A 129,112-nucleotide genomic window follows, 5' to 3' on the forward strand; every position below is an offset into this window, starting at 1 on the left:
GAAGCAGACGCGCGCCATCATGTCTCCTTCCGTCCGACATGGCGCCGAGCTCACACGACTCTGACTTGAGTGAGTAGATAGCAACCCAAACTATGATTCGACAACATACAACGCCCCAAATCTTGGATCTTCGCTTGTCGACGTTGAAACCCTCTAAAACGAACCCAGATAAGGCAGGAGGTGACGTGCAGCTGCCCATCTGCGGCGAAGTGATGCGTGCCTAGCAGACAAGCCTTGTCGATACATGCAACGAGGTTAGTAAGCTTGGCACCACTGTCATGCATTCGCAACTCTCTCCATCTCCGTCTCGCGTTGATATCTCGCAAGCGAGACTGGAATTGTTGGGGCCAGGTTGGCATGACGCTGCCTGCATGTGATTGCGGGGGGACCTGGAGGATCTGAGCATGGAGCAGCACGGCTTACTTTTGGCATTGAGCAAAAGAGCGAAGCCGAGTTTCCGTTGCGACAACGTGTGCTGCGAGGTTGCGAACGTGGACAGATGACGAATGCTGGGTGGATCAGACCCGTTCTTAGGGCAGGATTTGACGTCGATGCATGTTTTAGTTAGGGCAATCGAAAGCGGGGCATCTTTTTTAAGATCAACCCACGTAGGATTGATTAATCATACTCCAGCTTGTTTTGCACAGGTCGTCCATCTCCAGAACCTAATAACGATAACCTCTCAAAAAACATGCAGTGCGACCGTGAGCAAGCTTACGCGTGCATGCTGCATTCGACATGTGCATTCACCCCACGCTGCCCGTGCCCATGCTCGCTTCTCGCTGCTCCTGCGTAGAGTAAGCGGGGTAAATCAAGCAAGCAAGCCCACATCACAAGACCACCCCTCTCTCTTCGCGAATGAGAGAAAGAGCGGTGAAGTCCCCCGCTGCTTGCTCCCCACAGAAGAAAACACATTCAGCCTCATTGTCGCCATCTTCCGTGCCGTGTGCGCGTGTCGGGCTTCAACATTGCCGTTGGCCGAGTATGCGGTGGGCTGACTGGCTGAGGGATATGACTTGGATGTCAGGGAGTGGGCGACGAAAAGGAAGGGGGGGTTGATGTTCTGTAGATGGAGGAGCTGCAAAGCCCGATTTACTCTCTAACTCGAGCCCCCAGGAAGTGGTACTGGGGACTGATTGACGAACACATCGATCCAAAGCCATGGCTCGACGAACATGTGCGATGAACAAACGCACTACATCATCTTGTCACTATCAACAATCGTAAATGCCTCGATATCACATGAATCGACTTGATCGAACGTGTCTTCTCCTTTCCCCGCATCCTCACCTTTCTTATTCCCACCAACCCTTTAAAATCATCTAGACCTTTGTTTTCCCAGTCACAATCCGTCCCCACTCTCACACAATCTTACACGACATACTGCCCCACCTCGCCCATGCTCGCAGTCTGACCGTCTGACATCCCCACGTGTCCTTCCTCTCCACCCTCATGAGAATTAAGGTTTAGCTCCAGAAGACTTATTTCGCTCAAGGCGAGACTTGCCGGAGCTTGTTTTCTGCCTATTTATGCCGTGTTCGCTGCTTATTGACTGGGGCATGGGGTATAGACGCAGAGGGCTGAAACGCTTGCATGCACTACTTTTGTGGGCTGGAGTGGGGGTCTAGGTTGACTTGACTAATATCGGTGGTATGCTGTGGAACTATGTGGGTGAGAAAAGAAGGGAGTAGGAGGGTTTTGGTGTGGAATATTTGGAATGTTGAAGAGGGTTTTCGGGTGCTGATTATTGGATCTTGTGAGCTTGGATTATTGAGTGCTGGGTAGACGCCGCGATCGGAGTCGAGGTTTGCTGAGACGACTACTTCATGCTACGATCTTGGGTATTCGCGATAGATGAGTAATACGCCTGGAGGGTTTCAATGATCCATGTGCTCTGTCAGTTACCTGCGAAAATATACTGAAGACCTTCAGAGTGTCATATGGAGTTACCTATCTTGAGGTGTCTTCTCTTTGAATGACATTACGCTCTTAACCCTAGAACTGCGCCTACACACATCAGTTACCCTCTTTCTTGATGCGCGTTTTGTTATAGAGATAACAAGAACAATATAGTGGGCGTACAACACTTCTCTATCAAATTCAGGCCTTGAAAATCATCCTCCTTCCGTGAGATGTCCTGGATCTCCTTGATAAAGAGGTTTCAAAGTTGAAAGCCAACATCTACAGCATTAGCATTAACACTCGAACCTAGATCCGAAAGCTGACTGAGCTGACCGTAGCTGCTAGCCACGGCCGTTCAAACTACCTTTGAATGACATAACTAGGATTTTGGAAAAGCATGTATTATTGCGACTTTCGTTAGTACAAAAGCAAGGAAATAGACATTTCCCGGGTATCTTTCTTTCCATCCCCACACAATCTCAACACTAGTATACTAAGATGGCAGTGTTTCCTAACTTGAGAATGACTGAATCGCGTAAACTAGACAGTAATCTACACTTGCTCTCTGCCTAGACTAGAGGCAACCTAGTCCACAACTAACTTTACGCGTGGCCATCTAAGTTAAGCTATACACCTTACTTGGTACATCCCGCTCTTTCCTCATTTGATTTTCATCTCTCCCTTACTCTTAAACCGACCTTGCTCGCAACTAAGAAATTCCGCTTTCTCCGTGAGACCACCAACTTCCACACTTCTCCAATCTCAGATATTACTACCCCTTCTCTCTCAACATGAAAACAATCAAACAAAAGCTCAGTCCACATGTTGCCTTACTCGCAGAATATCAAAATGCGGAATTCGTTCCGCCCCTCTGCATCTGGGTACCAAAACAGGCAAGCCGAACCAGATGACTGAACACTCACTGCCGAGGTCAACAACTTTCACTACCGTGCCACAAAAGGAACAACAATTGCCGCCCACAGAACCGAACTCGCTTACCCCAGATGCCCCGGATCCGTTTCCGCGAGATAAAGAAGCTCCCTGGGGTAAAAAGTCTTGACGTGCGTCAAAGGCTTGTCGTTGAGGCTTGTGAGTGGTCCGCTCAAGTGCGCTTTCCGGGCGTGCGTCAATGGCGGAAGAGGGTCAAAGGCCAACCAGCAGATGAACAGCAGACGTGTTGAGACGGCTGGAAGGAAGAAATTTGTTGACTGCACTGAGCATGTTGATGTGTGGAGTTGTGGGCAGGACTGGAAGTGTATTGCCGTGGGAGAAGACTCGGCCCATGGGGTTGGAGACGATTATATGTGCAGCCAATGTATATTCCGCGATGATTTAGTCCTTGCAGGCTCAACGACGATCCCCGGATTTTCTAAATATCCAAGGTGTTGCACGAACCCAGGTGCGCGGCGCTTCACACCGAACCATACACATAGAATCAGCGGTCTTCATATCGTCATCGTGGATTCCAACATCTTCAACACCACCACGCACGACCTTCCCTCCTCATCGCCATCTTCATCTCCACCTACGTCTCAACCCCCGCAGTTCCTATCGCCATGGAGGAAAAGCCCACCACAAAGCGCAACTCCCGCTTCAGCGACAGCAACGCAAACTCCCCCCGAAGCCCATCATTCACCAACATCCCCATCCACGACGAACCCTTGCGCAAACACTCAGTCGCCGGCAGCCATGTTGCCAGAAACAAAGCAGAGGAAATAGCGCGCATTGACGCCCTCGCAACCGCGCCAGGCGTATCCATGGCATCTTTTGCGCATCTCGACGAGAAGAAGATATTGCGCAAGATGGACTTGAGATTGATTCCTATGCTCGCGCTGCTATACCTCCTCTCCTTTCTCGACCGCGGCAACATTGGTAACGGTAGGAGTAATCTGAGTTTATATAGAAGCTCATTGAACTTACTGTTACAACAGCAAAGATCGAAGGGCTCACTGAAGACCTCAAGATGACACCTGCACAGTACAATTGGGTGCTAACTGCATTTTTCTTCACGTACGCGGCGTTCGAAGTACCCAGTAATTTGTTACTCAAGAAGTTAAGACCAAGTATATGGCTCCCGTCGATCATGGTAGCATGGGGCATTGTCATGACGCTCATGGGCATTGTACAATCCTACCACGGCTTGCTCGCTGCGCGCATTTTTCTCGGTGTCACCGAAGCTGGGTAAGTCGGTTTGGCGCAAAAAGCGCGGCGTAAGCGACATTCGGAAATATTGATAGTGAACAGACTGTTTCCCGGTGTTGCGTATTATATCACAATGTGTACGTAACTTCGATGTACGAAGTGCATGTTAAACATTGACTAACTCTGTGCCGACATTTAGGGTACGCTCGCCACGAAGCGCAGTTCCGACAAGCACTTTTCTTCAGCGCCGCCTCGGTAGCAGGAGCCTTCAGCGGCCTCCTCGCCTTCGGGATCGCGCACATGGATGGTGTTGGTAACCTCGCTGGCTGGCGGTGGATCTTTATCCTCGAAGGTATATTGACGGTGATTGTCGCAATTATCGCGTTCTTTACGCTGTTTGACTTCCCTGAAACAGCGAGTTTCTTGACTGAGGAAGAGCGAGCGTTTGTCGTGTATCGACTCAAGTACCAAGGACACAAAGAGGAGGCAGATGGCGGCATGAGAGTTGCGCAGGATGATACATTTCAGTGGAAGTTTGTCAAAGCTGCTTTCCTGGATTGGCAGATTTGGACGGATATCTTTGTATATTGGGGTCCGTTCCTGTGATCGCGCTCTTTTCCCGTACAAAACTGACGAGAATAGGGATTGTGTGCCCACTCTACGGCATTTCGCTCTTCCTACCCTCCATCATCAGAGGTCTTGGATACAAAAGCTCGACCGCGCAGCTCCTGACGGTGCCAATCTACGTCACAGCTTCCGTGCTCGCCATTGTAGTAGCTTGGTTTAGTGACCGCGCTGGAAAGCGGTATCCTTTCATCCTTGTGTGCCTGTGTATCATGGCAGTGGGATTCGTCATGTGTATCGCGGGCGGTTCGGTGCCAGGTCTCGTATATGCTGGCGTCTTCATTGCCGCTTGTGCTTTATATCCTGCATTTCCGGGCAACATCACTTGGTTATCGAATAGTAAGTTGGATCTTGAAGGCGATTTCCCGATACTAACGCGATGACAGATCTCGCTGGCTCGACGAAACGTGCGACTGGTCAAGCGATTCAAATCGCCGTCGGAAATCTTGCAGGAGGTGAGTGTCTCGCGTCCACCCAACGCTAGAGCAATTGTTGACGCTACCTAGCCATGGCCTCCAACTTCTACCGAGCGAAAGATTCTCCACACTATATCCTTGGGCATGCTCTTGAGCTTGCCTTTATTGGGGCAGGTATTCTCGCGTTGCTCGTAATGGTCTTCAATTACAAGAGGATCAATGCGAAGAGGGAGCGACAGTTGGCTGAGGGTGCGCATAACGGATATACGCCTGAAGAGCTGGGAGAGCTTGGAGATCGCGCAATCACGTTCAAGTACTTCTTGTAGACTAAAGAGCTATTAGTGCTGTAGCTCGAAACTTAATAGACACGTAAGTGACTACTTACTGTACGGTCACAGTAGTTTCGGCAACCCATTCAATAATCCTGTATGCCAGTCTCACCGGTCAAGACCTTCTCTTTGCCCTCCCCATCGGAGTCAAAGTCTGACTCCATGCTCTCAAAGTATGCTTCTTGTAGGTCCCTCTCCTGCTCAGGGTCGTCGTATATGTGATTGTTGTCTACTTTGCCATAGTCAAAGTCGTCGTCGCCTCCCCTCAGGAACCTCTGTGTCATCTCGTCCACCCACCACTTCCTCCCCTCGTCTTTGGTCATGGCCACGTCATCCTTTTCATCTTCCACAATCTCCCCCTGTGGACCTCTGTTGTAGGTGAAAAGCGAGTTGGGGTCTGGCTGAGCTAGGGCATCTTTCTTGGCTTCGGCGCGCCAGAGGTCGTTGGCCATTTGGCCTGAGAAGCCTTTGAGACGGCCTTCCGCTTCACGCTCTGAGTGTGTCTGGAAGCGGCGGATGAGTCGGTCATAGAGGAGGGGATCGGCGAGTTCGAGCGAGTCGTCGGACAGGTAGTCGGGATGTACCTCGAGGTAGCGTTTCCGGCGGTTCTTTGCGACTAGTTTGCGGGCGCGATCCTCTTCTTGTTCGCGCAGCTGCTCTCGGAGCAAAGTTTCGTCTATATCCGCGTCGTCCATGGATGCGTCCTCGCTGGCCTGGATCGTCTTGTTGCCGTCGTCGTCGCCATTGGTATCCGCGCGGTTCGGCGCGCCGCGTAGAGCAAGTGACACCATGACGGGTGATCCAGTCAGGTAGGGCATACTATTGAACGAATACAGACAGCTCGGCAAGCTCCAGGCTTCTGCTCAGCGACTTGCGGTGACGGCACGGAGAGTGAGGGAGCAATCTGGTACTTGTCGACTGTATTGATAATGACGCCACAAGCTCGAGCGACTCGGGCCACGCGCCATACCCAAAACGCGCCCGCCTAGAAGCACTCCACCTCAAATGATCGCCTGTTTCATCCGTGCATCAAACATCGGCTAGGAATAGCTGGCCTCTTGGTTTAATTTCGTCGTCGCTCCCTCTCTCTTTTCTACCTTGCTTGCTTTTGTGGTGTCTCTGTGCGTTATCACTATTCGCAGGCCGAATATAATTTACGGCAGTGCGGTCCGCAGAGCGTGAGAAAGAGCTTGGAAATCTTGGCCATTTGCGCATTACCTGGTCTTTTCGCATCATTTATACATCTTGTACAATTCTTGTTGGCTTATTTTTACTTCGACTGTTCAGTTCTTTTTAAGACCACAAGAGATAGACTTGGTAGACATCACCAACATGTCCTCAAGACAAAAAACACCAAAGAAGCCAAAGGCAGCGAAGGAAGCCGAGAAACAAACACGACACCTCCCGCCTTCAACGGTCCTCAAAAATGTCGGCCGCGCAGCAGCGCTACTCCTTATCGCGGGCATTGCATCTCCAGTCTCGCAACTAAACTTATCACCTGTGTATGGATCCATCCCCGCCTCACTACACCACCAGCGGACCATGACTCTCACCGCTGTCGCCGCCTTAATCGGCCGCCGAGGACTCAAGAGCTATGTCTCCGCAAGTGTTGCCGACTATATCGCTGTAATTGCGTACTGGACACCAGTTCTGCAGTTCTTGCTATTTCCGTATAGTGCAAAGCTCGGAATTGAGTATGGACCGCTAATCATTGAGGCTTTCACGTATTTCCCGTTGCTTTTTCTAGCCGTGTATGCGGCAGGCGATTTCCTGGATACAGTGGATTTGGAGCGGTTCAATCTTCCGGCTTCCCTGGGGGAAATTGCGATGCCGACAGCAACTTATTTCACGGTATCGACTGTAGCCAAGCTCAGCAGCGCCCTGGTTCCTAACTTTGTTGGAACATCTCTGTACTTTACACGCGTCGGTCTGCAGATGCTACTCGCATCCGCATCCGCCTTTGTCACACCATCACGCGTAATCTTCCTCGCCTTCCCAGCAATTCTGCACACGCTCTGGGCAAATCCGCACCATTTCTCAGAGCATGCTTTTCAATTGGCGAATTCTACCTTGGTATCAACGCAAAACTACACTCTCCTTGCCCGCCAGGAATCGATCACTGGATACATCTCAGTCGTGGAGAACTACGCTGATAACGCTTTCCGCCTCCTTCGTTGCGATCATTCATTGTTAGGAGGCGAATGGCTTGTTACGCCCGAAGCCTACAAAAAGGGCCAACGACAGCGAGAATCGATCTTCGCTGTCTTCGTTTTACTCGAAGCCGTGCGTCTTATTGAGCCACCTATCACGGCTGAATCCTCCACTCCCATCCTTCTCGACGACAGCCAGAAATCCGCCCTAGTCATTGGTCTCGGTATCGGCACAGCGCCTAACGCTATGATCGGGCATGGCATCAATACGACGATTGTAGAGCTAGATCCTGTAGTCCACCACTACGCGACGAAGTACTTCAACCTCAGCCCCAATCACACAGCTGTCATCGACGATGCAACCGCCTATGTCTCCTCCAAGTCCGTTACAAACCCTGGCTCTTTCAACTACATAATCCACGATGTGTTCACCGGCGGCGCGGAACCCGTGTATCTCTTCACTACAGAGTTCATGAAAGGCTTGTACAACTTATTGACCGACGATGGAGTGGTGGCAATCAATTATGCAGGAGACCTAACGCTGGGAAGTACAAAGCTCGTATTGAACACCATTCATGCCGTGTTCCCAGCTTGCAGGCTATTCCGCGACGCGCCCGCTCCGGAGACGCCAAAAGAGGGCGAACCAGATTTCATCAACATGGTCGTGTTCTGTGTGAAGAACGACCACGGAAAGGGCAAGTCGGCGGTAAACTTCAGGCAGACTACGAATGCAGACTACCTAGGGAGTATCGCACGTCAAAACTTCTTGCAGCCAAGAAAGGAACTGGAGGTCAAGTACAAATATGTGCGCCCGGAGAAAGGTGGTAGAGTCATGGGTAATGCAGATGTGGGCGAGTTGGTAAAGTATCACAAGGAGGGCGCTGTCAGTCATTGGAAGATCATGAGGAGTGTGCTTCCAGATGGGGTGTGGGAGACGTGGTGAATTATATCCAAATTTAGTACTATGTAAGAGAGAACGGGCCGCTACACTGGTTAGATATAAAATTGTAAATATATGCGTTTACACGCTTAGATTTCTTAGGGAAACGAGTCGTGTATCAGATCAACGATTAGGGATCTCGCAGTATTTGTGGCGTCTAAGAAATGGTGGTGTATGGAAGCTAACGTGTACATGAGTTATGTCCTTGATATGCCCATTATCCCTCGACACGCCCCTTTCGCAGGCGCGCTATTTTCGAATCCTCTTTCCCTTCAATAAGCCAATAGCTAGGCTACCAATATCAGCCTTTCCATCTACGTCGCCGACACCGAATAGCTTTCTAGCAGCCTCATAATGCGTTTGGTAGAGTCTATTTAGGTATGGATCTGACATTGCAAGACGCTATGGTGTTGAGCGTGGAAGAATCAATGTAATCACAAACATCCCCGCACTCAAAGTACTTTCACAGAACCAGCGATAGCTCAACTAGGGCGTAGGCGCTTTGGAAATCCTCTTCTCCTCCTTGGTTAACTTCTTGTTTGTCGGCTCACCATACTTGAACCCCCACCACTTAGATACTTCTGGGAGAGCGCTTATATCCTCTTGTGTGAATACATTGTCTGTGATCTGGAGGATGGGCCAAAGACCATTTTCGATGGGATTTGAGGCGAAAGCTGGAAAGGCGACCTGATAGTTTAGCGGTTGCCGGCCCGAAATTCTTTTCGCCGACAACCCATTGTTAGGTGTAGGATGGAGACAGTAATACCCGTTTCTCTGCGTCGGGAATCTGAAAGGATACAGAATGATCCGAAAGTCGAAATGGTCCAAAACAAGCAAAGCCTGTAGCTCGATGAGGGCTCGTGTACTGAAGCGTACATTGACAAAGAGATCTTGATACTCGACAAATTCGCTCTCGGCAATTTCGAGAGGGTACTTATTAAGAAGTCGAAAGGCCTCTGTGGCGACCTTGGAAGCCTCCATTATCGTAGGGCATATGTTGATGTCCAGAGGACCACCGGTGCGGAACCATTTGTCACCATCGGCTGGTTCTCGTGGGTTCCTATCAGGGTTCGATGCGTATTTCCTCATATTAGATTGCCAGCCCATGAATGCCTTTGTCTTCATGGGTTTGATCTCCGGGAATATTCGAAGGTGCTTCTGCTTGTCTGGCGCATGTGCAGTGTTCCAGACATAAACCTTCCAGGTTTTGATAATCTTGCGATATTTCGAGAGTGCGTCCCTTTGCTGTTTGGCGCTGAGTGAACTGATAGCCCTATCTTCGCCCTCTGAAGGGTCCCAAGTAACTTCAATATCGACAAGTTCGATACTGTACGCAAACTGTCGGCCTGGCATGTCGTCGGCCTGACCAAGAGGCGTGAGGTGAATGGTTTCAACACGCGCGTCTGTGGTCGGTATTACCGTTTCGATCTCTGACAGATGGGGAAGCGCATGCAGCCATTTATTGAGAAGCTTTGTATCCTTAGACGACTCAAGTCGCCTGACATTTGTAAGTAGTCGTTGTGAAGGGTCTGCTATCGGTGCAGTGATCCTAGGCACTATATTCTCATTTGGTTGCCGTATCTTCTTCTTCGCCCACGCCGGCTTAGAATTCGGCTTCATGGTTCTCTTCCTGTGCGTGGTTGACTGGATTTCATCGTCGGGTGACAATTCGTCGCTTCCTTGATCGGAAAGCCCAGAAGGGGTGATCGACTCCTCGGGTTCGTATTCACTGTCGAGAACTTCGTCTTGTAATTGACTGTGACCGCGAGGTCTACGAGCATTGCCCTGCAGTCCGCTGCTAGTGTTAATACATTGCCTATCATTGCCCTTGGTCGACGTACCTCTGTGAGAGAGAGCAGAATAAGTTGTAAAGCTCGGAGAGCTCTCTGCAAATCGTAAAAGCGGTGTTGCAACAAAATAAACGGTACAGTACCGCGACGCAGAAACTTGGTCGCAGAACCATAGAACTGATTCTAGCCACGTAACAGCGATGCTGCTGCTGCTGCTGCTGCTGTAGGCAGCAGAACAAAAAGCCAGCAGTCTGTGTGACGGACTAGGTGATGGGTGTGGTCGTGGTGACGTGCTAAGCTATCGTGAGTGAGAGATTGAAGGAAAGACCGCCCGAGTTTATCGTAATATATGTTTCGGTTGGCAGGTTATTGGGGTGAGGTGAAGGTGCAAACGCGCGGGCTTGGCATCCAGAGTCACCCACGATGTTGTTGTTGCCTGCCTGCGGCCCCGCCTCTTGCCAACAACGCAACCTTCCACGCTTAAGAGGATTTTCAAAGCGCCTACGCCCTAGTTGAACTATCGCTGGTCCTGTGAAAGTTGATGGCTCCTAATGGCTACCTCTGTAGTATATAGCAATGTACAAGTACGTGCGCACTGACGTTGCCTTCCCGCTAACCACGAGCCCAAGCGCGTGTGCTTCCTATAAGTAGGGGTATTAATGTGATCATTAAATGAACAGACAACTGCCTCATAGACTAGCCAGGAGGCATTTAGCACTTTTAACAACTACTAGCTCCGCCCTTATAACGCACCTAGACATGCCTTGATGTTTGCTACTTACAATATCTGACTATATTGTTCTAAACATGTCCCAGTCCACCGTGGCAGCTTCTGTCACGTAATAGTTATTGACAGAAGGGTATATGGGCTTAGCCTACTATTCCAACTCTTCTTGAGCATTACAATGCGATACGATTCTGAATGATAGATATCCTGGTCCAATGACAACGTCTGTCGAGGCGGAGTGGTAACTGAACCCTCTAGGTCAGAGGACATGGTCGGTTTGATATACGTATTGCAAGCATAAGTGGGTAGGATGGTTTGAGGCACATCTAGGTGTGTTATAAGGGCGGAGCTAGTAATTGTAAAAGGTGCCAAAGGCCTCCTGGCTAGTCTAGGAGACTGCTGATTGAGTTAAGGCCAAGGGGGCCACGTTGTATTCGTAATGATACTAAAACAGGAATATATGTGCAAAAAGCAGCCGTGGTATATACAACTCTTTCCCAGCCAAGAAAGGTCTCACCAAAACGCCCTTGTATCCACCAGGTATCATCAGTTCGTCTTGCACAGTCCTCGTGAACACCTCTTAAACAAGCACCACTTCACTTCTTCTCATAGTGAGAAGCCTCAAGATCCTTGTTGGCAACAATGGAATCAAAGTCTACTGCACCCTCCTGCACACCAACATGGCTCTCGCTATACGCATCAAGCTCCTTGCCCTTGACGAGATTAAGGTAGATCGGGTAACTCCAAGCGATGAAGAAGAAAACGAGGGGAATGCACATGGCCTTGCGGGTACCGATTCTATCAGCGACGTTGCCGAGGATGACAGGGACAACGGCGCCGCCGCAGACGGAGGAGACGAGGTAAGAAGCACCGCGCTTGGTATGGCGACCGAGACCTCTCACTATACCAAAATTAGCTTTGCACAACACAACTTGAGACATCGATTGACTTACGTGTTAAAGCGAAGATTATGGGAAAGATACATCTGGGCGGTTGTTAGTAGGTGTTCGAAAGGATGCGAGTATCTCTATTTTACGCAGCTAGCATGAGGTTTCGCGAACGCAGTCGAATGAAAGCCTAGGAAGATGGCATAAGATAAAGAACGATTTCCAACTTACGACTCGAAGAACAAGGTAATCATGAGCATGGAGAGGCCGCCCCAGTTGGGCTTTTTGCCGTGGCCAGTGTCGGTGCCAATGGCCGCTGAGATGAAGACCATGATGAGGGTTTGGAAGGCCAGAAGGACGTAGCGGGGTTTTCCGCCATAGTACATAAGACCTGCAGCGGCGAAACGACCGATAGCGAAAAGACCTTGAGCGATGGCATAGAAATTGGCACCTTGCCTGTGGCCTTCTGTGATGTTCAAATCGGGCCTAGCCTCGGTGAAGTAGTTGATGAAGTAAGCAGCCACACCAACTTGGGCACCGACGTAGGAAAACTGAGCGGCAACACCCCAGAAAAGAGTGTACTGCTTCTTCATGGGCTTATCGACGTAGCCGGTCGCAGCGGTAGTCATCTCAGCTTGATCGGCCATGTCGGCGTCGGAGATTTCGGGGATAGGGGCAAAATAGAAGACCACGGCGAGGATCCCCACGAATGCAGCAATTCCAAGGTAGACATATTGCACACTCTCCAGAGAGCGACCATCTGCTCCAACGTTCTTGAAGATGACCTGGCCAGCAAGGACAGGCGCTACGACGGATCCAACAGCCTGGACAGACTGGGATAGCTCAAGACGGAATTCGGACCATTTTGGGGGACCACTATAAAATGTCAATAGTTATACAACAAGACCAGAGGCATCTAACGAACCATACGGCGATATATGGGTTCGCACTAGTCTCGAGAGTCGATAATCCGGAGCCTGCAAGGAACATGGCGCCACAGAAGCCGCCGAAGCTTCGCTTGACCGCTGATGGCCAAAACATCAAAGCACCAACGCAGTAGATGGAGAGGCCGAGCATGAACGTATAACGGTATCCAAACTTGCGAAGGAACCAGCCAGAGTAGGTGAGAGGGCCAATGAAGTAAGCACTGAATGGGTTAGTAGACATTTCATCACCCCGTGAATGACTTCAACATACCCAAAGTAAGACGCCTGAAGACCAGATGATTCGCCCTGAGTGATATGCAGAGCAATCTGGAAGCGAGAGTTCAAGACATCGAGAAGGCCGTAGGCGAAACCCCACATGAAAAAGAGAATGGTGACCAGGACAACCGGGACGATGGATTGGCGCGTGGTAAGGGCGCTGGCACCAGTGACGACGCGATTGTCAACGCTCTTTCGTCGAACCTGCTGCTCGACTACTTCAGCCACTGAAGGACGACGGCCCTGCTGCTCGTGGACCTGTTCCAACGTGGGCTCTTGGGAGCCGCCGAAGAGCTTCATGATGGAAAACGAATACCAGGATTGGCCGATACGACAGGCACGATTCAGGTAAAGGTAAATAAAGGTGATCCGGAGATCAAGAAATGACGTTTGTATAAAGGTGGATCCCAGATGCGCTTGAAAGCTGGAGAACCGAACTGATGAGCATCAATGGGGGAGGGGTCCGCGTCCTAATATATAAACTCGTCCCATGTTCCTAATATGATAGTCGGGATACGCATCACGACAGGACTGGCGCCATCCAGACTCAGTAAGTCGGTGGTACATCGGTGGTCCATTGCTGGCGTTGTTTGAGCGCAGCCGGCCATGCAAGCTGGGGTAGGCTTGATGGTTGCTTCATGCCCTCGCTAACGCGCCGAGCCATGCACTACGCCCCCGGGACTTTCGCAAGCTCGCTCTCGAAATGCGGTCCTGGTAGGCTGGGTGCTCCACGGCCCTTTTGTGGTCTGCAGATTCTTGCCGAGAGTGTTGCCGTGCGCCATGGGAATGCTCGCTAGCAGCCAATCGCGCACTGTTGGGTGCAACATGAGAACCAACACGCCCTCCCCGGACAGATCCACTTCGCTGTTGAGCCTCATGACAGACAAATCCTTCCGCATACTGGGGCCCCATAGCAATCTCCACGAAACTACCCCCGTGGAGAAGAACTAGCGGCGAAAATCTCTAAGTTCGGGAGCCGCGGAGTGCAGGAGGCCGTCGGTCGTAGGCCAAGTCCAAAAGCTGCACCCCCGCGATTGATCGCTGATCTCTGACGTGCGGTTACACACAAAGATCATTCACTCGTAAACTCGTAAAGACGGGTAACAAGCCAAGTCAAGGCGATCTTAGAGGCCCGAGACTGGGTGCCGAGCAACCAAGAGAGCTCTGGGCTGCGCCAAAGTCGGCTTCTGGTAGACCACGATCTCGCCAAGCGCCGGTGCAAACGATGGCGTGCAGACGATGTAGGGCGCTTGGATCATTGAGCATGATGACATGAAAGATTGTTGAGGCTCCTGTAGCAGCCCTGGAGTTCAAGGTGGCCGAGCGTGACCCTAAGCTTAAACAGTGTTGTAAGCACTGGGATGAAGCGAAACACCCAGGGTGCAATGCAGTATTCTCTACGGGATAAAAGCTCTTCCAAATGAGACATTTGTGAATAGTGTGATCAGCAACAGTAAATTCGCTCAACCTCATGAAATACCACCATCTCCCAACTTAATCGCAAACAGCATACAACGTAGAGCAGAACCAAATCCTTCCCGCCACCCTTCGGCCTTTAGTACCGCGCATGTTGATCCATCTCCTCACCTGCTCGAGATGACGCCTCCGAGCCGACTAGGGTACTGAATAGCGCGATGCACCTTTCCAGCTGCATCCTGGGGTAAACTCAAGCCGCGTGCTGGGGACGACATCTCAACGTAATGTTCTAGTCGGCTTCTAGCGCGCTTCCTCGCATTGCACAAGGCGCTAAGACCCCTCGTCGGACATGGGTACCGTGATGCCATGACGCTATCGGTGTTACCCTGCGGGTAGAGGCCATTGGGCCGTTGCTGGCCGAGCAGCGTCGGAAGGTTTATCGGACGGAACGCCAGACGGCAGTCTGGGCAGCGGCATATGAACGGCGGAAAGCAGATGCTGCAGATAGTCCCGTGGAGATGTTGGTAGGATGGGCTTGCGGACTCTAGAACGTGAGGGTTTGTCTGGCGATTTGGTGTGGAGCAAGGGTGCAGAGAGGTGTAGTATAGGCTGTGAAAGGTGGACCGAGCGAGTAATAACATAGGTAGCAACACATTGAGCATTCGCCATGTAAAACTTTGAGCTAGACATTAAACCAACCCTACATTGCATTCCCTTGAATAAGGACGCAAGAAGCTCCAGAAGAAAAAAAGACAAGGTATCCTCGCGCTAAGAATATGCAGAAGCGCCGCCCACCCAACCCAGGTTCATCACAAGTCCCCTATCAAACCCCAAGATACGAAAATCCAAGGGGGCGGGCTCGAACTAGAACTGTCCCTTACCCAAGCGCCCCAAACTCCCGTACTCCCGCCCTCTGTACATAGCGCGTATATGCTGGCTGCTCCTGCAGTTGCCTCGATGCGGCACAGTTCACTAGTCGCTAGGTTTTTTGACAATCTGTACATCACTCCTTCTGTCCCTCATTAAGCACAAGCTCAACGACGACTTGACACCTCTCCTGATGCGGATGCTGCAAACTCAACTTGACTGTCCTCCCATCAGCCCCTCCGCCTAAACCATCATCCAAACACTTAACATCCCTACCCGCAATAACCTGCCTCAGCCTTCCATTCTGCGCATTCCGAATCTCCACAAAGTCTGGATCGAACAGAAGAACATATGGCCCGTATGTGGCCGCAGACTTGGCCTTGCCGACAAACTCCATGATGACGGAGCGGCTGATGTCGCCGTTCTTATTGATATAGACGGCGCATTCTTCGTAACAAAGGAGGAACTCTTGGTCGCTGAGGCGGAACATGCCCAGTGGGTCTTGGTTTTGCAGGCGCGAAGCGATAGTGGCGACATGGGGTTGCTTCAAATCAGGGACTGACCAGGGGTGCTTCTTGTCTAGAGTGAGCACTTCGAAGCCCTTCGCTGTAGAGACAGCTAGAGACGAGTGGAAGAGGTTGATTGTGAAGCAGTCTGCTGGGATGTAGAATTCATCGAATTCCCGGAAGAATTCTGTGCGGCCTGACTTCCATAACCTCGACTTCTTCTCGGTCGACTTTTGGTAGACAGGCTCGAGGACCTTGAAGGTGGATGAAATGCCGTCACGCTTCTTGTAGAAGACGAGCGTCCTGTCTTTCATGACACCAGTTGCGAAGAAGCCGATATCGCGCGCACCTGACAGCTTTTGGGGTGCTCTTCGAGCGGAATCGTTCGTGGGAGGGACACCACTGACAGGGCAGACAGAATCTAGATGGTAAGCAACCAAAGACTTGTCGGTTATGAGCAGCATTAAGCTGAATTGCTCGAGGACCGCGATCTGTGTTACTCTGGGTACTTGAATGGCCTGATATCGTCAGCTGAAATTGGCCAATGGCATACCCTAGGATTCTATGCGCGTACCTTTGACCAACCCCGGGGATTGTCGAACTCTGAGACATAGACACCAATGTCAGTACCAACGGCTACCATGTACTTGCCATAAGGCTGGTTGAAGGCCGTTGCACAATTTACGCGGGCTCGGCAAACTGGTACTGGACGGCCCACATTGACAAACATCTTCTCGACTTCTTCTACTGACCGATCAAGTGGCGTACCCTTGATCGTGATGGCCTTTTGCGATGGCATTGCGCTATCGTATGCGAAAGCAGCATCAGCCATGACTCGTAGCCGGAACGGTTCGGCGTTTTGCGCAAACAAGGCTGTAGCATGCCGTGTCTTTGCGATGATGAGCTTGTCGCACCATTCAGCTCTATTCTGTGCTGACGGGGCGTATAGCGTGTAAGTCTCTTTGCCTAGATGCTTTACTCTGAACGGATACAAAATCTTCTCGTCCTTGTTAGTCTCCACTGTATTTGTGTTGACTAGCGTTTTGCCAGAACCGTTGGTATTGGTTGACCCTAGGGAGTTGGAGGTGGTGGTGTGTACCAAGGCGCCGGGAACAGGGCTGTTGCCAGGTCGCCCTCCAGAGCCCGCTACCCTACCAGCCACTGTGGTGACCGTGGATATACCCTTCATGGTAGAGCGCACAACGGGATCGTCATCTTCGCTCTCCAGGACAAGGAGATCCATGGGAATCGGTAACCTGGAAACGTCATATTTTTCTGACTTGGTAACACCATCCGCTTCTCGGTACGATACCGTCTTCGCAAGTACAAGGTAATGGTCGAACAGTAGTGCATGCGTTTCGAGCCAGTTGAATCGACTGCCTCCCATTCTTTGTAGGTCGCCCCGGTAGATAAGCTCTCGTCCTAGGTGGTCCAAATTGAGTTCTACGCGTTGCATACCCGGTCGTAAGATGAGCTTCGCTTGTAGATCCGTGAGGCTAACCTTCCGACTCATCTCGGCAACCCGACTGTCACACTCCAGAGTCACAGCTTTGATCTCCCCTTTCGCAATCTGCAGGTTGCGTTTCTCCTCGTTGTCCACAGTTGAATTCTTAAGCACTGTATCGATGAGAAGACCGTAGCGCTGCAACCTATCAATAGGCCCCTTGAGGTACGTGTCCCAACTGAGCTTGTTGGACAGCTTGTTTGTTCGAGCTTCATCTAGGAAAGTACGGAAGAGCATGTTCCTATCCGCCTCCTGGCGGACTAGGAAACTTGCGTAAGGAAATGCTGCAGCATACTCGATATATGCTTGCTTGGCTTTCCGAATCCATTCCCTGAAGATGTCACTGAATCCGACAATCCAAGGTCCCTGCTCTTGCTGTCTGTACTTGATCTGGGGCAAGAGATGGTCCTCGTTTGCTTTTCGGACTGCGTCCACCTTGCTGAAGACATCGTTGATGAATTTATTGAGCTTCTTGGGAGGAATGACTGGAGGTTGTGCTGCTACCAAGCGGTCACGGTAGAGACGGCGCAGAACATCGAGTCGCTCCATATAGTTATCTTCTCCCTGAACGATTTCATGGAGAATGTTTTGACGCTCAATTTCCTTTTTGTTTGCTTTCTCAACGTCTTCCTTCTTCAGCTTGTAGAAGGTAGCCCAGTCCTCCGACTGAGAAGCGGCCGATGGCGAGTTGAGATCAATCTTTTTCAGCGTCCGTTGGCAATGATGCGAGTAGCATCGACCAGGACTTGCGTGTGTGTGGAGCATTGGCGCGTAACATCCCGCTCCGGTGAGTTGGAAGATGACACCAGTCATGCTTGCTGATGAGAATTTCAACCATTCCTCCTCATGCACTAGCGTCCCTGCCTTATACATTTCGGCCACCACCCGACTACTCAAGGTCTCGGCATCCGCAATGTTCATTGTTGGTACCTTGTGGGTGAAGAGGGCGATCAGCCCTTCTTGGATGGGCCCTTCCTTGAGATCATTTTCGCCTTCTGTCATAGACTTGAGCCAAGTGATGATTGAGCTGAGCGCCCATGGCTCGGTGCACTTCTTGAAGTCGTTGGTGGAGAGTTTGGCCGGATTGAAGCGCTTGCCAGTTGGAAGAGTAGGGAGATCGATGGCCACGCCATCCGCACTACCAGGGGTTAGAGTGTTTCCATCGCTATCCACAGCAGCACCATAGAAGGTGTTACGATTAGCAGCCTGTCGTGCCCTGTGCCCTTGCTCGGCGTCGGTCTTTGATCTCGGAAGCGGTATTGCTGCGGGTGCGTTGCTGTGTTGGAGTAAAGAGGTCGAGCGAGGAACAGCGACCCCGGTTGGTGATATCATCTGGCTAGCATTGGGATCAACGGGGTAAGAGCCACGTGATGATGGAGCATTGCGCCAATACTCATAAGAACCAGAACCGGTTGAGCCCGTGCTCTGGTGGTTCAATCGCCGGTTCGCGCTCGCATTTGCATTCGCTGGGGGAGGAGGCAGAGGCCGGTTGGAGATACCAGGGTGGAAGAACATGTCTGCTGGCTCGCCAGGCATTGCAGACAGCGGCCCCGAAAGAGTTGAACCAGACATGGCGGATGCGCTGTCCATGAGAGTGGCTTCGTCGCCTTCGTCGTAGCTTCGCCGCCGCGCGCTCGGCTCTTCCAAGCCCCCGGTCCCAAATGTATCGACACGAGCATTACTGGAGAATGATGGGAAGGGATGGATCGGGTCGTACTGGTCGCTGGCAGGTTCTGAACGCCGCTGCGAGCCCGAGGTCGATGGGCCACTGCCGCCTGATGCTAGCTGACTTGGATCTCCGCCGTAGTTGAACGAGGGCATAAAGTTGCCTCCAAACCCACTCACGTCGACGCCTGCACCAACATAATCGCTATCGCTTGCACTTTCCTCTGCCGGCCGACTAGCTCCGGCAGATTGATGCGGAGATTGTAAGCTGGTATAGTTGCTGAAGAGACCAGTTCCTCCACTACGCCTGCGGGCCTCGTCCGCCTCTTCCTGTTCTTCTGCCATTCGAAGTGCAGCCAAGCCAGCGGCTGCCTCGACATCACTCTCATCGCTAGTATACGTATCGCGAGCAGGGAATGATGGCGCAAGTCGGTCGCCATTAACGCGGTCTCCGTTCCTCCCTGTTGGCTGTCGATCCAGACTATCGGGATAGTATTGGCCGCCGTTCGGTTGTTGCACTTGGATGGATGGCTGGCGCCCCCCTGCCGTCATGGTCATGACATCATTGAACAGCTCGTCTTGATTATACGGAGACCCATTCTGCGTCGGGAAGTAGTCGTCGCTGTCAGATTCGTGTGGAGGCGGGGGGAGCGGTCGAGAGGAGACGGTGTTTGTTCGCTGCGGCGAGCCATGAGGAGGCACCTCTGGTGTTGGAGGGAGCGTGTTTGAATGTTGGCTCGAGACGGAGGAAAACCTGTCAACGCGCTGTTGCGAGCCGTAGCCGTTGTCGTATGCAGGTGGGGAAGGAAGCGGGGCGTGCGAGGCGGTTGTGGGTTGATAGTAGGATTGGGACGAAGCATTCGAAGGCTGACGACCCGGATAGCTACCCCAATCCTCTGTTGGCGACTGGGCGCTCCCTGGAAGCGCAGGGAGGGGTGGTGGGGCAGGAGGGGTGTAAGCTACTCTGCCCTGACCCTGAACAGAAGATGTTCGCCCGAATTGCGAACTCTGGTAGACATTGGGCGACGGGTAGGAAACGGTGGGCGAGGTGGGCGAGAAGCCATAGGGATGGCTGACTGTATTGGTCCTGCCCAGGCTGGTGTCCGCATAGGCAGCTGGAACATATGGCTGGTGTTGTGACAGCGCGGGGGGAGCAAACGTCCTGTTGACGCCGCCATACTGCTGGGGATTGGGCAGAGGTATGGGTTGAGAATTGTAGTGCTGGGGGTTGTACTGCTGCTGCGATTGCGGAGGGTATCCATAGCTGCTGCTGTTGTATCCGCCCGCCGTGGGAGACAACGGGGCCTGGTTCAACTGCGGGGAGTTGGTCTCGCCCATGAAGAGCTCGTCGTTCTGGCGCGTAGTATAGCTGTCGCGCCGGGCTGGCGGGGGGTACGCGTAGCCCGCAGCTCCTCCATTTGCCTGAGGATCCCCATGGCCCGTCGCGCCGCCTGCGCTCGAGTGCGGTATATTGGGGTTGTAGTAGTTCTGGCCGTTCCCGTAGTACGACATGGCGACGTGGGCTGGCGGAGAAGCCTAAGGAGGCGCGATGGGGGGTGGTGCAGTCGAAGTCGTCATTCACGAGGCTACCTGATGAGGTTGCGCGGGCAGCATGACCAGGGCCGCTGAGCTGAGGTCGGATTTTTGCAATCGAGCCCGCGCGCGAGTGGCAGCAGTAGCAGCGAACTAGATGCCTTGATCCTCGGGATGTGATCGCATGCGCCCGCCAGAGGTTGCTCCGTGTGTGAAGCGTGGGCAGCGGTCCCTGTGCTTGCTGTGCCAGCTCCCGAGCGAATCGTCAGCTGTCTTGTGGGCGTCCGTAGCGCGGGGAACGGGCCGTTTGAGGGGGCAGATGCTCGTAGTTTGGTAGAGGCTGGTTGCGATGCTGGACGACAGGAGCGATGTCGAGTACAGGCTGGCAAGAGTCGTGAGTATGCTTATGGGCGGCAGTGTTTAATTCCACCATGACCGGTCCACGCCTGAACGGAGCCAAGCGTTTCAGTGGCAGCCCTACGAGCTGGCGCTGGGTGCCTGCGCATTGATAAGCCTCACCCGCCCCCATCGTTGCGCCTCGTCTCTTTTCCATGGCAAATGTATGCCACAGCATGTAAGAGATTAAATTCTGATTACATTACTACTCCCATCAAGTGTTGCAGTTGGTGCCGAGTTCTCTTTGATGCTGGAGCTATCTTCAATGACCCAAGGTAAACGGATGCATCATGCAACTCTGAGCTACGACTTATCAAACAAGCGGGCACCAGTCAATGGAGCCAGACGCTTAGGTATACAAATCTTCGCACATTACAGCACAAGGTGAAACATCCATTTCATTGGGTTAGATCACTGATCTGCATCAAGCAGGCTTCGGGTAGACATGAACCGGAAAGAGGTGCGTTCGCAACCTGAACCTGAATGCACTGGTGCACTGTGTAAGGCGAGTGCTTGGGCTGTGAGTGAAGTAATCAAACCATGAGATCGGGCGGTCTTGAACAAACCTTTGACTTTGAACGGTCCTGCTAGATGTATTCAGAAAAGAGGGGAGGCTGACGCTGTGGTAGGACGTTACATTCTTAGGACCCCAGGCACAGCAGAAGTTTGAAGTGGTATTTGTTCGATATTTACCATTCTCTTCGAGGAATTGGATTGTGAGGTCTTTCCATACAAGGTAGCCTGCAGGCCTTCGAGGTGTTTCGCAGCACGAGCCGTATCCTCGGTATACGTTGAAGGCATACAGCGTCTGTTATGATAGGAGCAGACTGCTTGTACTTGCCTCATTGTAGGTCTCAAAAACCCACCAGAGTTGTAACTTTGCAGGGTTAATGAACCGATGCTTACCTCGAACGTTAGCATATCGCGTATTGGACTTGCCCGGGAGAAGCGCCATAGATAAGGGCCAAGCTCTTAGATGCATACATACTTTCAGTCATTTTGCGAGCACTTGGGTTTTTAGTGGACGTATATTCCTGTTTAAAGAGGCGAATGGCTCCTTCCACGTACATCATGAAGAGAACATCTACTCGACAACTGACTTTATGAACCTCTTTAAGGGCACCGGTATTCTAATTCTACTAAACTCTGCTGCAGAAGTTGGGAGGAGAAAAGGCAACAGCAAATACCTTCCTGATACAGAGTTCGCGTTCGGGCACTACACGATGATCTGACTTGGGCACCTATAAGGCAAAGACTCGACGGGAATTAGCGAAAACGCACCAAGAACATAGTAGCAACATTATCGACGAATGATGCGACCTGGTGTGTACAGTGACATCGCACCACTTTATAATGTCAACTGAAGCACTTGCACGACTACTGTTAAGGCGGATACTAGGACGACAAGGACATTGAGAAGATCTGCGAAGAACTCAAAGTCAGTCCCCTCTTCAACCCTAAGAAGCTGAAGCCGTTTCAACGACTATAGCTAGCATTACCTTACATGTATCCTGTCGTAGTTTTAGCTAGAGAGAGGAAAGGACGAGGCGCTTAAGGGCAGATAATAGCCTTTTGGCGCTATGCTCTTAGATTCTCCATTATGAATCTGAGATGTGAGACATTGATGGGAGAGTCAAAGGGAGGCTGAGGCTGACTTGTCTGTGTATATATCAGCTGATAAGTCGCGCTGCAGATAGTAACGGGCAGTTGTAAAGAATGCTTCGATCCGGATCCGAGACTGGTGCTGAGGCTGAGCTGCGGTCAAGAGGCAGCTGGCCGCATTTGCCAACTTGGGCTGTCAGCCTGACCGATATGAGTTATGTAATGAATTTAGCACTAGTTCAGCTGGGCGCTGCATGTACTCTTGTAGTTGAATGCGGTCCATACGAAGTGACATACAAACTAATTAGCCTTCTATCAAGCTATTGCAATACACTGGCATAGTCAGCTACGCTAGATTTGATCAAGACTAGCCTCAGCCTCGAATCCAATATCAAACGTCCTCACTCCTCCCACAGTCGTTGTTCTTAGCTCACCCAAATACCGGGTATCTTCGAAGCCAACCAAGTAGATAACAGGACGTGTCTTTTGGCCAAACACGGTCGGGGTTTCTTGCATGGGTCGGTCTTAGCGCCAATGCTTCGACTGGATCGACTTTAGGTTTTCGAAAATCCTTCGAGAAGGTGCGCTAGCAACGATATGCTTTCAACCATCTCCCAGCTTCGTCCCAATCGACGGTCAAAATGACGCGTATCAGCAGCTGCTTTTGATGGCTGCCAAATGCTGGTATGTGCCGTAGTGGGGATATTTCCTGGACTAGACTAGATAGACGATTGCTACGGTGGGCAACAGGGCACGCGATGTGGACTTGTCGGGCTTGGACGAGTGCTGTCGTGAGCGTGGCGACCAACCGCTGGCCCGTGATTCGGTGTTGGACGTGGCTTAGCCCTATCGAGGAAGCGGCGACCCGTCAGCACCTGCCACCCACAGAACGCATTCACCGTGCTTAGACGAGGAAGGGAGCGGGGAACAGATTGCGCCAACAACAACGACAGACTCGTTGTATGCTTGCTTCTCTGCACTGCGCTGCTTCGTCACATGCCTGCGCAATTCACCCAAAGACATTGCAGGACAAGGCAGACTGCCCCCAGACCGCCATGGTGGATTCTACGCCTGACGTGCTCCGATAGCATGTCGCGTTCACCGGGACCCGCAAACGTTGCTCTGCCTCTTATCTGGCCGAATAGCGAATCGAAGCAGAACAACAGGCTTGGCTCATGGTGCCATGGCCACGGCCAAGCAATGCAGACAGGGAGTGTTCCACCACCCCATGCTCTAACAGGGAGGTGATATTCTCCTCTAGTACCGCGGGGAGCACCCACATCTTGATTAGTCCTTGGGCCGAGCAGATAGGCCCTGTACATAAGACCTCGGGACCGCCAGCACGCTTTGCTATCTGGTGAAGAGTCGGTCTTGCGCGTTCCACACCATCCGTTCACTGCCAAAGGCTTACTCTTGGCCATTCTTGGGTTACGTAGACAGCTTGGTGGGCGCCCGCGTTAAGCCTTGTCTGTAGCTGTGTTATCAGCGCACGGCTGTCTTGTCCTCCCCGCGCCTCGTTCGTATAACAACCGGTCAACCGCAGCCTCTGCACCACCTCAAGGCTGTCGCACTGCCTCACTTGCCTGCCTACTTGAACCGACTCGACCGCGGCCAGGTACCTTTGCTCCAGTGGGTCGCAGGACTCAACTAGCTTCGTTTGTCGTGTTGCGCCTACGCAAACGGCTCTACCACCAAAGCAGCCCACAATAAGAACCGACTCGGCCAAGTCGTCACCTCAACCTCCAACAATGGCCATTTTCAGAAAGAGGCACTCCGATTCTTCGGACGGCGCAAGCCCTCACAACTCGGACCCTGAGAAATCCGGTGCAAGGACAGACTATCAACATGCGACTGGGGAAGATGCGGTTACGGACGCGAATGGCGTCGCTGTTCACACCGACCACACCCATCTACACCGTGGTCTGAAATCGCGACACATTACTATGATTGCCATCGGTGGTGCTATCGGAACTGGTCTCATCATTGGTACTGGAAAAGCATTGGCTCAGTCTGGGTAAGTGGCATCAGTCGCAAACATCTGCTCAGAGCTAACCATTTTCTTTAGTCCTGGCTCTATCCTCATTGCTTACACCTCCGTCGGGCTCTTGGTCTACGTAGTCATGACTGCGCTTGGTGAAATGGCTGCTTGGATTCCTCACTCTTCTGGTTTCGCTGGTTACGCTACCCGTTTCTGCGACCCTGCTCTCGGTTTTGCCCTCGGATGGACCTACTGGTGCAAATACATCATCACTACGCCAAATCAGATCACAGCTTCTGCTCTAATCATCCAAGAGTGGCCAAGAACAGCATCGGACAAGGTCAATCCTGGTGTGTGGGTTGCAATCTTCCTCATTACCATAACAGCCATCAATTACTTCGGTATCAAATTCTTTGGCGAACTCGAGTTTTGGCTGAGTTCGATCAAGGTCGTTACCATTGTGAGTACTGTCTCGATGAAGGATAAGTAAAACAAGCTAATGCCTTTGTACAGATCGGTGTAATCATCCTCTCCTTCCTCCTCGCTGTTGGTGCTGGCCCAGGCCCTGCGACTGGATTCAAGTACTACAAGAACCCCGGGGCTTTCAAACCATACATAGCCAAAGGCGATGCTGGTAAATTCTACGGCTTCTGGAGCTCTCTGGTCAACGCGGTCTTCGCTTATCTGGGTACTGAGCTGATCGGTGTGACTGTCGGCGAAGCTCAGAACCCACGCAAGACCATTCCTCGCGCCATTAAGCTCACCTTCTACCGGATCCTGTTCTTTTACTGCCTTTCCGTCTTCTTCTTGGGCATGCTTGTTCCCTACAACTCCAAAGAGCTTGCATTCGCCCTCAATGCCGGTACCCGTGCTTCCGCCTCGCCCTTCGTTGTCGCCATCAAGCTCGCTGGTATCAAGGCTCTGCCTGACATCCTCAACGCGTGCATCTTGCTCTTCACTTTCAGCGCTTCCAACTCGGATCTCTACATTGCGTCTCGTACTCTTTTTGGTCTCGCCGAGCAAGGTCACGCTCCCAAGATCTTCCGCTGGACTGACAACCGCGGTGTACCCGTTCCTGCTCTGGGTCTCTCAGCGCTCATGTGCTGCACCGCCTTCATGAACGCCGCCGATGACGCAAAGATTGTTTTCGGTTATTTCGTCAACCTGACCACCATCTTCGGTCTCTTGTCCTGGATTTCGCTCTTGGTGTCGCACATCTTCTTCGTCCGCGCACGCAGGGCTCAAGGCATCACCAATGACCAACTAGCCTACACTGCTCCACTCGGCTTGATGGGATCCTACATTGCCTTGTTCTTCTGCTGCTTGATTGCCTTGACCAAGAACTTCCCCGTCTTCACAAAGGGCAAATGGGGCAACTTTGACTACAAAAACTTCGTTACTGGTTATCTCGTAAGTCTTGCCAAACAAAATATCTTGGTGAAATCATCGCTAATTCAAAACCACAGGGTATCCCAATCTACTTGTTCTGCATCCTCGGATACAAGTTCTTCATGAAGTCCAAGATGGTACAGCCCCACGAGGCAGACTTTTACACCGGCAAGGACGAGATCGATCGAGAGGAAGAGGCTTTCCTAGCCCACCAGGCGGCGGTCAAGTCCAACGACAAGAACGCCAGCTGGTTCTACCGAACCTTTGTCGCTTGGTTGTTCTAGGGGCCTGTCTACTTCACCCTTTACATATTAGTGTTAGATACGCGGATTATATATTGGATTGCATATAGCGTATCAGTCGACTCCGACAATATTACTCTCCCGTTTTTTGGTCACAATTGCTCTCTTTGATCTTTTGGTTTCAAGTCGTCATAGCGACTTCGCTGCACATCATTGTTCTCTTGTTTGCTAGCAAGAATTACCCGCCCTTACCCTTCCACCATTCATACCTGCTAATTGATGTAATTCATGACATAGACCCATATGCGCCAACATCTCTTTCACGTCCATGTTCAAGACGTCTCAACTCAAAGTACCTTCGCAGAATCAGCGATAGCTCAATTAGGGCGCAGGCGCTTTGGAACCCCTCTCTTGAATCAAGCCATCTCACCAAGCGCAGAACCATGCTGACATATTGCTTCTCCCCTCCGCCGTCAGTATGATCAGTTGGCATCACCAAGCCGCTTCCCACAGTTCCTTCTCTTTCCCTGCCGTTTTTAGTACCACAGAATGCTGCTACATACCGCTGTCAAACGTCATAACCACCAAAAAAGTCCTTCCCAAGTCACAAGCGCAACAGCACAACGTCTTTCGGTTGCACGACACCGCTCTTCCGCATCGGCCTTCCCCAAACGGCTTCCCGTAGTAAGGCAAACGGGGCGCCCACCACATTGCACCTTACGACATGCCCTCCAGCCCTCATACTAACAACTTTGCCTGATTTTGCAGCGCAGACCGGCCTCGCCGGAGCCCTCCGCTCAGCCCTTCTTGGCTAATAACCATGCAATGCACACTTACTTTTTGGTAGATGATACTGTCGCCCTTTGCGCGCGCTTCATCGCTGTCCTATGGGAGGGACGGGGGCTGTGATGTCACGATTTCGACGTCGAAAGGTCCCTCCGAGCATTCGGTCGATGCTGCCGTCAATCCACGGCAGTGTAATCGTTGCTGGTCGCAAATCGTGCACAGCATTGGAGTAACAGAGCAGTCACGCCACTGTTCAGACCACGATATCGCCCACCAGACAGTTCTTCAAACCATTGCTACTGTGCTCAAGGAATTGAATCAACGTCCCATTCCGGCATGCTCAAATTCGCCAATCGTAGCAATTACCCCGGGGCGCATCTCAACGTCACCCACGTGTGCTGCCAACATGCAGCCCGAGCTCACCGCCATCTTAGATCGTGGCTGTGGGGAGAGAGCCAATGTTAGTGAAGCTTTCTCCAGCTCGGAACGACCGTGAATGGCACCAAGGCTCCCTCTGTCCTATAGGGCTGGCGTTCCGACTTCGGATCCAAGTATTTGCCTTGTGAAAACACCATCACATGGACCTCACGATACCCACAAAAACCATGACTCTGCGCTTTCGCAGGTCCTTCTCGAGACACTCGATGACATGGCCGCGCTGCATGGTATGAAGGGACTAAGTTTTGTTGGCTGTGGGCAGCGCTGGTATGACGATTAGTTTCCCAAGGTGCTACTTTGGCTTCCAGAGGGCAAAGAGCAGTGTGCCATGCGCCCCTTTCAGAGTGGCTCAATGATCCGATATCAAGGGTACGATACAAGGCGGGTGATACTCTCGTAGTCCCTTGGAACGCTTCACCTTTGTATAGCAGAGCTTAAGTATTCCTTGTCTCCACGCATTGTTGGCTTCTTTTATCACACGAGAATCAAGATCACTTTCTTCAGTATAAAATCCCCAATCTCCAATCTTCAATCTCCAATCCAAATCATCAACAATTGCCTCAGAATCACCTACTCTACTCCAAACTTCTACATATCAAGTTCCTTCTCTACCTCTATTCGAGATTGTTTAGAAAGTTATCATCTCCCACACTTCCAGCTATCTCGAACACGAGAGCTCCCGTGTCTTCATACCTACCCTCGCATCATTCTCTGCAAAGCAGTGTACCGATATCCACTTCTCCTAGAAGGAATCCACCCCTACTTCTCCACCAGATATGTCCAGAGTTCCGGCGGACATGTGGATCTGCGGTAGTTGCAAAGGGGGCAACCTCATTGCGCTTACCGGTACCTCATGCCCCGTATGCGGCCACCAGAGAGACAGCTGCTGCATTGGACCCGGCGAAATCTATTCCGACAACACTGAGTTCAGTCGCGGACAGTCTGACTCCCAGCCCCCTTGTCCAACAGCGCCGTCTTTCCACACCAATGGTACTGCCTTCCATGCGCATTTGGCTGATGCTGGACGTCTTCCACATGTCGCCGCGCCTTCTACCAACCACTCTACATCAGAATATGAAGCTGAGTACGACCAATACCCCTCGTGGCCAGAACTCAAAACTTCTATACCCCTCACGAATTGCCCTGGTGGTGGGACTCCTGCTCCAGGCTCCTGGATATGCCAGCAATGTGGCGCTGCGAATAGCGACCTAACACCTGAGTTCTGCCCCATCTGCGGTAGTGGTCGTTAGTACGCGGGCGTGTTTCCTGTCTCTCGGCAGTGCTCATGCTAGCCACTGTACATTTTGGGTATCTTTCATTTTGATCTTTCATTAAAGTGTACTATCTGCTGTATCTTTAGTCGTTTCGGAGTTTGTTTTGCTTTGCCCTTGTTATCCCCTTTGCTTGTATACTAGCTGTTTCTGTACTGTTTCGTGTAGTTGTTGTTTGTTTATTGTTTTGAATTCACTCGCTTGTTTTTCGTTCTACGTTAACGCTTATGATACCCTCTATACCCCTTTTCTTTGTGATACCCCATCTCGTTGTCCATATAAAACTTTTAAAAAAAATTGTTTATGTTTGTATGTATTAAACTATTTAGCCCTCTATAGTTTTGAAATTGTGCTTACACGTAGATCTCGCTACGTGATGTTTACCTTTGATCGTCTTATATTACCTTAACTTCCTGTGTGACTAACCCGTTAATATTACAAGAATCCCAGCATCTCGCATTAGTATTACATGTAGGATCAATGTTCTAATGCCATGGGGTTCGATTTAGGGAGGTTGGTACCTAGGTAAGACGCTTGCCCGTTGAGGAATGGCTCCTGCCCCGCGGCCAAACATTACATCGCGAATCTTCCTACATCTCTTTCGCTTTCCCACTGTGCAGTGTTGAACGTTCAGAGCAGATACGCCGCTATGCGCGACACAACTTCCTTGAGTAGTAGTTGCATTGACAGTACGTGTAACCCGTTCGAATCAACTATGGGTGCCTGCCTACCCGTGGACGCCTCCCGACGTCATCACTGAACTAACCAACAAAGGCAAGAGCGCGAAGTCACTAAACGACCTGCCAAACGAGATACTACTTCTGATATTCTCGCACGTCGACCCGCATCGCGAGGATCGTATCCTGGGCCATATACCAGATGACCCGTCGAATCCTCACCTTATCAACGATTTTCTCATCAACAGCAAAGGTCTTTGCAGCCTCGCATTAACCTGTAAACGATTTCTCCCTCTAGCTCAGGAGCAGCTACTGTACGCTCCTGTTATTGGAGGATGTGTTACTGTATCTCGGTCCAATCTAGCCCAGACTCGCATGATCTGTTTGTTACGCACATTGCTGGCAAATCCTGAACGCACGCAATATGTAAAGCAGCTTCGTCTTTGTCTTCCAATGTACGAGGGAGGCGCCGGCAGGCTTGATGAAGTGGTGGAAGTGGTGGAGAATTCGGAGTCGGGGGCATCAATTACCGTCAAAAAGCAAGCGTACGAAGCGATCAAATCACTCAATCTCCCTTTGCACATGAAGGAGAGATGGCAGTTTCAAATGAGCTTGAACGTCGAGCGTGCGCTCGTTGGACTCTTTTTTGCTCTCAGGCCACAGCTCGAGAGAATGTGTATCGCGCAAAGCACATCATCGACCCGCGTTGAGTCTACTGAGCTATACGATTACAATTACATAACGCTATACGACTACATGCGCAATCCGTTCGGCCTAGACTCCCAAGAAAATACGGGCGTCTCTGTATCAGGTTTCGGGGGTCTCCAGGTCACCCCATCTCTCACCTACCTCAAGGTAGTCAGCCGGCTTCCTATGAAGTTGCACGGCCTTGAAGTATTCCCCAACCTGCGCACGCTGGACATGAGCACAAAGCTAGCCAATTACTCCCGCCGAACAATCCGACCCATATCGGCCCTCTACGCCTCTCCCGAAATGCGCGAAACCCTTCAAAACATCCACCACCTCCGTCTCGACTTTCAAATCAAATCTGTGGGCATCTGGGACATTGGCGCGCGCGTATGCCTAACCAGCATCCTCCAAGCCTTCCAAAGCCTACAAAGCCTAGACTGCTACGCCGAGCCCTCGGATAGCAAGAACCCCTTCCGCAGCGTCAGGGCATTCCCGCACTACCAAGCGAACATCCAGCACTATCCAGATGCCCCGCCTCGATTGGACGTTCACGCGGAAAGCCAGGATTACTGGGACCAGCGGATCTACGACGCACGCACGGAAATCACGAATTACCAACACCTTGTCGATGCTCTTGTGCATCTTCGGCCGCAGCTGGAGACTCTGCGCTTGCCGGGTGGGTTCTGGACGCTTCCGGGCGGGATGCGCAAGCCGCTTCCGCGCTTCGATGGGTTTGCGCGGCTGAGCATGTTGAGTGTACCGCAAGCTGCTGTTCTTTCTGTCAAGCTGGATAATATGCGGTTTGCGGATGTGCATGGTGACTTTGAACTTTCGCCTGTGCGTGTTCTGCCTCTATCGCTACGGCATCTCAAGGTTTTTGACGCGGATGTTAGCTTTCTGGAGTCCGAGTGGCTTCGAGAGCTGTTTGTTCAGCAGAAGAGTTGCAATTTCTGGCCCGGGTTAGTTTGGTTGGAGATCTTGCTTGGCCCTTCGTGTAAGGAGGGAGAGGTTGAGGAGGTGATGGCGAGGAGAAGTCAACTTGACTTTTGGGCATGGGTGAAGGAAGCGACATTTGAGGTGTTTGTGGGGAGAGATTTGGAGGTACCTCAGTCTGCGTCTAGCAAGGTGCTGCTTCGGGATTAATAGACAAATGATAGTTGATTTGCATCGAGAAGTGATAGTGAGCTAGACGAGACACGATTGCAAGGAGGAAATTAATACTCTATGAACACCTGCATCCACAAAATCCTGACTCTACGGGTATGAAAGCATCTATTTCTTATCGCTGATGCATGTCTCTTCTGATTTCTAAAGAGATGCAGTCTACTCACGCCACCAAGGCTCCGACTGAGATATCTCCAACTCACGCCCACCTCGCACGACGTACATACTAGTCCAACATTCTACCACAATGTGAGTCATTGCCAGCACATATCGAGATAATAAGATAGAGAACACAGATGGACGCCTTACACGGTCACTCGTTGCTAAAAGTGCATCGAGGGAGTTTAGTACTGAGACCCAACACCAGCGGCGGCCTGAAGTGACTCGACTCAACTCGACCAAAACTGAGGCCATAGAGAAGACTATAAATATCCCCCTGCTCTCAGTCAACGTTTCAGATCCCGACAAGGCGCACGAGTCTGTCAAGAGCGGAGTCAAGGCAAAACGCATAGACCCCGCCTGCTGCAATGCAATGCCCATCTGGTTTGCTGCCACGAGACCACCGCCGCTACTGTGCACGCACGCGTCGGGGCCTGCTTGCCCCTCCCGTTCCCCCTCTGATGATGCAGACTGAGAGCCCGCCGCCGTCCGCGGTCCGGAATAAGTAAGCCCATGCGGCGGGCTGAACGGACGCTCCTACCACCTCCATGGAATCATTTTTAAGGCTTCGAGAAGCAATATAATCGGGGACTTGGCGCGTGATTGAAACTGCGCTGTCGGTATGCCATGGCTCTACTAGCCAGCCAGCCAGCACCTGAAACCCCGTTGTCGCCACGGGATGGGCATGAAAGCGGGAAGTGTCCTGCTGGCATGCGGTCGGAGCGTCATCTGCCAATCCACGGGCACTCGAGTGCAGGATTTCTGCAAATCAAGTCACATACGAGTTTCTTGGGAAATTGGCTGCTCTTTTTTCTCTGCGAGTGACAAGTTGAGAAGGCCGTCGTTCGAAAAAAGCCTTGATGTTGAAAGTGAGAATATAGCCGCCGAGTGGGTCCGAATTGGGCATCCCTCCTGCACAGCGAAAAAACGACGCCAACGCCAGACTGTGGGTCCGTAGGGCAGCCATGAGCCGCAAGCCAGGATGAATCCGTGTGGTCGGAACCCAATTAGGGTATTTTTGGGCAGCGAAGGATTGAAAGGTGCTGTGGATTCATTAGCAGATCAGCAGTGACTCACACACATCCTGACAGGCGCGGAGAGAAATTGCGGCTAGGGGGGAATTGGCGTCAAGGTGTTAAACCTGCATAGTAGAAGTGTAATTATCTTGCGGAAAGTTTACGCTTGGCATGGTGATAATTTTACCTGGGGAGCATTTGTTGTGGTGGATAGCGTCGGCTACTAAGTCCCACATGTTCAACCCTCGGTCAGCGAAGGCGCTAACCAAAAGTGGTTATCGACTTTGAGCCTCATCAGCCGCTGGGGGTCACTGAGATGGAGCCAGGGACGTTTGCTTTTTCACAGAGGAGAACGGCAGAACATAACTCGGGGAAAGGGAGACCTCAGGTGGCGTGGCTACTCCGAGCTTTTTGGTCACAACAGTAGCTATAATTGAAGCCGGGAGCTACACACAAACATAGCTCTCAGGGTAGGTATTTGTTGAGGAGTCTTCCAAGATCCGAAGAGCGGGTTACTGGACTATACGTCAGTTATGAGAGCCGCTCGAGGTGCTAGTTCCAATAAACATGCAATAACTAAATATTGAAGATGTGATTACTTCTTCCCGACGACATGCATTCTTGTGTCATGGTGTATGCCCACTGCCCAAGTTTTCAAGTGTAACTGTCGTACAGGTTGCCGATATCGCAACCTTGATCTCCGAACGGCTTGAAGCCAAAGATCATCGTGTTTGCAGGGCGCTAATGTGCACAGGATCTTCAGCCTCGCCAATGGCTTGCTAGTCTCACTGGAATAACGAGACGTCAAGAGAAAACACAGGAACATGGAAATTATATGAGGACGACAAACCGATATTGTCCGTTGCCACCCGCTAGTCTGTCACACATGATGGAAATCCACGAATGCCATGAGGAGCAATTTCACCCACGCACCCAACATGTGCGAGAATTGCTTTCACAACCTGGTGACTGGCGCTGGCCGATGTTTCGCAGAGGCCTGTAACTGAGTAAACTTGTTCGGGTGATGAGGCAAAGAGCAGGGCTTGTTCGTGGCTCGGCCATGGTTTGAGACCAAGACATGAGGGTCACATCGCAGCCACGGTGCCACAGAGATCGGCCTTGGATGTGATGGTGGTGGGGCATTGGGTGTGGGCGCTCGCACTTGTCGGGGTCAGACCACTGCGCGACTTTTGTTTTGCGAATGGAGGGCTGGCGAATGGAAAAGTCGTGAAGAAACGTGGAGCAAGTTTGGCAGTCGTGCGACTCGATGCCTCGAGACACCAGAGGGTTATTGGGACCCGAAGGTGAAATTTATGGATCTGTAGGTTTTGGCTTCACTAGCAATTAGATGTGCGGGTCATTTGGCTCTTCTGACCAGACTTGTTGAGTGTATACGTTGCTTGATAGCTGGCGTGGCTTTCACCGGAAAAGTGGTGGGGTGGTGTGGTGTAGAGAGTGCTAAACGAGTAAGCAACGCTTGGTGGCCCGCGTGATGGATGAATGACCTCTCGGAGACGAGGCGACATGGTTACACCAGATACAGCTGTCTTGCTGCTGTTGGATGGCTGGTGGCTGTGGTGCGCTAGTGGGGCAGCAGGAGGTTCTGGAAGGCTGTGATTTGCGTCGTCTCCGCAAGCACTCGCCAGTCAGACCTGGAGCCGAACAATGGAGCAGCTCTCGGTGGCAAAGGGACGGATATTTCGCGTCCTTTGCGAGATTAATGAGTCGTAGCGGACGTGAGGGTGCTGTGCTGTTCCTGCATGGCAAGCGCGAACGACGTGGCCGGGCCAGAGGGAAAGGGGGATAGCTGAGGCTCGCAGTGACGTTGCGAATACGGCTCGCGAGGATAATAAAGCAAGGAGAAGCAAGGGGAGGCTAGTAGGAAAGACTGGCCTGCCATGGTTGACCACCGTGGGGACATGTACATAGCCCTAGAGTTATTAGAGTGTTGACGATGGATCACGCCAAGAGGTGAGCGGGAAGTGGATGCGGGAAGCGTTGGGCATGGCTCAGGTTGGCATAGCGCTGGTGAAGTGCATGGTGAAAAGCGGTGAAGATGGTCGACTGGAACCGCAATTCAAAGCTACCCCATCCGAAGCCATTGAGGCCTCGCAGGCCGCGGGTTGCATGAGGGAGCCGGGGCCGTCCCGGTTTCAACTCGTTGGACCATGGCCTCTCAAACCGAGGGCCGTGGCATGTCTGACACTGGTGTTGCGCATCTGGGGCAGCCAATGGCAGGCAACGAGGTGCTATTATTGTTATTACACAGGATGTGTGCCGGCCTCGGACAGAGGAAGAGAGGGCCAGCAGCTAGGCCACTGCCCAGGTGTAGCCTCAGAGCCTAGCAGCAGGAAGATGATTGACGGGGGCGTCTGCATGCATGCATGCATGTATGTGTGTATGTATGGGCAGCAGGTGTGGTTGCTGCGTCACCACGTCGAATGGTGTAGGCAGAACGAGGCAGACAGACAGCCAGCCAGACAGACAGACGACAGACAGGGCAGCAAGCTGGCTATGTGGTGCGCGCCCAACGAGCCAGTAGGAGACGACGACGCAGCGCATCAAGGGTGAATTGGCATAGAGTATAGTACGCAGGCCGCCCAGCCGTTTTGAAATTTTGCTGGCCGAGCAGACTTTGGGTGTGCAGCTCGAAGCCCGAACGCGCCTATAAGCCTGCATGCCGCCTGCTGCACCAGCACTCTCGCCCGTCATACCCATACACACACACACAGCGCAGCTCATCTACTCTCAGATCCCCCTTGGTCCTCGTCTTCTGCTCCTCTTTTCTCTCACTCCCTCCAGCTTCACCCTCACCCTCAACCCTCAAACGCGACATGCGACGGTAGCACATCGCCTTAGCCCGTGCCATGCGCACTCTACATCTGACTCTGCCCAAGCACAAGCCCAACTGATCGCCCCCGCGACGCTTTTATTATCGATAGCCGCCCGCCGCTAGATATTTTGCCGACTCCTGCCCCCCCCCAGCGCGCCCAACCAAGCCCGCCCAATTCTCACCACCAAAACTCGCTGCTGCCCGCCATGGCGAGCGAAGAAGCTCCCAGCTACCACCAGCCAACCTGCGAGGACTATGACTCCGACGAGAGCGACGGCCGCGTCCTCGAGTCCTTTACCGGCCGCAAGTCGCCTGCCGCTGCCAATGTCTCCACCAAGCGCTCGCATCATTCCGATCTAGACAAGGAAAAGCCGCCTGCTCAGGAGAGGGTCCCCACCAACATTGACCTCCGCAGCGACTCTGGGTATTCTAGCTACACCGCCGCGACCGTGAGCAGCGCTGATTCGGCTCAAAGTGCCTCATCGCTATCGCGACGCAGCCCCCCAGTCGCGCCTGCCGCCACCGCACCCCTCCCTTCCCAGAGCCCAGCACAGAGGCCCAGGCGGCCTACCCTCTCGGACCAGAGACAGCAGAGCAGCACCAGCACCAGCACCAGCTCGCGCCCCAAGCCCTTGTCGCGCACCGCCTCTCAGTCCTCGAGGCGTCCGCCTGGTGCTCAGCGCCGGCCCACCCTCACCCAGGAACGCAGAGACAGCATGGAAGAGGAATGCCAGGACCCGACTTGCACAAAGTGCGGTCCCAACGCACTTCCCCAGCGTCGTCGACCGGATCTCCCCCCCTCTCACTCTGCTCGCGACGTGTCCATGTTGCGCGGAGACCAGCGCTCCATCAACTCAGAACCCGTCGCCTACTACGCCTCGCCCCCGTCACCCACCTACGCCCGACAGTCTACCTACATGCAAGGAGCAGCTGTCGTTCAGCCTGCCCCACCACGTCGTCGCTCGTCTTCGACTGCTCGCCAACAGCGTCCCATGAGCTACAGCGGTGGTGACCCTGGCACGCAGTACTGGGTCCCAGGTATGCCTGCGCCCTACCCGAGTCCACCTCAAGAACGTGGCCCTCCCCCATCGGCCTCGGCCTATCGCAATATGCAGCCGCAATACCCCCAAGCGCCTCAGGTGCCTCCCGTGCCTTCCTACATGGTGCCACACAACCAGCCAAACGGCTACTATCCTCCACAATTCCCCTCCAACCAAACCTCTCCTCCTTACGACCTGCAGTCGAGACCAGATCTGTCCACGCGTAACTCGTCGTACTACGGAACACGCAATCAGCCGGCTCCCCTTGTTACCCAGGAACGACGCGACCCGCCCAAGTATTCAGCGAGGTATGGTAGCCAGCCTCAGAGTGCTACTACCCAGACCAAATTCCCGACCTTGCAACTCCAAGACGAAGCTTACGAGGGCTCCGAGACCGAATCCTCGTCGGGAGAAGAAGAGTACGCGCCCGATCCTCGCGATGCTCGTGCTCTCATGCCCCCGCCGAAAATCAAGCGATCTAAGAGCTCCAGCAGGGACCAACGTCCAAGCCTACGTCGTCCGAATACCACTCAAGTTGTAGATCGCCTTGAGCGTCGTTCGTCCATTGTCGTACCTGAGCGCCCCAAAGACCGCGATCGAGCTTCGCGAACCAGCAACGCGTCCGCCCGTAGAGCCTCGGTCAGCCGGCCTCCCGGCCCAGACCGCCAGACCCAGTCATACGACACCCGCACTGCCCGTGTGGTCGTCAACAATACCAAGACCAACCGTCGTCAATCGACGCAGATCTACGACAAGATGTATGAGCAGTACTCCCAGGCCAAGCCTACCGGGGAGCGACACGCCAAAGCCAAAGCTCTGGAAGAGGAGAGCAAAGCCCTCGAGCTGGCCAACGCGAGAGCGCTCGAGGAACAATACAAGGCCGAGCAGAAACGCCAAAGACGCAACTCGCGGGTTTACTATCCACCCCCGGAGTTCGACGACGACGAAGAGGAAGAAGAGGAGGTGGAGGAGAGGCCTGCTCCCCTTCGGAATGGTCGTCGCCGGCCGACTGACGCCGATAGCCGCAAAGGCAAGGAACGCATCGTGGAGACGAAAAATAAGAGGACTGAACTGGCCGCTGAAGACTACATCAGCGCCCAGCGAGGCAGCCAGACTCCCTACAATGACCAGATCCACAAGGCCGCAAAGAGGGCTTCCCGGATACCGTCTGGGCCTTCGAATTCCGAGTCTTCCCGCAGCAATGGAAGTGATTTGCAAAGCCAGTCAGCCCGTACCGTCGCCACCAACAATGGCGGCAATGAGATTCGACTACGGGTGGATGCTTCTGCTCCACTCAGCTTGTCTTTCAATGGCGATATGGAAGGGCGCACTCTGCAATTCACTCCTGCTGAAAACGGCATGGCCGATATTGTCATTGGCAATGCCCGCGGCGGCGAGAGCACCTATCACACCAGTGAAAGAGGCAGCGTTATGGGTAGCAGCAGCAGGAAGGCTTTGGTCACAAGCCAAGCACGGAGAGACGCAGAAGAGATGACAGAAAGAAGCTCGCGCAGCGGACGCGGCAAGCGAGAGGGCAGAGGAGACCGAGAGATCCGAGATGACCGCGATGCTCAGCGACACGTTTTACGGTCACGACGCACCGAATATCGTAATTAAGGATTTCACGACCTCCACCCCTCTTGCACAGCTAGCCATGCAGCCATAGCAGATTGACATCGTCTCACCTGTTGTATTCCGGCGGATTTGCTTTCGACTATTGATCTACCGCACATATCCTTGTTCCTTTTCCTTTATACTTCCTACTTGGGCGGACTCTATTTGAACCAAAAGTTTCACACGACCGTAGCTGGTCTACATCAGCCGGGTCGTCCCTACGAAAAGTTCTGGCTCGCTTCTGTTCTGCTCCATTCTGGATGTTTTGGTACGATTCCCCGTCCGTGTTTTCGGTTTGCTATTTGCGTTCCTTGCGACAGTGCAGGTCACATTGTTATTGTTTGCTAGACTGGAACGCTCACGCACACCACTTGCATGTGTGGAGTTTCCACCATTATTGGATATTGGAACCAGATTGTATGGTTGGTTGGTTTCATTCGGCATTTTCAGCCTTTTTGGATGCTTCTGAGCGACGCACTTTTTTTACCTATTCGAACATCTTTATCCCTTCTTGCACTATACCTGCTCCCGGCTCATCTGGGAGGCTTCTTTCTTTTCGAATCTTTGGCGGATGTAATACCCTTTTGCTTGTTGTTGTTGATTCTTTTTGAAGGCAGATAGTGGTTGGGTTTTGGCAAAAGCAAGCGGGTTGGTTGATGTATTGGCATTTGTTGAGCGTTGGAGCGAGTTACGATGACATGATGATGGTCGATGACAGTCACGCAGCGTTGTTTAGGATAGATAGTAGCTAGGATCCAGTCGATTCACCGAGATACCACAGCTTACAGCCCGGCCTGTCAGCATGGCGTCTTGGGTAGAGAAGACGAAAATCTCAATTCTTTTCCTGTACACAACACACAAACTTCTACATGCACGATGATGTGATTTCCTTTCCACCTGGATCTTGCTTTTTTGCTTTTGCCTGACTGCATAGGGCGACTTGTTTCTAGTCCGAGGAGCTTATCTGCTTATGGACCGGTCTGTCCTTCTCCGACCGCCACCCCTTCCTGCTCCGCACAACAGCTATTCGCCAGCTGAGGGGGATGACAGATGGGGATGGATGGATGGACCAGCATGCTTTCAAGGACCGCACCCTGCAAGCCACTGTGCTGAATCACGCCTTGGACTCATTTAGATTGGTTGGGGTGCTTTCTTCGTGTGTCGGTATTCGTACTGTATGGAAAACTGTCGTGTGTATTGTACTGTATTGTATTGTATTGGGGTATGAATGAAGCCGCACTTGTGGTTCTGACGGAGTATGTAGTGCATAACTGGATAGCTGTTTAAAGTAACTAAACACACCACGCTGGAGAGAAATATAGCAGACAACCCCCAAAATAAACAAGAGATGATGTGATGTGAGGCGAGGTGATGTGATGTGAGCAGCAAGGCAATGATAGATTTGGCAGGGTGGTCAGGAAAATCAGGCGACGGATGGCCTGGGGACGCGGACACGTGAGTGTGGTTTCGTGTATCGATGCGTTCTCCAGCAGTGGCTAATAGAATTCTAAATACCGAACCTTTGCTTTATTATTCATCGTACGTAGAAAAGGTCTAACCCAGCTGGACGGAGAATGGTGCTATGCCAATGGTATCTTGTGATTTCATTCAAAGATGGGATATTGTTTGTGGATTTGATAGGCAAACACACGATCTTCATGCGCAGCGTTTTTAGATCCAATGTTCTTTTAATGGCAATCTCATTATTATTAGAGCGAAACGACGGAACTTTATTCGTTGATAATGTCGAGTGAGTAAGATTGTGGTGAGATGCTGACGCGGAGAGGGATTAATTGACTCGAGGCATTTGAGGTCTGTTGTTAGTGACGTCATGGCCCCCTGCTTTCTGTTCATGCACATATCGAACCGCCGAGGTCTTAAGAGGATTTTCAAAGCGCCTACGCCCTAGTTGAGGTCTCTTTGACTACTAACAACAACGCGATTTCCGCTGCTCTTTTTCATGGGTGTATATGTGAATTCTATCAAATCATTGCTTAACGCATCTCGAATGATGGAGCTGTCATAGTACGAGGAAAGATAAACTGGACTTTTAAACGTTGCAGTATGTAACTATCTAGTCTAAGAATAGGAGCTATATCCCACCCAAACGCCACAAATTCCACGTAAAAACGATACATATGTAACAGGTAACACCGGAATCTAAAAAATCCCTATCAGTTCTTGAAGGCGGCAAAGCTCTTCCCGAAGTAGTTCTCTACCACGCTATCTTCCTTTTCGTTTAGACTGACATTCCGCAGTCGCTCCTTGATTTCAGTATAGCTCTTTCCAGCAACAATAGACTCCAACGCCTCCTCCAGCAGGTTCCAGATTCGCTGGATCTCCGTATCGGAAATGAGCGTGTTATCGTACTCCAGCCTCAGAAGCACAGTGTCCTCGGAAACGGCGCAGAACTCGACGAGCAGAGTGAACTTGGAGCCCTTGGTATAAGTGACCAGAGGATCTATACCTTCAATAGGCAGCTTGGGTGCCGTGCGATCGTCGTGGAAGGTCACCATTACGTCTGTGAGGGAGTGGTTGGGGAAGCTGGGCTCGGCTTTTCCGACGGCTGAAAGGATCTGGTTCCATGGGATTGCGTTGGCGATTGCGGATTGACTGGCAGACTGGACGGTGGACATGAATGACCCCTTCTCGTTGCTGTGCTGGATGCGGATCGGGATGGGCTCGAGGAAGAGGCCGACCGTCTCAACATCGTCGGCGCCGCGGTTGAAGTACGGACCACCCAGGACCATGTCGGTGTTGTCGCTATCAGTTTGCAAGGCCAGTGCGACGGCACCAAGTGCCATCTGGTGCAGTGTCACTTTGTTCTGCATCGAGTACTGGAGAAGACGCTTTGCCATCGGCTTGGGAAGTTGGGTCAGACGCGTGACACCGTCGTATGCGCTGCGCTTGGGAAGCTGTGAGACGAGGTGCTGACTGGCTTCGCTACCATGGAGGTACTCCTGCCACCACTTCTTCTGTGTATCAGTGGCTTCACTGGCCCATTGAACGGTATCCGCATACTTTCTCTGCACTCGAGGAAGAGCCTCTTCGTTGTACAACTGCATGACCTCCTTGAGCACCACTTGCAGGGTCGTCAAGTCAGCGATGATGTGGCTCATGGATGCGAGCATAGTCGACTCGGTAATGAAGACGCGGATCGGGTTCTGGCGGTCAAGATGGAACGGCCTGTTAACCTCTCGCCAGAGATCGAAGCTGTCCTCATCAAGTCTTACTACCTGTGGGCAATACCTAGAGAGCTGCCGAGAAACGCCATGAGGGTGCTTTTCGCTAGGATGATACCGACTGCGGAAGATTGGATACCGAGCCAGGACCGCATTCCAGGAGGCTGCAAGATGGTCGACATCAATCTTCTCTTCGTCGATGGCGGCAGCAAAGGTGACATTGAAGGCCGAGGTACCGCGCTGGATCTCGTACTTCTTGACCCACTCCGCTTCAATGGGAGCGACGTTATTCAGTCCAAGTGGAATCAGGCCTGAGTTAGCTTCCGACTTAGCGCTGCCCTTGATCTCGTCGACGATCTTGGCCATGTCTGAGAGAGTGCTCGCGCCGATGATCTTAGCCATGGGGATGTTTTGCTTATACACACTTGACAACTTGCTTGCGAGACGCAGTTGTAGTACGGAGTGGCCACCGAGTTCAGCGAAGTTCGAATCCCCACTGATCTTGTCCGTCTCTGGAAGAGCGAGGAGATCCCTCCAGACCTGCGCAATTTGGCTCTCAGTGACCGAAAGCTTGGTAGCTGCAGCCACCGGGGCAGCAGTAGTGCACACTTCGGCAATCTTCTTGTAGTCGATCTTGCCAGCTGGCGTAAAGGGGAACTTCTCGACTGCGCGGATAATTCGCGGTACTGGATGCGTTAGCTTACAATTCTCTCTGTGGAAAAACACACGTACCAGCATGAATCGGGACCGTCTTCATTACCCTCGCCCTGACATCAGACATATCGAGGGTTTCGGGCTGGATCATGGCGACAAGGTAGTCGTCTTTCTGGCAAATAGCGACCGCAGTGCACTCGGGAATGCCCTGTGCAACACGCATCTCGATATCGTTCAAGTCGGTTCGGTAGCCACGGAGCTTAATCTGGCGATCATTCCTTCCAAGGCACTCGACTTCTCCGTTGTGGTTGAAGAAACCACGGTCACCCGTGCGATACATCATCTCACCAGGGCGCTTCTCGATGGTGTCAGGTAAGAACTTTTCAGCAGTCAGTTCAGGACGGCCAACATATCCACGGGCAACCTGTACGCCAGCACAGTAGATCTCGCCGACCACGCCAGGTGGAACGAGCTGCTGATTCCTGTCGAGGATGTAGATACGTGTGGTCGGGTTTGGCGCACCGATGGTGACCTTACGTCCTGGGCTGAGCTTTTGGATCGTTGCACCGCAAGTCGCTTCGGTTGGACCGTACATATTTTGGAGATTTACATGCCTAGACCATAGGTCATTGACGTACTGTGGTACTGGCTCGCCGACAACGTAGAGAGTTCTTAGGTTTGGGAAGTCACGTGGCTCCAGAATTTTCGCAACAGAAGGAGTCAGGAGTGCGGCATTTGACTTCTTGATGTGTGCAAAGGGGTCAATTCCATCGGTCAGGACGAGTGTTGCACCGTAGGATAGCGCGGAGAAGATCTCGTGGATGCTTCCGTCGAATGCGGGAGACATGACTTGCGCGATACGCACCCCAGGAGCGGCGAAGAATCGCACCTCTGGATCTTTTTGAAACGCGACGAGTCCGGCATGATGGCACATGCAGCCTTTGGGCTTTCCAGTGGAGCCTGATGTAAAACACAGGTACGCGTTGTCGTTGATGCGGGGAGTCGTTCGATGAGGTAAACCCTGGTATTCAGTAGGCAGCTGTTTGAGCACGAGTTCTTCAACCGAAAGGACCAAGTTGCAGGAGTCGGGTTTGATATACTTCTGAGAATCTGCTGGAGTCAAAAACAAGGTCGCGCCAGATGTTTGAAAATTCATGTCGCGAATGTGGGCTGGCAGTGCTGCATCCTGCGCCGAGTAGACTCCACCAGCCTTAAAGATACCGTAGATGGCGACGATCCAGTTGATCGAGCGGTCGGCATGGACACAAACGACCTCGCCGGGCTGAATATAACCTTCCAGCTTCTTCGCAAGAGCGCTCGCAAGTCTATCCAATTCGGCGTAGGTCAAAGAGATGCCAGCCTTCTCAATCGCAGCTCCAGTCGGGTTCTCCCTTGCAGCCTTCTCGAAAAGGGTGACGAGGTCATCCTTGATGGAGATAAGAGAAGTGTCGTCAGTGAGGCAGTTTCCATATTCCTTGAGTGTCTCCTTGCAATCGCGGGTCAAGAGCTGGGACATGCGGTTGTTCATTGGCTTGTCAGACTTGAGCAGAAGCAACATGGCTCTCCGAAAGTGTGCAGCAAGGATCTTCATATCAGCCTCCAAGAAGCGAGAAGGCTTGTAGCAAAGTCGCAGGGTGCCTTTGGCGCTCATGTAAACTGACAACGGCATGTCAGGTATGATATTGAAACGAGAAGTACCGATCGGACGGCGAGATTGATGGTCGTTCAACGCGAAATCCATTTCCATGGCAAGAGCGGAGGCGAAACTCCTGGTGAAGCCATCTTCGGGTGCCGAGCACTGCATATCCTGAAGAGCAACCGAGTGCGCAAAGACGGATCGTAAGAAGCCAGCCACGGACTGGTTCGGATCGATCGTGATATGGAAGGGCAGCGTATTGACAAGCGGACCGATTGTGTCATGTGCACCTTTCACAGGAAGATTGCGGCCTGCAAGTACAGTTCCAAAGACGACAGATGCAGAGTCGGTGTACATGGAGAGCGTCATCGCCCACGCAGCTTGATACCAGGCCATAAGTGAGACACCGGCCTCGCGCGATGCCTTGGCTATCTTCGCAAGCGGGATGTTGAAGGACACCTCCTCGATGGCAGCGGTGGAGTCAGGAACACTAGGCTCACTGAGGGCGAGCTCACCAACTGGCTGAGGATGCTTGTCCATCTGCTCCTTCCAGAAAGTCCGGTTGTTTTCACGAGTAGCCTGCTGAAGAGCCTTGATCTGGTGGGCCACAGCGGAGAAAGGTGTGCCGGATGTGATAGGCTCACCCCCGAGTACCTTTCGCATCTTTTCGTACATCAACTGGCCTGACATGCCATCTATGAAGGCATGATGCACTCTCCACACGATCGTGCTGGTGTCTGACTCTGGGTACGTAACACAATCAAAAGAGCACTCGATATTTTCGGGAGCTTTGTGGCTCTCCATCTCGTGCTTAAAGTGTTTATCAGATGCGCAGATGATGTCGTTCCAGTGGAAAGAGCTAGTCTTGGATGGTCGACGACCACTATCAGTAGCCTCGATATCGAAGCTTTGGCGGAAAATGGACTCGCCTTCGATGACGGTCTTCCATGCCGCTTTCACAGCGGGGATGTCGGTGTTGTTATACGTCTCGATAAAGTTGATGATGTTGGTGCCAGGGCTTTTCTTGTAGCTGTGGATGAAGGAGAGTTGCATGTCAGTCAAGGTGAATGTGTTGTCCGAATCCGGAAGCATCGTCGACTGATCGACAGATAGACGGCTAATGGCAGAAGGATGTAAGAACTGCTCGACTGACGGGCGGCGGACTTGAACGTCCACTGAAGGACGACGGGCATAGATATCGACAGAAAGACGGCGAATTGTAGTTGGCGATATTGGTACAAGAGAAGGGCGGCGGCGGGAGGTTGGCGACCCCGGTACCAGTGAGTGGGAAAATGCATCGAACTTGGAGAACTGGACCGACCTTCTGCGCATGGCAGGGGACATTGGAGAGTTGGGCGTAAACGGTTCGAAAGAGGTGGCAGAGTTCAAAAGCTTATCGATGGACTCGCTCAGAAGTATATTGCTCAAGGAAAGATCAATGCCAGCGGATTTGCAAGCATTGGACAACTTGACAGCAAGAAGTGAATGGCCGCCAAGACCGATGAAGCTGTTGTTCTTGTCGAGATAGGCTGGAGAGAGCTCAAGAAGTTGAGCCAAATTGGTCATGACCACCTCCTCGATGAGACGTGCAGATGGTTTGGCATCTCCCAACACAAGGATGGAAGGGCGTGATGCACGCCGGCGACGAACGACCACTGGGGACTCGTTGCGACGCATGATTGCTGGAATTGGATTGACGATGAAGTCGAAAAGTCTTGAAGTCTAATGGGGACAGAAAACTCCACTGGGAATGATCGGGAAGTAAACGATTGATAAAAGAGACGGAAACCGAAGAGGCTGTGACAATTAGGAAGTGACTGCCTTGTTTGCATCATCCAGTATACTTCAACATCTCTTATATCAGTTTCTTCGACGTTGCTTTACTGCGGCCATACTACGTCTGCTCCGAATGAGCTGGTTGTAACGCTGTTGCTGCCATCCGGAGGTACTCAGGTTCGTGTTGACGGACATGGCGAAGAGTGCTCAGTCTTTCGTGAGCTCACAGCCGGACGTTGACAGCTCGTACCAAACGCCTGTGAGACCCGCCGGTCCGAAACTTCCAGCTTCTGCGAAAGTATCCAATTTGGGTGCATTGCGGCTCTAATGCAATGGTGCACGGTCGCTGCACGTGCATTTTGTTCGGTCCGCTTACATACAGCGTGTTGGCCTGAGACTCCAGCTAGAGAGTTAAGACGCCTAACCAACCATTGCTTCGTTGCAACCCGGATCCGGCTTTTTTTGCTCGAAGTTGCTGCAGGGTGTTTCTTAGCGGAGTCCGTTTAGCACACCGCTAACCTTTTCGGAGCCGAGCTACTAGGATACGATCACGTTAGTATCAACCTCTTTTAGCATTCAGCTGTCTGACTATAACAGTGCAGGCCCTGAAAGCATAATCTAACTCAGATCCACACCGAGTTTCACTGCAACACTACCATTTCAAGCCCGACATACTCCCCGCACCTCTCTATATCTTCGACCAGCAACCCAGATCTAGATTGCATCGACTCCAATTCGAATATTCAATCCTCCGAAATCTTCCTGCATATTTGAACACTCCTATACTTTCCCAAATCACAATGTCTTCTCTCAAGATCGCTATCATTGGAGCCGGGCCTGCTGGTCTTGCTTTGGCCCGCCTTTTACAAATCAACAACATCACATGTACGATTTACGACCTCGAAACGGATCGCAACGCCCGTACTCAAGGTGGTTGTCTTGATATGCACGAGGGTGCGGCGCAGCAATGCATTCGAGAATGCGGTCTATACGAGCAATTCCTAGCCGTTGCGCGAACTGAAGGCGAGGTCCTAAAGATCTACGAGCCTAATGGCACACTTATCATGGATGAAGGCTCCGACCTGGGCGAGCGCCGTCCTGACTCGTTCAAGGGCCGCCCAGAGGTCGACCGCAAGCAACTCCGTAGCATGCTCATTGACTCGCTCTACCCTGGATCCCTCCAGTGGGGCCATAAGCTCAAGGCTGTCAAGACCGATCCTACTGGCCGCACCGCCAAGTACGACTTGCAATTCGAGAACAAGCTTGAGACTGGATTTGACCTCGTTGTTGGCGCTGACGGCGCGTGGTCCAAGGTTCGACACCTCATCTCTGATGTTAGGCCCCAATTCGCTGGTATTACTGGAGTGGACGCAAAGCTCAGCAACATCGACACTGTCGACCCTGCTCTTTCCAAACGTGTTGGAAATGGTATGTGCTTGACTCTCGGCTGCAACACCACTGTGCTTTCCCAGCGCAACGGCGACGGATCTGTCAAGTCATATGGCTTCTTTCGCGGCACTGAGGACTGGCACAAGACCTGCGGCATTGACTGGTCGAATGTCGCCGAGGCCAAGAAGGAGTTTGTGTGCAAGTATTATGATGGATTCAACGACGACGCAAAGAATCTGATGCTGTTGGCTGATGATGATGATTTCGTTCCGAGACCCATGTGGATGCTCCCAGTTGGACATAGATGGGCACACCGCCAGGGGTATGTCTCAGTCCACTCCTCTTGATTGAGAATCCTGCTGACATCACTCTTAGATTGACTTTGATCGGAGACGCAGCTCACTTGATGACTCCTTTCGCCGGCGTTGGCGTCAACGTTGCCATGGAAGATGCTCTTAGCCTTGCGACTCAGATCAAGCAATGGAAACAGAATATCTGTGACAAATCTGATCTTAGCGCCTTGTCATCCTCGCTCATTGAGCCTGTCCGCGCATACGAGGAGGAGATGTTCGCGCGCGCTGAGGCTTACGCCAAGGAGACGATGATGTACTATGATCTGTTCTTCCACGAGCGCGGTGGTATTGCCATGTGCGAGCAGTTTGCAAAGGCAAAAGCGGAGGAGAAGGCGAAGGCTGCTGTGTCTGTAGAGGTTACAGAGCTATCGCCAGCTGCTGTCGAGGCATGAGTCGACATGCACTTGAAATTCCACTGTACATCTTTAGACATTTGGGCGACTTCTGGGGTTTTAGACAGCATTTCGTAGCGACTTACCTTGCATATCCTTGAATAAAAATATTTCGCATTCATTATCAAGCCTCAATTGTGCGTTACGGGTAAGCGTGCATGCAGATTGCGAAAGTTCCCGTTCATCCCTGCACTTTCGGTTCAGGTGATTCTCATTCGTGCGGGAGGTTCTCCACCGTCACACAAGCCCATCATCGGGGATCTACAACGGGCATTTTGACGATCCTATTCCACCGACCACATCCGCAGCCGCACCCAATCCTCCATAGGGCCGCCCAGGTGGCCTCACGGAGGTTCCATCGAGCTCGACGTCTCTTTCGGGAATGTCTGCAGAGAAGAAGAAAAACCATTGTGGGCCTGCTGATCAATCAAGCTTTCCTAATAACGGGATAAACACAACCCTTCATAAGCTGCGCAAGCGATGCAATGGACTCGAAAGAGCGGTAAAGTCGGAGCATTTTCATCCCGCAGTTGCACAAGGTCGCACCAAATCAGATCTCTCGTGAGAAGTCATCTACGTCTCGGCGTTTGTTGAGGAGCGTAGGAGATCGGATCCGATGAGCACATCCTAAGGGAAATTTGTTATTGTCGAGAAGCCATCACTTCCGGGGTTATATCAAAGAACTGCTTATTCTGGCTACACTGAGGGCCATGAATCATCCTGCAAACAGTCTCGCTTGAGGAAGAACCTATCCCAGACTTGGTAAGTGTAGGTATATCGTTGGGAGGTGCACATCATCTGCACAACGGATGTACATCAGCAACCTTGCTTGGCCTCTAGCTAGGCTGCATGCTATGAAGATGTAACCTCAGAGCGCGACAACGAGTTGACATGAATCTCCGAGACTGGCATTTGAATTCATGTCAATCTCTATTTTTGCTCATGCCATACTCCGCCTACTATGGGCTTTTTCACATCCTCACACTAAAAGCGTCTTGAGGTGACATGAGGTGTAGGGAAGACTGCCTCTCGCATGGAACATCCCAGAAGTATGGCAAAGCTACTCGTCAGTCACATTCAGGCCTTGGATTCTGTGTACGGCGCTCCTAGACGCTTTGTGACGACTGTTAAACTGTGAGCAGCCTCATACTGTTTCGTTGTAACATAGTTCTATAGTTGCTATCAAGATTGGAATTGAAGTACAATCACAACTCTTCCCGGAAACGCTGCTTCTAAAGATTTCCAGGAGCGTCAGGTGAGCTTTCAACTTCCACTTCTTAGTTGATGTCACTTAATTTTGCGCAGTGAGGTTTTGAGGAGCAAATGTATTAGACCTCCCATCCCTAACCGTTACTAAGGAACCACCACAGTTTAGTATTTACATTTTAAAAAAGAAAAAGAAACAGTCTATAAGAGTGAAACAAGAATTGAAGGCCACTAGCGCAGATAATGCAAAACACTAGACAGAAAGGAGAAATGCCACTCTTACACCAACTAGAGGGACATGAGAGCTTCTTAGAAGGTGATAGGGCCGATCATGGTGGCATCCTGCGGCATCTTACCCTGAGCCTTGAGGATGGAGGTCAGATTCTTCATCCCGCTCTCGTGGAAACCACCGAGGTCTGTAGATGATTAGCTGAAGTTCAAATTATTTCATTGCAAGGCTTTTAAAACTCACCATAGGAGTCCATGAAGCAGACATGGATATCCCAAAGCATGTAAGTCATGCCGTTGATCTCGCGCACGTCGACAATGTCCCAGGAGCCAGCAAGGAGTCCCCAGTCTCCGCGACGCTGTTTCTCGTACCAGAAAGGCGCATCGCCCATCTGGAACTTCATCCAGTATCCGCCATTGGGGTAGAATTTGAGCTCAGTGAGCTCCTCCACAATAAGTTCGACGTTCTTGCCTCCGGGGAGCTCGGCGCGCAGGTGGCGCTTAGCACCAACAACAGTACCATTGCCCTCAGTGCTCTCAGGAGAAGTTCCGAACCAGGCAGTGTCGAGGAAGTTGGACGTTAGGCGAGTGATCTCGGAGGAGGCGACAGGCCAGAAAGCGTAACTGCTGGAGGTCTGGTAGAAGGAGTTGGGTGGGCAGCGGCAGGTCACTGTATCAGGACCGCAGAGGGGAAGGCTAGCTTGGGGCTTGTTGGAGTTGCGATCTGCAGTGCGCTTCTCAATTTTGTTGAAAGGGAAAGCGAGAGTGGAAGTGGCGAGAGCCGAGAGAGCAAGGGTAGTGAAAAGCATCTTGTAAGCTTAGATGATTGATTTGAAAAGAAGGCGGATGCTTTATCAGACTCAAAGTGAGAGTGTTGGAAGAGAAGCTGCTGTATGAAGCTGTGAAGAGGAAGTTGCTGTGCTGTTTGATGATGCTTCAATGATTTCCCTTCTTCCTTTAATACTTGCTGGATAGCAAGGATTCTAGTCCTTGTGAACGGCATTTGAGAAAAATCAATAGTGACTCCAAGATCTCCAAGTGCCCGAAGAAGGGTGCTCCGAGCCTGGAGCTGAAGATCGATGCTCCGGTAAGCCAACATCCTAATTAACAGTGAAGCTAGTTTGTACATCCCGGGATGCAGTCACTGACTGCGCTAAAACGCATCAAGCTTCTAGAAGGATACCAAAAGGGGACGAGGAAGCTCCACAGCCTTGTCCAGGCTCGCGTATCTTCATCAAGCCCGTACGAGCCCTAGCTAAAGAACCCAAATTTGGTAAGCTTACTCAAGTCCGTCATACTCGGAGTTACCGTAAATGCGCCAAGCTGTCACTGCATCTACCATATGACGATCCTTGTGCAGAGCCGCATACGTGAGACGGCCGCATCCTGGGTAGGTTTTGTCACGTGTACGATCGGATCCGATCGTATTGGAGAAGCGGAGGTACGTCCGGTCAATCGGATTAGGTACAAACTTCAATCCGTACCTAAGAGGCGGAGTTCCATGAGGCTGAAACACGGCGGCGGCGATGGAGAGCTAGAATGGAGGATGTGAGCAAGTGATGACTGCTTTGAATAGAACAAAAGAACCCGTACGAAGAAAAGTAGTACTGTTCGATTATGCGACACATTTCGCTCGTATCGTTGATATACCTTCATCAAGCCAAGTTTGAGCGAGTCGATCTGTCTGCTATTGTGCTCCGTGTACCTTTCGTTATCTTCCCTCGCCTCTACTCTGGGCGTTCCCTCATTTGCCATGTCAAACAACATCACCGTAGACACTGGTGATGGCCAGGAGTTCATCATCGAAGTCAAAGTTCGACCTCGCACCACTACCACCCACAATCCTAACCAAACAATCCATGAAGACGTTCCAATCCAGCTCGAAGTCTCTGCCAACCCGCGAAATACGAGGCGCAGCACTGTCTACAACGATCCTCCCGAATCCGATCTAGGTGGCTTCTTACAGCCTCCATCCTGGGCCGAAGCTACCAGAAGGCCCTCGTTGCCATACAACGGCAGGAGACGCACGACATACATGGATCCTCCCGAATCCGATCTAGACGGATATCTTTCACAGCCCGAGACCGAGATGAGACGAGCACCGTTTGCGCGCAATCTTCGCAGGACAGAAAGCACGGCAACCAGAATGAGCAAACGGCTCAGTCGAGCAAGCGAAGCGTTCGTGGCTACAGCCGAGTTCAATGGATGGGGCGATCCGGTACAGCCTTTTCGTCGAATGGAGGATGTCGAGCTAGACGAGCGTCCTGTGACCACCCGCATCTCCAAAAACCCAGACGGCACACTGAGGCTCAACGGAGTGGATGATGGTTCCAAGCCAACGCAACCACAATACGGCATGAAGTTCTACCTTATCCTCCTCGCCCTCAGTATGACCAATATCCTCGTTGCTTTTGAGGGCACCGTCGTATCTACCGCACTACCAACGATCGTCCGTGAGTTAGGAGGTGGCTCATCATACGTTTGGGTTTCATCGGGATATTTCCTCGCATCGACCGTACTTCAACCGCTCTACGGCCAGCTCGCAGACATCTTCGGTCGGCGCAACCTGATCCTCTTCGCCACAGTTGCATTTGTGGTCGGAAGCGGCATCTCAGGTGGAGCACCCGACATGTCCATAATGATCCTCGGAAGAGTGATCCAGGGTGTTGGTGGTGGCGGCATCAATATGTTGGTCAACCTGATCGTTTGCGACTTGGTTCCTCTCCGTGACCGCGGCAAGTGGATGGCAGTCATCTTTGCCGCCATCTCTGTCGGTACTGGTCTCGGTCCGTTCCTTGGAGGTGTCATCGTCCAGACAACATCATGGCGCTGGGTCTTCCTGCTCAATCTCCCCGTCGGAGTACTCGCGCTTGTTCTACTTGTCGTCTTCCTGCGTATTAAGACACCCAAATCCACAGGCACCTGGCGCGAGAAGCTAGCCAAATTGGACCTAGGAGGCAACTTCATCTTCATCGTCTCGGTTTCCATGATCTTGGTTGCACTGGCATATGCCGGCACACTGTGGCCCTGGGATAGCTACAACTCTATCGCAACGCTTCTCTTCGGTGTATTCGGTATAGTCGTCTTCGTGTTCTACGAAGAGAGCAACTACTGCCCACATCCAACCATTCCTCTACGACTCTTCCGGAACCGGACGTCCGCCGCGGCTTTTGCGATTACGTTCATTCACTCCATGCTGACCTTGTTGGTCATCTACTTCCTTCCAGTCTATTTTCAGGGTGTCCTTTTATCTACTCCTACCCGCTCGGGTGTCCAGATGCTCCCAACCGTTATTGTTTTGGTTCCTTTCTCCGCCATTTCTGGTGCTCTTCTCTCCAAGTTTGGTCGCTACAAGCCCTTCCACATTGCCGGATTCTTGGTCATCACAGCCGGTCTAGGCTCTTTCATCACTTTAGATAGAAACAGCTCAATGGCTGCATGGGTTATGGTCCAGTTTACCGTAGCCGTCGGATCAGGCTTCAGTCTCAGTACCCTATTGCCCGCCGTGCAAGCCAGACTGAGCGATAAGGATACGGCGGCTGCCACGGCCACGTGGGCTTTCATCCGTCAATTTGGTGTTGTGTGGGGCGTTTCCGTTCCTGCAGCTATCTTCAACAGCCGAGTTGAGATGCTTCTTCCTCGTATTAGTAGTATGGCCGTGCGTGCAGCGCTGGACAACGGTGCGGCTTACGATCACGGTACGAAGGAGTACATAAGCCAGTTTCAGAATCCATTAAGAGGCGAAATCATTTCGGTGTACGAAGACAGCCTGCAGCTAGTTTGGATTTTCGCGACCGCTATGGCCGGTCTTGGGTTCTTGCTCGTGTTCCTAGAGGAGGAAGTCAGCTTACGAACGGAGAACAGCAATGACTTCGGTATGGACAAGAAGGACTAAATTGCTCTCGGTATAATCTCGGTGTAACTCTCTTTCGTGTATATCAGTTTCAACTTAGACTTCCTTCGCTTTTGATTTAACATAAAACTACTGTTCAACTACAACGCTACACAGTACATCTATTTCGCGAATACGCACAGGCTTGACGAAAGTGTAGTTGAATCAAAAGCACAGTTGCTACCCAGGATAAGAGGTTGGCTACAAGATCACGTACCTCTATAGCTTGCATGACTGGTATACGAATGACATCCTCTATATGATCGTTTCGATAGATAGCCACATGAAGGCTATTTGTTCTACAACAAAAGTAGATCTTCATTGGTCCAACAAGTTTCAATTGTCAATCATCGCACAAAGGAGTACTCGGAATGTTTTCTGCGATCACAGTAGAGCCTCAAACGACTGGCGGGGTGGGACAGTCGCCGGATCCGAGATAATCGGCACAATCACGTGAGTGGAAATCCGGATCCGAAGAAAAGTGGTGCATGGACCAAGATCCCGTCTGAGGTCACCGCAGCTCTATGAATATGACATTGTGGTAGAGCTAAGGTCTTCGTGTAGTGGAGTGAGCGCGCAGAGTCCGTAAATTTCGAAGGCGAACACCGCTCGTACCTTTAAGCATCAGCACGACCTGGTAGTATGCTCATACTACGCTACCGGATCCGAGTTGAGACGTCGAATGATGTTTCGTCGTAAAATCGGTTGAAGATAGGAAGCTGTGCTCGTAGGTAACGTGTATATATGCGCAAGAACTGGTCGGAGGAGAGATCCATAATGACAACAGCTCCGCATTTCTTTCCTACATTCGCACTTTCTCTTGTCTTGTCGCCTACAATCCACTGCTCGTTGCTGGTCTTTCTCATCTCAGCATATTGAATCATGTCTGCCCATATCATCATTGATGTGCAGGGCGCCGCGTTGATAGCTATCGCCCTCTTCGCGATCCGAAATCACATCGCAGTCCTCGTCAACAAAATCCTGTCCACAGTCCTCAACGCATACCTCTCGCGCCGCCACGCTATCAGGAACATTGACGATGGCAGCAAATTCCCCTCAAACGATTATGTGTGGCCAAATGGCCAGGGTGATGCGGCAAAGTTCTTGCATGGACAGAAGAACAGCGAGGCGTGGGAGGCGAGCTTTGGAGCCATCTATCGTCTCTGGTCCGGTATGACCCCAGAAGTGTGAGTCTTGTAGGCAAAGAAATTTTTGTTGTTCTAGTGCTGAAGTAGAGGGTAGTGTTATCACCAAGCCGGAGCATGTCCGGGTCGTCTTCAAGGACTCGGACAAACACTTCAAGGCCGTCAACAACAACTCTGGCTACATGCTTGGTCAATTGCTCGGGCAGTGCGTTGGCCTTGTCAGTCGTGACCAGTGGAAGCGCGTCCGTGCGGTCGTGGAGAAGCCATTCCACCGCAGCATGGCGACGAGGTATGTTCCAACGGTGAGGACGCGCACAGAGCGTTACTTCCAAGAGCTCTTCGAGACAAAAGACTTATCACGTGGCATTCTCGACCCTGCAGACGACCTCAAGCTCCTCCCTTTCCTCATCGTTGCCGAAGTCATCTACGGACAGTTGCACCCAGAAGTGGAACATGAGCTTCGCGACATGGCACCGCAGCGCGAGGCTCTGATGAAGTACGTTATTCAAGGGGGTCTCGCTCGCTTTGAGTGGGCTAAGCATCTCCCGACTCAGGCAAACCGCGACTTAGCTGCGTTCCGTACGCGCTGGCTAGCAGTCAATGAGCTCGCATACACTCGCGCCGTCGAAGCAGGCATTAGCGCTCCCATCATCGACTACTTCGCCGCTCGTGATATTGGCGAGCTCACCACCAATGAGATGCTACAGACCATGGACGAGATGCTGTTCGCCAACCTTGACGTCACTATCGGCGCTTTGAGTTGGAACGTTGTCTTCCTCGCCGCATACCCCGACATTCAGAGACGTGTGCGAGAGGAGATCAAAACGAAGCGCGATGAGCTGGATAGCATGGGTCTTGAATTCGACTCTTACATAACGGACAACAACTCCCTGCTAGCTGCCTGCGTCAATGAAGCTGCGCGTCTCAAACCTCTCGCAGCATTCTCTGTGCCACAGAGCATCCCAACCGCCCGTGTCGTTGGGGGATACGAGTTTCCAGCCGGCACGAACTTTGTCATCGACTCTTACGCGCTCAATATCCGCAATCCGTACTGGGGCGAGGACCGTGAAAAGTACCTGCCCGATCGATTCCTTTCTGGGGACCGCACTGATGCTCGCTATCATTACTGGCGATTCGGATTCGGTCCGCGTAAGTGCATGGGTCAGTTCGTTGCAGATATCTTGATGCGCAATGTTTTGGTGTATCTTGCCGACAACTACGATCTTGGAATGATCAAGTCTGAATCATTGGAGAGCTGGGGCCGGAATGCGGACGTTTGGATCGACCACCCCCAGATGCAGCTTCGTTGCACGAAGAGGTGAGCTTTCAACTAACGTAAGACGGAGAAGCGGACATCGTAAGACCGAAGGTTTCACACGCTTCCTGTGAAGCCTCACTCGGCGATGGAAGCTGGATCGATAATCCTCCTTTCTTTTCTAGCGAGAAGCGGCTTCAGTTTAGATTTGTTTTCGCCATCTGCATTGGCATAGCATGGTAGTAAAAGGCTGGGTTACAGTATTTGCTTTGTTTAGCCTCATAACTTCTCTGGGTGACCGGGTATCTCCAGTGTCCTCTGTAGCTCCTTGACCAACAAGCGCAAAACCCAATGAGGGACGGTCGGCTTTGAGCATTGATAGAATTGGGTATACTATTGCCACATATGTTCCCAGTTCCAGTCCTGAGTCATTCCAAAATTCAAAGCATCGTTGGGATTGTACATGTCGGCCTGGAAATTTGTGAACTCGGCAGCTAGATCTGGCAGATCCCCAAACCATTGTTCAGCATTCTCTGGGAGGTCAATGGGGAATTGGAGATCCGATATAGAGGTCGGCGTGAGCGTAGGATTGGATAGTGGCGGGGTAATGGTATTTGGCATTAATGTGGTCGATGTCTTCTGGCGTTTAGTAGGCGGTGCCGATTGCGATTGGTCTTGGATTACCATAGGCTGTAATAATCGCTCGCGACATGCAGCCAAAGTTCTCTTAGCACTGTTTTGCAAAGCGTGTGATCTCGAAGACGACCCCGATAGCTGCACTGACTGGAGCGCCAGCCCTAGAAAAACAATATCTTTCAGGTCGCTACTTTTCCGCCCTATTCTATCGATTAGGCAGTGGATCGTATTTTCGACGGTTCTGGCAAGAGAGGTATCGTTGTGCCCAACTTGTCTATCTAGAGCCTGGTCTGCAGCTGTAGCCTGGCGGAGTAATTTGATGTGCTGACATATTGTGAGAGCTGCCCACAGCATGTCGGATTTGCAACAGCGATAAAAGAAGTCTTGTTGTGGTAAGGGGTTGCCAGTGACCGCGCGGAGTGCCTGAGGGGTGTAAAGGTCTTGATAGGAGATAATGACTAGTGACGACTCAAGACAGTGCCTCTGGGTCTCTGTATATATTGTCTGGTCCTGCTGTTCTCCCAGGAGTAGTGGCTTGTACAGACAAAGGAGAGGTCTTCGTAGATAGAGATCCAGCAGGACGCGATGGAGCAGCGATCCACCATCTGTGGGCGCTGTACTGTTGTTATGGAGGCACAATACCAAGGGCTTGCGAGACAAGCACTCTTCGACTTTTCGCCCTAGCTCGATAGCCTCTTCCACGTTTGGAGCAGAGCGTTGTACGAGTGCCAGAGCCTGAAGCCGTTGTGGAAGAGAGGTAGCAAGGCATACTTGGTAAAGATTGTCGGTTTGAGTACTCAGTGGCCGTGATGTAGGCAGCTTTGTAGAGAGTTCATCAAAGTCTGAATCATTGAGGTTTGCCGGCACAAGGTTACATGAATCGAGTTTGGGACCCACAAGAGGCATTCCAGCAGTCATTGAAGCCTGCAGGTCCATTTCAAGGATCGTTGCCCATAGCCTCCGTCGCATCTCAACCTGGTAGGCGTTGATGCCGGGAACACCTGTCGGGTCTGTATGCAGACCCATCACCATGGCGGAGCGCACAAGAGCGCCAGTGGAGCTCCAGAGTTTCTCGGGGTACAGATGACGAAGACTCTTAGAAAGGAGTAGAAGTACATCGACTTGGAGGGTGGATAGCTCGGTTCTTTGTTTCCGACCCAGCTCATCAAGCCAAGCCTGGATGAGGTCGATAGAAGCTCCTTTCAGATAAGTCCTGTGGGTTAGTTCTTCGTTTTCGGGAACTGCATCGTCCATGTGGTATGCCATGGTCATTACAGCGGTCAGCTGTGGTATGATGCTGGACGAACTGCAAATTTCAGGATTATTGTCCAACCAAATCTGATCATATTGGCGCATAAAGGTCGTAATGTGAAGCACTCTCATAGTGCGCTCGAAGTATCGAAAGTAGATGGAAACAAGTCTGTCACAATAGGCTTTAGGGGGAAGAAATTCGCGAAGCTTGAGTAGAGCCAGCGAAAAGTCGGAATCATTGACGCTGTCTGGTGAAGCGATCTTGGTATGAGACTTGTCTTGCAAAAATTTCACCTGTTTTGCAGAAGCCTGGAGCTGAGCATCATTGGACATGTCATTGATAAAATCCTTGACATCAAGGAACTAACTATTGTCAGCCGGACACTTGACGATTCTGCTGATGTACGGTACTTACTTGGTTCAGGAGTGTGACTCTATCATTTTGTCCATGATACACTGAACGATTCCCTTTGACGACCACAGTTCCAAGGAGCGGAAGCGGCGTGGCAGGCATTTGCCTTTCGCTACGGGCTGAGACCTGATGAGTACGAGCGACGCCTAGTAACTCCTCCATCTTTGCCATCCTGAGCTGAAGATCCTCAAGCGAATTCGTTGAGAGATGCCCGTTGGAAGTCGGGGTCGAGTTATCCTGTTTGGCGGGCGATATGCCATTTCGATTGTATGTGCAAGTATTCGCTGTGGACGCCTTGACACAGTTCTCGCAGGGGGCGGTACGGTCGCACTTTAGCTTCTTGTCGCGACACCTCAAACAGGAGACGACAGGCCGTGGCCGCTTCCGAGAGGTTGCATCGTCCATTGTGAAGAGCTGATCCAATATTGCATGTGGTGCACAAGAGAATGGAATGCTGAGAGTTAAGTAGGAGCTGACGGCGGGAGTGGGGCAGGTCAATGGTTACCGGGTAATCACATCGGGATTAGCACGGCCGCTAAGCCACTGGTAACAACTATCACGTGGTGAGAGCCACGGTAGGACAGACTTGAAGCCGGGTCTATTTGAATATACATATATGTGCTAATTACTTAGCTAATGCGAGGCACAGAAGCCGGCTTGAATCTCACTTGTGAGATTCTTCACGAACTAAACAAATGCGCAGGTGCAAGCAGCTGAAAAGCCAGGATCATTCCGTAAGAAATAAGAGATGCAGACATAATAAGCCTTCGGTCACCGAGCGCCGAACACAGAACCAGGTTACGCCTCATCCACACCCGTAGCATCTGAGCACCAAGCCTGATACGAACTCGTTCTGTACACAATTAGAGTTCAGAGTTGGCGCCGGGGCTGATCTTCGACTGCAGCCATTCGACGGGGCAGGTGCGTGGGCTCTTGGTCTCAGCCTTGACATAAGCCAGGACTTCCTTCTCCACATCTGCGTTGTACAGCCAGGCCAGCTCGCCGTGATCACCACTCTCCCAAACGGGTGCGCCAGCCGCAGCCAGCTTCTCACGCTCAGCCTGTGGCAGGCGGGCATTGTTGAGCTGCATCGTGAGCTTGATGACTTTGTCGACACGTTGTTGACGCATTTCCTTCCACTCGGTAATCGCCTTGTCCAACGGCAATTTTGGTGTGATGCGAGGCAGCAGCGCGGCCAAAGTGAAGGCGTCCTCGAAGCCCTGAGACGCGCCCTGGCCGGCAGTCGGGGGGATTGCGTGCGCCGCGTCGCCGAGGATGATGACGCGCTTGCTGGGCGAGGACCATCGTTCGAGCTTGGGCACAACGTAGTACGGCCAGATGGCGAGGGTATCAAGAGGAACGTTGTTGAGGGCAGACTGCACAATGGTGGGCCAGTCTTCATAGCCCTGGCGGAACAGCTCAAGAAGTCCCTCACGATCCGCGAGCAGCGCGTCCCAGCCGGCGCGATCCTGCTCTGGCCATGCGCGTTGAGTGCCCGCGAGAACTTCTGATCCGTCAACGTTCTGCGGAGCCATCACGAAAGCACCATTCTTGCCGTGGATAGCAACAGGCATAGGGTAGTCTTTGGCGCAGATGTTGGAGGGATATTCGAGTGTGTTCCTCTGGAGCGCGCATGTGATGGCGACCATTCCTGAGTATTTGGGAACAACACCAGGAGCAATGTGCTTGCGGACTGTGGAGTGAATGCCATCGGCGCCAACGAGGATGTCGGCCGACGCACGAGTACCGTCAGTGAAGGCAAAGTTGACGCCACTCTCATCCTCAGAAATGATGTGGCTGAACTTGACACCGTATACGACGGGAATCTGAAGGTTCTTGACCTCATCGCGGAGCTCCGTGAGGAGGACCTGGCGGTAGACACGGAGAGCCTTGTATCCGTAGAGCCTCTCCTGGCCGAGGTAGTACTGATCAGTGGTGATCTGCTCGTGGTTCTTGAAGTCGATTGTCTCGAAATTGTAGCCCTGTGGGCGGAGTCTCTCGTAGATGCCTAATGTGTCGAGGATGCGTAGAGCATTAGGTGAGAGCATCAAAGCGCCCGATGTCGCCTTGCTGGGCTCGCGAAGCTCGTATATCCTGCAAGGGACGCCTTGGCGATGCAGAGAGATGGCGAGAGTAAGGCCCGAAAGGCCCGCGCCGATAATAGCTACCCTATTGGGAGGAGTGGAGATCATGTTGTATGTGACTGAATAAGATGGTATCAGATCTCGGGTTCGGGTAGAGGTGGTCACAGGCTAGAAAAGGTGTGATTGAATGAAGTAGAATGTAGAATATTGAGCGTGTTGAGATAGGGGAATTGAGTGCGGTTGTCAAGTGAGTTGAGGAAGAGGTTGAGTGGAATGGATACTTGAATGACAAACACACCAAGCTTTATAGCTTGGCTACGGGTGCGCAGATATCGGCGCAGATACTCGGATCCGTACTGCTTTGTCACCAGTGCCTGATAGATGCATGCTTTAGGCTGTGAAACCGTGTTAATCCACCTGCGCCTCTCCTTTGTCAGGCCGCGTTTGCTGGTGTGGTGTGGTTTCCGGATCCGAAAAGTGTCTCGGATCCGAACACCGACCAATGCATCACTGTTTCCACTTGACCTTCGCCTTCCGAACAAACGACATAAGAGACAGACCTCTCGACGTCCCAGGACTTTCATAACCCAACCTTCTCAACTGTTCATGCAGAGGAACCCGCAAAAGCGTCACTTTTTCTCCTTCTATTTCTTCGAAGCCGCCTACCCACGCCCTGAATTGGAGTACCCACAAGCCAACCTTCAGAAAACAACCAGTCTACTCTCCAATACGAATTCTACATCTACATCTACATCTCCGAAGACAACGGCTTCCAGACAGTCCACCCAGCAGTCAACGTAGACTTTCTATACCTGCAAACATGTCAATCTCGAAGCGCATCCTCATTATCGGTGGCAGCGGTCGCACCGGCAAGTTGGTCATCAACGAACTCCTTGCACGGGGTCATGAAGTCACGGCACTCGTCCGCAAACCCGAGTCACTAGAAGCCAAAGCCGGCCTCAAGACCATCACCGGCACGCCCATGAACAAGGAAAATGTGCGCAACGCCTTCGCACACAGCAACCCCGAAGTCGTCGTCGTTACACTCAGTGCACCACGTGCCGGCGATAGTCCCTTCGCAGCAGTCGTTTCTCCACCCCGCCTGATGGCCGACTCAACCGCCAACGTCGTCGCCGTCATGAAAGAGTTTAACACGCCCAAGATAGTCATCATGCAAGCCTTCGGAGTCGGCGAGTCGTGGCCAAACATGCACTGGGTGATGCGCATGCTTATGAAGAAGAGCAATATGATCTACCAGTACGACGACCACAACCTTGTCGCAAAAGAGGTTAAAGCCAGCGGAGAGAACTACGTCTTTGTGCGTCCATCGAGGCTGGAAGAGGGCGATGCGAAGGCGATCCAGGAGTGGGCCAATGACGGTAAGGGTGTCCCGATGATGGGAGCCATCACCCGTGGCAGCGTTGCGAAGTTCATAGTTGAGGCGACCGAGAGCAGGACCTGGGACGGAACGGCGCCTGTTATCACAAACTAGGTGCTTGGGTCGCGATGAGTCCTAGTCCACGTACATGTAGCATTCTTTCTGGATCAGCGAGGGTTTCAGGTCGACGGCGTTTAGGAGTTCAGGAAGACTTGAATATTAGCATATATGTTATCTTGTACAGATGTCGTTCTGAGTGCCAGCTTGTGCAGTCAGTCGTCTTGCCGTGCATTGCATCGAAGTGCTCATAACCGGAATTGCTAAAAGTAATGGTTGTTATAGAGAGTAGAAAAGCTGGAGAGGTGGTGAAGGGGGAAGAGCGCACGGGGAAGATGCGGGTGACGTCTTGTTAGCAACCATTCGCCTAGAGCTTAACCCCACAACGCCGCTTGAGGGCCCTGGCAACCAGGCGAGTTTTAAACCTCCGAGCTACCACGTTGCTTCATACAACCAAATCTGTGTGTCGAACTTGTCTACAAGATCAATTGCATCCTCCTTTATCATATATTACTTGGTGAATATTCCCATTCCTCGAGCCAAGTGTAAGTCACCGACCCCACCTCATGTTTTGGAGCTCGTAGGGACACGGTAGCTAATAGCTTCCTTGCGATTATAGCTCTCGTCTGTCCCCAACCATGACCTCCCTCTTCGAAGCAAAAGTCAAGAGCGTCCTCTCTGGCGACACCATCATCCTCCACAATATCAACAACCCAAAGCAAGAGCGTACACTGAGCCTAGCTTTCGTCACTGCGCCCAGACTGAGGCGAGAAGGCGATGAGCCATTCGCCTTCGAGTCACGCGACTACCTCCGACGTCTCGTCGTAGGCAAGGTCGTGCGCTTCCAGGTCCTGTACAAGATCCCCACGGGCGCAAATCGCGAATACGGTCTCATTGTCCTTCCGAACAAGATCGCCCTGCCAGAACAAGCAGTGGCAGAGGGCTGGCTGAAGCTGCGAGATGATGCTGGCCGGAAAGAAGACTCTGAGGAAGCCGCACAACTGCTAGAGAGACTGCAGATGGTTGAGGCACGCGCGAGGGCAGACTCGAAGGGTCTCTGGGCCGAGTCGGGAGGCCGCATTAGCTCGTCAACTGAGCTAAGCGACCCGCAGAAGTTCGTCGAGGACAACAAGGGCAAGGACTTGGAGGCAATTGTCGAGAAAGTGCTTTCTGGCGACCGCCTCATCGTCCGATTCATTCTCTCGCCGACCGAGCATGTCCAAACCATGGTCCTCCTCGCCGGCATCCGCGCCCCAGCCACCAAGCGAACGAACCCTTCAGACGGCAAAGAACACCCAGCTGAGCCATTCGGCGAGGAGGCTCAACAATTCGTGGAGACAAGGTTGTTGCAGAGAGGAGCGAGCGTCGTCGTGCTTGGAACGACTCCCAATGGCCAGATCGTGGCCGACGTTAAGCACCCCACTCAAGGCAGCATTACGCCCTTCCTACTCAAAGCCGGATTGGCAAAGTGCACCGACCATCACACAACACTTCTCGGCCAGCAGATGGGTGTGCTCAGACAGGCAGAGAAGGTGGCAAGGGACAGCCGGCAAGGTCTCTATGCGGGCCATGTCGCTCCAAAGGCCAATGCAGCAGGCGAATTGGAAGCTATTGTTACCAGGATCCAAAGTGCTGACACACTCTTCCTACGGAACAAGGCTGGTGTGGAACGGCGCGTCAACCTAAGCAGTGTTCGCCAACCGAAGCCTACCGACCCGAAGCAGTCACCGTGGGTAGCGGAAGCGAAAGAGTTTTTGCGCAAGAAGCTGATTGGAAAGCACGTCAAAGTCCACGTTGATGGTAAGCGGCCCGGGACAGAGGGATATGATGAGCGCGAGATGGTCACCGTCACTATCCAGGGCAAGAACATCGGACTGCTTCTTGTGGAGAGTGGCATGGCTTCCGTGATCCGACACCGACAAGACGACACCGACAGAAGCCCCATTTACGATGATCTTCTGCTTGCTGAACAAAGCGCGCAAGAAGGGAAGAAGGGTCTGTGGTCAGAAAAGGCGCCGGCCGTAAAGCAGTATGTCGATTACTCGGAATCTCTTGAAAAGGCTAAGCGACAACTCTCTCTACTATCACGGCAACGCAAGGTACCAGCAATTGTCGACTTTGTCAAATCCGCATCACGTTTCACTGTACTGGTACCCCGCGAGAACGCTAAACTTACTTTCGTCCTCTCCGGTATTCGTGCGCCGCGGTCAGCCAGGAACGAAAGTGATAAGGGTGAGCCGTTTGGTAAGGAGGCCCACGAGTTTGCCAACAAGCGATGCCAGCAACGCGACGTCGAGATTGATGTCGAGGATTGCGACAAGGTGGGCGGCTTCATTGGCACCCTCTACATCAACCGCGAGAACTTCGCGAAGACCCTAGTCGAGGAGGGTCTTGCTTCAGTACATGCGTACTCAGCAGAAAAGTCTGGCAATGCAAACGAGTTATTCGCCGCTGAGCAGAAGGCAAAGGACGCGCGAAAAGGACTGTGGCATGACTATGACCCTTCCCAGGACGAGGACGCTGAGCCGAACGCTGCTGCTGCTGCTGAAACTACCAACGGCGACGCAGCGACCTCGAGGCGAAAGGACTACCGCGACGTCATGGTAACGCATGTGGAGGATGATGGCAGGCTGAGGCTCCAAGAGATTGGCGCCGGCACAACAGCACTAACATCACTCATGGACGCGTTCAGCAAGTTCCATCTGAACCCAACCAATAGTGCAGGCCTCCCTAATCCTCCCAAGGCCGGCGAGTTCGTCGCAGCCAGGTTTACGGCGGACGACCAGTGGTACCGCGCCCGAATCCGACGCAACGATCGTGAGGCAAAGAAGGCCGAGGTCGTGTATGTCGACTATGGAAACTCGGAGACGATCCCGTGGTCGCGTCTCCGACCTCTCTCTCAGACTCAATTCTTGCCATCGAAGCTCAAGCCTCAAGCTGTGGAAGCACAGCTAGCTTTCATCCAGCTGCCGGGCAACCCAGAGTATCTCGCGGACGCGGTGCACTTCATCTCACAAGAGACGGCGGATCGTCAGCTTGTTGCTAATGTGGATCAGGTGGAGAAGGATGGCCTGCTCTGGGTTACGCTATTTGATCCCAAGCAGAGCAAGACTGGACAAGAGAGCGTGAACGCGGACGTTATCAGTGAGGGTCTTGCTATGGTGCCCAAGAAGTTGAGGGTCTGGGAACGGAGTGCAAGCGATGTGCTAGCTGCGCTGAAGAAGAAGCAAGATGTAGCTAAGGAGGAGAGGCGGGGCCAGTGGGAATATGGCGACCTGACCGAGGACGACTAAGCGTGTCGATGAGATGAGTTCTTTGATGCCTTTGAACTAGGAGCGAGGGATTGAAGGGTGCAAATGCCACAAAGTTTGGCGTGCATACAGGATACTTGAACAGTCAGGAATCAAATGTTTCTCCGTGAATTTCCTTTCGACGATAAGGTGAAGAGGTCAGCTAAGCAGACAGCACTCACGTCTGCCCTACGTTGAGATGAAGGAAGCCTAGAGGCGCAGTCGCCCGGGAGAGCCGTGAGGGCGGAGGTCGTCGCATGCGATTGGCTGGAGTCGGGGGTTAAGCCTCGGGCACCGCCACTGAAGGTACACGCGGAAGGAGCGATTGGTTCGTGTGGGGTCGTAGCTAGGCATCCATGAATGCACCCGCGCATGCTATAATCTGCCCCAACACCCATGACGACGACGCTCAAGGCAGTCACATCGCTGCTATTCTCCATGCCTTTGCATACACGCACCTAACGACGCCATCGCGTACCTTTTACACCTCTGCGACTACCCCGAGGTCGATTCGCGAAGATGGAGACCATCAGCAGACTCACCCAGCTCTACTCCGACACCAAGAAGATCGGGGACGCCGTCGTCGAGCAAGACACCAAAGACACGCCCGAGTCGCATGCGCTCCACCGGAAGTTCAGAATCCAGAAGGATCGGCTGATAACATGGGGCGTCGACTGGAGCGACAACTCCAAGGGCACGCAGGGAGACATTGACAAGAGCGTGGAGCAGGCTGGCCTCACTGAAACGGTTACGAGCGTGCTTGGTACCATCAAAGAGATTCTAGACGAGGCAGAGAGAATGCATCCAGGAGCACCTGTCACAGGAGGAAAGATTTTGTCGGGAGAGAAGAGCAGGCCTGACCCTCCCTCGTGGGCGGCCGCCGACCGGTCACGTTACGAGGACCTCATCAAGGACCTCACGACGTCAATAGACATCCTTTACGATCTGTCGAGGACACGGAGAACACAACGAGGAAGCGACCGCGGTGTCAGTCCAGGCAAAGCCGCCTCCGAACAGCCACGGCCAGCAACATCCACGTCCGTATTCCTCTCCGCCGACTACAGCGCTTCCGACCTCACGCTCGTCAACCCAGCAACATTTCCACTCAATGCTCATGCGCCCCGCTCAAACCTCCCCCCCAAGCTGGACCCGTCCGATCTGGTTCTGCCAGAAGAAGAACCACCGCCCTACGAGAGCGTTGGCAAGTCTTCGAGTCAAGTCATTGGTCGACTACGCTCCCGACACAGCTCGACAAACCCTTGGAAGACTGAGGGAAGCAGGACGATAGAGACATGTGTGCTGGTCGAGTATGCGACGTACGACCCCACATACCGCTTTACTGAAGTCTCTCCACCTACAGACCGCTTGGAACGCCTCTTGTCGATACTGACAAAGCTGTCAAACAATCACTCCTTCCACGGGACACTCCACTGTCTAGGATACTTTGAAGATCCAAAGCAACCGCGCTTTGGGCTAGTCTTCGAACTGCCAACCTCTGTCTACGCAGGACCCGCCGACTCACACAAGCCTGCAGAGGAGTTGAGACCCGTGACACTACTCAGTGTTCTTCAAACAGGCTCAAAGTCGCTGCACAACTCTAACAGCGCTACCCCACCGCTGGAGGACCGTTTTCGTCTCGCCTTCACACTTGGCCTAACTTTCAGCAAAATTCATGGTGATAACTTTGTCCACAAAGACGTCAACAGCAGTAACATCCTGGTCTTTAAGAATAACAAGAGACAGTCAGCCAACAGCAGAGCTCTGCAATATTCTCTTCGCTCCCCGGTTATATGCTCGTTTGATCTCTTTTCTGAATACGACATTGAACCGACCAACGCAATGCCAACACTCAACATCTATCGCCATCCAGAAGACCCCAAGTTCACCGGGCTCAAGAACGCAACCTATAGCCCGCAGTTCGATATGTACAGCTTAGGTCTGATATTGCTCGAGGTCGGCCTGTGGCAGCCCCTAGCGGACCTATGGAAGCCAAAATATACCTTGAAAGACTTCAAACAACGGATAGAAGACGTATACATCCGTCGCCTAGCATCTAAGTGCGGTACGGCTTACATGCAAGTCGTTCGTGACTGCTTCTGGGCAGCCGACTCCAAGGGCGAAAATGTACAGGATCTCTCCCAGCTGTACAATCGTATCATCATCCGGTTGCAAAGGTGCTGTATGCTCGATGAATCCGAGCCTGGCTTTGATTCGAGTGAGCTTAGGCCAGGTGCTACGCCTATCCAACAGTCATCCCCGCTCAAGCGCAAAAGTATCAGCCAGCCTCAGATCGCAGCAGACATTCCAGCAACTCCTTCATACCGGAGCGCAAAGCGATGGGCGTTTGAGAAGGGGTCACAAGCCCTGGAGCGAACCAAGTCATTGTCAAAATCATCACCAAAGCAATCTCCTGACCTCTCTTTGTCGCGGGACCCGTCGCAACGTTCACAGCACTCTATTCGAAAAAGTATTTCGGAAAGCATACGCTTAATGAGCCCGAAACAGGAGGCCCCGGAGCCAATGGAGTGGGAGCAGCAGGAGCGTGATCCGCTTGAAGAGTCCGGTATGTGTAACTTATTCTAGGTAAATTGGAGTGATGATCTAACGGCAACATGTAGGCACTCTTGTTGCGACTCCGCCAGATTCACAAGATCGAAGTGATACCTCGTCTTTGTATAGAGAGCGTGTTGTGACAGCAGCATCAACGATACAGCGCGCGTGGAGACATTCAAAAATCCCGTCACGTGCTTCTTCACAGCGAAGTATGACGTTACGCGACTACAAAGAAAAGATCACCGTGATCCAAAAAGCTTGGCGAGAGAGCAAACAGAAACGATCGAACACGATCGAAGCTCTTCTGACCGACGGTATTCGCCACTGGCCCCAAGCCACGCTTGGCTATCCTACACCGGAACCCGAAATGCGAAGCATCGAACAGAGCGAAGGCTGCATCACGTCCTCTATACAAATACAGACAGATATGGACCCCACTTCACGCCCAAAGCTTCGACTATTCCCAGTCAAATTTGCGCCAGCGATTGTAGATGAATGGCATACAACGATGCTGCCTCGCCTTGAGCGTCTCATTGAGCGCGCACTCAAAGAGTCTGATGAAACGATAAGCATCGATCTCGTGGCGATCGGCGAAACGCCAGAGAAGTCTCACCCGACGATATTCGTGACCTGCAGCAGCGTTACCAAGGTCAAGACCATTCTTGCCCGCCGCTTCCGTTATGACGCGAATGCCTACGATCTCAAGGTCCGTCGGGGAAAGATCCGACGGTCTAAGATGAGCCGCTCCTCGCGGCGAGTACGGTATGTAGATCCCCATACTGCAAGCATGTCTGCGTGCCTTTAGAAGTATTTTTTAGCTTTGTACTTCCGAGCTAGGATTTGAAGAGCTACGCAAAGTACTCCGGTTTTGAGTCGTCAAACTCCTCCATAAATACGTTTGCTAACTGTGACGCCACCTTAAGACCTCCGCATCGTTCGATGATGAATACCGACAACTACAACGGCGACATGGCTGTCATGAATCCATTTCACCAGCCACGACCCCTTTGTGGTGCATCCATCGGTGCGTTTAACAACGATGAACATCTACCTCCAGTCTCATATGGTGGAGTAATCCTTGTTGATGACGAACCACTTGGCATGAGCGTGCACCACCTACTAGATGCCCCCTCGGATGACGAGAGCGATGCAGGTGATGACATCGACAGCCCATACCCAAACAGTGTTGTTCTTTCTAGTGCGGCTAGCAATAACAACCCGTGGTTGATGGGCATGGGCGAGCAGCCTGGGCTTCATCTCGACTCCGATGAGCCTGCGGCGATGTGGGACCTAGAGCTCTCTGACGACGAAGATATGAAGAGCGATGAAGACGCTCAATCTTTCGACTTGTCAGATTCTGAGTTCGACTCGGATGATGAGTCTGATCATGAAGCTATGACTGACTCGACCCTGTCGCGGGCTACCACAGGGGATATTAATGGCATCGGGCTAGGGGAGGGTGAAGACATCAAGATCACACAACCAGCTATCGATGATGTGGACGACGACTTCTTCCCTAATGACGAGGACCGGAATGACGATCATCTATCTTCCCATGAGTTGGGCCATATTCACGCGTCTTCTGGTATCCGACGTTGGAAGCGTGACGGCATCTTACACGAAATCGACTGGGCTTTACTTAAGCTTAATGAGGATCGTTTGCAACCGTATAACATCTGCCAAGGAGGCCGCAGATTTTGCTTTGGCCCACCAAAACCAGATCAAAAAGAGATTTCTGCAAAGCTAGAACAGCCAGTAAATCGGCGTCACTACAGTCCAGAGGAAGACGAGTACCCAAATGGCATCGCCAGCGCGGAGGGTCTCGGTGGTCTCAATGTGCACTGTTTTGGTCGAACAACCGGTCTGCAAGGGGGGATGATCTCCTCGACCATGAGCGCTGTCCGCATCTACCGCCGCAAGACATTCTCTCGCTCGTGGTCCGTTGCAGGCGGCTTTGGCGTCGGTGGTGATAGTGGAGCATGGATCGTGCAGAATGGAACCCATAAGGTCATTGGACATGTTCTCGCATGGTGTCAAAGAAACCACATCGCGTATCTTTGCCCTATGGAGGTCTTACTCGAGGACATCAAGCGAACTCTCGGCGCGAAACGCATCTATCTTCCCGGCTCTACCGAGCAAACACTCTACACCTGCAAGCAGAAGAACAAGCACTCCACCAAGGCACAGGGCGGAGCTACCGCCGAGATCGACGATCTAGAAGTGGGCGTACAAGGCCTCGGATTAGGCATAGTTGACTCCGCGGTCGACATGCGCTCACATTTAAGCTCCGCCCCGCCTAGTGGAGCACCAAGCGGCTCGTGGATGCGAGGCGGCAGACAGAGCCATTCCATGTTGAACACAAGTGGCGAATCGGATAAAGAGAATTTGCCCGTTTTGCGAAGTAGAATCATGAAGGTCAAAGAGGGACGGGACATGCAGCTGGAGATGGCTATCGTGCCTTAGTTGGGCATGACTGTTTTGATATATGTGTAATGAGTCGTGATGTGGGCGTTGTGTGTTGTTGGTGAATACCCCTCTGCGTTGAACACGTTGTTGATAGCAATAAACGTGTAGTGTGACGTATGTAGCGAAATGAGAATATTATTTGATTCCAGCCGCTTAGCTGCCTCTGATCTGTGATATTGTATCTATTAACATTGAGCACTCCGGTCTGCTGTGAGGTCTATACACAACATGCACTTTACAGTACGATCATGTACTCGCTTCCTTTATCGTGTTTGACACGGTAAAGCAATATAGGTTCATAGTTTGAAAATCTATATCGGCTACTAGCAGAAGATATGTGCGATCTCAACGCATCTTATGTGTTTCGAGACGTGGAATTTGCTTTAGATGTTTGGGGAAGGGTATACCGTGACGATTCGCCTACTCTACCAGAGAAAACAAATCATCACAACTCAACGTATCAAGTGTCCGTTCGTTATCGTGCACTAACACTACTATACGCTTCGCCGTTTACTGGGGTAATGTAGATTTCACGAGTCATAAGGCCGACTAACGGGCTTGTTGGAGTCTCGTGATCTCTCAGCCACCGTCTGGGCAACGCATGTCAAGGCCCATGTTGCAGATAAGAGACTCTAGAGGCCTCCAGTTGCCTCTCAAAAAACCGCCATTGAGGCAAGCTTTACCGTTGGGCTGCGGAGTGACGCGCGGGTATCAGCTGGTCGTTACACGGAGAAAGCCCTATTGAGGCAACCCCAGGGATTCAAGACTTGGCGGAGGAGAGATTGGAATGTTATTGGCAGATTGAAGGTAAGCCCGCTTGGAAATAGCGTTTAGATGACGTGAAGGCTCTGGCCTTCGACGCAACCGTGGTTATTGATCGGGAATTCGGCACGTCCTAGTACTTTTCCGCCGCTGGCTAAGGCAAGCCGAGAACGTTAGCGCAGCTTGGCCAAAGGGTAGGCGAGCGGGATTCTTGGCTGCTGTGGCCTTTCGCCCCTCCTGCTCGCGGCCATCCCCAGCCCCGCTGTCGTCATTAGGGTCTCAGGACGACCGTAACAACAATCAGAAAGGCCTCAAAATGACAATGGCCGGCTTTTTGTATCAGCAGAGGTCCTTGTATGGGCAATATAGTTTCCGCTGTGCCCAGCAACGACTCCAACAAGGCCGCCGAGCATGTTAGGAACCCAAGGTTTCTTCTGTTAAGCACGGTTACCGGCGGTGACGTCTTTGGGTAGACCACCCACCGGTCCCAAGATAGTTTCCACCACGCCAAGGGCTCGATATGTCGTGGTTCTTGGCTGTCTGGCCCGCTTGCGGTCCCAGACGTAAGGTTTAAAGAGCTTCTTGTCCCCGGAAATCGATTGCTTGTCTCCATCCAATTCCCCCTTATCTCGGACTTGGCTGACTCATTTGCGATGGGAAAGAAGCAACCCTCACTCGAAGGTCACAAGTCTGGCCAAGCAAACGATCCTCTTTCAAAACCAGCACATGCCCTCCCCTTCTCACAGGTCATTGATGAGACCAAGTGTAACTCCGACGACGGTTTAACCACCACGGAAGCGAAGTCAAGGCTTGACAAGCATGGCACCAACGACCTCGGTGAAGATGGAGGTGTACCGGCAGGCAAGATCTTGCTCCGGCAGGTGGCCAATGCCATGACATTGGTAAGTGGAAAGGTTGCGCTCGAGTTCTCGCACATCTAACAACCCTAGATTTTGATTGCCGCTATGGCTGTCAGTTTCGCCATTCAATCATGGATCGAAGGCGGTGTAGTAACCGCCATCATCCTGCTCAACATTATTATTGGGTTCTTCCAGGAGTTCCAAGCTGAAAAGACAATGGACTCCCTTCGGTCGCTTTCTTCACCAACTGCCTCTGCTGTTCGAGACGGGAAAACGGTTACAATTCCAACCATTGAGGTTGTGCCTGGCGACTTGGTCGAACTAAAGACGGGTGATACTGTGCCTGCTGATATTCGGTAAGGTTCCACTCCTCTAGACGGTCGCGAGCAATCACTGACTCATACATACATACAGCATTATTGAAGCGCTAAACTTCGAGACGGACGAGGCTTTGCTGACTGGTGAATCGCTTCCAGTTGGAAAGGACGGCGACGCCGTTTTTGACGAGGATACGGGCCCCGGCGACCGCCTCAACGTCGCTTACAGCTCTTCGACAGTTACCAAGGGACGCGCTCGAGGTGTCGTTTTCGCCACGGGAATGTACACCGAAATCGGATCCATCGCGATGTCCCTTCGACAGAAGGGTTCCCGTGTCCGCCCAGTCAAGCGCAAGCCTGATGGCTCTGCCAAACCTATTCAATATGCTCAGGCATGGAGTTTGACCGCCGCTGATGCTGTTGGTAGCTTCCTCGGTGTCAACGTCGGCACGCCGCTGCAAAAGAAGCTTGCTCGTCTCGCCATTCTCCTTTTCGGCGTCGCTGTCGTTTGCGCGATCATCGTTCTAGCCGCCAACAGCTTCTCAAACAAGCGCGAGGTCATCATTTATGCTGTAGCCACAGGTCTCAGTATGATTCCCGCGTCTCTCACTGTCGTATTGACCATCACCATGGCTGCTGGCACAAAACGCATGGTGCAACGACACGTCATTGTCCGCAACCTCAAGTCTCTCGAGGCTCTTGGTGGTGTCACCGACATTTGCTCTGATAAGACTGGCACTCTCACACAAGGCAAGATGGTTGCAAAGAAAGCTTGGATTCCAGCAAAGGGCACATACTCCGTTGGCGAGACCAACGAGCCGCATAACCCTACCGCAGGTTCTGTGTCGTTTACTGCGAAACACCCACGACACATTGACCCAGACATCAATGAGAAGAGTCAAAACTACGAAGAGTTATTGCAAGATAACCCACATCTACTTGCATTCCTCAAAGTCGCATCCTTGGCCAATTTGGCAAACGTCCATCAGACAAAGGAAGGTGACTGGAATGCGCGAGGTGATCCAACCGAAATCGCTATTCAAGTCTTTGCATCTCGATTCAACTGGAATCGTCGCGAATACACCACCGGCGACTCTCCTGCTTGGAAGCAGCTTGCCGAATTCCCGTTCGATTCCGACGTCAAGAAGATGACTGTCATCTTCGAGGAAACTGCCAGCTCCAAGAAGCACGTTTTCACCAAAGGTGCAGTAGAGCGGGTCATCTATTCGTGCACTTCTGTCTTCAATGGCGAAAGTGAATCTGCCGTAGAGTTGGACGACGACTACCGCGAGGAAATTCTCTCTAACATGGAGTCATTAGCCTCTATGGGTCTCCGAGTCCTAGCGCTTGCTAGCAAAGACTATGATGGACCTTCTCCAGAAAAGGGCGAGGACCTTGATAGGAACAGTATCGAGACTGGGTTGACCTTCTGCGGTCTCGTTGGTCTCTACGACCCGCCCAGGCCTGAGACTGCCGGATCTGTTCGCCAATGTCAGAAGGCTGGTATCGAAGTCCACATGCTCACTGGTGATCACCCCGGAACGGCCCGCGCAATCGCTGCTGAAGTTGGCATCTTGCCTTCGAACATGTCTACCCTCGCCAAGGAAGTTACGGATGCAATGGTGATGACTGCATCTCAGTTCGACAAACTCACTGACGACCAAATCGACGCTCTTCCGCTCCTGCCTCTTGTCATCGCCCGATGCGCCCCGAACACAAAAGTCCGCATGATCGACGCCCTACACAGACGCAAGGCCTTCGCTGCTATGACTGGTGATGGTGTAAACGACTCTCCATCCCTCAAGAGGTCCGATGTTGGTATCGGAATGGGCACCGGTTCTGACGTAGCCAAGGACGCCTCCGACATCGTTCTGACAGACGATAATTTTGCGTCCATACTTAACGCCATTGAAGAGGGCCGTCGCATGTTTGACAACATCCAGAAATTCATTCTCCACTTGCTTGCTCAGAATATCGCTCAAGCTTGTGTTCTGCTCATTGGCCTTGCCTTCAAGGACGCAAGCGGTTTCTCCGTTTTTCCCGTTTCACCTGTCGAGGTCATGTGGATTATCATGATTACATCTAGTCTGCCCGATATGGGTCTTGGGTTCGAGATTGCTGCTCCAGACATTCTTGACCGCCCTCCCCAAAATGTAAGTATTTCACTCTCAGATTCAGTCCAGAGCGCATGCTAACAATTCATAGCTCAAGCGTGGTGTTTTCACCATCGAAGTCATGGTCGACATGCTCGCATACGGTCTCTGGATTGCCGCCCTTTGTCTCGGAGCTTTTTCCATCGTCATGTTCGGCTTCGGCGACGGCAACCTTGGTATTAACTGTAACGAATCCTTCAACGAAACTTGCAGTACTGTCTTCCGCGCTCGCGCGACTACGTTTGCCTGCCTCACATGGTTCTCACTCTTCCTTGCCTGGCAGATGTTGGATATGCGCCGTTCCTTCTTTATGATGCAGCCCAAGTCTAAGAAGTACTTCACGCAGTGGGCAATTGATGTCTGGCGCAACAAGTTTTTGTTCTTCTCGATCATATTTGGTTTTGTCACAATCTTCCCTGTCCTGTACATCCCGGTTATCAATGACAAAGTCTTCAGGCACAAGGGTATCAGTTGGGAGTGGATCGTCGTCTTTCTCGCTACCTTTCTTTTCTTCCTCGGCATTGAGGCATGGAAATGGGGTAAGAGAGTCTTTTTCAGGAGACGCGAGGTCAAGTCTGGGGTCAGGAGGGGCTCGATTGATTTGGAGGCGCGTGTGTTCGAGAGATATCTCAGCACGGCTATCAGCACGGATGGCGACAGCGACGAGAAGAGATAGGATATGGATATCACAGCGAAGAGTATGAGTATGATACACTGAGCAGATTCCTCTGATAGGAAGCTACATGTTCTCATGATTAGATTTGATCTCAGAGAAAGGAGTTTTGGGTGCATAGTTTGCGATACCTTATGCCTTCATGACTAGCCTCTCGACGAGGATCTGAAGGCTTTCCTTGCTAGACCTCAATTTCATAGTAATCAAGATACCACGATCCTTTCAGACTTTACGTCGTAAACTCTCACTGCAAAAAGTCGGCCCTGACATTTCCGATAAAATCGAATTGAGCACCCCATATCGCTAGAGTCAGTTATCTCGGCCCTACACGGCAAACCTACCCCACCCATTTGCATCTCACCCCACAGCACCAAGCCGTAAGGCATCCAGCAACCGACAAGGATAACAAAGTCTTGGGCTCCACGTGCCCCCGTCGCCAACCATGATCATCCCACTCCGCGTTCCGCTCCACCGCCAATGCTGGGCATCGTCCTCAACACCGAGCCCCGAGGCCCTTGGCGCCAAATCCTGGTCACATGCTACAATTTTAGTGGTCTGTTGGCCCTCGACGCGTCCATGATTGCATCAGCCCAGCATCCGGGTTTATCTTGGGCCCAGAGCGTGTGGGTTGGTGCGTTATTGGGATGGCGTGCGTAATGGAGGGGTACGAAGCAGCGTGTTGGGTAGGATGGGATGGGATGGTGGTTTGGATGCGTTGACACATCGTTGGATAGGTGAAAGATTGCAGATTGGATATGGCTAGGTTAGGCCAAGGTCGTAGGGTGCGGCGAAAAGGCGTGGCTGTGGAGGCTGTGTACTGGTCATCGATTTTGCGGGGATGGGTGGCTTGCTTGCCTAAGATAAGACCGGTCGCGGTCGCGGCCCCTCGAGCGCGAATTCTGGAAATACTCTACATACAGTCGCGGGTTCATGTCATCGTATTAGAGGAGTTTGACTCTAAAACTCAACTTATCAGATTCAAGTTCCCGGATCGTCCATCGTACAGCAGTACTCGTTCCGTCTGTTCCGAGTACGCACTCCCTCGCGATCCCCGCAAAACAACTCCGCGGACCAAATCGCAAAGATGCCAGCGATTTCGAGTCGAGCAATCGAAGGAGGAGTAAATGCGCTTCAGGCCCGAGAATGGCGCAACACGGTGGGCCAGTCAGGCATGACACCCACTGCGTTCTCCTTCTTAATTCCGGTGTTGTTAGTCGCCATCGCCACCCCATTCCTTTGCGTTTTTTGTATTCGCTACCGACGACGGGAGCAATATGTTGTCAGAGCTACGAAGAAACCCGATCTACAGCGTGTGAAAGCGAGAGAAGAATTGAACTCGGTGACGGAGATTTCAAATATCTCAGGCGCTCGGGAACTCTCACAGGCTGGACCGAGCGATGAGAACGAAGGGCTGGCGGAGTCCCGATCAGTTCTTGAGAAGGAATGGTGAGTCAAACTAGTAGATTTCATTACAAGTTTGCGACGTGATACTAACTTTGGTGCGCAGTGCGATATGTCTCTCCACCCTCCATGCGCCATCGCTGCCTGAGCCAGCAAAGCTCAGTGAAGCCGCGATACCCGCCACAGTGGAAGATTTCACACCAGCTGAGCCAGAAGCGATTCTCAAGCTGCATGTCTGTGGCCACGAGTTCCACGCGGAATGTCTGGTGTCCTGGTTTGTTCTGCGTAAGACGAGCTGCCCGATTTGTCGAGCCGAATATTACAGCAAGGAAGCCATGCAATTACTCGACCAGGAAGCACAATCAGCGACAGCTCAGACAGCTCAGGATACAGCGCCTGCGCCTGTCGTCAGCAATTGGCGATTCTTCATCCATGGAAACAACGTGTTCCGTAACCAGGACGCGACAGAGTCACAATCGCCAACACCACCATCCCAATCACGTTGGCGCCGCTTCTGGACTTGACGAGATTGAGATGCCATGATTACGAGAAGAGATGACGCGCCTGAAAGTCTGTACCGCTTACAATGCTTTCGGCAGAATAAATGAGTGCTTGATGAAGACATCCCAGCTTCGTGATGCGCTATCGCATCCTACACCGCTATCCCATCGAGTGTGCCCCAATACCTTGGAACGCCATAGGTCTAACAGTCTATGCGAGAACTAGACAAACGTACATGACATGTCTGACACTATACCAGAGAACTTGAGACGGGAAACGTTCAAACTTCGATATGTCAAGTCAGTCATGAGCTACGATCAAGAGCTGGTAGCCAGCAGTATCCGAGATGGTACCCTTTGTTCTAACTCAGCAGTTTGAGATAGCATTTTGAAGGGATGGCAGATATACCTGCGGTTTTAATATGGCCTACCGCACCGAGATCTCATGTATTTAACTCCGGAGAACCTATTGAGAAACTGGTTCAATCAAATCAAGTCATTTGAGATTTTCCCCTTTCTATGTATCTAATGGCCGACTAGCATATCTTTTGTAAAACCTAATGTAAAATGAATATTAATATTTTGAGTTGTGTTGATTGCGATTTCCTACATTCCGTAGGTATTTCCGAAAGTCGGTCCGATTAAGTCCCGGTTATCCGGCAGACTTCCACCTCCCAGGCGCTGCTAACTCTGCTTTTCCACCACATGTATCACTAATGCCTAAGAGGGTTTAATCATGGAAGATGATAGTGCATCTCGAGTACACGTTGAGCCGATAACGAATCCGTCGCCAGAGTGGACTGCAGCCAACGGGAACGTCACGCATACGGAACGTGCAGCCGTGACCCACATGTCACCAGATGCGAGAAGTTCAAGCGAGCATATATCTTCAGCAGCCAAGAGAAGAAGAGAAGATAGGGAGAGGACTAGAGTTAGTAGGGCATGTGATCGATGTAAGAAGTGAGTTCTGAACAGAAAAGATTTGGTGGAGCTCGCCCTGTTATTTGATCATGCAAGAGGCAAGGTGACACGTGCCGAGATCATCACTAATAAACAACTAGAAAGAAGACGAGATGTACCGGCAGGTGTCCTTGCACATTGTGCCTAAGAGCCGGGCTTCCATGCGAGTTTACAGCATCGTATACACGAGGAAGACTACCATCAGTTATCGTGGATGAGGCTGCCATGTCTGCAGACTCACAAACCCGGATGTCGCTGCCAGAAAAGTCCTTGCTCTCAGATCCTCTCGCAAAGGATAGCTCTAGTTTGTCGTTCCAATATCCGCGTATCTATCCAACACCAGTAGTGGACCGTCCAATCTTTTCCAGTGCAGACAATCTCAACGTCCCCAGCGAATATACCTCTCGTGATCCTCCATCTCGGAACTCTCCTGAACCGCAGCATGGCCAAAGGGACCAAGAAGGCCACTACGTCGGCTCCTCTAGTGCTGTGGCCTTTCTTATCCGTATCCAAAAACGTCTACACCAAAACTCATCCTTGTCACACAACTCCAGCATCTTCACCTTTGGCGACGCCCCATTACCAGAGTTTGACCCGTCTTTCTTCGTCTTGCCGCCCAAACCGGATGCGCAGAGGCTTGTCGAACGGTATTTTGACTATGCGGCACCGACACATCGGTTCCTGCATCGGCCGAGCATTGAGAAGTTGGTCGATGAGTTCTATGAAACGCAGGGCGAGGTGCGGGGCGAAAATGGGAAAGCAAAAGCAGCGCTGTTGATGGTGGTTTTTGCGCAGGCACAGGCGTACATGCCTCCTGGAAGTATGGTCCAAGACAACAGGTTTGCCGTCTCACCTCTTTAACAGCATAGCTTCCATTGACCAGAGACAGTGCCCGCTACTTCTTCGCAGCCGAGAATCAACTTTCAAAAGAACGTGGTGCTGTACGCTTAGCTAGCGTACAAGCTAGATTATTACAATGCTTCTACCTCCTGACCCAATCACGCATCAACCACTGTTGGAGTCTTTTCGGCACGCTGTCTCATCTTGCGCTTGCAATTGGCTTGAACCGCGGAAGGAAATGCGATCCCTCCAGCACAGTCGACTACGTCGAGCTGGAGAGTCGACGACGCTTGTTCTGGTGCGCGTATTCCCTCGACAAATACCTTGCGGCCGCTCTCGGCAGGCCACGGACTTTTAAAGATGAGGATATTGATCAGGTGAGAGACTTTGAAAGGGTCTACCGAAATGATTGCTGTTGCTGATGATTGACATTGGCAGGAACTCCCAACTGTCGTAAACGATGACGACCTACACCCCTCCTATATGACACCAACGCCGTCAAAATCACATTCCGTCATGATGGCAGCAGTCGAGCACATTAAACTCACACGTATAATGTCCCTCGTCCTCCGCGACCTTTACTCTATCCGACCCCCAAGTCTTCCCCTCCGCATCGAGCTCTCCGCAAAATACACATCTGATCTCCGTGCCTGGCGGAATTCGCTATCGCGATTTCTAAGTGACTCAGACGACGGGGGAGGCATCGATTCGCATCTTCTAATCCCAGTTTACCAACGGCAACGCGGTGTGTTGAACCTGGCGTACTATCACGCCATGCTGTTGATTCATCGCCCCTTCTTGCTTCGGGACTTTGCAAGCCTAACACACATGCCCACGCACGGCTCTTGGGGGTCGAAAAATGCAACTATCGACACAAGTGCAAATGTTAGCGCCTGCCTCGAGGCAGCAATGTCCATAGTCCGCGTGGTCGATGACGTATTCACGTCCTCCAATCTCTTCCGCGCATTCTGGTTCACGCAGTACTATGCGTTCTGCGCAGTCGTTGTGCTGTACATATACCGAATACAACAGCACCTTGTCACACCAGGAAAGTGCGAAGGGTATTTCGATGCGGGACAAAAGTGTCAAAGGCAATTAGAGAGTGTGAGTGAGACGGATTGTTTGGCGCGACGGTATTGTCTCGTCCTCGAAGAGTTGCGGGTAGAGGCTCTACGGCAGAAGAGCCAATTATCAGATTCTGCAACATCCCCTTTGCCTCTTGCAGCAGACGCGCCAGCCGGAAGTTCCGGTATCCAGGATACACTTATGCCAACGTCGGAACCGCACACTAGTAGTGCAAGCCCATCTGGTCTTAACAACGCCTTTTACAACACCAACCATATACCGCCCACGCCAGAGAGCGCGGTGTTCAATGCTAATTACGTGGCTTCGGATAGTTTTATGTCAGACCTGACTAGCTGGGGCCAGTTTGATAGCCTAGTTACCGCAGGCATAGGAATGTTCGATGCAGGGTTTCAGGGAGACATTGGATATGGGTTTGGGGTTGGACTGTAGGATGACTGGCAAAGTTGTAGTATATCTCGGAAAAGGCGCCATGTATAAGAATGTATAACGAGCAAAAATGGTGGAATGGATATAATCCTCTTCTACTTGAAGTCCTTCTCGCTCAACGAATCTTCGACCTTTTGTATCCTTTCCCAAACCTCGCTCCACTTCTCCCACTCGCCCTCGGGTAATTTTCCTTTGATCGGCAGTCTACCACCCTCCAATGTGCCATAGCCTGTTACGCGCTTTACTGCCTCTTTGATGCCCACAATGCCGTACTTGCCAATGAATTCTTCCGTCGTGCTCACCGTGTACTGCAATTCCTTGATCCTCTTCAGATTGGCATCGCTAATGGGCCGTGTTTCAGCGAGCTTCATCAGCGTGCACACAGTCTTGGGATATATGGCTGCGAGCCCGTCGATGACGCCTGCTGCGTCAAAGAAGACAATGGGGCCAAGCTGCTGCCCAAGACCGCTGTATACTCTGAACTTGGCATGGTCGATCTTGGGGTCGAGCGAGACTTGATTGTGGTAGGAGACAATGGCATGCGACATCTTGCAGCCGACGATATTGGGGTGCTGGGCGAGGATGCGGTAAGTTTCGGGCGTGACGAGAACGCCATTTGTTACGCCAGGGTAGTTGTAGCTATCTTCAGTCAGCTCTTCGGTCCCCAAACTCGTTGAAACGAATTATATATGCTCACATCAATACAGGAAGGGGTGACCGATCCGCGACAACAGTATACCACTCTCGAATCCCCTCCTGACTCGCAGCAGCGCCAAAGTACCCCGGCGCAAGCACAAGTCCCCACTGCGCACCCGCTTTCTTCAAGTCTTCAAGCCACTCCAGCGTCTCGTCGACGCTGTTGATGAGGGTGCCGCCCATGATGGGGTACTCGGGGAAGCCCGCATCGTTCAGCCCTTTGCGCACGCCGGAGACGAGGTCGATGCGCTCCTGACGCGACATGTGGATAGCCTCGCCTGTTGAGCCGAGCAGCACGAGGCCGCGGACGCCATTTTTTGCGAGGAAGACACTGTGTTCTATCTGTGTCTGGACATCGACGGCAGGCTGGAGGGATTTGGACTCTGACTGTGGTTTGAAGAAGGTTGGGACGGGGACGAAGACGCCTGTTGGTGGTGATGAGGTCATCCTTGTGACGTGTGCGTTGAGATGCGATTATGTGACTTTGGTATGTTTAACGGAGTTTCTTTTCTATGTAGCCGCCGACTGTCAGGATATCGCGACATTTTATTCTAATGGCGCCGTCAGTTCTTCGGGTGTAATTGCTCCATGAACCGAAGCTAGATGCCCCGCGATGACCCCGCGCTCGGGTTGCCGTTACGGGAAACATGTGTGGCTCCGGTTCTATCGGCTCGAATAGGCTTCGGCGAGAACGCCGCCATAGGTAGCGACTACAGCGGGCCCTTGTCGTATTGTTAAGTAGTTGGCCTTGCTCCACAACTCGTCACTAAACATCAATAAAGAAAAGGCTTGAAGGGGACAATCAATGACTTGCACGTAAACTTCAGGGGTGAATAATCAAACAGAGACAGCATGGGGAAAATTGCAACCATCGAGTACTTCCGAGTACCACCTCGATGGCTCTTCGTCAAGATCACCGATGCAGATGGCTATTTCGGCTGGGGCGAAGCCTCCCTAGAAGGACATACACAAGCAGTCGAAGGATGTCTGGACGCGTGGGCCGAACGCTACATTGGCTTTGAAGCAGAGTAAATTTCTCCGCCTTCCTCTTCTGTCGTCATCTCAAACCTGGCACTCATTGCATTGTAACTAATTGATATAGCGAAATCGAGCACATATGGCAAATGTCATGGCGAACCAGCTTCTACCGCGGCGGCCCAGTCTTCATGAGCGCACTGGCAGGTATCGACATCGCACTCTGGGACCTCAAAGCCAGGGCACTTGGCGTGCCGATATATCAACTGCTAGGCGGGAAGGTGAGAGATAAGTTGAAGGTTTACGCTTGGATAGGTGGAGACAGACCGAATGATGTCAAAGAGCAGGCGTGAGTGACACTCACAAAATCCCGATCTCCTTTTTGAGTTGTGGGATAGCCCTATAGCAAGGTATTGACGGGTGGATAGACTGGCACGTAAATCCCAAGGTTTTACAGCCGTCAAAATGAACGCGACAGAAGACATTGGCTGGCTCGATTCACCCTCGTCTCTCAACTCAGCCGTCGAACGCCTCAAGACGGTCAAAGACCTCGGTATGGATGCTGGCATGGACTTCCACGGCCGCATCCACAAGCCCATGGCTAAGCAGCTCGCCAGGGCGCTCGAACCATACCACCCGATGTTCATCGAAGAGCCCCTCTTATCTGAACACATCGGTGGCATTAAGGACCTAGCGCAGCAGACGAGCATTCCCATCGCGTTGGGCGAAAGGCTACATAGTAGGTGGGACGTTAGGCCGTTTCTTGAGGCTGGATGTGTAGACATCCTGCAAGTTGACATCTCTCACATTGGGGGTATCTCGGAAATGCGCCGTATCGCCGCCATGGCAGAAGCCTACGACGTCGCCCTCGCTCCGCACTGCCCACTTGGGCCAATTGCACTTGCAGCGTGTGTGCAGGTCGACTGCACTTTGTCCAACTTTGCGATACAGGAGATGAGTTTAGGTATCCATTACAATGCGGGCAGTCAGGACTTGACCTCTTATACGAAGGATCCCGAGGTTTGGGATGTGAAGGATGGGTATATTGAGTTGATGAAAGGTCCGGGGCTAGGGATAGAGGTCGATGAAGAGATGGTCCGGAGGGAGAGTAAAGATGCAAAGGCGTGGGTTAGTCCGGGATTTATTGGGCCGGGTGGGGAGGTTAGGGAGTGGTAATTGAGTCTCCGATTTATTACAGACTATCTCACTATACTTTGCGCTTCTTAATGATAGCTATTATGTCCCCTGCATTCATCCATGCTAAATAGCCAGAAGTATGTCAATTGACCACTATCGTCCACCATGTTCTTCTTTCGCTCATCGTCCTCTGGCTTCTGGAGCCGACCGAAAAAGGCGAATGGATATAGGCTTGCTAGTAACCTCGAAATTTACTCTCCTAAGCCTTCCGCGTCATAGGCGATTCTCCAAGAAGACCAGACTTGTGTTCCGGTGGCGGTAGATAAACGGGACGTAGGCCACTGGGAAGATGAGGCGTTGGCGGGATAATGAAGGGCTGCTGATAAGCTTGAGAGAAGACCCCGCTGTCGTTACCTTCTCCACGGTCCGCGCGTGGCAGAGGAGGCACGTTCAAAGCTACGCTTTCTCGGAGCTCATCTGCGTACACGGTTCGTCCCCATAGCAGCGCCTCCCACGGCCACACCCAACCATCTTCGTCCCACGGCCACGTGTAGGTGTCCGCAAAGTCCATGAGAGCGATCATCACGAATATGACGAGCCCAGCACAGAGGAATGCCACAAGTGCTGTAGTCAATTCGTCCGTATTCGGCAGAAAACCAGGCTGCTCCCACTCTGCAAGCCCGAGTACGATGGCGCCGCAGAGGGCAATATAGCGATACGTCATCGGAAACTGACTCATCTTGTTGCTGAGGGATTGTGGGTTTTGGCGGAGAGGAGTGGGGATGAAGAGGTCTGCGAGTGTGGTACCGAGGCGGCACAGGTAGCCTACTGTTGTGGAGGAGGTTTCCGAGACGTCCATCACTACGACCAAAGATGAAGTGGACGGTCGAGATAAAACAGAGGCTAGAGGTTGAGGGAGTATTTGAGCTTTTGTGTTCGAACGCTCTGTTGCAACAAGTGAAAAGCGGCGTTTCACTGCCAAGGATTCACGATGAGGTTAACCTGGGTAGTGATACGTCAGTCCCATACAGAGCTCCTAGAGGGGTCCACAACGCTCCTACCTATTCGCCAATTGCTTGATATTACAGCACGGCGACCTTTCGATACTTAAGAGACACGGGATTCACTTATTTGAAATTGCTGAGGTGATCCAACCAATTATATGACTCTAATGAGTGAACGGTGGTTTAATACTGATTTCCCATACTCCTACTGCGTTGTATGATCCGCTCTTGCTAGCGATGATCATACATTCAAACAAAGAAATAATTAACATGAGTAATGTTGCTCTCGATGGAATGAACGTGTAAGCAAACATGGAGCCGGACCAGCAGCCAACCCACAAGAGCGAAAACGGCGCAGAAGAAGAGAACGGTACCCGTTGTTGAGTAGGAAGCTGTACCATTGGAAAAGATGGGTGAGACTCTATACGTGTACCTAATACACAACTACATCACAGTAGCATCATAGTTACGGTTTGAAATATGAATTGAGAGACGGTGGTGATGGTGTGAGTTGGATGATGATGACATGATGACGATAAGCGGGAGTCAGTGAAGAGAAAGGTTACTATTTATGACGGGTCCAAGAACGAGAATCTTTGCTGTTAGTAGTCTTAGAGTGCACAATAGACCATGGAGGCATTCAAGCAAATACCGTAGTGGCGCTCAAAGCACAAAGTATTGCGAACTTGTCTAGGGTATATTACGCAAGTCTATTCCTTGGGCTTGAACACGCGATGTCTAGCCAGTAACTGCGAGATCATAAAATGCGACACGTCTTCATCGGCCCAGTAGTTGAGATGGCTAGCTATGCTAGCCAGTAGGGAAATATCAAAAGCCTATCGCAACTGTTAGCGTGAATGTCAGAGGTGGAAAGGAAGCGACAACATACGCCTTCCTGAATGCTGTAATCCACCCGACCGTTCGAATTCAGGCTTCTGACCTTTGCCTCCTCCTTCTTGAGCTTGCGACTACGTTCTTCAAGCTCCTGCCACTCGAGATCTTTTTCGACATCCCTGGTCCCATCTTCGCTTTGTTGGCTCTTTCTGCGGTTTTGGAAACCAGCGAAAAGGGTGTCTAGTTCGGACTCGATGAGTGTAGGAGGATGTTCACCGTCTTCACCTTCTGCGATTTTCTCCTGTGCTAGTCGCCTCCTACGCTCTTCGTTGATGAACGCACTAGCCGGCTCATTCAAACCGGGTACTACACTTGCAGAAGTATTTGGACTAGGGCCGACATATAGTGGGCGTGATGTGCGCTGGCCTTGTGCACCATTACCTGCGCCAGTCATTTCGGTCCCAGAGATCCCAAGACTACGATTTAACAAGCCGCTTGCGATCCCTGATCCGAGGGAGGACCAGAAGTCTGTGACGCCTTGGCCGACTCGAGCTCCGATGCCGGTGAGACCCTGCGAAGCGGGTGCACCGAAAATACCTTTCTTCGTGTATGGCAGGGGTTGCGCTTTCAGCGTGGACATAGCCGGTGAGATGAGAGGTTCGATGCGATAACTAATAGGGTCGGTAGGGTGAAAGATGTTGAAGATTTGTTTGCAGAGAGGCGAGGAGGTGGTTATATCGAAGGCGTGATCATGTCCTGCGGCGCTAGGTGAGAAAGGATCGTCGAGTGGTGATGCTGGTGTTTTTGGTGGCACGAAGGAGCTAGAGGGTCTCGCAGCGATGGTACGACCTTTCAGCATCTGGAAGAGACCGAGTGGTGAGCCCAGTGCATAAAAATCTTCCACTTCAAAGTCGAGCTTCAAGCCTTCTTCGGTTGAACGTCGGTGTTTGCCTGAATGTGAGCTAGATCTTGAATTGGGGTCTTTCTGCAAGCAAAGGAGGTCGAACATGATAGCTGAGCCTAGTGAGTGACCGACTAAACTGACTTTACCCTTGAACGAGGGATTACGGTCCTTAAACAGGCGGTAGGTACGATTCAGCTCGTTGACTACGATGCGAGTTATGTGACCTTTGTACGCTGGGCTTTGATACAATAGGATGTCTAGGGCTAAGTCGGTGAGGAAGTTGCGTACTGCTGGAACGCCTTCTACGGTGATATCTTCAAGATTTGGATACTCGTGATCTTCGTGGTCAAGATCGCCCAGATCGTGCTCTTTCCGATTGTGCTTCAAACTCTGCTTCGGAAAGTCCAACAGGTGTCTCCAAACGATAGGAATAACCTGGATGCGGTTGTTCTTGGTTTCCGAATCCGTCTCGGAGTTTAAAGCCTGCAAGTCGGGCGAGGCGGCGTACACCGATTTGAAAGACTTGCGCATGGTGTTGACATCGTGAATAAAGTTGATGGACTCCATCCGCATGCCTAGTCGCTGCCCAATACCGTGGGTGATGAGCAGCAGGTGTTCGATCTCACGGCCTTGCTCGCCCTTGTCCTGTACCTTATAGTCATCGCGCATCTCCTTCTCCTCACGCTTCCGAAGTTCCTCCTCCTGCTTTTGCTCGTACTCAGGTTTCGAGGATGACATAAGCTGAGAAACCTGTCTCTCCAAATGTCTTCTCCGAGTTTGAGAGGGAGACTCCCGCCCGGTCTCATTATCCGAGGTCTCGACGTCAGAATTAGCTTCAGATGTAGTGGCTGTGGACGGTTTGCTATAATCAGAGCCGTAGGCCAGTGATGGCGTTGTTGGCCCCTCGGTCTGTTTCTCACCAAGAGGATCCTTGACGTTGGGTGTCTTTTTCTTGTCCTTCGTATCTGTATAACCGCGGACGTACTTATAACCTGCGTAGTGCGCACCACCCGCGAAGCGCTGATACAGTGTACTACCCATGCGCGTCCACATATCGTCAGTTAATAGCCACGCCGTATTCTCATCCTGATACGTCACAGTGGAATTCATATAAGCGCCGAACAGTCGGTACGTGCGCGGTGAGTCGGTGGGCAATATCACGGGCGCATCGTCTGGTTTGGCGTCATGTCGCTGCGTGCGAGCCTCGTTGCGTAGACTTCCGAAAGAGGACTTGGGCGTGACTGGATTCGATGTCGAATCTCGGTTTAGCCTTGCCAACTCTTTGCGATAGTCGTCGCCCACGCTGGGACCCATGGACAATGGGCGTCCACGAGGTTGCGAGGTTGATCGGTTTTCCTCTGGCTTCCCAAACCGCCATGGTTTGACCTTTAGGAAACCCTCCTCAAGCTGCGTGGCTAAACCCTCGTCAACGGCTTCTCCGTCTGGTGTGAACCAAGTTCCTCGCTTGACGTCGTATACAGGGCCCAGCCAATATGAGGGGGCCAGCTCGCGCGTCTCGATCTCAACGTCGAACAGGTAATCCTCGTTTACGGGGACTTTCGTAGTCGGTTTTGGGGAGGCACTTGACTGGGTAGGCGTTGTAGAACGAACGATGCCCTTCCTTAACTCAGCAGCATCATCCTCGTCGGCCGTTTTTTGAAAGGCGGCTTCTATCGCACGAGAGTCACTTGCGCTGAAGGGTATCCACTTTTTCGGCTTGGGAAGGGCTTTGTCGGGAGCAATGGCGTGGGAGGAGAGCGGTTTTCGTTTCGGAAGCTACAGGCTTTATTAGTAGCTGTGCAGGCAGACAGTATGTTTGATGAACATGTACAGATATCTCTACTTACATCAACGGCGTGGAACCACTTTACGGCAAGCGGAGGACAGTCCTGGGGATATCGCTTTAGGCTCAGCCGGTGCCTTGGGTTGACTACATGGTCTCCGCCTTGCTGTGGAGTTGGTCCAGCTGTCCTCGTTTCCGCTTCCTTTCCTTTCTCCTGCTCCTTGTCCTTGTCCTTGTCCTTGTCTACACCTACCTCCGCCGTCTTGGGCGTAGGCGGGGGCTTCGGCGTGACCGCGCGCGAGCCCCAAGGTGACAGGTTCGAGAGGAAGCCTTGCTTGGGATCAGGGCCAGACATCCTATCGTGCGGCTGGGCGCTGCCACCGGGGCTGAATCTGCTGAGCCAGGACTTTTGGCGGTATCGAACGGGGAATCTCGGGGGTGCGAGAGGGCGAATGCGAAGAGCAGCGAGGGTAACGCGTCGGCTCAACGTGATGGCGGTCAGGAGGTTATATTATAGGTGGGTATAAGTGGACATGGCAGCATGTCTTCTGAGGTTAGGCGTTTAGCATAGTGATAGCGATAACATGTGCTCCGTGTCTTGCATGTGCCCAGCAGATGCATGGCTATCACTTACATCATCATCACAGTACCGGGACCCTGGGCCTGTTAGCGTGCGGGGCTTACTCGCGCGCCGTTGTACTCGCGACAACAACAGCAGCCCTCCATGATTTGAACGTATACTCTATTACATACGGAAAATGGCGCCGTCTCCTTTTAGATCGTCATATAGTCCCCACCACCACTCTCGCATGGCGCATGAAGGGCGCTTCTCGGTCACTGACGCCGTACATCTTAAGCTCAGACTCCAAGCTCTCGACAATGCCTTGTCAAGCCCGCCTCTGAAGCCCCAGAGCAGAGGCGATGTCGACAAAATCGCACGCGCATGTGAAGCTCGCCCACGCCATGAGGCTGTATATGTTGACGGCTCAGAGGAGTTCTACTTGCTCGTAAAGCCCATCTCGCGACCAGACCTCATCCCCGACGTCTACATCGAGGCCTATAGAGCTGTATTGCAAGGAAGACCATACCTGAACGAATACAAGGTCTCAGATTCTAAACAGGGCGTCGATCCTACCTTCTCCAAGATACGCAGTTGGCTCCCCAGCATCGACGCTCTCTGCGAAACGGATCTTGGGGCTTCATTTTCTAGCCTCGAAGATCAAGGCAAGTACTTGAAACCATGTCCACTCATTGCTCGCTGATTTCCTTCAAAAGTAAAACCTTTCCCATTCCTCCAGCTCCCCGCCGAGCTTCGTCTTCATGTATACTCGCACCTCCTCCCTCGTAAGCCGTACATTAGCCTTCCTTCCCTACCGCAGCTCAACGATAGAGCACCACTACGCCTTGATATCATGCGCGCCAGTAATCAATTACACAATGAAGTCGCCAAGTATTGGTACGAGAAGCGCACACTTTTCATGGTAGTAGCAAGGGACGTTCCGAAGTACATGTCACAATACGACAAAACGCTAGCCAGGATGCCTCCGCAGACACGCCAGCTTTTCAATAAGATCGAGATACAAGTCGGCTATGACGCAACTCATTCTTTCGCCCCAAGTCGTTACACTGAAATACGCTCCTTCTCAGACTGTATGCGCCACATCTTAGCTCTCATCCCGAATCTTGACGTAGCTGTCATCTCTTTTCAAGATACGGGATATACGTTAGCTCCAACTTTTCACATCACCAAGGGGACAACAGAGATTGCGCAATGGCTTGTCAAAATCATTCCAAGATCAGTACAGATACACTGGGATGTTATACCTTCGATTCCGTCTTCACACAGAGTAGAAGATCAACCCATGTGGCAGGCGGTACAGTCTAGAGGGTTGATAAAGACCGGCGAAAGCGTTTTCACGCGTGTTAAGTGTGTGGGTGATGTATAATTGGCAGAAACAATTAAACAATGTAGATTCTTTTGACCCGTAGCCGAGCCTGTGTAAAAATTGCTAATTGACACAATCCTATACCACGAGTGTATCCAGCATTGGGTAGTGGACCTGCTAGCTGTTGGTGAGTGTCCTATGCTTGCGAGGAGCCATGGGCTGGAGAACTTCAGCATGGATTCGTCTGCTGTTATTAGTAACAGAATTGCAGTATGTGCCGTTAATCTTATACATAGGCGAAGCTTCCATGTCAGCACCATCTGGGGATGCGTACATTTGCAAAGTCTTCACTGCAATTCTTTCGGTCGCATCCAAGTAAACGCCACTGATTTCTGTCCTGACTTACGGTTCATGAATTTATCTATTATGATACAGGAATAATAATACGTTCTAGGGTGTCGTCATCCCAGATTCATGTTAACTTCAAGAAAAGCATAGTAGAGCCCCCAATACCACAATCCACGATTGTCTTGCAATAGAGTACGCTTTGTTGTGTTGAGCAGGAAGGATGGTGCAGTTTTGACTAAGCATGCGTCCAAGCGTTGCGGTTAGCTTTCGTCCGAATATTCTGATTTCTGATCAATCCTGATCAGTGTTCAAAGCATAAGTGTTGTGCAAATATAGCATCCTTCTCGCCTCAACACACGACATGTCTTCGAATAGCACACCCTATCCAGACATCCGCGACGATGCAGTCGTGCGACCGGGAGGGAGATTCGCTTACGGCAACTGGCTGCAGCCCATTATTAATGCGAACGACCAGTCTGTCTCAGAAACAGCGGCAGAAAGCCAGCCCATAGACGCGCCTGCACCAACGCGTCGTGGGCGTGGCAGGCCGCGTATAACGAAACCACGCAATGAGACCGCCACTGAGGTTTGCCATTGACCATGATCTTGGGGTACAATCATATAACTGAAGAACTTGCAGAAACGCCGTGCCCAAGTACGCGAAGCACAACGTACATACCAGAGGCGCAAAGAGACTACCACAACAAGCGAAAAGCGGCGCGTGGACGAGCTTCTGCAAGTTCTCTCCGACCTGTCTTCGGGTGTCGAAGCTCTACTCCAGGTATCCTTGGAGGCGGGCGCCATGCATCGTGATGATATCGTATCCAAGCACATACAAGGATTGTGGACCTCGTATGATACTGTTATGAACAATCCATCCATCACACCTGAACTGCGACTGCTTCAACTCAAGAACGGCCAACGTGTAGCGAATCACCGCAGCAACGAGAACTACATTGTCCCCGCTAGACCGAGTGCCCCAACAACTGAGCATCCCGATACGCAAGCGGTGCCGCCATCTATGGAAACCTCCACTCCATTCGATCCTAGTGACATGACTTTTGAACTTTTGAGGTTTGAAGAAACGACGGTGATGCAACCTTTCCAGCGTACGGCTTCTGCTAATAGAGTGATGGCGGGTCGAAGTATTTTCGATATCGTGAAGGAGAGGCAAGCAGCTCTAAAGGAGGCAGATAAGTCGACTTCCGGACCATAGAGGCTTCGTTAGTCTTTCCGCTCGGCTCTCTGTCTTTTCGTCATCGCGACCAATTTATGCCACCGACGGCTTGTCGTGTAGGAGCTCGTGTATAGCTAAGTGAGAACTCTTCAGGGAACAATGATGTGCGGAGTGAATGCCGCTGGGCTGTACTCACTTTGGGAAGACCACGCCACATCTAAACAGTTAGCCTCGGGGATAATGGTCGGCCTTCGGTGTGTAAGTACGCCCCAGCTTATCGCGATGACAAACATTATCACAACTCGGAAGTTTCACGCGCGAAGTTCGACTGTCTATTAAGATATGTATATATGTATATCGTTTACCAGGAGGCAAGATGAGGCAATATCTCGAAATCATCAGGTGGTTCATTAGCATCGCTCCCCGAATAACGGAACTAGTATCGCTTTGAAGCGTCACGCAAAGTACCTGAAGAGACACATCGCACTGTCCAACATGGAAGAATTCGAGTCCTATCTTAGTAATGCTACAGCGAAAGGCGCAAACATTGTCCCTGGAGCTGTGTTGGCTGTTGTCGACAAAGACGGTAGGCCCCTAATTTATGAATGCCACACAAGTCACTTATGCTTCTCTTAGGAAACTTTATCTACAAGAAGGCCGCAGGCTACAACGGCGTAACGGAGGACGCAACACCACTTCATTTCGACCAGACATTTTCCGTCGCCTCCTTTACCAAACTTATCACCACCATCGCCACTCTGCAATCCGTCGAGCGTGGCCTTGTGAGCCTAGACGACCTCATTGATAAACATATTCCTGAGCTAGCCTCTCAGCCAATAGTCGAACAGGAAGGGACCGAGATCAGGTTACATGAAGCCACAAAGTCTATCACCCTGCGCCAGCTCATTACGCACAGCAGCGGTGCAACCTATGATTGGATAGATCCGAAGCTGTATGCTTGGCGGGCGTCGCGCGGTGAAGCACCCGCCATCGTGAGTGACGGCGACGTAGCGAAAGGCTACGATTATCCTCGCACTTATGAAGCTGGTCAAAACTGGAAGTATAGCGGTGGCTTTGATTGGGCCAGTCTACTTGTTGAGCGTCTCACCGGCACGAGCTTCGAGGCGTACGTCGAGACCAACATCGCAAAGCCCCTCGGTATCAAATCGTTTACTTGGCATCTACACCGCAAGGCCGCCGTAGCCGAAAACCTCATGTCTATGAGCTCGCGACAGGAGGACAATACATTCACTGATGGGCCCACGCCTTTCTGGCCTGATCCGATCAAAGAAGGCGGCGGAGCTGGGATGTACGCTAGCGTTCCAGACTTCTCTCGCGTGCTCTCCGACCTCTTGAAAGACTCACCCGTCCTCCTCAAGAAGAATACCGTCGACCAAATGTTTACTCCACAATTTGCCGAAGGTAGCCCGGCGCTGAAAGGCCTCAGAGACATTTCAGGATCGTCGTATGCTTGCGCTTTGGATGCCAGCTTAGAGGGTGTGGTGCAGAACTTCGGACTGGGTAGCTTACTGCTTATGGAGGATGTGGAGAGGGAGAACTACTTCAAGCCGAAGGGGACTCTGTCCTGGACGGGCTTGCCAAACTTGCTATGGAGTGTGAATAGGGAGAGAGGGTTGGCACTAGTTTTTGCCACGCAAGTTTTGCCTTGGGCAGTTCGGATGACATTTGATTTGATTGCGCGATTTGAAACAGCGGTTTGGCGAAATATAAAGGTGTAAAGCAAATGTTAGGGCAAGTGTCTAAGATCCTAGATATAAACACCCTTAGGCAAACCATAATTGCTGACTTTAATTTTACACACTTGTGATTTCTTAAACTCTATTAAGTATTCTTCTGCAAATAACTCCCCATGTGCCTTGAAAAGAATATGGCATTTCTCTGTTGCATGTAGCATTCGATGGCGTCACAGCTTCGTTTGGCACCTTCCTTATTCAGCAAGGCCCCGCATCGGCACGTTGCTATCACAAATTATATGAACATGAACAACACACACATATTTTAGAAGAGTACTATCTGTTCCTCTTCTCAAGCATTTGCATCTTTCGATCCCGTGTGGCCTAAACAACATTATGTCTTTCAACATCACGAAGGCACGCGAGCGTTTCCCCGCTTTACAACAAGACCAGGTCTTCCTTGACAACGCGGGAGGTAGCCAAGCTCTTGGAGATGTGATCGATTCGTAAGTTTGGTTTATAATGGGGACAATACAAGGATCTGACGATGATCTAGGATAACTCAGTATCTCTCAAAAACCAACGTCCAGCTAGGCGCTTCGTACCACACCGGGTCCGTCTCAAACACAAAGTATGAGGAGGGCTATCAGGCGGCAGCGAAGTATATCAACGCTGGCCGGGATGAAATTGGTACGCGAGCATTATTAGAATACCTAACTATCATCTAACGAGCGATCAAGTACTCGGAGGCTCAACAACCCAACTCTTCATGAACCTCGCCGGTGCCCTCCAGTTTAATGAAGGGGACGAGATCATCCTATCCAAGATGGAGCACGAGACGAATGTCAAGCCATGGCTATTCATGGCTGAGCGACTCAAGCTCACTGTGAAGTGGTGGTATTCCTCCAAAGAAGACGGCCTCAAACTTACCCTCAATAACTTGAAGCCACTTCTCTCGCCGAAAGTCAAATTCGTCGCTTGTACCCATGTCTCCAACATTCTCGGTACTATTCACGATGTGAAAGCGATTGCAGATGTAGTACACGAGGCGGGTGCGTTATTCTGTGTTGATGGCGTGAGCTACGCACCGCATCGAAAGGTTGATGTGAAGGCTTTCGGGGTCGATTTCTATTCCTTCTCATGGTACAAGGTACGAAAATCCGGTAGCTTCCCCAAGTCACTCCCCCACTCATCTCCGTAGGTCTACGGGCCCCACATCGCCGTGCTGTATGCTAGCAACAGCGCACAACAGCACGTCAAGCCCATGGCGCACTTCTTCAACCCCACCAAAACCCTCGAAGACAAACTGGGCTTTGCATCTTCTAACTACGAATGTGTACAATCTATCCCACAGATTGTCTCATATCTCGACGGCGCGTTCGACGACATCGCTGAACATGAAGGGAAACTGCAAAAGATCCTGCTCGACTTTCTCAACTCACGGCCGGACATCACAGTTCACGGATCTACATCTACCGACTCGAGTGTTCGTGTGCCGACCATTTCATTCACTGTCAAGGACGTGAATTCGAAGAAGATTGTGGAAGAGGCAGAGAAGGTTTCAAACTACGGGTTTAGGTGGGGCCACTTTTACTCCAAGAGGCTGTGCGATGAGGTGCTCGGCCTAGGCCCCGAGGCTGTTACTAGAGTTAGTATGGTGCATTATAATAGCGAGGAGGAGATTCGAGGTTTAGTAAAGGTGCTGGAGCAGATTCTACCTTAATATACGTTATAGGCAGTTTGGTCATATAGGTAAAGTGTGTCCCTATAAAGAACAGTCGACTTGAAATGGTAGTACTTGCATTATATCATGAGTATCTTAGTGATAATTACGTTTACATTGTATTATACGTCTAAGTGCGTTATTTTCCTCTCTCCATCAAAGACTTTTAGACGTGGATATCTTCAAGACGATGTCTCCTTGCTACGTAAAAGCTAGCAGGGCTGAATGGCGACATAGTGACGCCACTACCTCGAGAAACTTAGAAGAGGAGACCCTTGGTCTGGTGCATCCTTGCGACATTGAAGTTCTTGATCATGAAGATCCACACAAGCGCCAAGCCGATGATGACGGTACCGGCAATCAGCATCCTCTTCTGTGCGATTCCATATGCCTGCTCAATTGCAATCCTCGTAGCGGTCCCCTTTGCATAGCTCAGCTGCGTCTCCAAACTGCCGTAAATATCGTCATAGCTCTCCATTGCGTCCTCGGGCAGCAGTCGCTGCAGTGCCTGCGGGAACGAGTTCGTCCAGATGGCGCCTGAGATGGTGTTACCGACAGCGCCGCCTAGCAAGCCAGAGATGCTAAGTAGTGCTAACACGGGGGCAATGTGCTGATGGTCTGCGGCAGCCATGACGGCAATCTGCTCACACAGGATGATGATGGCGCCACCAACAGAAATGAAGATCTGGCACATGACGATATACCCGATGCTGGTGTTGGGGTGGCGGAAATAAATCATCAGGCCTTGACCGAGGATATAGAGAGGTACGGCAATGAATAGCAGCCAGCGGAAGTATCCAGTCTTGCTAATGATAAAACCGACAGTGAGTAGCAGGACGCCAGAAAGGACATCGAAAGTTGAGTTCACATAACCGGCCTCGGCAATAGTGAGGTCAGTCACAACTTGGAGAAAGGAGGTGAAGTAGCTGTTCCAAGCGTAGTAGGAAATCTGATACGTGAAACACAGCAGACACGCCCCGAGAACAGAGCGGCTGGTGAGGAGCTCGTAGGGTAAGAAGGGCTTTTGGGCCGTGAAGCGTTCGTGGAGCCCGAATGAGATAAGAAGGAAGAAGCCGACCACAAGCATGGCAATAATGTAGCCAGTGGACCATCCTGAGGGTGCGGAGGTTGCCAGAGTGAACGGGAGCAGGAAGATGACGAGACCGGCAGCCAGAAGGAATGCACCAGGCACTGCGATTTGTTAGCGGCCCATCTTGATCTCTATGAGAAGCAACTTACCATCAAACTCTCTGAAATAGAAAATGATACTCTGCATCATTGTGCGTCCACTCGGCTCGCGGTGGAGTACACCCTCATGCTTCGCCTTTCGAAGGTTGAGCTTCAAAATGACAAACAGCGGCGAAGCCACGAATGGCAAAATGATGGCAAGGGCACCAAAGCCCCAACGCCAACTGATGTTATTGTTGATAGCTTCGGCAGCCTTGGAGCCAGCAAAGGCCACAATAATGTTAGGCGACGACGTGAAGGCAAACGCCAAACCTCGATGTTTCAAGCTCGATGAATCAGCCGTGATGACGTCGACGCAGTAAATCATTGCACCGAATCCGATGGAATAAAACACCTGCGCCGCGCAGAACTGTGCTATGCCGTTGCAAGTGGCCATCAGGATCATCCCAAGAGTAGCGAGGCACACCATGCATGCGAATCCCTCTGCACGACCCCAGAGATCGAGCAGCTTGGCTACTGGGATGTACGCAGCCGCGGCCATGGAATTTGAAACGACGCTGATGACAGTTATGAGCGAGTGTTCTTGGAAGTCGGATGTGACATAGGGTGTCAGGTTGGAGGTGATGTTTGATTGGAAGCCATTGGTAAGGTATAGGAACCACATGCTACACGGGGTATTAGTTCATAGTCCATCCGATGCGAAGGGCATGAAGTGAAGGGGGGACTGAACATACCATACGAATGCACAGGCTAGCGACGTCTTCGTCCAGGACAGGGTCACAGCCTCTACGTTCCTGATACCCTTCTGAGCGGAGTGATCAGGCATCATTGATTCCTCAACTTTGCGCACCGCATCCGCTCCCTCGATGTCGACATCGTGGAGCTTCTTCTCAGAATTGTGAGTGGGCTGGGTGCCGGGCTGAGCAGCAGCAATGGAATCCATGTTTGCTGTGCTACGTTCTGATGGATGGAGAAGACGGGTGGAAGTGCGTCGAGAGACTGACACTACACAGAGGCAGATTCGAATATATAGGAACTATTCGTCTGGCGCGGCAGCAGCAGCTAGATGATCGTACATGACTCAACATGGTTGGCTCGATGCTTGAGCATCCTGCAAAGCTTGGCCATCCTGCCGCGCTCTGGGCTAGAGCTTGACGCGGGCTTGACAACGGGAAGCGAAAAGAGGCATACGAACCCGCCATATTGGTTCAAAACGGGAGTAACCTAGCCTCACCCAGCGTAGCCTTGATACTAGCGATCTTATCAGATGGACCGAGCCCTCGACGTCCTCCTCTGTCGCATGTCATTGGCGGCATATCGTAAGAGAAATGCGATGAGACCACGCGAGGCTTGAAGAATTTGCTGTTCCTTCTATGGGGAGGGCCCACATGGTTGCCCAATCTCTTGGTGGATCTTATCTTATCTCGATCTAGACTTCGGAGGTAGGCGACTAACCAGGCGCGATGCGACTCTATAGCCGTCTTTCCGACTTCGCGCGATCGCGATGCGGTCTGTTCCCGTAAGGCTGGTGGGGAGCTTGTTGAGAGTAGGTGGTAAGAAAGGTTGAGGGTCTGCGGGTCTCGGGGCTTGGTGGAGCCTCAATGGACACCTAAGCCGGGGATAAAAAGAATGAAGAAACTGCCATACAGCTTTGCGGTTTTACAAACAACCAAATCTGGAGTAGATCAATATCAGTTAATAAGTCAGATTTTGTATAGGCTGGAAAAAAATTCAACGATAACAGTACTCTATATGACCTAACCGAGGCAGGGTAGCAGAATATTGTGCTAGTGGGGATATTAAGGTTAGATCCAACTTCGAGACTCGTCTCGTGAACGTGTTCTCGCCCGTAGTTTCATTTAGTTAGGGCTAGTGTCTGGAAAGGAAGGCCAAGTGCCCATAATTTTCTTCCGACTCTCACTCGAGGCTAGAAATGTTGTCGGGATCTGATAACAGAGAGGCGGAAAAGTGAGCATTTGGTCTCGCCCATGCCAACCGATGGTGCCAACATCCTTATGGTTCGACCCAACTTTAGCGCGATACACCGCCATCGAAGTCTTGAAGGGTCCCGTCTTCATTGCCGAACTTTACAGGCTTACCCAGACTGACTCACAGAGTCAGATTAGACAAGAGCAAGCATTATTCAAATACTCGAGTTTGGAGAACCAAGTGCGTTATTCTCTTCGACAGGCTCTTCGTCTTCATCTTCTGAAGGAAGCTTCTCGCGCTATGAGCTCAACACAAAGAACAAATGGGGTTCTCCGCGTTTCCTCACGCGCAATACGCTCCATGTGTTCGTGTGCTTTTCCAAGCACGGGCCAAACTCAGCGTTAGGGATGTTGCGGCTTGAAGTAAGACGACGGACAATGGCCAGTTCAGCTATGCGAAACAGCTCGGCTTGGGCTTATTAGACATATGCATCTCGAATCTTATGCTATACAGCGCCGTAAGGCCGAGCTAAGAAGACAATTCTTGAGCCGTTCCAATGCCATCGAAAGACATCCAAAGTCTACAGGCTTCAGTAGCAGGAGCACCTTATTCTGGTCAAACTCCAGAGCTTCTGTCACACGGCCTCAATCCAACCACTTCTCTTCAACCCATGTCAGCCCCTCCTTCAACCACTCCTCTTCATCTTCCTTCAGCGCAATATCAAACCCATGATCCTGGCCAGATCGAACCTCTAGTCGCACCTCAACACCTTCCAAGTTCTTACATTTCACCGCAAAGGCTTTACTATCCTCGATACTAACCGCCGTATCCGCATCCCCATGCACAATCCACGTCGGTGGCAAGTACTTCTTCTCCTCAACAAGATACAGCGGCCACAATTTTTTATTGTCGCCAAAGAACTCGAGATACCGTCCCTGTACGGAGAGCGCTTCGGATAACGGCATGCGTACTGGTGGCATTGCCGACGAGAAGACCGTGCCAGGAGTAATAGTGGAGATGTGATCATCGACTATAGTCGGCGATGGAGATGGTTGCGCATCCGACGTGTTTGTTGGATCACGCCTCAGATAATAAGTCATCGGATACTGCGCCAAGATCGCCTTGATCGTGCCCTTTGGTTGCATCAAGCCACTCATCAACGCCATATAGCCTCCAGCTGAATCTCCAGATACCAGAACCCGGTCGTAGTCAAGCTGGAAAGCGACATTCTGGGAGCTGAGGAAGGAGTGTAAGCCACCGCCGTTAAACCACGCCCAGAAGTCAGTGAGATCGTCGACAATGTCGGCGCCCGTGTGCTCCGGGATGAGACGGTAGTTTGGAAGAATCGTGATAGCGCCTGTGCGATGGAGAAAGGGGATGAAGAAGGCGGCTATCCAGTCCCGATACAAACAATCCCCTGTTACCTGATTGCATCAGCAATTCCACATGAAGACATAGATGATGAATCAAGGCTAATATCATACCAGACCGCCGCCGTGAAATTTGACGAGTATAGGATGTTTTCCTGGGCTGAGGGTCTTGGGGACTAAGATACCCGCACGGATTTCATGGTTGCCGATCTTTTTATACGACGTGTGATAAATGTCAAAGCTGTCGAAGCGGGTCGCTGGTGTGGTATCATCGAGCGGTGCCATGTTGAATGCTTCGCCTTCTACGCGTCGTACTTGATTACTGCGCGGGGTAATAAGTTGCAAGTGTAGAGGCGAGGATGGTCGTTAAAGTGTTTGTCAGCACGCTTGAGGCCAAGATCAATCTCGCACGCGAACAGGTGTAGCATAGCAGTGACTGAATGGCAAAGAATCTTCAATCAGGAGGGTATAAGCGGACATGCTCATGGCCACCTAACCCCCACCCTCGTATCTGTCTCTGCAGGTTGCATCGATTTCGTTCTCGGAACGGCAAATTGCGACGGAACCCAATATGCTGTGAGACGTGAAGTCGCTCCCAAAGACCGAAGTTCCTGGTCGCTGGTCGCTGGTCGCCCCGAGATGCTGCAAGGGATGAAGGGCTGAAGCTGAAGGCACCACCTTCTGGACCATAACAGAGCTGTAGGACAGCGTCTAGGCAGTTCCGAGAGTCTCAAGGGACAAGAGCGTGCATGACGTTGTTGGCTTCTCAGATCAACTTCTCTTTGGGGAGCTATCGCCGGGTATTGCAATTAGTTTATTGACACTTGACAACCCATGGCTGCTTCTGAGACAGCGGTTCGAAACTACTGGGCGCTGTCTAAGGCTTGATCATGGCGAACGCTCAAGCTATGCGTCGAGAGTCATATGAAGAATGAGGTTTCTGGAAGGCTGTTGGGCGCGATGAGGAGGACGAAACAGCAGAGAAGTGGTAGCGTTTACTGTCCAAGTCCAGTTCAGGCAGGAACGTCACACAAGCGACGCGTTGGGGCAATCTCCGAGTCTGGAGAAGATGCGACCCACCACCTGCACGACGACCCTGCCCAGTGCCGATACAGTAGCGACGCCCCTATTCCCCAGCAAACACCAGTTCAAGGGTCCTTGTCTGATTCTGTCGTCTTGTTGGCATGCTTCTTCTCTCTTCAATTGCACTTTTTCCCTTTGCGATTGAAGGTGCTGCACTGCGCTCGACGACCACAGCACGCCCGCTGCATTTCCGCTTCACCGTCACCAGTGCGCCCCTTCATTTCGCTTTGGAACCGGGCCCGCGTTTCATTTCCGAGTCCAACCTCATGACAAACAGCTACGCCTCCCGCCGCCATGAGAGATGACGCTGTGAATCCCTCTGGCGATGCCGCGGCGGAGGCACTCTCGACCTCGAATGAGCACCCTCACCTTTCACCAGCACCCTCACATACCACCACCTCGTCCACGGGCCCCGCATCGCGTGCATGGCTCAGCAACGTGCGCAGACCGCGAACCTCACCAGGCCCCAAAGCCAGTGCGTTGAGGAGAACGCTGTTGTCCTCGGACGACGACCGTAGAGACTCGGCTTTGGCGTCCTCCAACTGCACTAGCAACCACGAGCCCTCGTCTCCCACCAGCCTGCGCAGGACGCCGAGCCTTCCTGCTATTGTAGTTCAAGATGAGCATGCAGCAGGGCTTTCACTAGACGCCGGCCATGCCCAGCAAGAAGATGATACCCATTTCACAGGCATAGACACCTTTATCCCTACCGGCAGCTTCGACGACCTCACTTCAGACACGACGTTATCCTTTTCGAAGAGGGGCAGCATGATTTTGGGCGGCAAGAAGGCGAATAGGCGGAGTAAACAGATGAGTCTTGTTGTGGAAGGCCCGCCCGCGCCGAGCACACCACCGCGACAGCAGGCGCAGGCGCAGTCCAACACTCAGCAGGAGCTCTCACCACCCACCGCGACGCACCTGTCGCCTACGCCTCGGTCGCTATCACGATTCTCTGCGCGTGCAAGAACTACCAGCCAACGCGCCTTATCTACCGACGAGATGACGCTTTCGCGTAAAGTACGCTCCATGTATAAGCACGGGAATGAGGATGCAGTCAATTGGGACACTCCAGAGGAAGAAACGGGCAGCGTACGGACCAGCTTTGTGGACAACAGCAGCTTGACCGATACTCCAGCAAACTCATCCTCCCTGACCGTGGATAGAAACAATGAGGACACTAGTTCCCTCATGAGCTCGAGGCATGGGAGCGCAATTTTGAAGGAGCCCACAGAAACTGCTGGTGGTCTCGAAGACTGGGCAAATCTCGAAGGTGGCGAAGTCGATCGGTACGGGTTCATCATTCCAAAGAAGACGAGATCAAAGGATGCTACCAATGGCGAAAGTCTCGAGGGCCCTGACACACCGCACATCCAGCGAGTAACGACTTCGCTACAACTGGTTGCGGCAGAGCCTAGACGACGGAGAATTGGGCGCAGTGGATCGAGGACGCGATCGTCGCGGTCAGCAGATCCCCGATCAGGGTCACCTCGGCGGCGAGTGTCGCAGAAATCCGCAAAGCCGAGCAGGTCCATCTTCTCGAATCAAACCTCAGGCACAAGAAGCACGCAGAAACCATTGAGGCTCGCGACCAATATTTTACCCCACAATAGAGACCGCCGTTTGAGAGACGAAGCGAGCGACATGCTCAAATTGCCACCTGGTCTCGCCGAAGTGGCAGAGCAGCGAGAAGGAGGCAGAGCAGCCCGGATAATGAGAGCGAAGGAAATCGAGCGCGACGACAAGTGGCGTAGAATGGCAAAAGTGGTCAAAGCAGGTGCAGACAAGGGCGGCATGCTCTTCGAGTTCGACACCAAAGACCCGAAGCTCGTTTCTCGCACCTGGAAGGGTATTCCAGACCGGTGGAGGGCAACAGCGTGGTACTCATTCCTCGCTGCAAGCTCAAAGGCAGACAAAGACAGCCCCACCGAGGAGGAATTAATTGCCAGCTTCTACGAACTACAAGCAGAGAGCTCTGCAGAGGATGTCCAGATCGATGTCGATGTGCCACGGACTATCAATAGACACATCATGTTCAGGCGACGCTACCGTGGAGGGTAAGACTAACTTGCATAGAGACGTCTGAATGAAGCTGACCGCAAATAGGCAACGACTATTGTTCCGTGTACTCCACGCCATGTCTCTTTACCTGCCTGATACAGGCTACGTTCAAGGCATGGCCGCACTTGCAGCGACTCTCCTATGCTACTACGAAGAAGACAGAGCATTCGTCATGCTAGTTCGTCTGTGGATGCTTCGTGGCCTGGAGAGACTCTATGAGGCTGGCTTTGCCGGTCTGATGGAGGCTCTAGACGATTTCGAGCAGAACTGGCTACGCGGAGGGGACGTAGCGAAGCAGCTGGTAAGTTGCAATCTCGACGTCGACCTAACTCTCGCTGACCATGTTTCTGCCAGACTGAGTTGGGCATCACCTCAACCGCGTATGGTACCCGATGGTATCTTACCTTGTTCAACTACTCGCTCCCCTTCCAGGCCCAACTTCGCGTTTGGGATGTTTTCATGCTTTTAGGCGACAAATCCTACTCTAACGTATCGTCGTCCAATTTCAGTGGTGACTTGGACGTGTTGCATGCCACCTCTGCCGCACTGATTGATGCAACCAGGGAGATTTTGCTCGATTCAGACTTCGAAAATGCCATGAAAGTGTTGACCTCCTGGATCCCAATCAAGGACGAGGAGCTGTTAATGCGCGTGGCAAAAGCCGAATACAAAATGAGGAAGAAGCGAGCCAATGCCTGATATGGGCAGGCGCTCCGGTGACTTGGACTCGGCCAATTCGATGCGAGCGGGTCGGGGGACGTGCAAAGATGGGGTTCAGCTGGGCTGAGGAAGCTTCGCGACCGGCGCTCCATACCCATTGGAGAAAGGGTTAACGGGCTTACGCCGATCTTCTGAGATCAGTGGCGCAATGGCGTCGCGTGGGTAACACGTTTTGTTTCTCCGGGCTGCACCAGCGTTAACTCTTTGAGGCATACCGATTCATCAGGTCTTACGGCAACACATTGCTTTTTCTTTTTCGCACGTTTAGCGGCGCACACATCAACACACCATCGTCACTCTACGGTCGGTTGCAGCCTGTTGTTCGCCACGTTTTGCAAGGTGGCACTTACAGTATGGTCGTAGGCTTGGAGTGGCTTTTTCCCCGGCAGTATTATGACGTGGGCGTATATTGGGATGGGTTCATCGATGACAGTTTACAAGATACCTCTTGCTTTATTCCGGTGCATTACAAGTACAGTCGTCAGTGGGACGCGGAGCATCACATCACATAGTTAGCTATACCCAGTAATAATATCTAATTACAGCCAAAACTGCCCAAGCGACTATAACACCGGGCCAAAGTTGGGGTCTGGCGACCGGCACGAGCAACGTGTTGGTAGATGATCGTCGTCCCCAAGAATCGAATCCTGGCCTCGCTTGCTCGTGATCGGCATGACGACGATGCGCTTGCGGACAACCAACCGCCCCGACGGACGGAGACGGGTAAGACTCAGATTACTGGGTCTCTAGTCCTCGATCGATTCATGTGATCATGTCGCCACAGCGGTTGCTAATAATTCATGAGCAAAGAAAGTTGAATCGTATCGGTGTGGTATGTACACCCCGAGAAAGTGGCCGAGGTACCCTCCTCTCTCTCAAAAGCCAAAACTGCTGCCTAGGTAGATATCATCCATAGAGAAGCCTAAGAATTAGTTAGGGATTCGTAGAAGCGATGCTGCAGAATAGCCGAAGGAGACGTTGTAAGCATGATGGGTGGGAAAATCAAATGCGATGTTTCCCAAAAGGGAAATAGTAGATGCAGATTCGGTGGCAAAGTGTCGTTATGACCTGCCTCAACTACCATTTTTGCCCCCCCAAGCAAAATCAAGCGTCGCGTCGACTTTGCCTCCCATGCCCTTCTCATCTCACTGGAGGCACTTGTAGCCTCGTCTAGACCGATCGAGTCACACTCGGCTGCTCCGAAGATGCCAGGTGTCGTCGCGCAGGTCGAAGAGCCGACGCCAACAAGTGGATGATGATCTGTGGTCTGATTGCGCAGGGTAAAGCGAAGATCGTCAACGTCTTTTTCTCGATGAAGACATGGGTGGCCGTGGGCGTTGCAAAGTCATCGCGAGCCAACGCCACTCGCGACGGGCAGCATGGGTTGAGGAAGCGATTGCGAGGTGAAGGTGGAGCCGAATCTACCTTCGACTACCCGTAGACCCAGCACTAGCTGGCCAAGCGTGTTGAGTAGTCTCTGGCCGGGCCCTTTTGGCCCTGCATCTAGAACAACAACCGACTTCCGACAGCTTTGGAGCTTGCGTACGCGGCGTGGTACGCTTCATTCTGTGAACCGTCTCGCCTCGCATGTCCGCTCACAGCAGCAGCAGCATCATCCAGAAAGGTACACCGGCTCCTCTTGTCCATTACCGCTGCAACGCGTTCGCACCTACACGGCCGGCATGGTCGAATTCTCCGATCTTACACAGCCTTTCGGCAGACCCCCCAAGGCACAGATTACCCTACTGCAAGCCTCATCGTTTCCATGATATCAGGTGCTTGGCACGCGTGCTGGAGTGAGGCAGCCAGCATTGCTCCTCAGCTTCATTACGGTTCAGTCGGCTGTAAATCGAGCATCCCGTCTTCAAGGCCCGTGTCGAACTAACATTACTATCACGTTACCTTCTGTTGGTGGGTATAAGCTGTGGTGTGGATCTCAGCGGCAACAGCCACGCGCGCTTCCAGCCGCATACTCGGTTTGAGAACAAGTCGTCCGAGTCACTGTCGTCCACGAGACTTGTATCATATCAGAGACATGCACATTCGTTACCAGATCCTTCCCGCATCGTCTTGGAAACCACGTTTTCGCCAGTTACACAGAACCAGGCGATTGGAGGTGAGACTCTCAAAGGGGGAGGGCGCTACAGTCGCAGCTACTAAATGCGGCCTTGATCAGCGAGTCCTGTTTCCTAGGCTATCCATTTCTTTCCATCTGGTCTTGCTCTGAAACGTTTGGTGAGCACATGCAAGCTCTCCACTCCCCTGGAGTACGCAGTCACTGCGACGACCTTCCAGCCTCCGTGCTCCTCCCATACTGATTTGATACCCGTGCTCGACGTCACTGCACACTGTGATATTTAACCAGAAGTGGAGCTGGACGGGGACCGGAATCACAAGCAAAGATGCGGTACGCCTCCAGTTCCACCACTTGTCAGAATAGGCAAAGTCAGAGGGCAGAAAGCGGAAATTTTGGCGCTTAGTCGATCGTTCGAGCCGGTGCCAGGCGCTCGGGGATTGCGCAATGCATCTGCTACACCGTCATAAAGGCCTGCAAGCTGTCATCTGCGTGCACATTACGCGCTGCGGTAAGAATCCGCCAAGTACGCGCATAGCAGGTCGAGGAGAAGCGCGCACAGCTGACGAGCGATCGCCAGCCTCCAAGGTTCTTCCGCACCAGACATGTCTCGATATACCTCAGAGACATTGCTGCCGGATCTTGTGTCTGGTGTCGGGTTGCTGATCGTTGCTGTTATCGATTGGCCATGCGGTCTGTCGCGCCATGTCGATCCGGAGGGGCTTCCTCAGGCTGACAGGTTTGAACAAGGTTCCCTGCTCCGTGCCACCACCATGCTCTTCATCAAACCATACCCAGCCGTTACGCTATGACGGCATCTAAATTTCCTGTTCCGGCATTACACTAGCCACGGAACAGCTTCTGCAACCGGTTACAAGCTACAAGCTACATTTCCACCAGCTCCCAAGGTTTCGTGTTGACGGACCGCGGCTCTTTAACATGCACAGCTCATTTCATCCTTCCATTTCGGGATATTAGGTGGCTGAGGTCCATAACCCTTCATTTCCTGTCATGCGACGTGAACAGGCTAGGAAGAGCCAGGCCAGCATCCGTGCAACAAAGCGTTAATCTTGCACTCGCTTCCTCCCGGACGTTGACCCTGCTGGCTGGTGCTAGCGCACGGCTTTAGATTTCCAGGCCACGCCATCGAGTCCACCTTTCGGTCCATGAGATGAGCCTCGCTTTGGCCCATGAAGCCCAACCGGATGACCTGGCAGCCACAGTCGGAATCCAGGCCAGATGCAGAGTTGAGCAGAGAAGAACCCGTTAATATGTCCCGTACAGCCAGAGCAACAGGAACAAGTCACAGGTACACTCTCTGAGATCTGCTGAGCGGGTTCGAGTGCAACTCATGTGTGTAGTGCCATGTCCTTTATCGATTGTCGACCAGACTTCGCGGCACATGGCGGAGCAGCAGTACCTAGGCAATACTATCACCTTCGGCCCCTTGCTACATTCCTTCACTACATAGCTTCGAGCACTCAGCATTCAGCATTCAGCATTCAACAAGCCGAGCAGCCAAAATGGGAATGCTCGCGATACCAACTCGATGCGTCTAGCTTCAGGCCTGTGGATGTATCATCAAACTACTCAAGCTGAGCTGCTTGGCTGAACAGCGGGACGAAAGTAGCCCTGCGGCGAATCGAGCGCCACAAGTGGGAACCACAACTAGAATCTGCAGCAGCCCCATAGCCCCAAGCCTTCTCCAGTACAGGGACGTCAGATGGCGGGACTACAAGAACGCGCACTCGGACATTCCTCTCCCTCTCACTTGCTGACAGCGGGTCTTGCTGCCCATGCATATCCCTGCTACTCTCCTCCCACCATCGCCGCCACGCATCGGCTGTCCTTGTTGTGCGGCCTGCCGTTTTTCTTCGTGTGCTGCTGTCAAGCATTAGCAGCCATTTACTTCCCGTTGGTTGGTCCAACTCCAGTCGGCCCTCTTCCCTTCTCGAACAATCGTTACCATCCTTCCCTACCCGTTGCCCACTTTCTCTTGCCCTTCTCATACGTGGACCTGATTGACCACACCGGCCCACGCGCCTCTACTTGGTCTTGATCTTCGTTGCAGCGAGCCTTGCCTGTCCCCATCCCATTTTGTCAGTCGTGGCCCTGCTTTAACCGCGAATCAAATCGAACCTCTTATGCCTGATACGTATTGAGCGCCCAGAACTTAAAGGCGGCAACGGCTACTGAGCTCTGGGCCTTTGGCGGACGTTGCTCCCCGGGAACGCGCTTCTGAATAAGTATGTATGCTCCATCTCTTTCTGGAAATACCAAATTTGCCGCCACCCAACCACTCATTTCCATGTCGAATCTCTTCCACAACACCTCCCGCCCCGGCACAATCTTCCTCCATGTTGCTCACACTTTCTAACCCAGTCAAGCCGGCCTTCGAGTTCAAACCCCATGACTACTCGCCAGCCTTTCCATTCTCCCCGGCTGCTCGATACTCACCCAAGCTCAACGGTGGGCGACTGCACTCTCAGACGGCCAATTCTTCCTCCACCATGGGCACGCCTCACCGAGGCCTCCCTCCACCTTCAGCGATGACGCTGCCGGATCCAGGACGGGGGCCTCCCCCAATCCAGTCAGCGTTGGGCTCATTGCCTCCAGCACCTTCTCAGTGGCAAGGTGCCGAAGATGGAATGAAGAATTGGCTGGCTGCGAAGACGGAAGAGGAGAGACGAAGACAAGAAGAGGAAAAAACGAGGCAGGAATCATTAAGGCTTGAGCAACGGAAGATCGAACAGTCGATGCTTCGAGAATCCATGCAGGGCGGCATACCACCTCACCTAGTACCCATCATATTCGCAGGTGTTGGCGGAGGAGCTCTTGCAAACATCAGCGCCGAATGGATACAGCAGTACACTGTTCAAGTGCAAGCGGCTCACCAGCAAGCACAGGCTCAAGCGCAGGCGCAGGTGCAACTCTCTCCAGATCTTCGGAGAGATGCAAGAATGATAGGCCAGCCACCGCCATCTTTATACGCAGGACAACCGCAGACTCCACAGACCATATTACCGCCAACTTCGATACTGCCTGGCCAGCCGTTACCTACACAAACTCAACACTCTACCACTGGATACGCAAGTGGACCGCCGATGTCACCGCGAGCGAGAGCTGCACAGTCTACGGGATTCACCGCTCCTACGTCTGCTCCACGCGCTCTCCCTCAGTCGCAGCTTCCTCGTCTAACAACGAACGAAATGAATATTCAACAGCCTCCCGCGCCTCCGTCTGGCGTTCAACAACTACAAACGACACAGACGGCGCAGCAGGAGCAGTCCTCTCCTTCGATTTACTTTCACCACTGGGTCCCCCCGTCCTCCTCGTCACAACAAGAGAAGAGTTCAAGCGGGAACCCGCCAGCGACGCCTTCAGGTAAATACAAAGCCTCGCCTGTTTACCAACCTCGTCAGCGTGCAGCGTCTCATGCGTCTGACTTAGAGTACACCAGCTCCCCCAAAAAGCGCAAGGCCCAAGGCCAACATCAGCCCGCACCGCCCCCTACATCGGCACCTCAGTCGCATACATCGCCCTCCTTCTCGCACATATCGACGTCATCGGCATCGACACCAGGACGGCGAGGACACGCTCGAGCCCGTTCTGATGCATCTAATCGAGGACCAGACGGCTCCAGCGGTGCTGTAAGCCGTCGCGGTACGATCTCTGGGTTTGCGCATGAGACGATTACGCGACAAGGCGATATCCCAGAGGAACCGAGAAGCACCGAAGGCAAGCCATTGCCAAATCTGGACTCAGCATACGCAACTCCACCTCATCGAAATGATGGTCAAGGACAGGGCCAGCAACATTATGCGCCCAATTCGACGTCTTCTCAACATGAAACGCCAAAGTATGGGCCGCAACATCAGCACTGGGATCCTAAACGGGAAGTTGGCGACCGTTAGATTGGAAAGCTGGTTTCAGCATTGCGACCGTGCCTATTCCGGATTGGTTGTCATCCCAACATCACAAGCAAATCTCAAATCACGACGCAAAGGCTGGAATAGAGAGCAGATTGTTTCAAGACACGCCACAAGCAATTTCATCCCCGTAGTTGCGCATTTGCAGCTATCGCAAGCGAAATGAGCTCCACAAGACCAAAATCGCCTCAATCTTGAAATCAAGTGTACATGCACGCACGGCCCCCCATACCCCACCAAGGAATCAACTTCTCATCTCATGAAATTGCATCGCAATGTTATTTACACAGCTGCGTCAATGGCCAATTAGCAAATGTCCGCATGGTATTACCATTTTGGCTGTGCGAGATTGCTACCGGGTGTTGCCCTTATTCCAGAACGGTTCCGGTTCCACGGGCTGATGAGAAGTCTTCCCTCTTGGACACTCTCTTCCGAGCATTCCTGGCGTTTGGATACATCGGGGTCCTGTCTTCTCGAACGTCGGCGCATGACTTCACAGTCGTAGGGTAAAGATAGAATAGGTGGCGGCTGTTGGTCAGGCGTCCCGTTGCTTCTCGCCTCCCCACCTCTTCCCGGCTGGTTCAGTTGATGCAAGAGTTGCTCTCGTCAGCGCCCCGCGCCCCATCTATTACGCAAGAGACTCGAAAATGCATGTTGCGAAACCTGAGGCATACGTACTCCATCACTAGCTACACAACAAGTGCATACGCTTTCACAGTAGGCTACATGGCATCTTCCGCTATGCTTTAGGCACTGCTCACCTTTGGCTCGACACGATTCGACCTTCTTGGATATCAGTTCGCTCGCAACTGTGCCATGCAACGGTACACACCGAACGCCGACTAACAGCTTTTCGGCCACGCTCAAACTCTATCTTCCCTCTACAGCCAGTACTGTCTTGGTACTATCCGTGTATTCCACTATGGACGGTTTCGGTCAAGCTTTCTCTTCGCTTCTCCTGGATCTACCAGTCTGCATTAGTTGTGAGTCTGCGCGATCCAACCGGTCTGTCATGATGACGTCGAGCTAAGTTTGGGCTTACCGATGATCTCGACACACGAGTTGGCGACTGGATTCTTGCGTCTTATCTTTTCTTCTACGGTAGCTGGCATGCCGAACCTTCCTGTATCATTCTCGTTGCATCAAGACCGGATATCAGGGCAACGGCGCTTTCAAGACCCACTGGACCTCAACCCGTGGTGGTCCTCAGTTGGATTCGCATTCTCTCCTTTGTCATAACAATCATAAAACCCTTGGGCTTCCTGTTGGCTACAAACTGTTTGCATATACCCCTATTCCCATTGTTAGATGGGTAGTATACCCTTTCTAGCGGTACCCGTGTCGCTTCCGATGCTGCGATTCGATCTTCATGTGTTTTCATTCTCAACATTGTACATATATCCAGGCAGACTACAGGTTATGGGGCATTGCTATTGGGTAGTTGGCTTCGACGTCAGAAGTCATGCTTGCATTGGGGGCTGCCATAGCCCCGCCATTGTGTATAGGTATCGTAGCTGGAACAGACAGTGGTCTGATCAGATTAGCGAAAGAGAATACAAAGAGGAAGCAGGCGCTGGCGGTTTCGGTTTGGCTCGCATTTGCCTGCCTACCGCAACTGCCAGTGCATTCTATCTCGCCTCTTCCGCAGTAACAGCAAACATGACTCTATTCTCGAGCATGGTGTGTCAAGTCTTGTGCAGATTGCGGGGTGGTTGATTAGCTTCGTGTCATGGTGTGCTCACCTTCTCCGTGGTTGAGTTGGGTCAGTACAAGTAGGCACCAGCCACATCTACCCCGCCTCGTGGCGCTCTTGCCTGGTCGTGCCCCACCATGGCGGATCGGCAAGCGCAGCCTGACAGCCGTCCAGCCTAGCAAACAACAACCACTTTGTTGCCTGTCCAAACATCAGTCGTCTCTGCCTTTTGCACAACCACTCGCACCTCACCTCGCCCAACTTCACGGAAGCCCACACGCGTGACGACGAACGCTCGCTGAAGCTGTAGCAAGCGAAGAGCAGCCAGGATGCAGATCAAGTACGTTGCTGGACAGCACACAAGCACGAGGAAGCTAGACGTGGACATGTGCTATTGCGACCCAGGCTGACAAAGAGCGACAGAGTACGAACCCTCACCGGAAAGGAGATCGAGCTCGACATCGAACCAGACTACAAGGTACGCTCCGCCCACACCCACACCCACCTCGAATACACGCATCAATTCCCACCCGTGGATACCTGACAAAAACACACACGATCGTACATGAAGATCCAGGAGAGCTCACGCTGACAAATACAAGGTCTCAAGGATAAAGGAGCGTGTCGAAGAGAAGGAGGGCATTCCGCCAGCACAGCAGCGCCTGATTTACGGAGGAAAGCAGATGTATGTCGCCTACCCTACCTTCAGACTCGTCTTTAAGGACACATGTAAATAGGGACAATGCTAATTTCCGCTCGCAGGGCCGACGACAAAACCGCACAGGACTACCAGCTCGAAGGCGGTGCCACTTTACATTTGGTACTCGCGCTCCGCGGCGGCTTCTAGCTTTCCCTTGCAGTATGGAAGGACAACGTTGAAGGGAATGAGGTTGGAGGGGTGCTAGGAAGGTGTGATTCTCTCCTAAATTTGAGGCACGAGGAACGGCTCATCTATACGAGCTAGGAGCAGCCAGCAGTCAGTAGTCTGGTAAACACATTATTGGCAGCTTGGCCTGTTTGGAACAAAATGTGTTGCGCTGTCTTGTTTTGCATTGCATGGCTAAGCTGATATATTTGGATAGGGCTGATCCTGTGTCGTAGCTACCTAACTCGTCACCGCTCGCTAAGAATCATTCGGCGCTTGTTACATTCTTCTAAAAAGTAAGGCGCATCTAGCCGTACACTACGTGCAATACAGCAAGCTGTTTTAGCCCTCCTAAAGCTTACGGGGGAAAGTATCTTCTTGAATTGCATAATTGAGTATGAACCGTGCAGTGCTTGAAAACAAGACAAAGTACATTGTTCCAGCCTTACTATTACCATTAGATTGGCATCAAGTAAACCCCATCCCCAACATCCAATCCCTCCCGACATCCATTCATCTCATTCAGTCTCTAATATATCCCTCCATCCATCCCCTCTTCTACCCATCCCCTCACTATCTCCATCTCTTCACAATCATCCTCACCCTTCCCCTTCCTGCCCCTCAACCTTCACAAATCTGCCCAACTGATCCCGTCTAATCCCCAACCCCATCAGATTCCCTATCCTCCTCCTCCTACCTCTAACACGCCTTCGCCAAAGGAGCCAGACTAACCCCACACAAGCGCAGACTAACGCGATGATGCCGATGATCAAAGCGACGAAGAGGGCCCAGCGGGCTGAGAGGTGTTTTGTGTGGTACGTGTAGTGGTGGTTGTGTGCTGTGGCGTTTAGTGGGGGGTTTGGGTCTGCGAGTTCGGTGCTGGATATATATGAGGAAGGCGGGAGAGGAGTAGTTAATCCATCGATTCGGCGGAGGAGGGACGCATTGGTGCGGAGGAGAGGTAGAAGAAGTAAGGGGAGTAGCATAGTAGTAGAGAGGAGAGATAGCCGTGGGAGCATGCTAATCGATTGAACTTTCAGGTATGCTGTTTTGTACACGTACTACCCCGAATTTAGTAGGATTGGTGCAGACGTTTATGCAAGTATGGTTTTAGAAACAGATTAAGAGTCCAAGTACACAATCCCTCATGATGACTGATGGACTCGAGTACAACTCCGCTTCAAGGAACGGGAGGGGTTTGCATCACTGCGTTTGGGTTGTTGCTTGCTGGAACGACACACGACAGAATCGGGCGCGCACAACGGTATGTCTACTCCAGCTGAAAGGTATATAGCGTTGGCGGTCTTGACTATCTGCGGTACTTCGTCCTCAAGTCACGATTGGCTGGTGGTGCTAGTTGAAGCGCCCCATTTTCGTGGTGCATCACTGGATCGGATCTGCAGCGGTCTGGCCCAGATCTGCAGAATGCGTCACTGTTGACTACGATGCGACAGTGGGACTGTGGCAGTTGTTGGTTTCCTTGAGATCCGCCATGAGTATTCAACTAAATTCAAATTACACCTCATTTCTTCTTCGAACCTCTCCCGCCTCTTGCACTTTTCTTCTTGCCCTTTGCAATATCCGCACCACGCCGTCCGCCCGCTATCATTACCCTTACTTTAGACACGGGGACAACGCCCACCACCTCGGTTTCTTTCCATGCCCGTATCAGCTCAACCTCTCTGGGCCAAATCCTCTCCACGTCTTGACTGCTTTGATCTGTCGCTTTTGTATCCTTGCCCGCGTGGTCCCAGATGGCGAGTACTTCTTTGACGGCTTTCCCGCGCTTGGTGGATCCGGGCTGAATTTTAGCTTTGTATTTATACGCGCTGAGAGCGGACCAAGGTGCACAGATAGGTATTGCGGTAAGGAGGTCATCGCCTGGTAGAGGCCTGCCGGTAAATGCATCTAGGTTTTGGAGATTAACCTTGAGGGCCTCATCGCCTTCATCGTCGTCTTCTTGGGCGGCATTCTCGAGAGCGGCACGTCGCGCTTCCTCAGCTGCCTTGCCTGCGGCTTGAGCGCGAAGGTGCTGATCGCGGCGGCGCTGTTTGTCTGCCTGTGCTTGTTCCTCCTTTTGGCGCTTTTCTTGGGCTGCGACTTCGGCGGCCTGTTGACCGGACTTGGAGCCCAGGAGACGCATGGCTAGCGCGCGATCTTCCTCATCTTGAGCCGCATACTTGGAGGCTAGCTTTTTTGCCTTTCCGCGCTTGCCGCGAGGTAGAGGACCATTTGTCGCTTTCGAAGCTTGCGTGGTTACTGTTCCTGCAGCTTTTACAGCTGCTACAGCGTCTTCATCGGCGGAGGCGCTCTCTTCTCCAGTTGCATCTTTGGCCCTGGATGCTGACTCGAGCGAGGGTGAAGTTGATCCGGGGAGTTGTCCTTTCTTCAGTAGTCGACGTTCTTTCGCTGACAGGTGGCGGCGGCTCAGGGCCCCTTGGCTCTGTTCGGTGTCTGCCACTGAACCTGCATCCTGTACATCATCGTTTTGGGTTACTCCGCTCTTACCTCCAGACATAACAAACTCCGAGTCTTCGTTTGCAGGATAGTTATCGTCTTCAGCGTCAGAGTCTTCCTGCGTGTCTGTATTTCTCGATTGAAGGGGGTTGCTTCTGGGAGCTGCAGCTTCTGACTCGGCATCGCTTTCATCTGTGTGATTCATTTTCGCATCCGGGAAATCCTCGTCTGAGTCCGAGTCGATCTTCGCATCTGGGAAATCATCCTCATCATCGCTATTCTGAGATTTGGCAGCCTCTACGACCGCCACTTCATCAGTCGGCTCGGGCGCCATATCTGCAGCAGAAACTGCGGTTTCTTGGATGCGATGCTTGTGGTGATTGGCCTTACTTTGCTCGCTGATCTCGAACATAACTGCAAGGCCAACAACCAATTGAGCGGGCGGCAAGAACTCCTTCCTTCCCTTGATGTTGAACATGCCAGCGGGAAGAAACTCGCCAGTCTGGCCCGTCTTGCTGACCTGGTCACTGCGTACCCACCATGCTGACATGACAGCCTTTGAGTCCCATGCTTCAGAAGTGCAGACGGAGAAATGGCCCGCTTGTGATAACGTTGATGGCGGTATTGGGGCATCTGGAGTGTTGGGCTTGTTCTTGATGATCATGGGGGCGGCTCCTTTCAGGTCGGCGTGCACATAAACATCTCCTTTTCGAAGGTATCTTCGATAGATAATCTCGTTTTGTTGAGCGTCTTTGCCACCGAGGACAAGATGTCCATCTGACGAGACGAAGTAGATATACTTCTCGAACCACTGCTGTTTTCGTACGGGTCGTAACACGTCCTTCTCTTGCTTTAGTCCTTTCTTGAGACCTTCCGTTACCTTCTTCTCATGACTCTTTAGTGCTTTAGTTGATGCCTGAAGGGTACGCTCTTCCTTGTTAGCGGCTGTCTTCTTTTCATCAAAGTATTCCGTCGAGTTGGCCCAGGCAGAAAGTCCAAGGTCAATGTCAATCGCTAGCTGTGGTTGAGCAGCCACCTTGACAGGGGCAGCCTTCTTCTTAGGGCTTTCGTCTTCGTCTGAAGAGTCTTCACTGACTGAGCTCGTCTCATTGCCCTCATCATCCTCCTCTTGTCCTTGATCCCAGTTCGTCTCGTCGAGTAGTAACGTGATGGTGTTCTCATGTAGCTTCAGCGGCAATCGGATCAGCTGCGCAACTGCATTTCCTTGACCTTGCTCCCGCTCGATCAAACGCGCGATGTCGACCCAGTCCATACCTTGTCTGATTAGCCCATTGACAGCCTCGGTGGCTTCGGTAACACGATGCACGTTTGCGAGGATCGTTTCTGCCTTTCGGAAGTTCAACGCTTGGACTTGTTGCAGCCCACCAATCCGGTCTTCATGCTCCTTACGTGCCTTCTCCAGCTTCTTTTTGGCTTGTTGTTCGCGTTCTGTCAGTCTGGATTCCAGCTTCTGTCCCTCAATAGAAGAGAAGAATTCATCCACAGCCTTGTTGAATCCATCAAACTCCAGGAACGTGTAGTCTGAGCCCTCAAATTGCTGTGGCCGGAAGGGATGAAAGTCGTCGTAAAGAACTTTAGACTTGTCAGAAGCGTCTGCATCTGCTTTTGGTGCAGATGGGTTAGGCTTCGCTAGGATATAGCCTTTGATCTGGTCCGGCTTTGTGATGTCGTCTGTGATCTTTCTAGCATCTCGCAGGACCACCACTAGCCTGTCGAGTAGCTCATTGTCAGCAAGCACCTGCTCCGGCTTCTGTGTGGAGTCGAAGTTTGCGGCATGTAGAGCATGATCGACCAGTAACGGAGGACATTCTGTGATAGAGACGGCGAGCGCCTTCCTTAATGCATCTTTGCCTGCCTTCTTTGCCTTCTTCGCTGTTGCGGCTGGCTGCTCTTGCTGCCTGTCGACGGCTTTCTGGAGAGCTTGACGAACCCGCTCTTTGGTGAGTTCAGGCGCGCCACCGTAGTTCTGACGTAGCGAGAGATTATACTGTAGCCCAACCCTGAGCTTTTCGTGTTCCTCGCCCTCGTCTACGTTGCGCAGCAAACCTAGTACGTTCAATTCAGCATCGGTCAGGACAATGTTGCCGCCAGCGTAGAACTCCAAGTATAGTCTGTATAGGCCATCGGAGAATTGGAGCTCGAGTATGCGATCGGTGCCGATTTGGGAGACGGAGGTTACTCTGCGCGTCTTCAAGTATTTGCGCAATTTGGCGACGAAGGTCGACGGTGCAGCGGCGGTAGTGCGTGCATACTCGGTAAGGTGGCAGCGGAAGCCAGAGTCAATGAGCAACTGCTCGCGGTGGTCGGGCTTGTGGAACTTGATGAGAAAGATTCTCTGCGTGAGTGTAAGCGTGATACGTGTTTAAAGCCGGGTGGCCCGATGCATACAGAAGAAAGGTCGTAGACGTTGGTAACGCGAAGCGAGCTAAGTTTTGCGGAGAGCTCATGCGCTATAACCTGTCCTGGTTAGCTTTGTGCCATTGGAGGCATGCATGGTTCCTGCGCACCTTGACGTCTAGGCTGGAGAAGCGCTGCTTCATGGTGAGGTGAGGGTGTCGTGTGCAGAGTCTGTGGTGGGGTCGTGGTGGGATGCCATGACGATGCGGGAGCGCGGGAAATGCGGCGCCCATCCATTATTGCAAGGGTCATAGAACATGCTCCCTCAACTCAAGGCTTAGCAACAGTGCTTTCACATAATATTTCACCAGCATTCACAGCGGCACTGGGTTGGAGTCTGTGCAGTCGAAAAATGTCTTCAACCATAGCCATCCTCGTCCCAAATCTATCATGCGTGCACGGAGGGTATGCCAACTGCTGCCCGTTTTGCCCAGAAAATATAAACTCCAACAACGCCGTACCCGCTGATGCAAACGCCATTATAGGCCTTGCCGTATCCTCTCTGCTAGCTGCCTCTTTCCAAACTCCCACGCGTTCAAGAAGCCCTGCTCGGAGAGGTCGAGATTCTTCATCGACGTCATATCCTGTGCGGGTGGCTTGCTGACACGCGATGCGACAATGACGGGGTCCGTTTCGAGGATGATTCCGTCGTCTACGAGCTCATCGACGGCGAGCGACTGCTGCTGTCAGTACACGAACCATGCCCAGGTATCCTAGTGCTAGACAAGGCACTTACCACAAGATCGTAGTTCTCGATGACGGTGCGCTTGTCGACAGAGTTCCTGCAATTCGTCAGATACAGCAATGTCTTCCCTGAAGACTTGCTTACTTCAGGAGGATGTTGAGTGAGTCCCTTAGAGCAAGGACGACGCTGTGATGAGTGTTAGCCTTGATGCCATGGCGTCCGGGTCAAGCCATGGCCGTACCTGTACAACAGAACCTCGTTCTCTTCCGCGCTTCCAACCACGTAGAGCATCACGTCCGACTCCATCTTGAAGACGATGACCTTGTGGTCGTACAATATAATGTCGCTTGTCTGCTTGGCCGTTTTCTCTGCGTTGCGAGTCAGAACAAGGACGAAACGCTGTCTCTGCACATGTTACCAACCCAGCAGTCCCTTCTCGAACGCCTTCTGGTCCTTCACTGTCTTGTACGCAATCTGGCCGGGGTAATCCGTGTGTTGACCCGCGGGCGGGTGCGGGTTCTGGTAGTACTTGGTGAGGATGCGGGACCCATCGTCGATTGCGAGGACGAGGATGGCCTGGATGCTGAAGAGAGAGAGGGGGCGCGACATGTTGGGCGGCGCGTGTATACGATGGCGTCGACTTCAATGGCGCTCTTCAATGGGCCGTGGTGAGCTCTCGTGGGGTTTTGATAGGTGTTCTCCTCCGGCGGAGAAGCGTCCAATCACGGAGGTGTCTGGTCTTGGCAGAGTTCGAAAAGTGAGCCGACGGCGCATTGTGCACGATTAATAACTCTTCTAGAACAGCGATAATTCTCTGTTATCTTGTCTTGTTGTCTAGAAATGCACAGGCTGTCGCGGACACGGCTTGCCTCTCTAGTCTGTCCCTCGGCACCGTTTCTTGCCCCTCGCCTTGTTCGCGCTGCTGTACCCGTCGTCGTCACATCGTTCCCAGCAACAGGCCTTGCAAGCGCACACTATGCAACCAAAGCGAAAGGCACAGGCAGCTCGCAAAAGCCCCCTCGGATAGGCAAACGTTTCAAGAAGCCGAGATTGGTAGCGGAAGATGGAGCTGAGAAACAGATGGCGGCTTCGGTCGCACAGTTTCGCCAGGCATGCGAGAAACGAAATGTGCAACACTTGATGGACCTGTATCCGACGCTCGCTGGAGCAGGAGTCTTGGATAGCTACGACACGCGCCGTATTACCCAAGCGCTACACGCCCGCATCCGCAACACCTACGCTGACAGCAAGCGATCCGACTTGTTCTCCTTCGTACAGCGCATCGCGACCGACATCCGCAGCGGAGCCCTCCCGCCCCACCCCTACGCCTTCGTCCACCTGTTTGGCATCTATAAAGACTGCAAGCGCTTCCAGGAAGGTCACGAGCTCTGGCAATGGCTTGTCGAGCAAGACGAGCGCTACGTGTCGCAGGCTGCCTACGGCGCTGCTATTGAGCTCATGGCATACGGACGCCTTATGAGCTTGCCGGACCTCGAGAATCTCTATACCGAAGGTCTGAAACGCTTTCCAGGCACCTTTGCCGAGTATCATCTCTCGCCTGATGCCATCGTACCCGATCGCACTCAGCCAACTGCCATTGCCGGCATACCAACCCTTCTTCTACAAGGCATCCTCACAGCACGCATTCTGGCGCGCGACTGGAAGAAGGCATACCTGGCCCTGGACACAGCCCTTCGTCTGTACCCTGCGCAGACCCCTCCACGTTATTTCGCGCTTTTCATGACCGAGAGGCCCTTGTCAGAAGCGTATACCGCTTGTCTATTAGCATGTCGCGCTGGCGTGAGTCTAACGCCATACCTTCTCACAGCCCTCATCACCAAGATGCGTGCTGCTATAGGAGCGTCTCCATCCATGGCTGATCGCATGATGCTTGTCCGTGCTACAGCGAACGCTATTTACGCATACATGCAGGCAGGAGGGCAACTAGAAAGCATACACGTCGGTGCCTTCATTCACGCTCTCGAGAACGTGCTACCTGAGAAGGCTGCGGGCCTAGACTATGAGGCAGGAGCGGCAGAGCTGCGCAATACTATTGTTGTCGCAGCACATGAGATCATATCAAGGTTGATACAAGCCGGCATGCCACCTCAACTTCATCTGTTTGAGGCGCTAATCTCACTATCTGGCAAACTGCGCGTTCCGGGACTACTTACTACCACCCTGCAGGATTGTAGAACCGCTGGCATAGAACTCGGTCCAATAGGAACTAGGAGCGCCATCACCTCTGCTGGCTTGGTAGGGAACACAGACCTTATCGAGCAACTTTGGGAACGAGTCGTCACAGCTGCCGAGGCGGAGAGCGCACAAATCCCATTTGAGGACTGGATCACTTTCACTAAAGCGTGTAGAAGAGCTGGTCATACGGATTATTTCCGAGGGCAGCTGCTGAAGCTACCGCACGCCATCACTGCTAGTATCGAGAAACATCTCATTCAACAAATAGATCAGGAAGAGCATAAGCCGTCGGGCCCTGAGTCGTTCGAGTACATGATCCTAGAGGACCTTACGAGAGAGATCGAGGCGCTCAAGACTCAAATGAAGAACGTTGAGGCTGTTGTAATGTCTGGACAGGCGCTTGATCTCGCCAAGTCACCGTTCTACATGCATATCGACCCAGAACAACGCCCTATGGGCTCAATTCCCGATCTGCGAGCCGTTTACGATGAAATGACTACAGATCCGCATCAGCCGCCGCCTCCACCATCTGCAGACGGGTCACCAGCCAAGGCCGCTTTAAGCCCAACGGGCATTCCGCTAGATGAGCTACGCTTTCAGAACTGGATTACTGTTCTGGAAATGATGGACGATGCTGAAGCATATGAATCGGACCTGCAATTCGCGCTAAATACAGCGATACAGGCGGGGAAGCCATTGAAGGGTACCCCAGAAGTTCTACGCCTACGCAAGGAGAATAATTCATCTCCCCGTTCGCTAGGAGGACTCCGACTTAGGATCAAAAGTCTTCGAGCCGCAAGCGCCGAGGATGTACCAATCTACCGAAAAGTGGGCTCAGAAGTGAACGACGACAAATTCAAACCCATGGCTTATCTAGCCAACCAGGACAAGTGGATCACAAAGAAAACCCACAAACACCCAACGAGCAAGCAGCCGGACTTTACGCATCCTGAACGTTCTGTGGAGCCAGAACAAGAGGGCGCACCTAAAATATCTTACTACGTCGGTCTTCAGTCGACTCACAACGCTCCGGCCCCCACACGTCCTAAACCCGGAGTCCTCGGCATTATACGGAAAATGACCCCCAACAAAGACTATGCGGAACTGCCTTCGTCAAAACCGACCGGCGAAGGTGATGCTGCTGCTTCATAGATATACCCGGTTGAGTCGCAGGCTTTACATGTACAACAATCTTGTATACCACTTTATAATGATGTACAACACCAAAAGTAGAAGGCATAATGGCATTGGCGTAGGTAGCGTGTAAATCACATAGTGAGTATGCACAGAATCGTGCATTACATTGCATTGCTTCGCATTTCAAGCGAAAAAAATCTACTTTTAGCATATCATCTATGTTCTCTTCCCTCATCTAACAGTTAAGGTGGCACAATAGTGCAGGCAGGCTGGAGCGCTTCGCCTACAGATCTATGGGAAAATACTTCCAAGCGAACACGGCCGGGGAAACCTGGGACAGATGATGGCGGACAGTGCTGCTCGAGAATGGACCCATTCTACCTGGCGTCTTCCGCCGGCAGTGAAACTATAAAAAGTATACCCGTGGATGCACCTGCAGCTTTAAGACTGATATCAAGGTTCATGGTACTCCGCGTCAAGAACAGCACCGAGGTGAGTGCGAATGTTCCCAGATGGGAAACATGCCCGTAATGTCGTTACAGCTCATGTTTCGTACCTATGTACTGACAAGGCAACGAGACAGGCTTTCGAAAATGCGCTGGGCTCAAAAGCACGGTTATATGTGCGTGTGTCTTCAAGGGAAGGTTCCTGCTGGAAGTGTCGCGTGTCCCCCTGTTTCGTACCAGTACATCCGCCGCTCCTATAACCCCTACAGTCTCAGCAATACACCGTGTATGTGCCTGTGTGCTCGCGTGCGTTTATCGCCGCTTATTTTACCGCAGGATGTAGACGAGGATTGTTGGAAAAGCTAATGCACCCCGGATCTGCGACGTGCTTGCGTGGATGCAATCCGCATGGTTGGAAACGATGCCAGGAACAGGAGAGGGTTCACGACGCACGCTGCCAGCCTTGTCTTATTTGAATCGGCCAGCTCGAAGAAGAGGCCCTAGACTAGATGTCGAACCACACAGACGTGCTCGCAACCTTCGAAAAATCGCTGAAGTTGGTGGCAACCGGGCGCGAAAGGCTATCAAAACAGCCCCAAACTTTGGTTAAACTTAAACAAACCCAACCGGAGATGCTTTTCCCACGTGTGATCTGATCATTACCCGGCTCCGTGGATAAATATGCACATCCCTGACTGATCCTCAGGCTTCCCCAGACATTCTCCCTCCGTGCCTAGAATGGTATACTTATGCAACCGCCCTGCTATACTAGTGATAAAAGGCCACGGTCATACGGTTACGAATGAGTCTTACTTGTACGTGGCAGTGTGCAAGGAGTTTGTGAGGAGGACGGGGGCGTTTCACACCGCAAGTCTGACGTCTCACCGTTTAGACTGCCGCAGCGGGAGCGGAGCGCGCCGTTGCGGCTGCGTTGAGTGGAAGGTGGACCGATGCTGTGTGACGATGAGCGTCAGACCCTTCTAGAAAGCATGGGGACCGGAGTCGGGCGATCTGTCGTAGCCAGAAAGTCGCCTCCATGTGTGCAGAGTGCGTGTCAGTGGCGTTGGGCACATGTGCATGCCCATGTAGATCAACACACGAACATGGTCTCGAGCAAATCTCCTGTTTGAGCAAGTTGGATGAAAATTCTGGCTACCAGATACTGCGTAGTAGTCTAAATGAAAAAGCAAATCCTAAATCCCCCCGATCCATCAGGTCGATGGTGTAATAAAAAGTTCTACCGTGTCTATCCTATGCCCAAATCATGTGTAACAAATCGTGGCTGTCGAGAAGTGAAAAAAACAAATCGACGGGGAATCAGATAGGAGATAAAAAGGAATGGCAGCGGTCAACGCTCGCGCGGATACAAATGAAATCCCATATCCATGTACAGCCCTATGCTCCATTCCATGTTTGAAGCTCATAGTCGAAAAGGTGAAATTGCAAGCCAGCCGACCCGCTCGCTAAAATGCATATAATCAAAGCAGTAGTACATGAATCGAACATCTTCCCGCTCCTCTTCGAGAAAAGAAGGTGAGGACGGGTGGCTCAGTTTGATTGACTACCACTGGGTGATCGTTGCTCTGCTGGTGTCGATGGGAAAGAGAAATCAACTGGCGATGGCGGTGGTGCTGGTGTCTCGTTGACATCTGACGAGCGAGAGGCCAGGCTGGAAGATGCTTTCAGGGCAGCACTGACATCGTGACCGAGGGTCGAGTTGGTGAGAATGGAGAGGCGCTGGCGAGGGTTGAAGGCCGAGGCAGCTGGAGCAGGCATTTTTGCGGTTGAAGGTGTGGTAGTTGAAATCTTGATGAGACTTGGTGGTGATGTGGGTTGAGTGGGAAGTGGGACGCTAAGGTAAGGTACAGTGATGAGAAGTACAGCCGATCGCAGTTTGATAGAAGCGTGGGTTGAAATCTGGAGTGAGTCCGGGGGCGGCGACTAAATACTGAATGACGGGAGATTGACACGGGCCGTATGCAGGAATGCGTGGTGAGATGTCAAGTTCAGAAAGGCAGCCTCGGAGGAGGGCGCACAAGATATTATGAGTTGTCTCGGGCTCGGACAGCCAACTTGTTCGTTGTCAAAACAGGAATGGCTGATTTATCTTCCGAGGCACTAGTGGTCTTGGGAAAGGGTGATGTAATATGCAAGTAGAAAAGAGCCTGGCGAAAAGGTGAGTCAGATTTAATATCAAGGATGGTGGTGATGCGAGGAGTTGCGAATGCGCTGGCATCTGCCGGGCTGGGACCAACAACTGGCGGAGCCCCGGATTGGCGTGCGTACAATTTCAGAAAGGGCTGCATTTGAGGCTTACTTACGATTGCTAGGTCACTGCCAACGAGGGAGGTCGGATGCACGAGGTTGCCGTAGATGGTGCGGTCTGCGAATTAACCGTCGAGTTGCAAGCGAGAGTCGGACCGTGGATGCTTCGGGAAGAGCGAGACTGACGCAGGCTTTATGAGTAGCTTTATGAATAGGTGCAACAAGGGTTGATTAAGGCGAAGCCTGGGTAAGGGGTGAGAATAATCGTGAGCGAAGAGATGGGTTGCTTTTTGTGCTATGGGGGTGACGATGTCGCGACCAAGGGGGATGTCTCTCTTATAGAAAAGGGAATCGCAACAGACTACCGGATCCTGACTCGCATCAACTAGCCGAAAGGGATAGACGCTTTGGGCGGAAAAAAATAAGTATCTCAGCGATTAAATGCGCCGGAGGGGCCACGGGGAAGCGGACGGTTGCGGAGGCTCCTTGCTTCCCTCCTGGAGCAAAGTCCACCCCACGCCCAACCCTCCCAGGATGCCAGAGCCAACAGCGTCCAGGGTTAGTCCTGTCATCATCGTCGACAAGTCTGAGATGCTCTTGATACGATGAGGGAAAGCGAGCCTGCATGCGACAAACACGGCATGCCAGGCGTACAAGCGAGTCTGTCCGTCTGCGGCCTCATACGCATTCCTCTATCAGGGCCCTGCTGATGAGAGGAGAGGAGATGAGAGGATACCTACCGCAGGCGGGAAGAAAGAAGCAAACCAATACTTGTAGCCAGCCGCTGCTTCTGCGCGACGTGGGAGCCAGCCCGCAAGCAAGGCCAGATGGACATGTCATTATCTGACCGCTCCTCGAGATGCACCCATCCCACGCGAGGCTTGCCGCAGCCAGGATGGGGTAGTGGAGCACCGGGTTACATTCCCCGGATACCAGCTGGCCGGGATTCGTCCACCAAAACGAGGTGGCGCCTGGAACTGTCTGGAAGTATCAATCTGCATTGATCAGCGACAGCATGCATCAGACATCCAACTTCGAATCCTTGCTTAGTGACACAACTCGCAAACGAACAATGTGAAGCTCGCACCGAGTCATGTATTTGATGCCCCTTGGGGGATCCCAAGCTGCTTGGTAGCTAGGCGGTCGTTGCGCAACATCCATCCGGCCGAGATCTTCCTGCAATAAGGCTTCGAGAAGGGCGCATTGGAAGGACGCTCGAGCCGGCTCCTGTCTTGGGGCAACGAGTCCACACTATGTCGTACGCGTCGTCGTCCACTTGCCGCTTTCGCCTTCCCTTCGTTCCGCCTGCCGCTCCGTGACAACCAACGGATCCGGTAAATATGCGGCAAAACAGTGACATCTCAGACCTTCAACCGCCCTGCGTTGGGTACTGGCTTAGTACAGTATTGCTGTTGTGCTCGCCAATCCAATAGTCGGGCACTGGTCGCCAAAAAGCCTCACATAGCAGCCTTATGCTGGTCGCAACGAAAACCCATGATACCACGTCGTCTTGCAGCCTCACACGGCTCCGCAGCCCACTGCCTGTCAACCAGAACCCTAGCCATGGGTGGGTGGCTGCCTCTGGGTAAGATATCACGGTGCAACACTCCCCCGACGCCGCCTCGGTTCTTCTTGTCGTGTCATGGCTTGGAGCCAAGAACGCCTTGCCTGCCATCGTGTCATTTCGTGGCTGGAAAGCGATGGAATCAGACATCCGCACCGTCGCTGTCATTATTACCCATTGACGGGAATACAAGACGTTCTTAGGTGGCGCTCCACACACCCTAGATGGGCTTCACCGCCTGCTCTGGGGAAATTGATCCTCCCCTTGCGTTAGGGCTGTCGGGAGAAACATCCCCGCAATCTTGTGGGACGTCGCATAACCATAGCGCAGAGCAAACATCGTACAAGCGAACAAAGATCCCGAATATCGTTGCAAAGGATACGCGTCGCGCCTAGCGGCAAGAGGCCCCATAGGTGAGCTCTATTATCCGTCCTGCATTACGGCTTCGTGTCTCCTTGGTTGAACGCAGCATCCCTACTTTTTGCGAATCCTCCTATCGGTGCTTGCGATATCGGGTTCTAGATCTACTTATAATGATGAGGTAACTTCGAAGCGGTAGTCGATGTTAGGGAGAGAGTTCAAAGGGGCCATAGAGGGACCTTTGCAGAGGGCTTGTCCGCGCCGTTCCGCATGCCGTACCATGTCACAGTCGCATCTCCTTCCAAGGCCGCCTACCATCCAAAGGATGAAGGATTAGAAGCGTCGTCAGCTAAATAAGGAGTCCAATGGGCAAGGATATTCAACGGTCTCATTACGTTTTCGAGATGGAAGCGATACGACCCGAAGCCGGTGCGAACCTTATAAGTGTCCTAAAGAATCAGGATTTCCCGGGGCGGAAGAGGAACCGGAAGCTCCTTTAAGCTTTGTCTGTTTCACCACTGCACTTATTGTCCTCATCTAGCCATATGGGGATCCTTGCCTCGCAATGGTTGGGTTGTCTTGTTCACATACTCGCGCCCTATATGGGTCGCGACTCAGTACCTTGCACACTTTCCTATAATATGTTGTAAGAAGATCGACAACAACAGGGGAATGCGCATCGAAATGCTTTCCTTGCCCTCTTCAACGGTGGAAGAAAATGCCGCAAGATCATAGGAGAGCACCAATGGGAGCTTGTCATCATGTCTAACATTGAAGTACTCCAGGATTCATAGTTCTAGCCCTCGTCAATGTTCAGGATCCAATGGGCTATCTTTTCCCATGTCGGCCAGACTTTTAAGATCATGATTCAAGGACACTGAATCAAGGAAAATAGGGAGCAGAGGAATGCTGCTCTTCTGAGTGTGGACCTACTTCTACCTGCGAAACAATGACTCAATATGAACAGGTTCTTCTTCAACACTTATGGTTACTCACATCGAAGAGATAGATGCCTTTGAGCATGGAAATCATCGCACGCCCTTCTCGTTATCACGGATTTCACCAAGCCTAACTAACTGCCTCTCCTACTCTGGAAGATTGGGCTACTTTACTAATTTCGCATGGGACTCTTGGACAAAAATAAACACAAATTGCGCCCTGGTTATGTATGGCCAAATTGCAAAGGCTAGACTTGAGGGCGCTTCTTGCACAGTGTTCTCTGGAATGTCATCATAGACGCGTATATAGAGTTTCTTTGACGATATATAGAACTGGACGACGGGCGGTGGCATGTTTCAGCATGCTTGAAGTCCGCTCTTCTACATTAGTCGTCAGAAACGGTTGCCACATAACTACCACGACTGTACTACTTCCCGTTATTTCTTCATTCTCGTTCCACTTGAAACGTACAGTAGATTCATTTGCGGGCGGTGTCAGGGCTAGCAAAGACTACAAGGCCTCCAATTAGTCACAAACAATCCAAGTAGTACGGATTCTACCATGTCCATCAAGGAGATGCATCGAGAAGAGCTAGAAACAGTGGGTATATTTGTTGCAACGTGCCATACACGGCAGTGCTCTAAGTCTATCTACTAGTCACCGTCATGCTCTATCCATGTATGTTCCATCACGCCGAACGTCCGTCGCATGCTGTACCATTTGTCAAAGTAAGAGAATTATGCCATTCTGGAGGCTAGAGAAATGCCGAGGTCGTACCACTCCTCATAGAGTCGCGGATTTTATCGGCTCACTAGGAAGATCTTCCACCACAGCTTCCGAGTCATCGTTGCCCTTGGTCGAGATGCTGTCCTGCTCCTTTGACGGCGTATCTTCCCCAGCAGGAGTGTCAGGCTGTGATGTGTTGAAATGAACCTTCCTATCCGCGGTTTGTGATATTCTTCGTAGTTCAGTGACGAAGGACTCGCCCCACCAAGCGCTATATTATGTTAACTTGAACTCGATTCTTACTGGGGTGGGGAAAGCTTACCTGGTGTACTTGCGGACGTATTTGGACAGCTTCTGGTAGTTCAGTGTCCTCTGCTCATCTCCCATGGTGACGGCATCGTGGATGGCGTCGGCCAGCTCTTCTGTGTTCCAGGGGTTGACGATCAGACTGCCGTTCAGACTCTGTGCAGCACCGGTGAACTCAGACAGGATCATGACACCATGTCGCTTCTCCTGAGTGGCAATGTACTCGTAAGACACCAAGTTCATACCGTCGCGAGTTGAAGAGACGAGGCAGACATCTGAAACCGAGTACAGCGCGATAAGCTCGTCGAAGGAAACAGACTTGTGCATGAAGTGAATTGGCATGAACTCGATGGTGCCGAACTTGCCGTTGATGCGGCCAACAAGCTCGTTGACAACCGCACGTAGGTTCTGGTACTCTTCGACGTCTTGTCGGGACGGGACGGCGACTTGAACGAGCACGACCTTGCCGATCCATTCAGGGTGTTCGGTAAGGAAGACCTCGAGTGCGTGCAGTTTCTGCGGCACACCCTTGATGTAGTCGAGGCGATCGACACCAACGATAAGCTTGACGCCCTGAAACTTCTTCTCTAGCGCTGCTATGCGTTCTTGTACCTTTGGCTTCTCGAGGCCTTCGTCAAACTTCTCGGGGTCAATACCAATGGGGAAGGCGCCGACTGTGACAACCTTGCCGTGAAACTCGACACCATTAGGCGTTGTCGCAAGTCCCCTAAGCAGTATTAGCAAATGTACGCTGCTTCCACCTGATGAGTACCTACAATATACGCGAGCAACTACTAAGGAAGTGACGCGCATAATCGTAAGTGTGAAAGCCGATTAAGTCGCAGTGAAGCACGCCGAGCAGGATCTCGTTTCGGACGGGGAGAATGCGATAAATTTCTGAGCTTGGGAAGGGCGTATGCAGGAAGAAGCCAATCTTGACATTCTTCTTCGTGTTGCCAATTTCCTCACGAAGCATAGCGGGCATGAGCATGAGGTGGTAGTCGTGCACCCACACCATGTCGTTGTCCTGCACGTCTTTCGCGACTGCCTTTGCGAAGAGGCGGTTGGCATCGCTGTATCCCTCCCAGGCCGATTCGTCGAAGGTGATCTCACCGGGGTGGTAGTGGAAAAGCGGCCACATGATGGCGTCTGCAAATTAGCCTGTAAACTCATAGGGTGTCACTCTTGGGCTGGGAATGTCTCACTTGAGAAGCCGTTGTAGTGTCGGTCTGCTAGCTCATCGTCGAGCATGATGGGCACGGCGTTGTATTCCTTCTTAAGCTGATCTTTAAGGTCTGACACCTCATTTTCTGGTACCTCGAGACCTGGCCAGCCGTACCACTGGAAAGTGGTGGTTTTGGAGAGTCCACTCAAGCCACTGACCAATCCTCCCGAAGACATGGACATTTCGTATTTACCCTCATCTGAGCGCTTGATGGTGATGGGCAGTCGATTCGAGACGAGCAGAAGACGGCCTTCGGACGTCTGGCGCCTTACGAGTTTTGTTGGCGCGTCCACCATGACTGCGCTATATACAGGGTCGTAGATCGTGTGGAAAACGGGCGTTGGTGGTAGTCAGCTCGCGGTGTTGCTAGGATCGAGGATTTGTCCACGGTGTAGTTGCGGGGGTACGTTGAGCAGCCAGCGAAGCGCAACTTCAGAAGAGCGAACAGGTGGCGGTACTGGTAAAGTTTTCTAGTCGCGGAGACACGGAGCAAGGTATAGTACTTGCAGCGTTCCAGATGTCGGGTGACGAAAGAATGATATTATTAGGCGTGGGAATCCGCCGAGGGCAGAAGTGGGTTCTCGCAGAATCTGGGACTCGACCGACAGTACTGTAGTAAGGATGGCACAACCGCAAGGCAGAGCTGCAGTAAAGGGAGGGCCAAGATTAGGTCAGAATAAGCCTAGGAGAAGACTGAGAGAGCTCAGGATTGGCGGCGTGCACGTTGGGGTGGGGAATATCGAGGTGAAGGCAGGGCAAGTTGTGGTGCAAACTTGCGAAATACTGTGACGTCGGTCGCTGCGGGGAGCAACCACAGACCGCGGCGCCAATTGAACCGTGTAAGAGCCATAGCCATTGATTTGCTCGACAGCTGCAGTCAGGTTTGCGTCTCGAAAGCAGCCTGAGGCCCACTTCAAAGTCACTTTGGCGTCTCGGCCTTGGTCTCTACAAACAACCGTGGACCTTGTCTCTGCCACCAGGGCTCACCTGACGGAAGGGGAAGCACTGGAGCGCCGCGGAGTCACGTGCACGCTAGCTGGGTCCTAGCCGTCGAGCTATCCTATTGCGCGCCGGTCGCGTACGCTGATCGCGGTCAAGACGACTCCACGCAACATGTCTGCCTCGGACGGAGAGCTGCCCTCAGAGGCGACTATATCAAACAAACTTCGCGACGTCGTCATCGCCTTACACACGGCTGGGAACACAGACGACTTGACCGTCAAACGCGTGCGAGCGCGCGCTGAGAAGGAGCTTGGCCTAGGCGAGGGATTCTTCAAGACAAACTCGAGCTGGAAGCAGAAGAGCCAGGACGAAATTCGCGAGGCTGTGGTGAGTATGCATCGTTCAATGGCGCATCACACTCCTAACATGTTGCACAGGAAAAGTACTGTGGCGATGAGCCTACACCAAACCCAACCCCAAAGAAAGCTACTGCGAAGCCGAAACCGAAACCCGCCGAAAAGAAGGCCAAGGCAGCAACTGAGAGCGCTCGAGGCGTGAAGCGGAAGGCTACTGCCCCGGCCAAGAAATCTAAGAAGCGAAGAAAGACGTCGTCAGAGGAAGAGTCCGAAGCTGACCTGTCGGAACCATCTGCTGAGATATCTGATGCGGACAGCGACCTACCGAAGAAGCCATTACGAAGAGGAAAGAAGGTCGTGGCCGAAGACTCAGACGACGAGGAAGAGGCACCCAAGCCCACAGCTGTAGCAAAGGCGAAGGCGACCTTGGACGATGATGAGAGCGACGATGAGCCAGCAGCGCCAGTCGAGAAGCCCGAGACAACCCCACCGCCAAATACAAGGCACGACGTATCAGACAGCGAAATGTCTGAGCTCATCGACGAGTCACCTGTGAAAAAGCCACGAGGGAAAAAGGAGCCTGCGTCCAAGACGAAGAAGGAAAAGGCACCAGCACAACCAAAGGCCGCGCCCGCAAAGGCAAAAGCCGCCGAGAGCCCAGACGAAGCAGAAATCAAACGACTACAAAGCTGGCTGGTAAAATGCGGTATTCGCAAAGTCTGGTCAAGAGATCCCGAACTCTCCAAATGCGACACGGCCAAGGAGAAGATCAAGCTTCTCAAGATTATGCTGAAGGATGCGGGCATGGATGGCAAGTACTCGAATGAGAAGGCTGCCAGTATCAAAGAGAAGCGAGAATTCGCAAAGGATCTAGCTGCTATCCAAGAGGGTGAACAGGCGTGGGGCAAGGCC

General features: G+C 52.1%; 42 protein-coding genes across 42 annotated transcripts in view; 25 read left to right on the plus strand and 17 right to left on the minus strand.

The window, feature by feature from the left end:
• Nucleotides 1–3,659: 3,659 nt before the first annotated feature.
• Nucleotides 3,660–6,710, plus strand: K460DRAFT_381077 (MFS general substrate transporter; the record flags this gene model as incomplete). The annotated part of the gene is made up of 8 exons (XM_040935319.1): nucleotides 3,660–3,780; nucleotides 3,834–4,083; nucleotides 4,147–4,181; nucleotides 4,244–4,636; nucleotides 4,687–5,007; nucleotides 5,055–5,123; nucleotides 5,175–5,333; nucleotides 6,577–6,710. The coding sequence occupies 8 exons, from the start codon at nucleotides 3,660–3,662 to the stop codon at nucleotides 6,708–6,710; spliced, it is 1,482 nt and encodes a 493-aa protein (XP_040782781.1).
• Nucleotides 6,711–6,745: 35 nt separating this feature from the next.
• On the plus strand, nucleotides 6,746–8,506 carry K460DRAFT_381072 (uncharacterized protein; the record flags this gene model as incomplete). Its single annotated transcript, XM_040935318.1, has 1 exon — nucleotides 6,746–8,506. One exon carries the CDS (start codon nucleotides 6,746–6,748, stop codon nucleotides 8,504–8,506), a length of 1,761 nt encoding a protein of 586 aa, XP_040782782.1.
• Nucleotides 8,507–8,989: 483 nt separating this feature from the next.
• K460DRAFT_410821 (uncharacterized protein) lies at nucleotides 8,990–10,466 on the minus strand (the record flags this gene model as incomplete). The annotated part of the gene is made up of 2 exons (XM_040937420.1): nucleotides 8,990–10,298; nucleotides 10,345–10,466. 2 exons carry the CDS (start codon nucleotides 10,464–10,466, stop codon nucleotides 8,990–8,992), a joined length of 1,431 nt encoding a protein of 476 aa, XP_040782783.1.
• A 974-nt stretch (nucleotides 10,467–11,440) lies between these two features.
• K460DRAFT_322626 (L-fucose permease Glucose/galactose transporter-like protein) lies at nucleotides 11,441–13,409 on the minus strand (the record flags this gene model as incomplete). The annotated part of the gene is made up of 5 exons (XM_040930524.1): nucleotides 11,441–11,921; nucleotides 11,974–12,005; nucleotides 12,139–12,783; nucleotides 12,833–13,054; nucleotides 13,105–13,409. 5 exons carry the CDS (start codon nucleotides 13,407–13,409, stop codon nucleotides 11,617–11,619), a joined length of 1,509 nt encoding a protein of 502 aa, XP_040782784.1. The 3' UTR covers nucleotides 11,441–11,616.
• Nucleotides 13,410–15,105: 1,696 nt separating this feature from the next.
• K460DRAFT_399217 (Rho guanyl nucleotide exchange factor) lies at nucleotides 15,106–21,024 on the minus strand. Its single transcript, XM_040936232.1, has 2 exons — nucleotides 16,473–21,024; nucleotides 15,106–16,416 (listed from the first exon to the last, which is right to left on the minus strand). The coding sequence occupies exons 1-2, from the start codon at nucleotides 20,577–20,579 to the stop codon at nucleotides 15,529–15,531; spliced, it is 4,995 nt and encodes a 1,664-aa protein (XP_040782785.1). The 5' UTR covers nucleotides 20,580–21,024; the 3' UTR covers nucleotides 15,106–15,528.
• A 2,933-nt stretch (nucleotides 21,025–23,957) lies between these two features.
• On the plus strand, nucleotides 23,958–26,508 carry K460DRAFT_322634 (uncharacterized protein). The gene is made up of 4 exons (XM_040930525.1): nucleotides 23,958–24,612; nucleotides 24,664–25,036; nucleotides 25,090–25,986; nucleotides 26,043–26,508. Exons 1-4 carry the CDS (start codon nucleotides 24,347–24,349, stop codon nucleotides 26,247–26,249), a joined length of 1,743 nt encoding a protein of 580 aa, XP_040782786.1. The 5' UTR covers nucleotides 23,958–24,346; the 3' UTR covers nucleotides 26,250–26,508.
• A 1,699-nt stretch (nucleotides 26,509–28,207) lies between these two features.
• Nucleotides 28,208–28,681, plus strand: K460DRAFT_359932 (uncharacterized protein; the record flags this gene model as incomplete). The annotated part of the gene is made up of 1 exon (XM_040932230.1): nucleotides 28,208–28,681. One exon carries the CDS (start codon nucleotides 28,208–28,210, stop codon nucleotides 28,679–28,681), a length of 474 nt encoding a protein of 157 aa, XP_040782787.1.
• Nucleotides 28,682–29,351: 670 nt separating this feature from the next.
• Nucleotides 29,352–31,212, plus strand: K460DRAFT_359933 (uncharacterized protein; the record flags this gene model as incomplete). The annotated part of the gene is made up of 2 exons (XM_040932231.1): nucleotides 29,352–29,391; nucleotides 29,477–31,212. The coding sequence occupies 2 exons, from the start codon at nucleotides 29,352–29,354 to the stop codon at nucleotides 31,210–31,212; spliced, it is 1,776 nt and encodes a 591-aa protein (XP_040782788.1).
• A 35-nt stretch (nucleotides 31,213–31,247) lies between these two features.
• On the minus strand, nucleotides 31,248–31,967 carry K460DRAFT_205195 (uncharacterized protein). The gene is made up of 2 exons (XM_040927221.1): nucleotides 31,543–31,967; nucleotides 31,248–31,472 (listed from the first exon to the last, which is right to left on the minus strand). Exons 1-2 carry the CDS (start codon nucleotides 31,771–31,773, stop codon nucleotides 31,284–31,286), a joined length of 420 nt encoding a protein of 139 aa, XP_040782789.1. The 5' UTR covers nucleotides 31,774–31,967; the 3' UTR covers nucleotides 31,248–31,283.
• A 3,246-nt stretch (nucleotides 31,968–35,213) lies between these two features.
• Nucleotides 35,214–38,027, plus strand: K460DRAFT_205203 (uncharacterized protein). Its single transcript, XM_040927222.1, has 3 exons — nucleotides 35,214–35,665; nucleotides 35,717–36,700; nucleotides 36,776–38,027. Exons 1-3 carry the CDS (start codon nucleotides 35,448–35,450, stop codon nucleotides 37,896–37,898), a joined length of 2,325 nt encoding a protein of 774 aa, XP_040782790.1. The 5' UTR covers nucleotides 35,214–35,447; the 3' UTR covers nucleotides 37,899–38,027.
• A 2,042-nt stretch (nucleotides 38,028–40,069) lies between these two features.
• On the minus strand, nucleotides 40,070–45,044 carry K460DRAFT_348435 (acetyl-CoA synthetase-like protein; the record flags this gene model as incomplete). The annotated part of the gene is made up of 3 exons (XM_040931385.1): nucleotides 40,070–41,763; nucleotides 41,810–44,465; nucleotides 44,571–45,044. The coding sequence occupies 3 exons, from the start codon at nucleotides 45,042–45,044 to the stop codon at nucleotides 40,070–40,072; spliced, it is 4,824 nt and encodes a 1,607-aa protein (XP_040782791.1).
• Nucleotides 45,045–45,943: 899 nt separating this feature from the next.
• Nucleotides 45,944–47,277, plus strand: K460DRAFT_297099 (FAD/NAD(P)-binding domain-containing protein; the record flags this gene model as incomplete). Its single annotated transcript, XM_040929677.1, has 2 exons — nucleotides 45,944–46,854; nucleotides 46,908–47,277. 2 exons carry the CDS (start codon nucleotides 45,944–45,946, stop codon nucleotides 47,275–47,277), a joined length of 1,281 nt encoding a protein of 426 aa, XP_040782792.1.
• A 1,515-nt stretch (nucleotides 47,278–48,792) lies between these two features.
• K460DRAFT_381083 (uncharacterized protein) lies at nucleotides 48,793–49,520 on the minus strand (the record flags this gene model as incomplete). Its single annotated transcript, XM_040935320.1, has 2 exons — nucleotides 48,793–48,899; nucleotides 48,956–49,520. The coding sequence occupies 2 exons, from the start codon at nucleotides 49,518–49,520 to the stop codon at nucleotides 48,793–48,795; spliced, it is 672 nt and encodes a 223-aa protein (XP_040782793.1).
• Nucleotides 49,521–50,857: 1,337 nt separating this feature from the next.
• On the plus strand, nucleotides 50,858–52,606 carry K460DRAFT_381084 (MFS general substrate transporter; the record flags this gene model as incomplete). Its single annotated transcript, XM_040935321.1, has 6 exons — nucleotides 50,858–51,266; nucleotides 51,297–52,012; nucleotides 52,052–52,164; nucleotides 52,195–52,286; nucleotides 52,317–52,536; nucleotides 52,576–52,606. The coding sequence occupies 6 exons, from the start codon at nucleotides 50,858–50,860 to the stop codon at nucleotides 52,604–52,606; spliced, it is 1,581 nt and encodes a 526-aa protein (XP_040782794.1).
• An 879-nt stretch (nucleotides 52,607–53,485) lies between these two features.
• On the plus strand, nucleotides 53,486–55,070 carry K460DRAFT_295992 (cytochrome P450 monooxygenase; the record flags this gene model as incomplete). The annotated part of the gene is made up of 2 exons (XM_040929598.1): nucleotides 53,486–53,790; nucleotides 53,846–55,070. 2 exons carry the CDS (start codon nucleotides 53,486–53,488, stop codon nucleotides 55,068–55,070), a joined length of 1,530 nt encoding a protein of 509 aa, XP_040782795.1.
• Nucleotides 55,071–55,396: 326 nt separating this feature from the next.
• K460DRAFT_296434 (uncharacterized protein) lies at nucleotides 55,397–57,707 on the minus strand (the record flags this gene model as incomplete). Its single annotated transcript, XM_040929637.1, has 2 exons — nucleotides 55,397–57,253; nucleotides 57,306–57,707. The coding sequence occupies 2 exons, from the start codon at nucleotides 57,705–57,707 to the stop codon at nucleotides 55,397–55,399; spliced, it is 2,259 nt and encodes a 752-aa protein (XP_040782796.1).
• Nucleotides 57,708–58,020: 313 nt separating this feature from the next.
• Nucleotides 58,021–59,730, minus strand: K460DRAFT_371442 (kynurenine 3-monooxygenase). Its single transcript, XM_040934352.1, has one exon. The coding sequence runs from the start codon at nucleotides 59,492–59,494 to the stop codon at nucleotides 58,166–58,168; it is 1,329 nt and encodes a 442-aa protein (XP_040782797.1). The 5' UTR covers nucleotides 59,495–59,730; the 3' UTR covers nucleotides 58,021–58,165.
• A 476-nt stretch (nucleotides 59,731–60,206) lies between these two features.
• Nucleotides 60,207–60,878, plus strand: K460DRAFT_297134 (NAD(P)-binding protein; the record flags this gene model as incomplete). The annotated part of the gene is made up of 1 exon (XM_040929684.1): nucleotides 60,207–60,878. One exon carries the CDS (start codon nucleotides 60,207–60,209, stop codon nucleotides 60,876–60,878), a length of 672 nt encoding a protein of 223 aa, XP_040782798.1.
• A 368-nt stretch (nucleotides 60,879–61,246) lies between these two features.
• Nucleotides 61,247–64,240, plus strand: K460DRAFT_371443 (uncharacterized protein). The gene is made up of 2 exons (XM_040934353.1): nucleotides 61,247–61,366; nucleotides 61,441–64,240. The coding sequence occupies exon 2, from the start codon at nucleotides 61,460–61,462 to the stop codon at nucleotides 64,112–64,114; it is 2,655 nt and encodes an 884-aa protein (XP_040782799.1). The 5' UTR covers nucleotides 61,247–61,366; nucleotides 61,441–61,459; the 3' UTR covers nucleotides 64,115–64,240.
• Nucleotides 64,241–64,630: 390 nt separating this feature from the next.
• On the plus strand, nucleotides 64,631–69,127 carry K460DRAFT_296238 (uncharacterized protein; the record flags this gene model as incomplete). Its single annotated transcript, XM_040929624.1, has 3 exons — nucleotides 64,631–66,674; nucleotides 66,730–67,426; nucleotides 67,588–69,127. The coding sequence occupies 3 exons, from the start codon at nucleotides 64,631–64,633 to the stop codon at nucleotides 69,125–69,127; spliced, it is 4,281 nt and encodes a 1,426-aa protein (XP_040782800.1).
• Nucleotides 69,128–70,545: 1,418 nt separating this feature from the next.
• Nucleotides 70,546–73,898, plus strand: K460DRAFT_296105 (sodium P-type ATPase-like protein; the record flags this gene model as incomplete). Its single annotated transcript, XM_040929610.1, has 4 exons — nucleotides 70,546–70,794; nucleotides 70,843–71,108; nucleotides 71,167–73,222; nucleotides 73,275–73,898. 4 exons carry the CDS (start codon nucleotides 70,546–70,548, stop codon nucleotides 73,896–73,898), a joined length of 3,195 nt encoding a protein of 1,064 aa, XP_040782801.1.
• A 1,081-nt stretch (nucleotides 73,899–74,979) lies between these two features.
• On the plus strand, nucleotides 74,980–75,820 carry K460DRAFT_296160 (uncharacterized protein; the record flags this gene model as incomplete). The annotated part of the gene is made up of 2 exons (XM_040929614.1): nucleotides 74,980–75,341; nucleotides 75,403–75,820. 2 exons carry the CDS (start codon nucleotides 74,980–74,982, stop codon nucleotides 75,818–75,820), a joined length of 780 nt encoding a protein of 259 aa, XP_040782802.1.
• Nucleotides 75,821–76,981: 1,161 nt separating this feature from the next.
• K460DRAFT_359947 (fungal-specific transcription factor domain-containing protein) lies at nucleotides 76,982–79,111 on the plus strand (the record flags this gene model as incomplete). Its single annotated transcript, XM_040932232.1, has 3 exons — nucleotides 76,982–77,595; nucleotides 77,640–77,973; nucleotides 78,035–79,111. 3 exons carry the CDS (start codon nucleotides 76,982–76,984, stop codon nucleotides 79,109–79,111), a joined length of 2,025 nt encoding a protein of 674 aa, XP_040782803.1.
• K460DRAFT_389830 (aldolase) lies at nucleotides 79,007–80,354 on the minus strand. Its single transcript, XM_040935753.1, has 2 exons — nucleotides 79,806–80,354; nucleotides 79,007–79,747 (listed from the first exon to the last, which is right to left on the minus strand). Exons 1-2 carry the CDS (start codon nucleotides 80,249–80,251, stop codon nucleotides 79,204–79,206), a joined length of 990 nt encoding a protein of 329 aa, XP_040782804.1. The 5' UTR covers nucleotides 80,252–80,354; the 3' UTR covers nucleotides 79,007–79,203.
• Nucleotides 80,355–80,550: 196 nt separating this feature from the next.
• K460DRAFT_371449 (mandelate racemase/muconate lactonizing protein-like protein) lies at nucleotides 80,551–82,079 on the plus strand. The gene is made up of 3 exons (XM_040934354.1): nucleotides 80,551–80,832; nucleotides 80,907–81,128; nucleotides 81,208–82,079. Exons 1-3 carry the CDS (start codon nucleotides 80,657–80,659, stop codon nucleotides 81,953–81,955), a joined length of 1,146 nt encoding a protein of 381 aa, XP_040782805.1. The 5' UTR covers nucleotides 80,551–80,656; the 3' UTR covers nucleotides 81,956–82,079.
• A 96-nt stretch (nucleotides 82,080–82,175) lies between these two features.
• K460DRAFT_410842 (uncharacterized protein) lies at nucleotides 82,176–82,775 on the minus strand (the record flags this gene model as incomplete). The annotated part of the gene is made up of 1 exon (XM_040937421.1): nucleotides 82,176–82,775. The coding sequence occupies one exon, from the start codon at nucleotides 82,773–82,775 to the stop codon at nucleotides 82,176–82,178; it is 600 nt and encodes a 199-aa protein (XP_040782806.1).
• Nucleotides 82,776–83,630: 855 nt separating this feature from the next.
• K460DRAFT_359951 (DDHD-domain-containing protein) lies at nucleotides 83,631–86,796 on the minus strand (the record flags this gene model as incomplete). Its single annotated transcript, XM_040932233.1, has 3 exons — nucleotides 83,631–83,756; nucleotides 83,810–86,434; nucleotides 86,506–86,796. The coding sequence occupies 3 exons, from the start codon at nucleotides 86,794–86,796 to the stop codon at nucleotides 83,631–83,633; spliced, it is 3,042 nt and encodes a 1,013-aa protein (XP_040782807.1).
• Nucleotides 86,797–87,168: 372 nt separating this feature from the next.
• On the plus strand, nucleotides 87,169–88,427 carry K460DRAFT_371451 (uncharacterized protein). The gene is made up of 2 exons (XM_040934355.1): nucleotides 87,169–87,665; nucleotides 87,717–88,427. Exons 1-2 carry the CDS (start codon nucleotides 87,200–87,202, stop codon nucleotides 88,385–88,387), a joined length of 1,137 nt encoding a protein of 378 aa, XP_040782808.1. The 5' UTR covers nucleotides 87,169–87,199; the 3' UTR covers nucleotides 88,388–88,427.
• Nucleotides 88,428–89,036: 609 nt separating this feature from the next.
• On the plus strand, nucleotides 89,037–89,891 carry K460DRAFT_410846 (uncharacterized protein; the record flags this gene model as incomplete). Its single annotated transcript, XM_040937422.1, has 2 exons — nucleotides 89,037–89,261; nucleotides 89,316–89,891. 2 exons carry the CDS (start codon nucleotides 89,037–89,039, stop codon nucleotides 89,889–89,891), a joined length of 801 nt encoding a protein of 266 aa, XP_040782809.1.
• A 456-nt stretch (nucleotides 89,892–90,347) lies between these two features.
• Nucleotides 90,348–91,591, plus strand: K460DRAFT_359954 (beta-lactamase/transpeptidase-like protein; the record flags this gene model as incomplete). The annotated part of the gene is made up of 2 exons (XM_040932234.1): nucleotides 90,348–90,438; nucleotides 90,489–91,591. The coding sequence occupies 2 exons, from the start codon at nucleotides 90,348–90,350 to the stop codon at nucleotides 91,589–91,591; spliced, it is 1,194 nt and encodes a 397-aa protein (XP_040782810.1).
• Nucleotides 91,592–91,932: 341 nt separating this feature from the next.
• On the plus strand, nucleotides 91,933–93,269 carry K460DRAFT_348480 (PLP-dependent transferase; the record flags this gene model as incomplete). The annotated part of the gene is made up of 4 exons (XM_040931386.1): nucleotides 91,933–92,052; nucleotides 92,103–92,236; nucleotides 92,287–92,696; nucleotides 92,748–93,269. Exons 1-4 carry the CDS (start codon nucleotides 91,943–91,945, stop codon nucleotides 93,267–93,269), a joined length of 1,176 nt encoding a protein of 391 aa, XP_040782811.1. The 5' UTR covers nucleotides 91,933–91,942.
• A 259-nt stretch (nucleotides 93,270–93,528) lies between these two features.
• On the minus strand, nucleotides 93,529–95,400 carry K460DRAFT_359956 (MFS general substrate transporter; the record flags this gene model as incomplete). Its single annotated transcript, XM_040932235.1, has 3 exons — nucleotides 93,529–94,460; nucleotides 94,509–95,122; nucleotides 95,192–95,400. The coding sequence occupies 3 exons, from the start codon at nucleotides 95,398–95,400 to the stop codon at nucleotides 93,529–93,531; spliced, it is 1,755 nt and encodes a 584-aa protein (XP_040782812.1).
• A 1,630-nt stretch (nucleotides 95,401–97,030) lies between these two features.
• K460DRAFT_359957 (alpha/beta-hydrolase) lies at nucleotides 97,031–98,041 on the minus strand (the record flags this gene model as incomplete). Its single annotated transcript, XM_040932236.1, has 2 exons — nucleotides 97,031–97,810; nucleotides 97,871–98,041. 2 exons carry the CDS (start codon nucleotides 98,039–98,041, stop codon nucleotides 97,031–97,033), a joined length of 951 nt encoding a protein of 316 aa, XP_040782813.1.
• A 1,092-nt stretch (nucleotides 98,042–99,133) lies between these two features.
• K460DRAFT_410851 (RabGAP/TBC) lies at nucleotides 99,134–101,596 on the plus strand (the record flags this gene model as incomplete). Its single annotated transcript, XM_040937423.1, has 3 exons — nucleotides 99,134–100,893; nucleotides 100,943–101,198; nucleotides 101,252–101,596. The coding sequence occupies 3 exons, from the start codon at nucleotides 99,134–99,136 to the stop codon at nucleotides 101,594–101,596; spliced, it is 2,361 nt and encodes a 786-aa protein (XP_040782814.1).
• Nucleotides 101,597–105,883: 4,287 nt separating this feature from the next.
• K460DRAFT_205532 (uncharacterized protein) lies at nucleotides 105,884–107,718 on the plus strand. Its single transcript, XM_040927223.1, has 2 exons — nucleotides 105,884–105,937; nucleotides 106,074–107,718. Exon 2 carries the CDS (start codon nucleotides 106,202–106,204, stop codon nucleotides 107,603–107,605), a length of 1,404 nt encoding a protein of 467 aa, XP_040782815.1. The 5' UTR covers nucleotides 105,884–105,937; nucleotides 106,074–106,201; the 3' UTR covers nucleotides 107,606–107,718.
• Nucleotides 107,719–109,494: 1,776 nt separating this feature from the next.
• Nucleotides 109,495–110,222, plus strand: K460DRAFT_371460 (neural precursor cell expressed). Its single transcript, XM_040934356.1, has 4 exons — nucleotides 109,495–109,653; nucleotides 109,737–109,791; nucleotides 109,916–109,998; nucleotides 110,076–110,222. The coding sequence occupies exons 1-4, from the start codon at nucleotides 109,643–109,645 to the stop codon at nucleotides 110,158–110,160; spliced, it is 234 nt and encodes a 77-aa protein (XP_040782816.1). The 5' UTR covers nucleotides 109,495–109,642; the 3' UTR covers nucleotides 110,161–110,222.
• Nucleotides 110,223–111,700: 1,478 nt separating this feature from the next.
• K460DRAFT_296178 (uncharacterized protein) lies at nucleotides 111,701–115,196 on the minus strand (the record flags this gene model as incomplete). The annotated part of the gene is made up of 3 exons (XM_040929618.1): nucleotides 111,701–114,991; nucleotides 115,045–115,113; nucleotides 115,164–115,196. 3 exons carry the CDS (start codon nucleotides 115,194–115,196, stop codon nucleotides 111,701–111,703), a joined length of 3,393 nt encoding a protein of 1,130 aa, XP_040782817.1.
• Nucleotides 115,197–115,282: 86 nt separating this feature from the next.
• Nucleotides 115,283–116,418, minus strand: K460DRAFT_389842 (snare-like protein). The gene is made up of 5 exons (XM_040935754.1): nucleotides 116,161–116,418; nucleotides 115,980–116,106; nucleotides 115,883–115,924; nucleotides 115,790–115,835; nucleotides 115,283–115,730 (listed from the first exon to the last, which is right to left on the minus strand). The coding sequence occupies exons 1-5, from the start codon at nucleotides 116,345–116,347 to the stop codon at nucleotides 115,533–115,535; spliced, it is 600 nt and encodes a 199-aa protein (XP_040782818.1). The 5' UTR covers nucleotides 116,348–116,418; the 3' UTR covers nucleotides 115,283–115,532.
• Nucleotides 116,419–116,539: 121 nt separating this feature from the next.
• On the plus strand, nucleotides 116,540–119,268 carry K460DRAFT_371464 (uncharacterized protein). Its single transcript, XM_040934357.1, has one exon. It carries the CDS (start codon nucleotides 116,579–116,581, stop codon nucleotides 119,084–119,086), a length of 2,508 nt encoding a protein of 835 aa, XP_040782819.1. The 5' UTR covers nucleotides 116,540–116,578; the 3' UTR covers nucleotides 119,087–119,268.
• Nucleotides 119,269–120,405: 1,137 nt separating this feature from the next.
• Nucleotides 120,406–121,293, minus strand: K460DRAFT_410857 (uncharacterized protein; the record flags this gene model as incomplete). Its single annotated transcript, XM_040937424.1, has 2 exons — nucleotides 120,406–120,470; nucleotides 121,083–121,293. 2 exons carry the CDS (start codon nucleotides 121,291–121,293, stop codon nucleotides 120,406–120,408), a joined length of 276 nt encoding a protein of 91 aa, XP_040782820.1.
• Nucleotides 121,294–125,428: 4,135 nt separating this feature from the next.
• K460DRAFT_296076 (glycosyltransferase family 20 protein) lies at nucleotides 125,429–127,198 on the minus strand (the record flags this gene model as incomplete). The annotated part of the gene is made up of 4 exons (XM_040929606.1): nucleotides 125,429–125,642; nucleotides 125,694–126,404; nucleotides 126,454–126,826; nucleotides 126,883–127,198. The coding sequence occupies 4 exons, from the start codon at nucleotides 127,196–127,198 to the stop codon at nucleotides 125,429–125,431; spliced, it is 1,614 nt and encodes a 537-aa protein (XP_040782821.1).
• An 817-nt stretch (nucleotides 127,199–128,015) lies between these two features.
• Nucleotides 128,016–129,112, plus strand: part of K460DRAFT_297114 (uncharacterized protein) — a gene marked incomplete at both ends in the record, with an annotated part of 1,316 nt that continues 219 nt past the window's right edge. Inside the window, 2 exons of the mRNA XM_040929681.1 lie at nucleotides 128,016–128,231; nucleotides 128,282–129,112. The exon at nucleotides 128,282–129,112 is cut by the window's right edge and continues 219 nt beyond it. Of these exons, the coding sequence (XP_040782822.1) occupies nucleotides 128,016–128,231; nucleotides 128,282–129,112 (1,047 nt within the window). The remainder of the gene's footprint in view (nucleotides 128,232–128,281) is intronic.

Source organism: Cucurbitaria berberidis, assembly GCF_010015615.1.
Source record: "Cucurbitaria berberidis CBS 394.84 unplaced genomic scaffold K460scaffold_7, whole genome shotgun sequence".
NCBI lineage: Eukaryota > Fungi > Ascomycota > Dothideomycetes > Pleosporales > Cucurbitariaceae > Cucurbitaria > Cucurbitaria berberidis.

Excerpts from the sequence above, each read along its gene's own strand:
- K460DRAFT_371451 (XM_040934355.1), top strand. The coding sequence starts at position 87,200 with ATGGCGCCGTCTCCTTTTAGATCGTCATATAGTCCCCACCACCACTCT. Across the intron at positions 87,666-87,716 it reads TTCTAGCCTCGAAGATCAAG|TAAAACCTTTCCCATTCCTC; the intron begins GCAAGTACTTGA and ends TTCCTTCAAAAG.
- K460DRAFT_389830 (XM_040935753.1), bottom strand. The coding sequence starts at position 80,251 with ATGACCTCATCACCACCAACAGGCGTCTTCGTCCCCGTCCCAACCTTC. Across the intron at positions 79,748-79,805 it reads TCACCCCTTCCTGTATTGAT|CTACAACTACCCTGGCGTAA; the intron begins GTGAGCATATAT and ends GACTGAAGATAG.
- K460DRAFT_322634 (XM_040930525.1), top strand. The coding sequence starts at position 24,347 with ATGGCCATTTTCAGAAAGAGGCACTCCGATTCTTCGGACGGCGCAAGC. Across the intron at positions 25,037-25,089 it reads CGATCAAGGTCGTTACCATT|ATCGGTGTAATCATCCTCTC; the intron begins GTGAGTACTGTC and ends GCCTTTGTACAG. Across the intron at positions 25,987-26,042 it reads ACTTCGTTACTGGTTATCTC|GGTATCCCAATCTACTTGTT; the intron begins GTAAGTCTTGCC and ends TCAAAACCACAG.
- K460DRAFT_371442 (XM_040934352.1), bottom strand. The coding sequence starts at position 59,494 with ATGATCTCCACTCCTCCCAATAGGGTAGCTATTATCGGCGCGGGCCTT.
- K460DRAFT_205195 (XM_040927221.1), bottom strand. The coding sequence starts at position 31,773 with ATGGGCATTGCATTGCAGCAGGCGGGGTCTATGCGTTTTGCCTTGACT. Across the intron at positions 31,473-31,542 it reads TTTTAGCAACGAGTGACCGT|AATGTTGGACTAGTATGTAC; the intron begins GTAAGGCGTCCA and ends ACATTGTGGTAG.
- K460DRAFT_371443 (XM_040934353.1), top strand. The coding sequence starts at position 61,460 with ATGACCTCCCTCTTCGAAGCAAAAGTCAAGAGCGTCCTCTCTGGCGAC.
- K460DRAFT_399217 (XM_040936232.1), bottom strand. The coding sequence starts at position 20,579 with ATGTCGTACTACGGGAACGGCCAGAACTACTACAACCCCAATATACCG. Across the intron at positions 16,417-16,472 it reads ATCCCCGGGGTTGGTCAAAG|GCCATTCAAGTACCCAGAGT; the intron begins GTACGCGCATAG and ends TGACGATATCAG.
- K460DRAFT_389842 (XM_040935754.1), bottom strand. The coding sequence starts at position 116,347 with ATGTCGCGCCCCCTCTCTCTCTTCAGCATCCAGGCCATCCTCGTCCTC. Across the intron at positions 116,107-116,160 it reads GTTCGAGAAGGGACTGCTGG|AGAAAACGGCCAAGCAGACA; the intron begins GTTGGTAACATG and ends CTCGCAACGCAG. Across the intron at positions 115,836-115,882 it reads TCACTCAACATCCTCCTGAA|GAACTCTGTCGACAAGCGCA; the intron begins GTAAGCAAGTCT and ends GACGAATTGCAG.
- K460DRAFT_205203 (XM_040927222.1), top strand. The coding sequence starts at position 35,448 with ATGGCGAGCGAAGAAGCTCCCAGCTACCACCAGCCAACCTGCGAGGAC. Across the intron at positions 35,666-35,716 it reads GACCTCCGCAGCGACTCTGG|TGCCTCATCGCTATCGCGAC; the intron begins GTATTCTAGCTA and ends TTCGGCTCAAAG. Across the intron at positions 36,701-36,775 it reads TCCTCGTCGGGAGAAGAAGA|GGACCAACGTCCAAGCCTAC; the intron begins GTACGCGCCCGA and ends GAGCTCCAGCAG.
- K460DRAFT_371449 (XM_040934354.1), top strand. The coding sequence starts at position 80,657 with ATGGGGAAAATTGCAACCATCGAGTACTTCCGAGTACCACCTCGATGG. Across the intron at positions 80,833-80,906 it reads TACATTGGCTTTGAAGCAGA|CGAAATCGAGCACATATGGC; the intron begins GTAAATTTCTCC and ends TAATTGATATAG. Across the intron at positions 81,129-81,207 it reads AATGATGTCAAAGAGCAGGC|ACTGGCACGTAAATCCCAAG; the intron begins GTGAGTGACACT and ends ACGGGTGGATAG.
- K460DRAFT_371460 (XM_040934356.1), top strand. Across the intron at positions 109,792-109,915 it reads ACATCGAACCAGACTACAAG|GTCTCAAGGATAAAGGAGCG; the intron begins GTACGCTCCGCC and ends GACAAATACAAG. Across the intron at positions 109,999-110,075 it reads ATTTACGGAGGAAAGCAGAT|GGCCGACGACAAAACCGCAC; the intron begins GTATGTCGCCTA and ends TTCCGCTCGCAG.
- K460DRAFT_205532 (XM_040927223.1), top strand. The coding sequence starts at position 106,202 with ATGGGCACGCCTCACCGAGGCCTCCCTCCACCTTCAGCGATGACGCTG.
- K460DRAFT_371464 (XM_040934357.1), top strand. The coding sequence starts at position 116,579 with ATGCACAGGCTGTCGCGGACACGGCTTGCCTCTCTAGTCTGTCCCTCG.